The sequence below is a fragment of the Rissa tridactyla genome, chromosome 3 (assembly GCF_028500815.1).
Source record: "Rissa tridactyla isolate bRisTri1 chromosome 3, bRisTri1.patW.cur.20221130, whole genome shotgun sequence".
In the NCBI taxonomy this organism is placed as follows: domain Eukaryota; kingdom Metazoa; phylum Chordata; class Aves; order Charadriiformes; family Laridae; genus Rissa; species Rissa tridactyla.
In genome coordinates, this window is record NC_071468.1 from 56,796,043 (window position 1) to 56,904,346 (window position 108,304).

General features: G+C 40.8%; 3 protein-coding genes and 1 long non-coding RNA gene across 9 annotated transcripts; 2 read left to right on the forward strand and 2 right to left on the reverse strand.

Annotated features, from left to right (window-relative positions):
• Positions 1-1,792: 1,792 nt before the first annotated feature.
• On the reverse strand, positions 1,793-14,773 carry ZBTB2 (zinc finger and BTB domain containing 2). Of its 2 annotated transcripts, none has more exons than XM_054195717.1 (3): positions 13,107-13,368; positions 10,474-10,657; positions 1,793-8,537 (listed from the first exon to the last, which is right to left on the reverse strand). In XM_054195717.1, the coding sequence occupies exons 2-3, from the start codon at positions 10,644-10,646 to the stop codon at positions 7,175-7,177; spliced, it is 1,536 nt and encodes a 511-aa protein (XP_054051692.1). In that variant the 5' UTR covers positions 10,647-10,657; positions 13,107-13,368; the 3' UTR covers positions 1,793-7,174. The 2 variants fall into 2 exon arrangements, with proteins under 2 accessions (XP_054051692.1, XP_054051691.1); XM_054195716.1 differs by lacking the exon at positions 13,107-13,368 and adding an exon at positions 14,529-14,773 and having other exon boundaries at positions 1,794-8,537.
• Positions 14,774-18,934: 4,161 nt separating this feature from the next.
• LOC128906892 (uncharacterized) lies at positions 18,935-27,032 on the forward strand. Its single transcript, XR_008465361.1, has 2 exons — positions 18,935-20,994; positions 21,525-27,032. It is a non-coding gene; the product is annotated as an uncharacterized LOC128906892 (long non-coding RNA).
• RMND1 (required for meiotic nuclear division 1 homolog) lies at positions 23,979-45,004 on the reverse strand. 4 transcript variants are annotated; one of them, XM_054194948.1, is made up of 12 exons: positions 44,507-44,540; positions 42,455-42,966; positions 37,855-37,963; positions 34,835-34,910; positions 34,421-34,460; positions 30,998-31,098; positions 29,643-29,749; positions 27,484-27,548; positions 26,524-26,600; positions 25,268-25,388; positions 24,400-24,516; positions 23,979-24,147 (listed from the first exon to the last, which is right to left on the reverse strand). In XM_054194948.1, exons 1-12 carry the CDS (start codon positions 44,523-44,525, stop codon positions 24,115-24,117), a joined length of 1,377 nt encoding a protein of 458 aa, XP_054050923.1. In that variant the 5' UTR covers positions 44,526-44,540; the 3' UTR covers positions 23,979-24,114. The 4 variants fall into 4 exon arrangements, 3 of the variants coding, with proteins under 3 accessions (XP_054050923.1, XP_054050925.1, XP_054050924.1); XM_054194950.1 differs by lacking the exon at positions 44,507-44,540 and adding an exon at positions 43,550-44,448; XM_054194949.1 differs by lacking the exon at positions 44,507-44,540 and adding an exon at positions 43,411-43,480.
• Positions 45,005-45,868: 864 nt separating this feature from the next.
• CCDC170 (coiled-coil domain containing 170) lies at positions 45,869-107,839 on the forward strand. 2 transcript variants are annotated; one of them, XM_054195838.1, is made up of 15 exons: positions 45,869-46,024; positions 46,976-47,081; positions 47,671-47,912; positions 49,411-49,576; positions 50,536-51,258; positions 70,917-71,048; positions 74,362-74,618; positions 78,929-79,073; positions 80,881-81,066; positions 89,587-89,904; positions 96,294-96,494; positions 98,236-98,409; positions 99,620-99,862; positions 100,759-100,995; positions 106,757-107,836. In XM_054195838.1, the coding sequence occupies exons 1-15, from the start codon at positions 45,975-45,977 to the stop codon at positions 106,955-106,957; spliced, it is 3,381 nt and encodes a 1,126-aa protein (XP_054051813.1). In that variant the 5' UTR covers positions 45,869-45,974; the 3' UTR covers positions 106,958-107,836. The 2 variants fall into 2 exon arrangements, with proteins under 2 accessions (XP_054051813.1, XP_054051812.1); XM_054195837.1 differs by lacking the exons at positions 45,869-46,024; positions 46,976-47,081; positions 47,671-47,912; positions 49,411-49,576; positions 50,536-51,258 and adding an exon at positions 63,858-63,960 and having other exon boundaries at positions 106,757-107,839.
• Positions 107,840-108,304: the final 465 nt, after the last annotated feature.

Genomic DNA, 108,304 nt, shown 5'->3' on the forward strand with positions numbered 1-108,304 from the left:
ACCATCTAGTGCTGTCTTCTGAACACTCACCGCTTGCCTTTCAGCCAAAAGGAGGCCTAACCGGTTTCTCACAAGTCGAAAGGGGTTGCACCTCAAATGTGTGTGGAACCATTCTTCCTGTTTCGTAACACCACAAAAGTTGGAGAAATTGATGTGGCAAAGGCAGCAGCTTCTTCTAGCCGCTCTCTTCCAATGATCTGGATGATCATATTATCAATGATCTGGATGAGGGGATTGAGTGCACCCTCAGTAAGTTTGCAGATGACACCAAGCTAGGTGGGAGTGTTGATCTGCTTGAGGGTAGGAAGGCTCTACAGAGGGACCTGGACAGGCTGGATCAATGGGCCAAGGCCAACTGTATGAGGTTTAATAAGGCCAAGTGCCGGGTCCTGCATTTCGGTCACAACAACCCCAAGCAGCGCTACAGGCTTGGGGAAGAGTGGCTGGAAAGCTGCCCAACAGAAAAGGACCTGGGGGTGCTGGTGGGCGGCCAGCTTAACATGAGCCAGCAGTGTGCCCAGGTGACCAAGAAGGCCAACAGCATTCTGGCTTGTATCAGGAATAGCGTGGCCAGCAGGAGCAGGGAAGTGATGGTGCCTCTGTACTCGGCACTGGTGAGGCCTCACCTCGAGTACTGTGTTCAGTTCTGGGCCCCTCTGTACAAGAGGGACATTGAAGTGCTGGAGCGTGTCCAGAGGAGAGCTACCAGGCTGGTGAGGGGTCTGGAGACCAAGTCATATGAGGAGAGGCTGAGGGAGCTGGGCATGTTTAGTTTGGAGAAGAGGAGGCTGAGGGGAGACCTCATTGCCCTCTACAACTCCCTGAAAGGAGGTTGGAGAGAGGTGGGTGTTGGCCTCCTCTCCCAAGTGAACAATGACAGGACCAGAGGAAATGGTCTGAAGTTGCGGCAGGGGAGGTTTAGATTAGATATTAGGAAGAACTACTTTACTGCAAGAGTGGTCAGGCACTGGAGCAGCCTGCCCAGGGAGGTGGTTGAGTCACCATCCCTAGAGGTATTTAAGAAACATGTAGATTTGGCACTTCAGGGCATGCTCTAGTGGCAGAGATTGTAGGCAGGTTTCCTTGTGTGTGTATGGTTGGACTTGATGATCTCAAAGGTCCTTTGAAACCATGAAGATTCTATGATTCCCTGGTAGGGGAGCTTCCATCCAGCCTGGAGAGCCATTAAAGAGAAAAATGCATGACAGTGCTAACTTATGTCAGTGATGTACGTGCACAAAATGCACATGTGAAATACTAAGCTGCTTCAGTGGTCTCTGAAGGGAAAAATGCAGCTTCAGTTCTAGATTGCCAGCTGTATTCAGTGCCAGTCTGGATCAAGTCAGGAAAGGATAAGGCAACGGCAAAAACAGGGCCCAGACCCACAGCGGCTGCTCACTCGGCTCCTGCTCAGGCGCTGCCCTAAGGCACAGCTCCTGCGAAGGCCCGATGTGTGCAGGGAGCATCCCCTTCCTGCTGCAGGAAGAGCGGCAGGTGCGCTGGGTACTGAGGCCAGAAAGAGATTAGGGCTGCTGCCTCTGCAGCCTTGCAGAAGGAACGGTTTGGTAGTTTCTGATAAGCCTGGAAGTCTTCAGAACTAACTGCAACAAGCCACAGGAAAGGTGTAGACCAAATGTCCGAGCTGGAAGGCAGGAATCTGTCAGCTTATCCCAAAAAGCTTTCAGAAGTGGATCCACCTGCAGCGTGATGGAGTAAGAAGCATGAGCACCCTCACCCTTAGCCAGGCAACTGTTTTGCTCGTAAGTGTGTATTTAGTGACTTTGTGAGTTAATGAGCATTGTTGAAGCAGTAAATTAGAGAATTGAGAATTTAGTTTGTCAAAAGAGGATTGAGCCCTTGTTTAATTTTTACCTAGTGAGCTCATGAAATAAAGCTTGATTCACAGAGTACCTTGCTCAGTGAATTTGAGAGACCTAAATGAACCATGACAATCCACAAAATAATTAATTGCTGAAACTGTAATTATATAATGCAGTAATAAAATGGAAAAAAGCTTTAACCATGTGGTTGAGAAATGAAGGAACAGGATTGAAGGAAACATGGATTTATTAGGAAGCTCCCTTAGAAATTGTTGGGGCTGCTTCGAAAGCAGGCCTGACGCAGTCATCAGGCTGGAGCCAGGCTGTGGATGTGTGCTGAGGCATGCTGGGGTACCTCCTCCGCACTCAACAGAGCAGTACAGTAAGTGTGCATTTCTGTTAACTTGCATTTTGTGGCTCTGCTTCTCTTCTCTGAGTAGATTTCCTAAGGTTGCAAGAAAGCTTCGGTTTTGGCCAAAGCAACATAGCATGGACTGAATACGAGGAAGTCCTGCAGGCATCTCCTTTGGCGCAAGGGCTAAAATAGTGGCACTGCAAGGGTGGCAACAGTTACTGACAGCTGCTCAAAGACCCTGCTGAGCTCTGCACCTCAACACGTGTGATCTGTTCAAAAGCATGGATGCATAGACAGCACGGCAGCAAGGCTGTACTGCAGAGAATGCGTGTTTCGTGGTTTTGGCTGAATGTCATTAAAATATGTCCTTTTTAATTGCAGGCTTGATAGAAGCCCATATATAAGGACAGTCAGCTTCTTTTCTAGAGATGATCATGGATCATCTGGCAAATACACATTAACGAGGTGTGCTGCAAAAGACATCGCTTGTTTCTGTGTTTTGCTCTGGCTTTGGTATGAGTGGGATGTCATTATCCAGTGAAAACAACAGGCATTTTTACGAACAAAAACAAATGAACAAAACAAGAGCTGTAGAAGTGGAAACATACTGCCTCAGATAGGACAACAGCTGGGCTTTTTTAACAGACAGCCTTTATCACCACTGGTAGCGTATCACCTAGATTTCATTAGGAAGGTATGCTGCTGTAATTAACAGTGTAATATTTGCAGTGTTGAAGTTGGAATGTTGAATGGAATTTGTTTTCTTTCAGTCACCTAAATATTCCTCATCATTCATAACTATGAAGTATGTTGCCACACGGAAACATTTGTCAACTTTTAGGAAGGATGACAGACCTCCAAAATGAACTCTCCCTTAGTTCTGTCTACATTTTAAGATTAAACATGTGGAAATACAATCAAGGAAAAATACTTTAACTTGGTTAAGAATTAATCAATTTGGTCTTCAATTCCTTGATAATTGCTTGATAGTTATCTTCAATTGCCGAAGATAACTAAAGAACCGTGTTATTCTCCAAAAAGGCATAGTACTGAAAAAAGGTAATCCTGCAGTTAAACAGATCGGGGAAAAAACATTGCAAGGGATTATAATGCAACCAGGCACCACAGAACCTGCTTCCCTTTAATGTAAAAAGTTTTTGTAATGTCAAAGAAGTTATTTAAAGCAAAATAAAATAAATCTACTTTTTTTTTTTTTCCTTGTAACTGGTCGCCTTTTGTGACTGAAGCTATCATTTTATGGGATTTGGAGCTGAAGAGCCAGAAAGCAGATTTTCTAAACATCAAGAAAGCACCTTAAGGCCCTGTAGCATAAACAGGAGTACAGTTTAAACTACTGAATGCTTGTAACACTAGTACTTCTAATAAACTCTCCTTTAGCAGAATGATTATCAGATCAGTGAAGGAGAAGATATTCCATACAAAGTCGACAAAAAATGTTGATTGATTGCAGAGGACTGCAAACTTTGTTTTCAGAAGTCAATCATCTGTTACTTCTATTGAGCAGATAGATTTGTAGAAGCTTGGTACTTCTGAAGTCAAGGCAGAGGTGTTTTGTCAGGTGACATGCCTGGGAAATTAACTTTGAAGTTACTCCTTTGGAAGGATAATGGGGCTGAAGATCCATCCCACAGCCTTGAATGATGGCAGATTTTCACCAATTATTCAGTAGTCCCTGCAAAAGTGTCTTCTTTCATTTGGTAGAAAAATCACAACTTCAGCAGGTGGGCAAACTCAATGAGTAATGAGCAACTTCGTCACAAATTTGAGTCAGAGATAAAGCCTGAAGTTATCTCCAACTGTAATAATAATTCAGATGGGATTTAACAAAGAAGCTTGAACAAAACTACAGTTGTGCTGTAATTACCCAAATTCCTGATGCAGCTGTTAATAACCAGAATATACTGTTTCTAATTCATTGCAGAGGAACAAACCGGCTCAAGCAGCGAGAGACAATGGCTTAAACATCACTATGGAGCATCAGACAATAAAGGGTATTTAAAATAAACCATTATGATAGCTGAACACATATAAAAATAATCTCTTTATTGTGATTTTTTTTTTATTTACCTGACAGTGTTATTTCTTAAGTATAAATATTATCAGGTGAAAGTATCTCTGCTGAGCCTGCAATTTCACATTTCTTGCAGTATCAGTGCTGGCATAACAAACTTCTTCCGCAACTGCTTGTTCCCTGCCCTACAGTGCCCCTTCTTTCTGGGCAGTACACCGGCTTGTGAGGCCACACTGCCCACCAGAGGAGGGACCTGCCCAACTGGGAGTCACGGCTTCCCACCCTCTTTGCCCTGGATGTTGCCAGCAGCGACACTAGCTTCAGTAAGCCTGCTCTCTGCTCATTTCTGCCCTTGCACAATCCCATGAGTTGTCTGAAGGCCCCTGCGGAGCTAAAATTGGTAACAGATTTGACAGAAAAATAGCATTTTTAAGACTGGTTGTTTTTCAGTGGAATCAGTTCACTTGAGCCCATTCAACACGTAACTGAGCAAACAACACGTTCTCCAAACAGTAGGGAAGAAGAGGCGAGAGCAGGAATAAGGTAAGGACCCGGGGCTGATAAATGTCCCACAAAAAAAGGGTGGGGCCATATGTACCCTTCTGATACAACCAGCCACCTGGGGAGTTGAGCTAAACTGTTGTACTCTACACTGGCACAGAGCTGGAGCTCTGAAGGAAAAAAAATAAAAATAAAAAGAGCACCTGACTAAGCAGTAACTAATAGCTGAGGCGGCAGCACCTTTAGCAGCTGTAGTCATTTTGGAAATGAACTTGTGACTATCCCCTAAACCACAGCTACCTTAAAAGCCAATCTTACACTGAATGAGGAAAGATTTATTTTGTTGTCCTACTCTGAAAGCATTTCAGATTAAGTGAGATGAAATAAAAAGCACATATTATATTGGTAGATGAAGATCATAAAAAAATTTTAAAATGGGCAACACTAAAATAATTCTGTAAGATGTTGGGTTTTTTTACCTCAAAACACTTCTATACTTTGAAGTAAAATAAATTGATCTTAAATCTATTACTCTAATACAAGAGAGATAATAAACTCAACACCACTGACAATAAACTTTACAATAATTGTCACGTTATAATAAATGGGAAAAAAAATGAGTATGTAGTGACTTTTTGTGCTAAATCCACTGTTTTAAGCTTTAGTAAGCTATTTGTTCATCTGTACGAGGGAGGTTTTAGTCCAATACACAGAATACATCGCTTGGCTTTTAAACCAACTAAGAGCTCTTTTAGGAAGATCGAAAGCCAACAACCTTTCATCTTCAACTCAATAAATCATATCCCATTTAATTCAGTTTTTATTCAATGAAATGATGTATAAAAACTTACAAATCTGAGAACTTAACTATACACAAAAAGATGATATTCAGTTTAAACGTATACACAGAGAAGAGCTGTGGTTTGTGACTTGCCCTCTCCCGCCCCTCCCCCCAAAACACACACTGTCTCCATTTATGACGGGGCACTTGTTCTGTCCGCTTTGTTGGCCCAGTAATTGCTCGGTGGGCTTCATTGCTGCTGTCAGTTTGGGTTTTTAGGCTACCAGCAAAAAATCTGGGCATCCATATAAAATAATAAGAATCAGGAACTTGATTTTTAACACAAAGATGCAGTGCTACCATCAGCAGTAACTAAAACTACAGAATTCACCCTTTTGGTTTTTGCAGACTTTGTCTTGGCTTTGAAAATAACGGGACTCTCACAGAGCAGAATTTGCCAGCCAGCACTACAGATTCACTTTAAAACAACCATGATCCCCTGTTGCTAGAATGTCTCTGCATCACTTGCCACTAGACCAAGTGAAATCATGGACATTCCTTGCCTGAGTAAGGCAATAAAGTTTTTCTCTCTCCTTTCATCCAGAATGACTCAAACCTATAGGTAACCCCACATGCACGTGCTGCACTGATGATGGTACAGTGCTCACCAGTATGTCACTTCTCTAGTTTCCTTTGTAGCTTGGGTGACAACACTTACCTATTAGCTTCTCTTCAACAGGCCAATAAAAATGCACACAGCTCAGGACGTTATAAATTTGATTAAAAATAACCTGTGCAATGACTAATTTTTTTAAACAATTGAAAGACTTTCTGGCCTGAATCTTGAGAGTAGCCAGCCAGTCACTTAAAAAGGATGTGTGCATTTATTTACCTGTACCAAATATACACACAAACACTTTATATATATATATATAAAATCTTTATACATATACAGTATTTTATATATATATATAAAGATTGCCATCACATTATTATTACAGCTACTTAAGTCAAAAGTTGACTAAGTAACTACTTTGCTTGACTCAATGCTATCTGAAACAGATACCCAAAGGCATACTTGAAGGAAAACGTAAGGCTAAAAGAAACCCAACATCCTCAGCTCTTTTTAACACAATGAACAGAGAGTTTTGCATTCATTGAGAAAAGTTGAGGGTTTTGAGTTATAACCTTAATCAACTTGCATGTGGACTTCTAAGAAGCATGGTGTTTTAATTTGCCAGATCTTCTCAAAATGCCTTTTACCAGGGAAACTAATATATATATATATATTCTTTGCTTACCAAACCGATACTCTGTTTCTCATTACACTCATCATTGTATCTAAATACACTTTTAAGCAATCTAAATTTTGTTTAAAATCTATTAAATTTGGATTAACTAATACTATCAACATAGTTAGCTGGATTATTTTTTCACACGTTCCTTTGTATTAAAATCAATTATGTTGTGGTTTGATGCAAGACCTTTTTGTTTGTTTTGGTGGGAGAGGCAAAGTCCAATTTCCTAACATGCCAGTACAGTTCTGGTTGCTGAAGACAAAGGGTGGGAAGGAGGCTGGTGGAAAAGATGGCAGGGGTAAGTGAGGTAAGAGGTGAGGGGAGGAAAAAATTGATTTAATAAAAAATGAGTAAAGAAACTTTAAAAAATTGATATAGGTTTCACATTCAGTCTAACAACACTGCTTCCTGCTCCTTTTTGATGGAGGCTAACACTGCATTATCAGTCTCTGTGGCTTCTGTGTCCCCACCACCTAGCAGAATGGAGCGATCTTCTTCTAGTGTAAAGACAGAGTTTTGATTTTGGCACGAATGTTTGACTACTTCATTGGGAGTTGAAAAAGTTTTGTCACACAAGTTACATTTGTAGGGCTTGTTGGTCTGTACTAGCATGTTGTCCATTTGACTGCCTTCCTCAAAAGTACAGAGTTCCAGAGTCTGTTTGTCCACCATCGTGTACGTGTCCATGCTCTGGTTTAGGCACACGTGTCTGGCAGCCTGGTTAGCCCTACAAAAGCTTTTGTCACAAGTGCTGCACTTGAAGGGCTTGCCGGTGTGTATGTACATGTGCTCCCTCCAGTGGCTTTTCTGAATAAATTTGCGACCACAGATGGAACATTCGTATTTCCGTCTTTTTACTTCCCTCTCTTGATCTGCCTGCTCCAAGTTGTCTATGTCTGCGATATCGGAGGGGGGCGGTGTCTCTGACTGCTGCTGCCCATCAATTATTGGGGAGTCTGAGATCTGCTGCAGCTCGCTGTCACTAATCATCCCTGCTTCAGGCACTTCCACGGCATCTTTATCAGCTGTGTTGTTACAGAGAGACAAAGAAATATTACTTTCTCCCTGCTGGCTAGACGTGAAGGGAACTCCCGTGTGGATCTGCAGGTGCTCACGCAAACTGCTTCGCAAATTGAACCGGCGACCGCAGAGGTGGCAGGCATAGTACTTTGGGAAGCTGCCATTCCTTTTCATAATGCTTGGCTTGACATGTGCTATTGTGAGTGAGGCAGGCTGTTCATCTGAAGAAGATGCTTCCATGTTGGCCTCTTCTCCTGCAGGTGAATTATTACCAGCAGCAGACACCAATTCTGGAGACAAAGAAGATGGCAATGGGTCAGAAGTGGACATATTTGTCCGGGTCACTTGTGGCAGAGTCGTAGCTAACTGCGAGAGCTGTGAGCCTTCGGAAACCTGCTCTTGGTTCATCCGTGATGTCTGTGGCCTTGGTTCTCGCCCGAGTTTGTCAGTCGCTGACGTAACCTTAGTGGGATGTCTTATCTGGTGATCTGCAATCTGAATGCCATATAATGAAGATGCTAATGGAAAAACTTGATCTGGGTGAGAAAAAGTTCCCTGACTTGCAAGGCTGGCCTCTTGAATTAGTGGATATGCATGCAGAAACTTTATTCCTTGTTCTAGTCGAACTGGGTCAATGAGTTGCGGTGCCATCTTCCCAGTGTACATCAAATGCAAGAGATAACTGAAGATATCTGGCTGTATGTCAGTCGCTTTCAAACGGACACATTCACTGAAAAGTGAAACAAAATGATCAATAAGAGATAAGGAAAATGTTATTCAAACACAGATAAAAATTAGAGGCATCTACTTAAATTCAAAAGACAGAATCTGCAATAAATATAGAGAAATACTTTAACGTAAAAGAGCTAATTTTGTTGCCTACTTGAAAGATGACATTTTTTTCCTCAGGGAAGTAACTGGCTTGAAAGACAAAGCTGTCCCATTGCAATCTACACCTTTCTAAACTGCTGTTATGTTATAGATCTGTTGTCACACAATAATATATTTTATAAATTGCAAAGATATTTCCCCCCTTTTTTTGGTTGGATTCAAACCCGTCCGTAGCTAAATTAAAATGTGCTAGCACTGAACTCTACATTCACAATCCATTAAACTTTTCCTTGGTACTCAGCCCTGAAAACACATAAAATTCACCCGGCAATGTGCTTGTTTGTCTTCTATGACTTACTGCTGTTTACAGCTATAGTTCTGCAAATGTGTGGTATCACCTTGCCCCATCTGCATCACGACCCAGCAACCATGCAGGACAGGGTGTGAATCCCCTGAGGGACCTGATGCAACAGCTGCAGCCTGGGCACATCTAACCCATGGAGGACGGGCTCCTTACAAAGCAGAGTGCTAGCTTCTTCCCTTGAATAGGGAGGAAGAAGGCGTACCACTGGTGTTAGCCTTAGTCAGCCTAACAGTCCCTTGGTTACAGTGCTCAACAAAGGGAAACCCTGTGGCTCTGATGCCCTCTGCAGCCTAACAGACTGAAGCCAACACCATCCTCCAGCTGAGACCATGCCCTGCGCATCAGCCTTAGGATACTTTGGACCGAAACACACATCACTCCTCTGGCTGAAGCTGGATCTCTGTGCAGAAAGAGAGGCAAGGTTCACATAAGAAAGAAAATCAGGAACATCTTGGTTAGGCTAGTTAGCTAACAGGAGAGGATCTGGGATTCTCATTGTTTTTCAGAGTTACTTCTAGCTCTTACATTAAACAAACATTAAATAAAAGACAGAATCCAGAAACAGATGTGACTGCGGACTGCAGTATGAATGCTCTAAGCACAGTAGGCTACCAAGCCGAGGAGGAAATTATAGCCAATTCTTCCATTTCTTGAGGTGTACCCTTCTTGAACTCTCTCTCTGACTGCTTTTCAATTCAGATATATTACTGAAAAGTAAACTTTGCAGTGCTGTCTTCCAGGAATGACTGCGCACTCTTGACGGAGCATCAAGACTGATACATCTGCCTGCAGTCCTGTCTCAGAAGTGTAAATGCACTTCTGTCCTTGATGTTTACTTTTGGCTAAGAACTCTTAGCCAAAGAGTTAAGAGTTTCACTCACTTAACATAAACTTTTTGAGATAGTTCAAGTAATTATGAAAAAGAAAAGACCAAAAAAAAAATCTTTAAAACAGTCTTACACTGTTGTTATCGTTTTAATGCCCTCCATGTAAGACTGCCTGCAAAAAAAAAACAACCCCAAACCCCACAAGTTCCCTTATTTTCCAGCACTATATAGTATTTTATTACTTAACTGACTTTGGTGAACTGTAAAAAAAAGTGAAACACATTAACCACTTTTTATAAGTGCATTTCTCAAAATCTCCTAGCAAATACTTATTAGGTTGTATATAATGTTATGGAAATGTCAAGAATAACACCAAGACAGAATAGAGGATAGTAAGTGGGGGAAGGAAAGTGCAAGAGCGAAGACAGTGACTTGCGCTAAATTATAACATTAGTGTTAATGAATCACAGTTCAACTTTAACATGTTTTAAACTGAGATTCTAGTTTGCAGATAAGACTGGATTCCATATTCCTTATGTCACAGCAACAGGCAAAAAGAACATTTTCATGTTTCAAAATGTTGCTAGACCTCCTTACCTTAGCTAACTGAACAACATTTAAACAGTGAACCTTTTTATAGTTACCTGGTTTGATGAACAAATAACATCTTGAAGTAGTTGGAGAAAGACGCAAGGACTGACTTGTGTGCCTTGAAGTAGACATCACCAATGGCAACTGTGCAGTCACACAGGAAACCAAACTCTCTCTGAGCATTTAGTTGCTGCAGCAGAATAAGTCCATGGTTGGCCAAATCCATTTTTTTACACTCTGAAAAGCAAACGACTTCCATGTAAAACTTGACAGTAGATGCACAATGCAACAGTAACTGTCTTTTAATAGTTTTCTCTAATATCCTCACGTCATGCTTTAGTAACACCTCTTAATCCCAAGCTACTGTATAAATGATATCTTATGCACAGGCAAGGATCTCTGTTCCATGACGGGCAATGCAATACACAAAGGTGCAAGTGATTTGCTGAGTCTTAAAGAGCAAAGCAGTGCCAGGGCTAAAGAGTTCGGAAAAGGCATGGCAGGGGGACTTGCATACAGAAACATAAACAGCTAAAGGACAGGAAGAAATATTAATAAGTAATAAACACATCTATTTGTAATTCAAAGAATGATGTATTTTGGCTACCACTTGTCTGTTCAAATGGGAAAAATAAATCTCCCTTCTGGTATCAGTCACCCTTACCTAAATGGGTGGGAGAGACAAGAGCAGAACCCAATAAAAGACAAGTTAGATAACTTTTATGTAAAAGAGAGAGATACTGAAAATTCAGGTTAAAAGTATGTGTCCATCCAGCTGGATCCAAACCCAACAATAAATAATTAAGCATTTTTGATGGTTATGCCCTCTCTTGGGAAATACCAGATACATATCTGAGTCTTCCCAGGCTGAATCAGTGAATTCATTCTAGCTACTGGGAAGCCCTTTGGACTATCAGAACAGGAGGAGCCAATCTTTTCACACAACAACTATTTGTTTATTTATTGAGATCAGCTACAACAGCATTCTGTAAGGAGCCTGTGTGCCTTGCGCTCGCCTAGCAAATCAAGAAACCTGACGGGGGAAAGGTGCGGTTCCGTTCATCAGCACAAGGTACGTGAAACAAGGCCACCAAGCTGAGCCCCCCTAAACCAGAGCTTCCGCAGCCCCCCCACCCTCTCTGCGCTTCCTTGTGCCAGCTGCTGGAGGCTGCCCTCAAAGAGCTACCTCAGAACTATACATTTTTTCTCAAGGATTCGAGGGCAGCCTTGGAAGCAAAAATTGATAACTTGGGGGGGAAAAGCAGCCAGGGAAACACATTAGGGCAGTTGCATACGGTTGGGTGGATGAATATACGGCTAGTAAGATCTACAAGTGGATATAAATTTAACCAAAACAAATAGAGCTTTGGGCAGAAAGAGTGAAAGTATGAAGTAATGTAGGTCTGTACATAGCCAGGTATAACAGCAAAAGAAGTCAACAAGATACCTAGGCACCTTGTGCCTGGAACAGTGCAGATGCTCTATGAGCAGAAAAGAAAGAGAAAGTGAAACCAGAAGCGGATCAAAAGTGGCAGATTTATGAAGAGCCTTGGTTCCCCCCCCCTCCCAAATTTAGTAGGAAGTTATTAAAATTTTAGGTAAGGTACAAACAGCTTGTTTCTTCTACACAGTAAGAGTGTGGCTTTTCAGGAAAGAGAATAAAAGCATATTCCGCATATACCAATATGTTTAGTCATTGGAGAAACAAGTATTTCTACTTGCTGGAGAGTGAAGAATGCCCTCGTATTTAAACCAAGAACCAGGCTGACCAAACACGTTCCTTTACATTCACATGATTTAAGGTACAGTAGATTGTTTTCCTACAGTTAGTAAGAGAAAAAGACACAGGTTCCAACTCTCTTCAGGTCCATCCTCTCCTCCCTAAATTGTTTGAATAATTATGTTCGTAGAAACAATATGCTAAAATCCTCTGCCTCTCTCCAAGAGAGGGAGCACTCGCTGTCAGCAGTAACAAAAATCATGTTTATCATTATTTAATCCTGCAAGATGCTCCATGCAGGTAGACTCTGTGATGTTACGGAAAACACACTTTTTTTTTTTTTGGTAGCTTTAATTTAGATTATTCTACATGCTACATTTTTTAATTCATTGGTGCTGAGTCTCGCTTGTACATGGACAGCAAAGCTTGTCAGGCAGAGCAAACCTTTGATGTGAGGGAACTCCACGCCAGAAAGGCATTCTTTCTAGTTATTATCATCCCAAGTTTGTTTATAGTTTAGCTTATAGTTTCACCCTTACCCAAACAACAGCGGAGGTGGCAGCTGAAGCTGTTACCCTGCCTCAGAGACCTGAATTAATCTCTTCCCAAAATGATCCGGTGTTTCGACACATGCGCAACACTGAAGTTTTTGTGTGTGTTTGAAAGATGGTTAAATGCTATGAACTGGAAGCACTGGATGAATTACACTAAGGAAATTATATGGCAGAGGAAGAGAGCAAGGGAAGCACTTTGCCTCCCTCTTTCACATAGAAGGGTATGTTACAGGCATGCCTATGTTCCGGAATTTTACCCTTAGCTGAACAAAACGATGACCAGCACCAGCACGGGCGTATTTTAGTGCTGTGTAAAACACTCCTTGCGCCCCCAAGCCCGACGGGGACGGCCCTTCCCTCGCGGGGATGACCGGCCGGCCCGGCTCCGCCGCATCGCAACTCTCTAAATTACCTAATTTTGCTCGACGGCGGGGGAAAACACCACGCGAGGCCGAGCCCGTTGGGAAGGCGCGCGTTTGCCTCGGCGACCCCGGCGGGGAGGGCGGTGGGCGCCAGCCAGGGGTGAGGTACCGCGAAAGGGCCGGTACCGCACCCCGGCGGCGAAGACGCGGCCCGAGGAGAAAATCGCCGTCAGGGCTGAGGGAGGGGAAGCGCGCAGAGACCGGCACCGCCCGGGCGGGGGACGCCGGCCGCGCTGACGAAAACCAGCTGCCGGCCCCGGCTGCGGCCCGGCCCAGCGCTCCCCGCTCCGCCCTCGTACCCCTCGGCGGACGCCGAACCTCCCGCCCCGCCGCCCGGCAGGCCCCGGAGCCCCGGCGGCGGTCGGAGAATCCGCGCTGGGGCCCGGCCCGGCTTCGGGCCCAGACCCGCCCGCCACAACGGGACCGCGCGCGCGCGCCGGCAGCAGCAGGCGGGAATGGGGGGGCGCGCGCCGCCCAGGCGCTCCCGCCGCCTGCCGGCGCCGTAGTGCGCGGCGGGAGGGGGAGGGCGTGGCTTGCCGCCCCCCCCCCGCGGAGTCACGCTCGGCCTCTGTGGCACACAGGTGACGGCGCCCTCCCATTGGCCGCCGGGGCGGAAGGCCGGGTGGCCGCGCGCCGCTCTCACTGGCTGCGCCCCGCCCCTCCTCCCCTCCTCCCCCCCCGCCTCCGCCCTCCCACCCCCATTCCCCCACCCTCCCCCCTCCCCCCCGCGCACGCCACGCGCGCACGGACGGACGGAGACGGCGCGAGACGCAGCGCGAGCGGAGCCGCCAGGGCGCGCGAGACGGGAACCGCCGCCGCCGCCGCCGGGGCCGCCCAGCCTCTGCGAGGAGAGAGAGACAGGCGGGGCCGCCCCTCCCGCGCCGCGCGGCGCCCTCCCCCCTCCCTCCCTCCCCCGCCCCGCCCCGCGCCCTGCCGGATACCGCCGGACGGGAGGGGGGGGGCCGCCCCGCCGCGGGCGGGAGGGCGCGCGGGCCCCAACCGGCCGAGCCCGGAGGCACCAGCACCCTTCCCCCCCCGCCTCCTCCCCCTTCCCCGCACCCTCGGCGCGGCCCACCTACCCCCGGCGCGGCCCTCTTCCTCCCCCCCCCCCCCCCCGGGCTGTGTCCCGGATGGAGCCGCCCGGTCCGGCCCGGCGCGGCGGGGGTTTGTCAGGAGGCCAGGCAGCCCCGACGGCGCCAGGCGCGGCCCCTCCGCGCCCCCCTCAACCCGCCCGGGCGCCCCTCACACACAATGAGGAGGTAGGGCCCAGCAGGCCCCGCCGCGCCGCGCCCCCCCGCCCGCCCGCCGCCGCCTCAGCCCGGGCCCGCGGCCGGTGCGGCGGGGCCGGGCGCACGTGCGGGCGGCGGCGGGGATCCCCCCGCGGGTGGCGGCGCGGCGCGGCCGGTGCTCACCTGGGGGGCGCGGGCCGCCGAGGCGCCTGGTGCCGCGCGGGCCGCCGCCGTCTCCGCGCCCAGCAGCAGCAGCAGCGGTAACAACGGAGTCAGCGCGGCGGCGGCGGCGGCGGCTTTTCCTGTCCGGTTACGTTAGGGTCACATGACCGAGAGCGGAGCACAGAGGCTGCAGCGAGGAGCCCCCGCCGGGGGGGAGGGGAGGCGGCGAGCGCTGTGGCGGCGGCGGCAGCAGCAGCAGGAGCCACCCAGCCCCCGCCCGCCCCTCCCTCCCCCGCCCGCCCGGCGGGACCGGCCCCGCCGCCGCCTCCCGGGCACCCCCCCGGGCCCGACAGCAGCCGCCCCCGGCCGAGCGGGGCGCGGGCGCTGCGGCGGGCGCGCTGCCCCTTTAAAACTCCCGGGGGGGCGGCCCTCTCCCTTCCCCCCCCCCCCCCAGCACCGCGCCGCTCGCCGCCGGGCGGGGGCGGGCCCTCCGCCGCCAGCGCCCCCTCCGCCGCCCGGGCTGCGGGATAACGGGCCGGGCCGGGCCGGGCCGGGCGGCTGCCGGCTCCCCGGCGGGGCCCGGCTTGGGGCCGCGGCGGGTGCGGGGGCGGGGCGGCGCTGCGCTGCGCTTCGCTCGCCGCTGCCGCCTTCCCGGCGCCCTCGCCGCGGCGGCAGAGGCTGCCCGCCGCCGGGGGCGCCCGGCCTCGGCGCCGGGGGGTACCGGGTGGCTGCTGCCGGGCGGTGCTTGGCGGCCAGGCGAGGTTCGGGCGGCGTGTGGGGGGGCGTCCCTCGTGTGTGTCCGTCCCGTTCCGCCTCCCCCCCAGCTCTCCCGGGGAGAAGTGGCGGGCGCAGGTGCGTCCCTCCGCTTCCCGCCGAGCCAGCGGGGATGGGGGAGATGGAGACGAACCGGCGGCCGTAGGAGGGGAGCGGAGGGGAGGGGTAGCGGGACGCGGTGTTCCCGGGGCGCTCGGGCACGAACTTTGTGAGCGGGTGTCCCCGTCCCCCGGGCTTCTCTCCAGGTGTCATTTATAGCGCGGTCTTCGCTCGGGGCTGCGAGGCCCGGCCGGAGCTGTCAGGCGGGAGGTTACGGGTTCACTTGTCAAAAAGAGTCACTCAGGGCAGAAAAGTGGAAAGCTTGGCTTGGCTCGTTGGCAGTTCAGGTGGGCAAGTTGTTTGAACTGGATGTTTTTAACTCGTCTGTTTAAGCAGGGGGCACATAGCAGTCTTCTCTAAAAATCCAATCTGCAGTTTTGGGCAACGGCAGATTTGGGTTGCAGTGGAGCACCGAGGGAACGTGGCTGCAGTCAGGCCTCGTTTTATCCAAATCTAAAGCGTGCTATCGGATTCATGTGTGCTGATAAAACTGCACAAATATATGCGCTAACGGACACTGTGATACATGAAAAAAAAATTGTTGGTCTTGCAAAAGTTATCGACTTAGAGTTGTTAGTGTGGAGCAGGGAGGCAAGAGTCTGGGAGTCTTTGGCAAGAGGCCGGGAAGTCCCTGAAGAAATGGAAGGGTGAGCCCTGCATGGGGCTTGAGCGTGATTTCTCTGAGTCAGAGGGTCGGTCTGGGCACGGCCCGCATCTGCGCCGAGTTGTAAGGTGACATCTGCTCACTGGAGCAGTGGCACGGGCAAAACCATTTTCGGAGAGAAACTTTGTTGTTGTTGAAAGCCTTGTAGGAAGATACTTGGTCAGCAATAGTTAAATAGGGTTCCTTTGCACCCCCTGCCCCAGGGGCCTGCTCCTGCTGTCCTTAAGTATGCTTTCTGTTGTTCCTTAGGAACAGCATATGCTACAATGTCAATTATTTGAATTAGGTCCAGATTATTATTACCTTTTTTAAGGTACTTATCTAAGCAACTTGTGGGGGACTAGCTGTAGCTGGGATGATGCACAGTCATTAAATAAGGTGCGCTTATTTAGCACAGGCTAAGAAAAAAGGCCCAGATTCTTTTAATTTAGTGTCTTGACAGCAAGTGTGCTGAGAGAGGGAGGAGGAGTCTTGTGTCTGGTTTGTAGATCAACAGATGATTGCAGTCATCCCAGGCTATTGTTATTTTTACAGGATCTAAATTGATCAAGGACTAGACCAGTTTTATGTGAGTCTGACTCGGCCGTCTCCCACCGAAGTTAATGGAAGTCTATCTTGATAGACGTAGCTTGAGTCCTTTTGCATTGTATAGCTCATGAATATTAATTTATTTATCCAAGTTAAGCTGCACTTGAAAACTAACTAGTTAAGTCCTAAAAAAAAAAACAGCCTTAAAGCCCAGCAAATTATTTTTAATTTCAGTGGAGCTGAAAGTCTGTTTGCCGCTGTTGCAGTATTTTGAATAAAGCAGCTGAACAGAAATGCATCTTCAGGACCTGCCTCGAGTACCTGTGATGTGCTGAACTACAAGGGACGCGTTTCTAACAGCTCTCTGAGTTCCGCTATGTGAGCGCATGGCAAAAGTTTATAGCCTGTATTTAACCAGTGGACTTGGCAAATTTTTTTCTTGTACGTTTCACTTGCATTTCAGCTCTGCAAACTAAATACAAAGTAAAGACAGGTAGACGGACATTTGAACTTAAGTCACTTTAGTGGTGGAAGATTGGTCTCATTCTCGTGGAAGATGGTGAAAGTGATATAATTTTTAATTAAATTGAGCGGACTATTTAGGAAAACCAGTGTGTTTCTGGCAGATATCTGGCAGGGTTTGTGGCCTGTTTTTTCTCCTCTGTGTTGCACTTGAGTACTTCTGTGTTGGCATTCGTGTGGGATTCTCCTCTGTGCTGTCTCTGAAACCAGAAAAAATTAACTTAGTTATTTTTTTTTTTATTAATAGCTCATAATTCAGCTTTAAAGCACCTTGGTTTGGACCGCAATACTTTAATCCACCAATAATGCAATTCTTAATTTAAAAGTATCCTGTCTGATTCAAGGTCCATTGAAATCTGTAGAAAGATTTCTGTGTTGAGTTTTATGCTGCCGAACTTCACACCTTCGATGCTGACTTACACCTGAGACATGTCATCTGTGTCACAGGGAGCGATAAGCAGTTCATCTGTTGCATTTTGGACACCTGACTTAAGATGTGAATCTAAAATTTTACTTCCATCTCATCTTTTGAGGTATTTTTTTTTAACGTAGTTACAATCCATGCAGCTGAAATTGTAATTAAAATTTATCCTTGTCTCATTAAATGGTATTATTGTGCTTTTAGTGTTTGTATGCTGGGTTCCCCCCGCCCCTCCACTTTCTTGAGGTGCTTGTTTAGGACTCTTTTCCTATTTTTATGACTTCTTGAAAGGATTGTTCAGACTGATTCAGATATTGACACGCACCTGAGAGCATTCTTAGTTGTATTGCTGCTGTTGCTGATAGGATCAGTCCCTAGGTTTTTGGTTCTGCTTTGGTCTGCACGTACCCAGATTAAAGGCAGAGTTTTGTCTGGTAAGATCATATTTTGCATTGTAAATGAGCATACTGCTGATGATTTAAGTGTTAATAGGATAATGAAGGTGTCTGCTAATCTGAGTAAAAATTCACTCGAGCAGTGGGAGGAACTTGATCCAGACAGACCCAAGTCCTGTTAGCATGTCTTTTTGGTAGAGTTCAATTGAAATCTGGAATGGAGTAGTAGATTTTTACTGTTATAGTCAAAACCTTAACAGCTCTAGTGATGTTAATCAGGCTCAAACTGCTTAGGTTCTCAGTGAGTGTTCAAACTTGACAGCATTTTTGAAAAATCAGGGAGCAGAGTCCCTGCTCTGAGGAGCTCTTTGCTCACTGCTCTCTGCAGCACTGCTGACCCGCTCCTGCAGGACCATTGCTGGCTCTGCCAAAGCTGTGGGGAGCTGGGAGCGTCTGTCCTAGGCAATGGGCAGGAACCCTTCCCTGAAGGCGTGGGGCACCGCTTCCACGCTGGTACAAGTGTAGTAAAACGTGAGTTTGTGTCAATGCTGTACATCTGTTTTATTAGTGCAGTTGCCATTTCTAGCACTTCCACTTCTGATGCCTGTTGGCGAGAAGGCTCGGTGGGAAGCGCCACAGCTGCAGTAGCTTCTCGCTAGATGAGTAAATATTGGATCTCTGATAGTCTCCAGCCTTTTCATACAAGGCTATATCCTCCCTCCCTGTTAGAATTTTTCACACGCTCTGTACAAATCTCACTCATCTTTCACACAGATTCGAAGCACAAAGCAGGCAAAAGTGATCCCCAGGAAACCCCTTGACGTGCGTACAGGCACAGCAGCAGTTGTGGAACAGCTCTGCTTTTTCTTGCCTTGGTTTCCTTGGCGTGGGGAGGCTGTTGGGGTACAGTTGTGACAGGTGAGTGGTCAGCCCCCAGGCAGATCTGAGCTTTCACATTGTTGTTGTCAGTAGGTCTGGCTGTCATAGAGGTGAAGGAGAACTATGGTGTGTAGCCACTTTTTGTGTGCGCTGTATAAGGTAAAAAAGTGAAGAAATAAATCTTTGTCATTCTGGAGGCTAGCAGCTGTTTTTCTAGTATCAATATGTTAACAAGGAATTGTTTCTACACCTGGTGAACAAAGCTTTATCAACAGCTAGTGAGTAGCTGCAATTTAGACCAGGGGAAAAGTAATAATAATAATAGTAAAAAAAAAAAAATCATTTGCTCGTACAATGTGTGTCATCTAAGGAAATGTTTAACTCTATGTATAGAATTTTTCTTGCTAGGAGTCTCATCTGCATCAGGAATTGTTGGTGTGACTGAACTGACGCAGTTTCTGCAGCATAGATTAGCCCTCGACTTTCTGGCTTTGCCTTAGTCCCACATTAGCCTGTTACGTGGGCCCTGCCCGCTTGTAACTGGGAAAGTTCAAACGTGACTATGCATTCTTGGCTGGAGTGACATTTTTAGTTGGAGCATGACTGTAAAGTTATAGTAATATATGTGCTTGCATGTTTTTTTTTCCTTGGAAGAAAGGATTCAAACTGCAACTGTAGTGAGTGCATTTTTAAAGCCTGTGCAGCTGAGGTATTCTGAGGAGAAAGATGCTCTAAGGGAAATAGCATTGATACTTTGTTCACGTTACTATGTAATATCATCTAAATGGTGGCTTTAAGCTCATGAGATACTTAATATAATGGTTTTGAACAAATAGACAATTTGACAGCATTGACTCAAGCTTAGTTAGGAAAGTTAAAAAGTATATAGGGGGCGATAGTAATTAGCAGTTACCGTCATTTAGTAGTCATATTTCACCAGTTTGGAAAATGTACTTATTGAGTGGCTGGAGCTTGAAGATGGACATCAACAGGGCAAAGCACTAACAGAGAGAAACGGTGATACTAGCCGTAGCTGTGATGCCTTCAACAACTCAAAGTAGAGGGAAAGAAAAAAATGCTTCTCTTTGTTTCAAGTTTGTTTAACAAAGTTTGTTTAAAGAATCAGAAATGGGGGTGGTTGTCATGCTATGCGTGCGAGGAGAGGGGATTTTTTTTGTTCTTTTTCCCCAGTGCGACTAGGTCTGTCTAAGTCTTACTCCGACAAAAAAGTTGGAGGACCCCAAATAGTTGGAATTGCTTAGTTTTCTGAGATTCAGGCAGCTGGGGTTTATGTGTAGTACTGAGTTACACAGGGGATGTCAAGAAAAATGTCACTGGCAGGCACTTTGGGGATGGGAAGAAACAGGCTACCTCCTACAGCGTATAGCTACGGCAAAATAATTTTCTAAGGTTAACAAAGATCTTTGCTTTCCTGCTGACTGTAAAGAATTGCAGTCTCTTAAAAATCCTTTTCTCAGCTGGGGCTATATACATTTCAGGACACTCTTCCCCCCTCCTAGATAGTTAAGACAGATAGTTAAGCTTTTTTCCCCCCAAGACAACATGTGTTTTGGGCAGTGGTTATGGTTTTTAAACCCCATGCATATCACTTGCTGTATCTGAGTACCTCAGACTCTGCATTTCTTTTTGGTAGTTGTCACGCCAGTATCATAAACCAGTTTGTAGACAAGGATAATGAGACTCTTGGCAGATGTTAAATTCTGTCCGGTGAAGGAAGGTGGTACGTCACAGATCAGGAGCTACCAGCCTGTAGACTTTCCTTGCACATTATCTTGATGGTCTAGGAAAGTGCCTGAGAAAAGTAAACTGGCAAACTCAGTAAACCAGTGCCTCTTGCAATTTCTAAATTGGCCTACACATGAAGGATCCATAGAGTGGAAAAGGTTCACCACAACCATCATCACTACGGAGGACATACAGCTGTGTCTTGTCGTAATGTCTGGTACAGTCCTGTACAAGGCAACTTTGTTACTTAGCTATGGGCAAATAACTCATTTAGTGGGCACAAAGTATCTGTCTTGTTTTCCCCTTTGGAAACTTTGAGCTGAAGTTTGTTCGGTTCTTAGGGCTCCAGTAGGATGGGGAAGGAGAGAGACTCTTTCTTACATGTTTTAGTGTTCTTGTATTTTTGTTTCAGGCAGGTGCTTAAAGTCGGCGAGAACATCATTCTTCTCATCCAAGCTGGTATGTGCTGGCTGGACTGAATATACCTTTTTTTTTTTTTTTTTTCAGAGAGAATATATGAGTTTTTCACAGGGAGATGTCACGTACATGCAGTTGCTCATCCCACCAGCTGGGCTGATGTGCTGAGCCATGCGATTGAGAACAGGGACCGACTCTGCAGCCACTGGAGCTGTTACCCCACAAAAATAGTAGTGGAAGTCAGGAGTGCCTACTCCCAGCATTCTTTGCTGTTTTACAAATAGCTAGTCTTAGAACAACTTTGTAGCAGATCTGCCAAAGAAAATCATCTGTAAATTGTCCTTTACCTCATCTGATGGAAAAAAGCACAGATAGAAGCAGTCTGCGCAGCTGGGATCCTTATAAAGGATGGTCTAACAAGGTTCCATATGAACAGAATTTTGCCTTAACAAACAGTCTTAATTTTGTTAAAAAGGTTAAAATTTTAGAGTTCTAGGTATACTAGGAGTCTTTGGTTTTCTTTGTATAGTCTGTATTAATTGCTATTGCATCTTTGTTTTTTTTTCCCCTAGGTGACCCTTACTGGTTAGAACGGACCCATTTCGGTGAGAGCTCAAACTGTGCAAACTGTGTAGTGAAGGTGGTTCTTTTCAGTTACGCAATGAAGGCGTGTGGTGGACGAGGCAGACAAAAGACAAGGTTCTCACAGCTCAGGCAGTTTTGGGCTGCTTCTGGAACTGGAGTCTCGTCTTGTCTCTGCCATAGAACTTCTTCCCGGTGAGGCCATGCATATACTTGCACAGGGTCCCCACAAGATTTCCTAAGTTTCCCCGAGTTTCCTAAGTGCTGTCTGGTCACAGGAGCGCTCTGCTCTCTCAGTATATTGTGCTGTGAAAGCTCAAGTTAGGTTCTTGATGCGCTCAACTTCTCAGCTTGGTCTTGGTTCTCTATGTGTAATATCGTGAGAATATTCTCACTTTGCAAGAAGTTTTACGGTTAGTTGTTAGAGCAAAAACCCCTCAAACTGACACAGCTGCCACTGGGTACATTGTGAAAAAGATGGATACAAAATCTTAATGTACAGTTGAGGCTTAACTGCAGCTGCAAAACTGTGAACAGCCACTCAACACAGTAAATGGGGTTGGGGGCTTGGTGGGAAGAGAGACTGCGATTTTATGGCTACGATTTAATGTGCTGATATAAACCGATTTAAGGTTTCAGAAGTAACCGTGCTTCTCTTGTTCTGAGGTGTTTGACTTGGTAACTCTTAAATACAGTCCCAAGACACAACATCTGAGGTAATCAAGCCTAGACACTTTATGCTTTTAAAGAGCATCTAAGGTCCTCAAATGACTTCGTTAAAGCCACTTTTCCTGATAGATGCAGTTGGCCTGCAAATCTATGTTCTAGCAATTTAGCTGAAATACTGAAAAACATTCAATGTGAGATGAATGGGAACTTATGTTCTTGAGCGTAAGTATTATACTCAAATGGGGGGAAAAAAAAGCCTATTTGTCTAAGGGGTGAAAAATGTTTGCTAGAAAAATTACAATTAAAGTATAACCTAATTCTCTGTTACTGGAATGAAATGGTGCTTGGCAAGTTTTTCTACTGCATAAAGGATCTAATGTCCTGTTTCTATAATAACGCTGTATAAACCAGGAGATGAGTGATGAGGAGCTGCTCCGCAGTGTAGTACTCCAAGACTTTTCCACCAAGCTGTTCAGTTGACTGAGTCACTTCCCTGAGTGGGGGTGACGGTTCAGACCTCAGCAGGTCAGAGCTGTAGCAGCCACATTGTTCCAGAACCAAGGCCTCCGGGTATGACCTGTTCCGAGGAGACAGCCTACTCTGAAGAGGAGCTGCTGCTTCTCAAGAGGCTCCCGTGGCACTGGTAACGTAACTTACGGCAAAAGGATGCTTTTCCTAGCTCCTTCCCTGTGAATGTGTTTGATGTATTCAAGAGGAGTCTACTATCACATCCAGAAATACTGCTTTCAGGTGCAGAGACAATAGTAAGCTACTGCAAACATAATCGCACTTCTAGCCTGAATTTAGTCATCATGGCTCGTTTGTGATGCTTCAGGAGGTTTTAACAAAATTCTTCGATTATGTTCCTGAAGCAATATACTAGACTAACCTGATTTTGCAAAAGGTGATAAAATAGCAATTGTGTAGTAGCTCCTGAAAACACGTTTAGAAAGAGAAGCTGCTGGGGAAAAAATTCCCTTACCCTCTCCTAAGAGTGGTGGAGATAGCAATCTACACTCCTCTAGCCTAGGAGTAGACTGAAAACAAACAAACAAAAACCTTTTACCCTAGAGGATAATTAAGATATCTTACCCTATGCTAATTCACTCCTTGTAACTTGTACTGGTAAGAATCAGGTAATAGGATAAGACAGACAGTCTAGTAATAGAGAAATTTTGTGAACCTTACTTTAGTCTCTCATTCTGCTACAGCTTCCTCTGACAGATAAAGTTCAGCTAGTTCCCCTTTCATATAAATATCTTCTAAATAAATGTGTTCCCATACAAGTATGTAAATACCTTTTTGTGATGGGGTAGAACATAATATTAAATATATCTGCCAGATATATTAAAATCCTGCCAGGTAACTTAAGGAGAAGAAATAGCAGTGCAGTTTCCAAGCTTGGGACAAGCGTCATGGCTATCCAAGAAGGAGCTGGGGAAAATGAGGGAAAACATCATCAGTCAGAAATGCACAAAGTAGCAGAGTACTCAGCATCTTTTTAACTGTCAAGGGGACAAGGTAGTAGGGTCCTTCACCGAATTTATACAGTCAGCACAGAAGGGGTCCATCCTTCCGTCCTTGCTTATGAAGGAGACAAAGCTAAATCTCTCCCTGGATCAGTTCTGCATGCATCCAGGACTACTTCCCCTACAAATACGTTATTAATATCTCAGCTTTATACTAGCACAGCCATAGATAAAGAATTCTTTAGCATCACCAATACAACAGTTGGGAATAATGTTCACTGACTGATTTTTTTTTTTTAGTTTTATTTGAGTAGAATATGTACATAATTACCAAGAGACACAATTAGACTATTTTCCAGAAGCATATGATAGACAGGAATTTTCTGGGCCATACGGTCTTTATGGTTTTGTCCGTTTTCTTTTTCCTCAGTTTCTTCTGTCATCAGAAAACTACCCTTGCAAGTTCAAACAGAACCTGTGGAATAGTAAACACATTGATATGAATTTTTATTTGATTTAATAATCCTTAAAACAGCTTACACTGTAAATGAGATAATCCGAAAAATTAACTATAGCTGTAATTCAAAAGTTACTTTGAAAAGAACTGAAGACCAAGCCTCTTGTACAGTACATTTACATTAATAATCTTGATTCTGAAATTATGAAGTATATAAATTTCACTTGTTATTACACTTTCAGTGTGATAGTGGAAAAAAACCCCACCAACCTCTATGGTGATGAGTATTACTATCATCCACTCGAGGCGCAGAGCGTGCTTTTCATTCAGGTGATTTCTCATTAGGTCTGTCAGCTCCATGCAGTGCTGAAGTTTCTCATTCATTACCTGCAAGAGATTCCAAATACACGGGAAATCTGGATTCCGTAAGTGGAATGAGACCACTAACGCAATCCACAGAAGGGCTCACTGAACAGAACTAGAAAGGTGTTACCCCTTTGCTATGAAAGAATAGAACATAAAGTCCTGTAAGGCAACATGCACAAGCAACAGCAGTTTCAATATAAAGGAGTCTGTTATTTCAATAACAGGAGTTTAGATGTGCATCTGCAGGTATTAAACTGCTTCTGGGTGATATCTACTCATGAAAACAGCCATAAGCATAAGACACAGCTTATCTGAACACCTCAAAAGTAACTAAGGTTGCTATACCAGAAGAGGTAGTTTTTGTGCTTCTTACTCTGATTCAGCAGTAAGCATTATGTTGCCCTTCAATGAACTGACCTGAATGACCATGTCAGTAAGAAGACTGCTCCGCATCTCATTTTTTTTAACTTGTTTTCTTGCACACATTTCAGAACAAGAATTAAATCTCCTCTTCTTATAACTATTTAAAGCCTAATTTAGTGGCTTGGGAAATAGGCAATCCATTCATGTGAGGCAGGGTTGGTAACCTAAGCTGGGTAAAAGATGCAAGTGCGTTATGAACACGTGGAAAAGGGGATAGTGTACAGGATCCTATTGTTCTTTATTCAGTTTCTACAGTTAAAACAGACATTCATGGAGCAGTCTGTAACCCTGCTGAGCCAAAGACAGCTGATCTGAGTGTGGAAAATTTTCGTAAGAATAAGACGCCTACCTTAACTCTGCGATTAATGTTGAGAAACTGGCAAGTCTTGTCATAAAGCTCTTCCAGTTTTTCTCTATCCCAGTAGAAGTCCGGTGTTATTAGCAGGTCTGAACTCAGATTTATACGGTGTCTAAAAAGAATGGGTACTACAGTAGTTCAAAGTTCCTTTTGGTGATTATAGGACCAAATATTTACATAGCAGTTAAAAGAAAAAAGAAATTTTTCCTGTAAAAAGTATAATATGAAAAGAATCTAATTTCATAATAAAAATACAATTGTAGCAATTGTTTAAAATTGGTCCCACCTCCTGAAACTTTTCTGAGAACACTGTACTGTATAAGTTTTGAGCATAAATGACTTTTGCCTTATGGCAAAACTGCCTCCTGAACTTGTCACCTTCCTTAACTTTTGATAACTGCAGCGAAGTCCTTGACTATGCTAGTAGCTTGCTGAAGCTGAAGTAGTACCTGAATTAAAAGTTACTGGGGAGCTCCTTAACAGCTTGTTTATCTCCCAGTACCACATGCTGGCTACATGGACATAAGCGCAGGCTACTGTCTCAACATTATAAAGGCCAAGAGCTGAAGTCTCCCACCCTTAACCTACTGCTCACATACATCTTTGGGCAATTAGAACATTGTTCATCACTGCACAGTTCTCCAAGTAGGGATATAAAATCCAATGTTTAAAATAGGAATTTTTTTTTAATTTACCTCTTTCCTTCCTGAGTTTTTTTTGTAAAAGAGCACGTAATGCTCTGTATTCCCAACGGTCAAGTTTCACTTGAGAGGGGAAACCCCCCCCCCCCCAATTAAATTCTTACAGTGTAGCAGTGGTTTCTGAGTAAGTCAAGGGAAGAATGGAACTCGCAGAAAAGTCTTACTAACTCTAGACTGTAGTTAACAGTTCCACCTACCCCTGTGCTTCCTCCTGGTATCCTTTGCATACTCTAGTATCTACTATAATTAGTTGTTATGAGACATATGTTGCTGGACCCAGGGAGGGAAAAGGGTGTGGAATTTGACCATTTGCAATATGCTGCTTAATGCCTGTCTGTAGTTGAGGTGCCACAGTGTGAGTGGTGAGACAGTGGATCCTCTGACTAACATAACAGCACACACAGTCTCCAGCCAAAGGAAGGCTGATGGAATTCCCCCCCACCCTGCTCCGCTATGTTTAGTGCATATTCTGGTCTTTGTATCATGCACAACTTAAAAATGAAGTTCTGTGTAATACAATGTTTCGGGTGTAACCAAAAAAGTTACCTTAATGCAAAGAGTTCTCCAATTTTCTGCATTACATCTGCATGGGACAGTTTCACCTTCCTTCGTGACTTCAGTATCTGCAAAGTAACAAGTTTTTCACTGCTTCATCAAGTAGCATGTACCAGAAGTTAAGTAGTCTGGAGTTTTACAGTGTGAAATACGTATGAGTTAAAATCTGAATGCATAACGTACTTATAAACATTTGAGTTTTGTTTGCTTAGTGCCTTGTTTATCTAGCTTTGTCAGAGTATCACCATGCAACTGTTCAGCCACGTTTTTCAATGAATCACTGAGTCGTCTAAGTATTTAGACAAAATCCTGGAGCATTTCTATGAATGATTTCCTGAACAAGAGATCATTTGGTTTTTCTTCCAACTATTGTTAAGTCATGACAGTGTTCTTTTACCTAGCCACAACTTAGCCTTTTTATAGACTTTTTCTTTACAACAATGCATTACCATTTATTTCCTTCATGAAAAAACAATAAAAATTATGTTTTCTCTTTTGAACCCTACGCATCTCATTTTTATATGCGACCTCATATGGGCTTTGTACTTTAATTAAGTCTCATGAAAAACTGTGGTTTAAGTAATTCACTCAACCTCTTCATTATATTCAAGTTAAAGCATGCTACTTTCAGCCCAAGCTGCCACACACTGCGTTTGGCCTGGTTTTTAAATGCTGCTTGTCCTGTTATGCATACACATTCAACAGTGGCAGGTGACAGCGGCGCAACATGGGAAACATTATTCCAATGGAGAACCCCACTCCCAACCCTTTAAACACTGATGATTTCTTGTCCCACCACTTTGCAGGTGTTCTGAGTGTCTCTACGTTGATGGCTTTACCACCAAATGTGTTAAGCATTCAGTTGCTTTTTCCATATCCTCAGCTGTGTCTAGGCTGATCCTTTGCAAAGCAGAGGAGAAAAGGAAGGGAGAGGTACAAACAAGACCTCACCTCAGGAATTGACTGGATAGATTCCACGAAGTTATCCAATAACGATTCCCAAATAGCCAGCTTTACTGCAACACAGAGTCAACAAAGCAGAACACTGTGAGAGGTAAATATGCTTTCAAATAATCATAACTTTCAATCTGCCAACACGCTGCTTCAAGACACATACAAACATTATTTGCAGCAAGTTACCATTAGTATTCTACAATCAATGTTCATACATCTACGGACAAATCTGGGTTGGGCACTGACACAGCTCTACATGCAGAACCACCCCGAGTTCAGCTCTCTTCTCCCAGGGATCAGTTCAGATCCTGCAGAGTTTTTGCTTCAGCTCAGAGGTAGTGTGTTTAAGTGCTCTACTGTATGTACGAAGCCTTTGCAAACTACACTCCAAGAAGGCTGGAGAAAATGAGCTGTGTGGAGTCAGGCTGACTTCATGTGGTGCCACTCAAGCGTCTCCACTGCATTTCTAGTGTCCTGCAAAATTCTTGTTCTTCATTTGTCCAGTACTTGATGCAGGATGCTCAAACCACAGCGAGTTAGCTGTGTAGAACCACCCCCGTACTTGTTGAAGCTAACGTCAAACTTATGCAATCTTCTCATTTTGTTTTTATGTGACTATACTGTTCACTGAAGATATAGCTTCTCTTCTATGGACGCTGTTCAGCACAGGCAATGGCTGCACGAATTCTACTATGCCTCAGCTTGAGTCTGGGAAGATGTTTCTACAGGAAGAACAGGCTTTTGTTCTTTAGTCCGCAGATTCCCAGACACGAATGATTTAGCAACAGATCAAAAAACAACCCCGTTCACTCAAAAAAGTTAATTAGGGACGACTTAATTGTCAAAATTAACTCTTTCGTGTTATTTTTTAAATATTTTTTATATTTATATTATATATTTTATATTTTTATATTTATATATATTTTTATAAATTAACTGATAGCATCATCTAGTCAGGACACTGATTCTAAGTCCAATGCCAAGCATTTTTCACAGTCATCTTTTGAATAGAGAGGCCTAATCCAAGTCACTGACTTAAATGACATTTAATTTAGCCCTTGAAGAAAAGCCAATAGGCATTTCAGCTATCACCAATTATTTGACAGAGGTTGGCTTCTGCTGTGTCATAAATGTGACTTGGACTGTACTTGCATCCTTTATTTTTATTGAACATTATTGAACTGTTTTCCTTTATGATGTGCATGTCTCACACTAATATAAATTGGTACCAATTATCTCCTGAGAATAAATCGCTTGCTCCATTATATGTGGCAGTACTCTTCCATGCAGTGGCTCTATGAATATGAAAACTATAGAGAACAAAATCTTTTTTTTTCTCAATAGCTCTTCTTTCAACAGTTCAGAACCATTTAGTTATGCTGTACTCCTTGATCAAATGGTGCATCACTTCAGGCGTTCTGTTTCTTGATGTCCCTTCTGTTTAAAGGTGTGCTTCCCCAAATACTACAGGAATCCTGTAATTTACCCTAAAAACAGTAGGGCTAGACAGACCAAATTTCCTTTAAAGGTCTTTTCGAGGACGGTCTTACTGCTGCTCGCTTCTACTCCCACTTCCTACCTCATTCGAGGTCTGAAGCAGCGGAGAGGTGTATTTCCTCACACAGCAGCACCACTGCTGAGCCTGACTTCTTCCCACTGCCTCCTGCTGTTCTCCTGCCATGGCTAATAAGCTTGGAAAACATTATCTGTGACTCCAGACCTTTGATACCAGTACACCTCACCACCTGGGAATCACTGCTCTACATTACTTCTTTAGCTGGCACCTGACTTTTTCTGTTAGAGGAAATGATGTCAGGATGAATTACCTCAGATTACTGACAGGTTTCTAATACTGGACTCTACACTTGTTGCTGTCCTAAAATAGTTCTCAAGGGTGGGGAACAGGATGCTCGGTAGAATGTGTACCTTTTGCAAACCGTCTCTTACAGTGCATTGTTCATCTTTAAGACGATTTACATTGAACAGGGTAATTACAATTTACAGAAAACGAAGTAAAAGCTTCGAAAACAAATCCTCCCACTGAAGCACAATCAATCTTTACACAGTTTGCCTTTATCACTGTACAGCTCCCACTTATAATGACATTTCACAAAGTCTGTAGCACAGACTGACAATTACAAAAAATATTAACTTACCAGAAAGACAAAGGGCATTTGAAAAAGCAAATTTCTGCAGAACGACTTCATCACTGTCCAGCTCAGAATTTAACAAGATTTCTCCTTTATGAAGCTTTGACTGGCCTCTGTAAAACAGGATTGAAGCATTTTCACTGACTAAGCCACCAGCGAAGGAACATTTGAAGAACAATCAACGATGCAAGAAAGGCTGGCTGTTTATTTATAGAAAGCATGCCATATCTATATGGATATAATCCCCATCCTTCTATTTTACTTACACTCAGCCTGACAATAACTAAAACAATTGACTGAAAATTAGTTTCTCAGTTTAAAACTAGTATTATGACCAAGTTTTCTAGGTTTAAATGAAACTGCAGCAAGCTATGGTGGTAACTCCAGCATTACTTATATACACACAGATAATTCAGAGTGCAGGAGAGAGGCCAGCATCCTGCTTACTCTTCCTCCTGTATTATGTTTCTGTTTTCCTTTTCTTCTGCCACTTTTATCAACATCACTCCCTCCCTGCTAAGATGTTACTTTCCCTGAAACCTCTGTTGCATAGGGGGCCAGGAACAAGGAAAAGGGGGCATGAGAGTCATTCAACTTATCATGTCAATCTCGTTCTGCAACTTGCATAAATACAACGGAATATGTGAGGAATCATAAGTTACACAACTGGACAGTACATGCAGTTTTCAAATGGCCAGGAAAAAACAAAAGCCTGTCCTCTCATCAGATTACCTTAAATTAGCTCAACCTCATTAGCTCAGCTCCTAGTGTTATAGTGTCCTGTCTACGAGTTGGTTTTCGGTGCTGTTGGAAAATTACAGATAATTTTTGTAACTGTTCACATTGAGAAATATTTCTGTAGAGATCATTTGCTCCCCATGATGAAAAAACATTATTTAACGAGGCAAGACAACTTGACAAGTTTCTCATTCCACAGTATTCAAGTTGTAACTTTCCTAGGAAGTATGTGCAGAATTACATCTTTGTATATGAATCTAGATGGCACTAAGGAAAGCTTATGCAGAAAATCCTCTTTAAAATCAGATTTGTCTCAATGCATATTTACTTTTTTCTATGAGGTACATAGTTTCTGTTTGGGATTGCTGAAGAACATGTTCAGCTGTGTGGGCACGGAGCTTCGTAATTCACAAAATCTAGTGCATAACCAAGTCACAAAGGCCATTACTTGCAAGTTTAGCAGCTCAGCAAAATTTGTCAATTTAGATTTACTCTTTTCTCCTTTCCTCATTGTACTCATTTGAGAAAGAGTAAGGAAAAGTGTATTTTTACTAGCTGCTTTTGCTTGAATTTATTTTAGATGTCTATCAGCTTTTATATCAAGGGTGCCTGAAGATACTTACTCTCCTATTCTATAGTTCATCTCTTCATTCTCCCAATGGACTAGTGCAACTTCGTATGGCTGAATTTCATGCTGCTCCAGCACTCGCATTATATTCTTCATCTAAGAAAAAGACAATTGCACACACAGGAACAGTCACCATGAAGTATACTATCACTCCACAAAGATTTCACATATAATAGGTTGATGAATACAACTTTCATGCTGAAGTTATTTAAATAACAACGAATAGGTGTGCCAAGTACAGATGTGATTAACAACAGTTTACTTCTGAAGCTATCTGTCGCTGTGTGGAAGAATTTGTAGCTATGAACAACTGCAAGGAATCTGAAGGCTAAAATGTCATTTAACGTCTGCATATATGAAACAGGGTAAAGATTAACCACAGCAGCAGTAAAGACAACGCAGACGTATTCAGTATTATAACAACGAGCTGTACAAGATTTTTGGGGATGTCCGAGTGTGGAAATGAATCTTTAGGATAAGTACATCAGGTGACTGTTTCTGCCAAAATTACTGGTTTGCTGCTAAAATCAATAGTTTTGTTTCAGCTAGCAGAGGTTGGGTTATATTACAGAAATCCTTTACCACTACAGAAATCTGTAAAAATGGTTTCAGCTGCCACATTCAACCCTGTAAACAGTTAAACGTGCAATTTTACTTGCAGAAGGGATCTCATTGTCATTTTATACTCAAGCACACTAAAACATGATGCAGGAAGAAAGAGCCCTTTTCTCTCACAAAACTTTCTCCTCTGATACCTGATTTAGGATCCCTCATCCTTGTTCCTTTCCATGTGCTACAAGGCTCCCCTCATAAAAATCATTCTGCAATTAGAACAAATTCTGAAGTAAAAAAAGCACTCACCTACAGGGTTTTGAAAGGCATTTAGCTACACAGCAGCCAATAAAAAAAATCCAAACACACCACAATACACTTTTGATGCCTAAATTCTTTAGAGATGATGAATCTTCTACTACGTCATACTTAAAACACACTCTTCAAAATAATAGATAATAGTTAATCTTTCAGTGCAAAACTGTATGCTAGTAAATTGTTCATGAAGCATATTCTACAGGTTACACACTCAAAAAAAAAATCTGTTGGATCACCTGCAAGAGGGATTTTCTTTGCAGTGCTGGCTTTCTTCATTACTTTCAAGAATTTTGGGTGATACTATTTTTGTAGGACACAATAACATTTTTCACTAAAAAAAACCCAACCCTACAGCTGCAACTCTTGTTTCATAATCCTGAATTTAATATTAGCATGACTAGTACCTGCCATATATTCCAAATCTTGTGGTATAAGAAGGATATGAAAAATTATTTTCACTTTTTAAGCAAGGCAGTGTCAGCTGTTAGGTCAGTCAGCCCGGCCAACCAGCTATGCTGTGTCCAGGGGCAGTTCAGCAATGCAAACCCCACTAAAACAATGCCAGAGTTAATAGCCAATCCATAATGTAGCATGCCAGACTTCAAAAGTGTGTTCACTTGGATCCAAGTCCTCCAGCTGGCTTTGTGAAGTCATTACTAATACAGTAATAATTATGCTGTTAATAGACTAACAGTCCCTTCCAGAACTACAACCAGCTTAGGCTTCCCAGGGCCAGTACAGTGCAAGATTTAACAAAGCTTTACAGACCGTAACCGATTCTGTGAAATTCATGCGTCTTGTAAGATGCATACTTCCAAAGCTCTTCCATTGCTCTGGATAATGAGAAATTGTACTTGAGTCATAGCTTTTTTATCTATTCAGAGGAATACAAAGGCTTCCACTGACTGATGTGAGTTTCATCAAGGCCCAGCCTAATTTTATAGAAGGCACTACCTGTGACACGGTACATTTCGTAAGATATGTTCTGGATTCACTAAATGCAAATTCTTGCTATTACAGGCAATCACGTCACACAATTTCCCTTTTAAAAAAAAAAAAAAAAAAAGAGATGACACTCCACCTCAAAGCTAGCTTTGCTTTTTGCCCTTGCCATTTTTGGTGGGGAAGCTGTTGCACAACCTTCCTACGCAGGTATTTGAAAAGGGTATTTTACATTTTAAATTCCTACTCATGATCAGTCTGTAGTTATTACTTCTTCTGTTAAGTGTCCGTTAGTATAAAATAGTTTTTCTTCTCCTAATAGTCATTCAGGAGTACTTTTAAAAATCATTCACAGTGATTCTCTACGTTCTGTTTTACTGAATTACTTTCAGTTTCTGTTCTACAGACCAGTTTGAGTTTGTTTGCTTTTTTTTTTGTTCGGTTGGTTTTTTTGTTTCATTTCATTAAAACAGGTGCATAAAAACACATCCTCTATTTAAGCAAGTTGTTTGGAAGTTAAAATTTTGACTCTGATTTCAGTAAGCAGAAAGAGGCAGTTTTCCTCTCCTTTTATAAATAAAGCTAGCAAGGGACCAACTACAGTAACTAGTGCTGACAAGAAAAACATGGTATCAAATTTTCAAAGGTACTTGAGCATGTACAACAAATGAGATTTTTCAGAGTACTCCAGTGGGCAGAGGTGCCCAAATCGTAAAAATCAAGATGAGTTAGTCAGCTAGTCTTTGGCAATACCTGTGAATCAGTAGCGTAGTTACAGCCATAGCATCCTAAGTGTGCTACAGGCAAGGTTTGAAGGGAGAACTAGTATCTTTTTGTAGGCCAGCTGATATACTGAAACCCCCCAAAACAGACAGGAAATCAGGAACATTTCAGGTCTGAAACAGAAAAAGCGAACTTGAATCCAGAAATTGTTCACGTCTGGAAACGATTGCTCTGTATTTTCATTTACTTTAATGAAAATCCTCCTGTGAACTTCTGTGCATCTCAGCATCATCTATTTAATACACCATTTAATTTCACATAATCTACCTGTACACAGATAAGCTCAATACTTTTTCTCTTTGCATCTAGAATCCAGTTTTATTTAACCATTTAAGCAATACGTTAAAAAAATTAAAATAACTATAAATAAATATGCCTGTGGCATACCCTTCTTGGGCAGCAAAAAGCACCAAATTATCATAAGGGATACGTCATTTCAGTATCAACATATACTAACAATGAAAACTTTCAAAAAACCATTCACAGGTTGATTTTTCTGATCTACTTCTTCAGGACACAGAGCTGCCAAGAATTTTCTGTTTGTCAATCTCACTAGATTAATGCTTCAGAAAATGTTATCCACTTGGTATGTTACACACGTATTTGCTAATTTTGGGCAGCAAGTCAAGTTTCAAAGGTGATATATCAGCAAGCCACACACTTGGGGGCAGCAGCAGGCGAGCACCTGCACTCATTAAGGGACGAATCAGTCCTTTTCCTTCATGGAGAGATCCAAGCTCCCAAAGTCCAAGTAGGCTGAGCTTTGTGGGACTGACAAAACATCCACTTATAACATTTTAACAAACAGTTTTACTTTACTTACACTTTTCTCTTCCACATTCCAAAACACAACAGCCCCTTCCCTGTGAATTCAAGGGAAAAACTGAGGTGTAATCATACCATTTTAGATGTTTTTCAATGCATTACTCACTGTATGGTGGCAATTTTTGTCACTGTGACTCAAGAAATTTAATACTATCTTCACAAAAACTACGTAATAGTTGCTTTTTAATCATAGCTTAATGAAAAAAAACACAAGAAGGTAAGTTATTTTTTAACCATTTAAATAATTCTGATTTTTTTTCTAAAATCATTCTGATTGGACAGTTATTCCTTGAGTTTCATGAGGTAATACGATGCAATGATCTAACAAGTTGCAACACTTCTTTCACACCATTGTTATTATTTTATTAATAACATTATTTTATTAATGTTTTGGGCATGATTTATAGCTCACCTGAAGAAAAAAATCATGCCAGGATCATCTTCTTTTGCAGATTTCTCAGTACCAATCACCAAAACATTTGCAGCATCTAGTTTGAAACAATTGAAAAAATTGAACAATTAGTCAAACTTCTAAACATGACGGCTATAAACATATAATTCCAGGTTAACAGTTACATGCAAACATGTCAGTCAGTCCCTTATTTTATTTGCCTGATGGAAATGCTTGCCAGGAAACAACTACAATATCAAACTACACCGCTTCTCTGAAGTGTCACACTCCGTAGACGGACTGAGCCACTATGCTGAACTTCACTGGTATCTTTAGTTAGTGGAATATAACAGCTTTGAAGAACAAAAGACTTAAGGGAAAACCGATGCAGGGCACAGTAAATAACCTGGAACAGAATGCAGAAGTGGACACGCAATGCGAGTGAACTATGGAAGTTGCCCACAGAGAAATTACCATTGAAATCTACTTGCCCAGAAGATCTTTCTCTTTTCTGTATAGTAAGGGACTCTTCTGCACTCAAATTGTGCTGACTTTGTTTTGACAGTCAGAAACTTGAAAAAGCATATCCCCAAGACAGGAGCGGGTACATCTGCACTCTCCTTTGGATCAGAAGCGTGCTTTCGAAACAAATCTTCCAGACACCCTCATTTACCACACTTCTGATGTGCATTGGAAAACAGTGTCAGAGCACACAAACTGGATTTTTTTTTTTTTTGCATTAAATTAAACTGAAAGAGGAGCTCCAAAAATGCACCTACGGTACTCCAACTGCTAACGGGCATTTGTACAAAGGACCAAACTTGAGCTAGTGTAGGAGAATGCCCCAAAACTTACAAAATGTAGACACTGGGTTCTCAAAACAGAGTTGTTTTTTTTTTCCCTTACAGGTCCGCCCCACTGTACTACTAACGTAGACAGAGTTTTAAGTTCTGATGTGGTTTTGACCAAAAAAAGATTACTTTCCAGCATGACTAATTTTGTTGCAGAACTAGTGGAAATTGGATGAGCAAAAACCCCTACCTCTATTATAAAGTGAGACTCTGCAAAAAGGAATTTGCAGGGCCTAACACCTAAGCCTTAAAAAGTTCAACCCCTTTGCAGAAAGATCACAAGTCAAGTGACAAGGCATCAAATTCAGCCTGTGAACAAATTCCACTCTCTGCTTTCCTGCTCATGCCATAGAGGCCAGGTACACCAAGGCAGCAGAAAGAGATGACTAAGTATCAGATAAACTTTTGCTAATACCTGAATTGAGACCACACAGCTGGTCTGTATGAACTCTTTTAAGACTTTTCTTTCACTTGCTATTCCAGTTCAGAAACACATGCTTTGATGAATCACTAGAGCAAGTTTTGGGTGTGAAGTTTGAGTTCACCATGGAAGAAACATTTGTCTGCATTTTCCATTTGCCTTTTCAAATATCACCCTTCTCTTTATTCACCCACTCCAGCCAAAACATACGCAACTGAAAAGAATTTGCTCCATTGTAAGTAGAACTACAGGATCTGCCTCTAAAACGTTTTTAAAGAGATCAAAAACAAGAATAATGCTTAGGAAGAACACTACAAACCAACAAATCCACAGAGTAACTGCTGATTTAGATTTCTACGTGCTAGTATTTTTCGATTTTCCAAGATTCCATGTTTGAGTTCGTAACCAACCACTGCTACATGCACAAGCCAACCACCACAACACATCTGCTGGCACAATCCAACATCCTTTCATCACTGCTTCCTCCAAACTTTTGATAAACAGAGTATCTATTGTGAGGAGTCAAAAACACACCATAAAGAAATGAAAGAACTGACAAAACCCACGCTCCCAGGGTAAAATACCAGCAACATCTGCCTTATGATAATTCAGTCATGCTGGAGACTGTACAAAGTTTCTATCCCAAAGTTGTGAAACCAGTGTTGGTTTTAATACAAAGAAACAACAAAGGAACATGAAGCTTATACTCTACAGGACCGTGTCTATCCACGTTCATCTTTCTGAGCAAGATGATCATTAGTAAATCTTGTGTTTGAAAGAGACCCACTGGAGCATTACTGCATTTGGATTATGAAGTTTTTGCGAGGCAACCAGATATTTGATAACCTCCACTGAAATGCCCATAAACACTATCTGTCATTGTCTTAGCTTCATATAATCTGCTCATTCAAAGGGGGGGGGGGGAAAAAAAAAAAAAAAAAAAAAAGGCATTCTTTGCCAACGTATGAAAATCACAGCTGTTCTAGGGCATAAGGTTCCTTAAGCTATAAAAAGCTCCATTTGTTTTTCTCTCGTAGTATACTTCAGCTATTTCCAAGCCACACTTTCCCAGGTCATCAGAGACACTTTGTATGGAAACCAGGACCAATTATTTTGCTGAAGCCTAGTTAAGTGTAGCATTCAAGAATTGCTAAGATATATTTTGCCCAATTAAAAAAAAAAAGTATAAACTGCACTCTCTTTACTAGAACTAAGCATTTATGTATATATCTTTTTAATTTCACTTAGTCAGCAAGATTCTCTCTTACATGCCTCCTCTCTGACCCTCAGTGATTTACATTAATAGAAATGTGTGTATGGAAAGAAGATGCAACACAAATAACAAACCTGTTTGGACAGCTGAAGCACTACGGTGCTTCACATTACTGAAAGATTAATTAAAATAAAGAAAAGTTTCAGAATTTTTTCAGTTAGTGAACTTCTATTGGGATTATTTGTATCAGAAAATTTCCAAATTTATTTTTTCCTGCATGTATCTAATTTTTCAATATTTCTAGTGTTATTGTAATTGTGGGGAAATTTATCATAGGGTAACAGTAAGTGCTGGTTATACTGCTATTCTCAAAGGTTTAGTTGTGGTTTTTTTAGGCAAATGGAATTTTTTAGCAAAGCAATATTTTTATAGGCAGTATTATATATTCCAGAGTATTACCAGAATAAGAATACACGAAGTTATAAGAATTATGTACCTCACCCATATTTCATTTCCCAAGGTATAACATTGCTTTTAATATGTTTCAAAAATCTACCTCTAGGCAAACTTGTTATTTCAACATATCCATGTGAAGTCAGGTCATGACACAGATTACCAAGATGATATTCATCTGCTGTTGCAAAGGCTGTGCACTGCATCAGATTCTGTGCCAAAGGAATAAAGATTTCAGTTAGGGCAAGGCTGAAGCAAGATGTTCATAAGACAATCGTTTGCCTCAAATTTATCATGAGTGTGACATTTTTCATTTATTCACTCTATCCTACAATATCATTGCTGTGCTGCCAACCTGGTGTACAAATACTATTGAGATTACTTGCTCCCTGTTAAGTGGGAAAGCAGATCACAGACTGAGATGAAATCAGGTGACATGAGTAAGTCACACCAAAAAACTTTGTGATAGAGCAACAAAGTGAACCCTTCTTCCCTGAATGCCGATCAAATGCTTTAACAGTAGAGCTACACTTGCTACTGCTCTCCCATCCTACAGTTTATGACATACTTGGTTGACCATTGAAATCAAAAGCAAGACACCCCTAATAGCAGCTTTAACATTCATATTTTAAAGATAAATGGAGTTCAACAATCCCAGCCTGCTTGTCAAGCAGAAGTTCCAACACTAAACATCATGTTTTTCCAAGCAGAAAGCTCACTGCCCAGGTAAGCTCCAGGGTGTGAGCCAGCACAGCACCGCAGCACAGAAAGTCTCAGATCTTCTGGGACAGTTGTAGGTGCTGCAGATCTAGTGTCCCCCCTTGAGCTGAATCTTGCACTGACAACATAGTCCTGACTGACACCACAGTCAAACAGTCTACAACAGTCAGAATTTGTCTCAATATCCCACAATCATACATAACTAAAATGCCATATTGAAACAAATGACTGGAAAAGTGATACTGAGTTGCAATGAAACTGACTCATGCATGGCAAAGAAATCAAAAACTCATCTGTGTAAAGATTTTCTTCATTAAACAAACAAGTCACAATAAACTGATCTACAAATTCTACTACTCATTTTAAGTGGATTTCTTTGTTCTGATACCATGTATGTCCCACGATAATGTTTTTCAGTACAATGTAGTGGAAGATATCCAAAAAGTGATGTGTCTCATTATGGATCAGTCACTTCCCAGCTTTTTGTAACTAATACAAATGGGGATGTAACTAACAACAAACGAACAAAAGAACTGTGCTCATCTGCAAGCATTTATACCCACAATACATTTCAACTTAAAATCCAAATTATATTCTTGCAACACTCATACACCATCAAACAGCAAGGCTTAAAAAGGTGTTCTACTCCTTGGGGGGCTCGTTACCAGCCACCAGAATCACGGCCACACATTTAAACCTTCTTTTTTTATGTTAAAATTCTGTTATCACTTCCAAAGCTATGCTTACACATCATCTTAAATCAGTGATCGCTAACAGAAAGTAAACTTTAAAAGTAATTACAATATTGTATACAACTACAAGCAATTTTGTAGGCATATTTCCACGACTGTGCTATGAGGCTGAGTTTAACAGTGGAAGAGAATTGTGTTTTCAGTTCCCTTGCTGCAGTACCTTTGAAAAGTTGCATTATCGCAATTTGATCTGTATAAATCCATTCTCAATCTCTAAACTGCAAATGCAAATTATGTACCTCAGGTTCTTCCAGAAAGCTCTGGTTATTAGAAGTACTCATGCTCTGCCATGAAACTCTTCTGTCAAGAGCTAAGGGGAGCAAATTTATCTTCTAGCTAGTATATAATCTGAAATTATCTTGCTCTATGCTTCCCATAGTTTATTACATGTGCCCTTGTTCATTTCAAGGTAGATACACCACAGGACAGATTTTCTGTCTTACTGCTGCAATTTTAGTTTCAACATGAACACTTTACATTTAGTTAGAACCAGAAGTTTGCTGCTTAGACTACATGCCTGAAACAGCATTTTGAATGCACACTAGTTTGGTTTTTCAAATTGCACTGTTTCACTTAAACTTCCAGTAAGATTTTGTTCGATGGGGAACATGTGGATTGCGTGTAATTTGAGATTAAGACACATAAAATATATGTGTCCACAGGCTCTCTCGATGTCTAAACTCCCATGATAGCTGGTGAAGATACAGCCAACACGTCTGTACTCTAATGAGTGAGTCAGCTAATCCTAAAATAGATGTGTTAACTGGCCGGTCAAGATTAACGGCATGCTTTCTGCTACGTCATTTTCACCTGCAAACTTGAAAATAACAGACGACAAGATCTGTACTGATGCTAGAAAGAAACTCCAGATACTCAACACCTGGCTGAGGCTTCACTGAGATTCTATTCAGAGCACCACAACAGCTACCCTTAGGAGTAGCCATCCTAACTATCTTAACAACTCATTTTCCCTATCATCACACCCCCAACAACTGCACAGGCTCATGGAACCACAATTCTGCTTAGCCCACCCCTTCCACTTTAAGCATACAAAAATTTTTAAGAAAGGAAACCTGTGAGATGAACTCAAATCCCCACATCACCACAGGAATCAGTCTTTACCTTAAGCGTAGTAAATACTACATACATCTTTACTTGATTTTCAAGCTTTTTCTAGACTACATGGCTAGAAATGCTATACATTAAAAATTAGCTCAGAGGCTTTTCATGCCATCAGACTTCACAAGATCAACTAAACTGAGTAGTGATGCTATTCACTGATGAACTAATTACAGCTGTTAACTGCTTTCAAGTAACTCCTCCATCTATCCTGAAAAACTGGTCTTACGACCCTTTTTATCACTGCTGGTGCTCAGCACTCTGCCTGTAAACAACATATGAAGACCAGCGCTGGGGAGGAGTGGGAAGGATCTCATTCACTGACTTTTCTGCAAAGAAAAGTGTCAACTGTCAGGCCCTTCCAGACAGAAACTACCAGAGATCGGAGGAGCCTGCCCCTAGGTTAACTGCCCCTGGCAACAGGGCCTGCATTACTGGAGGGCTCTTCGGCTGCCTCCACACATGCACAGGAAAGTAGCACCAGCTTTTTCGTAACACCAGGATTTACAGAAAACCAACAGCACGCTGAAAAACCTCAAGGACTCATCTTGCAGAAATCAGCCACATCTTTAAGTTATTTCTCTATACCACATATCTATAAGGAAGTACACAAATAAGTAAAAAAAAAATGCTTATTCCAAAATACTGTCAGCCTGCAGTAAAGGTGACAGCCTCTCCATACCCCTGTAGATGGGGCTGTGTATCTGACAAAACCACATGGGGTTTATTCCAAAATAGCAAATGTTTTTGTTAGGTCTGAGTTTATGTGATTTCTGGCACAGCATTTTGCCATGTGGAAGCTTGCTCGGAAAGTAAATTATTTCAGTATATCAGGCAATATTTTCTCCATTTCTTCACAATGAAAGAAAGTAAAAATAGCAGTGCATATTACTTGCATACATATATATGAAAATGTCAAACAAATAAACTGTTTGCTGCTATTTAAAAGCCTCGACAATCTAAAAAAAAAAAGTCACTCCAATTCACTCAACAACAAAAAGAAGCAACCTCTGAAAGTAACGTCATAGCATGAATAACAAGCTTGAAACATTACATGGTTTTTCAGGACTAATATTCTTCACTTTGTTTTTTCAAAGCAACAGGAAAATTCAAGTGGGAACTAAATTGTCTATAACGGAGTCTTTATGTTACATTAAAGCATACTCCCGCCCATCACACAAAATATGAAACAAGCTTAAATTACGAGAAGGCAAGCATGTTTCTGTGCTCACATTCAGTAAATCATGTAACAAGACACATTTTGCAATGTGGAAGCTATTTCTGAAAGCACAATACTTGTTTCAGTCTCATCTAGAGTACTATTTTATTAACAATACCCTGGAAGTCAGTTGTTGTAGCTTGAGGAGAACAGTAACACTTCTGACACCAGGATTTTCCTTGGAGATCTTATATTCAAGTATGCTTAAGATCTGCCTTGGATAGTATCAAGGCTTGCACAGAACTATCTTAAGGAGAAACAGCCACAAGTATGCAGTGTTCCACTTAATCATTTCTCATTTTATTCAAAACAGTTTGCTGCTGCAGTTACTCTGTAGACCGAGGAGCCTGGAGATCTACACATGGAATAATCTTCCTCAAGTAACACCGGCTACATCTGCACCTCCATTTCCCATCTGAAACTTAACCTGAATATAATCTTAATACGGTTTGCTTCCATCTTGATTTCTGTTTGAGTGAAGCCTTAAAACTGCGTAGAACTGGACAAGCAAGGATACCTAGGGAAAATTATTGTGAAAGCTAGACTTTGTTTCTCAATATTAACGTGATTTGAGAGCACTGGTTAAAATTATTTTTAATTGATTTCATCTTTCCGCTTTGATAACCACTTATCTTCCCTCCACTTTTGTTTCCACATTGCTAGTAAATTTCCATTTTATCTTCAAAATACCAGCCACACCAGTTTCTATCAAGCTTGTTTCTGTTTACAGAGTTCCAATCTCTCTGTGGCCACACTAGGGTTAATAATGAAATCCTCCTCACCAAACAAACATGTTAATTTCATTAAAATGTTAATCTAAACACAAACCTGAATCTAAATTAAATTGATGAAGTTCCCTTAATGTTATGCAGACTGTAAATTTTATACTTTACCTCCATGTCCGACAGTAGTGGCTGGTTAGTTCTGGACGGCTGCTTGGTCCTTGGTGCTTTTGGTGGCCTCTTAACTGGCTGGTTACTGTGTTTTGGAATAATTTTACCAGCTGATACAACCGAGTAAAATCTTGATGATATGTTCCAAAGCTTTTTAATATGCTCTGTATTGAGATTGTAGTTTTCCGTCATCGCCACACCAAAACGTTTCCAGGGTGGAAAAAAAACCTCCCCACTCTGATAATAAACATTTTTTCCCAAAGCCGATACATTTCCTTGGAATAACTGCCAATTCTTGACTTGCACACATTGACTTGTCAAACAAGGGGAAGCAGTCTTCAGAGCATACAAATTCCAAGATTTTGCTGTTCGTTGAGCTCTTCTGTCAACTTCATTATTCAGCTTTAATAGTGGACATCCATTTTTATTAAAGCTTTGGCATGTTGTTGTTAAAGCATGGAAAGATCTAGTCCGAAGGCGCAGAAGTTTCAGTCTCATTGCTTCCCTCAGAACTGTATTTAAAACAAACAAACAAATTCATCCATCAATGCTTTGGAAAGAAATAATATTATTTTCCCCTTATCTAAAAGGTGACCCATACTCCTTTTGCATGTGTTAGTACTCCTAAGCACATAAACACTGTTAGGATTAAACGGCTTTTTTTTTCAACACTATAGAAATACACTTAATTAAGATCAAAACACATTATTGAGCTGTGTGCTTGCAACACATGGTGGAAAAGTGAAATTGGTTGCTATGTCAATATGTAAGCAGGCATCTTTTCCCTCCGTTGCTCATTCTGTGTAGCAGTCTGCACTCTCAGTAACCCCACCGACAAAATTACTCAGGAGCAAGCATGCACCTTAAAGAAGACATCAGACTCTGAGAATCATTATTTTATACATAATAAAAACAACAATTAGATTATTACGTGCTTGTATGGGAATGTCACCTACAGAATATCCACACTGATCGGCATCAGCTCAAACTGCTGTACCACAAACAGCCAAGCATGGATCCAGCTCCGTTCATCTGTCATGAACAGAGTGAGAACCAAGTCAATCAGATTACCGTCTTGATCCTGTTAGTACATACCAGTGTGCAACAGGGACCACAAGGCCTGCTTGCAGATCTACTTGTGCCGATGGAAACATGACACAGTTCTTATTCTGTTATTTCAGACTAAGAGCAAGCTTATTATATTTATGCTACATTGTATGAGTTAATCCAATAAACTGCAGAAGTATTCACAGACTGAATACCTCAGTGGGTGCCTTTCACTTGCTGAAAAAATCAGTGTCAAGTCCCCGTCCCCATCTGCTTTTATTAACGAAGACCATTTCCCTCATGACACAAAATCCATCTTCAGCAAATTAACCAAAAAAAAAAAAAGTAATTCAGTTGTACAGATTGAAAGAACTGCCAATTTCAGAGTATTTTTCAAAAACTGTGTAAAGAAGGATCCTCGATACCACCCCACACATTTAACATAACAATCCAAATCAGCATTTTCTTGTGAAAACAAATCATTGTGGAATGACTGGAAAAAGCCTTTCATCCTGACGAAGATACCTAGATGCTAGCACAATACATGCATAACTTGAAGAAAAACCCAAACGAAACCTCACCCTGATATAACTTAATGGAAAGGGAGCACACTAATTCTGGTGAAAGAGGCATACAACTCCAGGGGGAAAAAAAAAAAAAAAAAAGACATAAAACACCTTTAAAGTACCACAGAATAAGTAACTGATATTGGGTATAATTTTATATGCTCTTCACTTGTAGCTTTTTACCCAAATTGCAAACCTGTTATTTGCATACTTATCAGAATAAATAAATTATTATTTTCATTTTAAACTTGTACTGGATTTAAAAAGCAGCCCAGAAGAGTCTGCCCAGAACAAGGCACATTTGCCTTCTTAAAGGCTTGTCACCTCTGCATAATCAAGAGGGCTGAAAAACTCAGTAACTGCAACCCAAGGTGGCTGAGAGCCAGGGCAAGGGCAGAAGTCTCTGGAAGCGTGGGCTGACAAGAGGAAGGAGACTCACAAATGCCAGGCAGATCCATACTTTCTTAGCCAACAAAAGCTCGTGTCGAATCACAGTGATCCCAGAAGTGATTTTTCAACTGTACAAGCTTAGGGCAAGTTACAAGGAAGCAGTGACCGTATGGACTTCCACCCAGGAGCCTCGACGCTAGATGCCTGGCAGCAAAGGCACCTAGCCGGCGAGGGCGGAATTGAGCAATATTCTAAATAAACGGGATAAAGCGCTACCACCACAACAGCAGGCGCCATCTCCGGGCAGCAGGAACACATCCGCCCTTTATTCTCCAGCGCCTCCTTAACACAAGACACACTTTATTCACACCCGTTCTTCCAGCTACGGCCAGCCCAAGCTTACCGCGGCAGAGCGAGCGAAATGGGCGAATAAGCCGGGCCCACTCAGCCAGCGGCCAGGTCAGGCCTGCCCGGGCCCTCGGAGGCCTCAGCCTCCGCAGGCGGGGAGCACCTCCTCCGGTATGTGCGGGGCAAGTGGTGCAGCCCCGCTCCCATTGGCTGCCTGCCGTGACGGGCAGGAAACAGGCCTCCAGGGAGCCAATCGGGAGGCCAGAGAGACCCCGCCGGTGGCGGCGGCCCGCGCGCGCCTGACAGGCGCCCCTGGCGGGCGCAGGGAGGCACCACCGCCGGGCCCAGCGGCGGCGCGCGGGGGGTGGGGCGGGTGGCGCGCGCCCCCTCCCCCCGGTTCCGTTACACTGCGCCACCGGCGAGGAGCACACGGCCGGCGGGGCCGCGGGACCTGAATACGAGGGGGGACGGGGAGCGGCCCGGCCGCCTTCCGGCGGCAGCTCCGGCCGGGGCAGCGCGGGATGGGGCGGATGGGGGAGGAAGGGATGGGGCAAGAAATCAGACCCACCAACCCTCCCGCGGGCCGGGCTCCTTCTCACCCTCGAAACCGGCTCCCCTAGCCCGGCCTGCGGGGCCTTCCCACCAGCGGCAGGAGCAGAGCCGGCGGGGAGGGGGGGCCAGGGCCCACCTCCTCCCGCGGGCGCTGCAGCAGAGCAGGCCCGGCCCGCGGGCCTCCGTGCCGCCGTCCCCCCTCCGCTCCGGGGGGTGCCGGCAGGGACTCCACAGCCCCCTTCCCCCAGCACAATCCCCCACGCAGCCCCGGGAGCCGCCAAGGGCCGCCCCGCGTCCTCCCCTCCCCGCGGGCCCGCCCGCCCGCCCGCCGTCGCCGCCGCCGCGGCGGGAGGGGCGAGGCGGTTGCCGCCGCGCGCCAGCACTGACCTGGGGGAGGGGGGGGGGGCGCGCCGCTCTCTCCGCCGCGCGAGCCGCCGGCCCCGCCCACCGCCCGCCGAGCTCCGCCAGGGCGCTTGGGCCGCCAGGCCCCGCCCGCCCGCTCGCTCGCGCGGCCGTCGCCGTGCTGCGCGGCGGGCGCGGCTGAGTCAGCAGTAACGTCCGGCCGCTCGGCCCCGCTTCCGGGGGGCGGCACCGCCGGCTAGCAGGGGCGGAGCAAGATGGCGGCGGTAGCGGCGCTACCCGTCTCCCTCTCGGGCAGGTTTAAGGGGTCCGTCACGGCCTGTCGCGCTCGTTACCGGCAGCGGGGTAGGGGGCAGGAGGGAGCTGAGGCACCGGCTGGTGACAGCCCAGCCGGGAGCGGCCGCTTTCGGGCGCCGGGGCCCTCGGTCGGGGCCTCCGGCTTAGCGGTAGGGGCCGGCTCTCGGCCTTCTCATTGTCGGCGCGAGCGGCGCCAGCGTCGCGCTGTGGACGAGGCGGTGTCGCCGGGAGGCGGCGCTGTGGGCCCTGGGCTGCCGGCTCCGCGCTGCCGCCGCAGCCGCAGGGGCGGGCGCATCTCCGAGCCGGTGTCTACTGGCCTCGCCCCCGCTTACCGCTGCCGTTGTCCCGACCCGTTACTGACCGGCACGGGCCGTGGGAGGGTGTAGGCGGTGTGTCTGTATTCCCCAGGTTTCTTTGGGTTCTCCGTTGGGTTCGGAGTCCCTGAGACTGGGGCTCCGAGTGACGGGATGGAAACCTTCCAATAAAAATAATTCTTCAAGCGTTCTGTAGGGATGGTCATGTTTTGCTCGCTGGCCTTCTCGTATATAAACAGTGTTCCGGGAAAACGTAAATCAAGTATGTAGTGGAGAGCAAGTAGCGTGGATTTTGTTGTTGATACAGGATTCACTTAAACTTTAAACAAATCTCTAAACAAATTTTCTTGACTTTACATCTGGGTAACAGCAATTGGAGAATGCATTTTAGCCTAGAATTAACTGCAATTTTCACTCTTTTGGCAGGGCCAGTCACTTAGCATTTTCTTCCCTGAAAAGACTGGTGTTTTATCTTTTTCTTCAAAAGTAGACCTAAGAACCTGGGCAATTTGAGATTTGTTTGTTGGTGGTGTCCACTGCTTTAAAGGCACATAAACTTACTTTTAAGACCTAGCATTTATTTTAAAAAATAGAAGATATTTCATCATTTCCTCTCAGTAATAAAAATTGGATCCTCTCCTTTTTAGATCCTTTGCGTATTTTACAATTAAAGACAGACTGCCCCAGATCCTCACAAGAGTTATTGATACTCTGCATCGACATAAAAATGAATTTTTTGAAGAACATGGTGAGGTAAGAGTAAGGTATCTTTTTGACTGAGATTTCCCACCCCACACCTCACCCCCCACCCCGAGACCCCTTCTCTGCCTTGATTTTGCTATTTTCTTTCTACAGTCATTATTTGTCTGCCTTAATCTTTTTGTCTCTTGGTTTTTTTTGTTCTTTATAATTTCTTTCTTGTAGCTATTTTTCATTAATTGTGCAACTCATCTTTCTGTCTAACCTTTTTCTGATCTGTTTGTCCCGCCACTGAATGAACAACACTGTTCTCCAACTGCTTCACTTTCTCAGGTTTTTGTGCTGATGCAGTGTAAGAGACTGTAGCATCTTCTGAACATGGCAATGTTTCAATTCTTTGTTCCCCTCTAATAAGGAAAAAGTCCAATCTAAAAAGAAATCCCATAAGCGATTCGTTTTAGGATGTTAGGTGGAAAGTGAGCTTCATTCACCAAAATGTGTTTGGTTGAATCAAGCTCTGATTTTTTGGGAACTTCTATTTGGCAATTAAAACGTACCACTTATTTCTTTCATGAAAAATTGATCTGTGCGTCTACAGGAGTAAACGTTCAGAATAGGATCTTCTGTTTTCCACTTATTTCAGAAAGGTGTTGAAGCAGAGAAGAGAGCTATATCTTTTCTCTCCAAACTGCGGAATGAACTGCAAACAGACAAACCAGTGACCCCTTTAGAAGATGAGCTGCCTGATGCTGCACTCTGGAACCAATACCTAGACTACCAACGAAATTTATCAAATGGAAGTGGAGAACCAAGTTGGTTTCAGTCCCCATGGTTATTTGTGGAGTGTTATATGTACCGAAGAATTCATGCAGCATTAGCACAGAAGTAAGTATTTACTAGCTTGGTTCATTACTCTGCAAAACATTATTCTTTCCCATTTTTATTTTAGGAGAAAGGAAGAGAGCTGGGGAGTAAGATAAAGGAAAATCTTAAGCTTTTGCCATATTCCTTTTTCCCCTCATGTCGCACCTCAGATTAAAATTAATACTTTTTCTGTGCAGCAGAATTTGAAGCTCATTAGGTTGTTTTATTCTTTAGTTTCTGTGACTTGCTCTACGCAAAAACTCTTAAGCTTGACTGTATAGCTTGACCTTCTTGCAGACTGATGTGCAATGAAATATGAAAGTTATTTAGCATTTCAAAAAGGTTTGTTAGTCTAGAATTATCTCTTAAGACATGTTGGCCTGAAACACAGAATGTGAGAGCCGCTAATCTGTTGGGCATTCAAACTTGTTTTGCTCGAAATCTGAAGTTACCATTTGAGAACTGTTTCTTAGAGCAGTAGACCCAGCTTAAGCAGCCCCTGTTGTTCATCCTACACCATCTTCTTAGTTAAGCAGTGTTTGCAGACCATATGTTGCATCGGACTTTGGGAGCTGATCCTGGTTAAAAATAACTTGACAGGAAAAACTTCGGCTGGTACTATGGAGAGGTGCCAGTACGATGTAATGGGATAGGAATCAGCAGTTAAAGTTCATTCTGCTGCCAAAAAAATTGAAAGCTTCATGTGTACTGGATTTGCCCTTAGTTTTACAGTGATACAAACACAGTAATGGGACTCTGCTTCTGCTGGTATATTGTGTAATTTGAACTCTTCTAGCAAAAACTTCAAATATGAGATGGATCTGCTGGATTGTACTTAAAAAACTGAGCAGATATGTTCCATTAGTAAGCTTTAAGTTTCTTGATCTCCATTATTTAGCTGCTCTTAAGCATATGCTTGGGTGGAAGTTCAGTCACTTGTCAAAAGGTGTACATGTCGATATGTCTCATAAGATGAGTGTACGTTTCTTATGTTTTACAAGAGTTGAGTTGTTCTGTCATCTTTGTTATGTTAATTTTCTAAAGTCCTAGTAAAAAAACTTTCATAGGAATAACTTAATTTCACTGTAAGAGACTTTGGTATGGGAAGTACACTTCAGCACATATAAACATGCTTAAAATGGGGCCAGCAATTCACTACATCATTAGTTCATTTGTATGTTACATTTTAAATTCTCTGTGTCTGAAGACTGGCGTTCAAAATTGTCACTGTATGCGCAATTCCCAGGATTGCTGTGACTGAACACTTGCTCACTTTCAGAATATATTGGTAGAAATATAAAGACGTCTTATATACTGTCTGTTTCAGCGAGATACGATATCAGGCTGTTACTGAGATGCGTGAAAATCTAGTATGACAAATTAGAAGTGGAAAACCTAACTGGGGCCCGTAGTACGGCCTAAAAAAGCTGAGCTTCGAGCTTGCCCTTTCATCTGTGTTTCATATGCTGTCATGGAAAATGTGGCAAGTATGTTAATATATTTGTTCTCCTGTTTTTAGCCCACCTATTGACAACTTTGACGTATTCAAGGAAGGAAAAGCTCAAAATTTCTTTGAATCCCAAGAGGCTGTTATTACCTTATGCACTCACTTTCAGGAACTTCTTAAAAACATCAAGGATCTAGATGAAAAGCAACTTCAGGAGGAATTTTTTAAGCTATTGCAGGTAAGCTAGTAGTGCCTAACTTAAGAATTTAAACTCTCTCCTGTGTAACAAATAAAAAGTTGAGGTTATAAAGAATCTGAACTTCATATGGAAATTAAAATATAGCTCTTTTGTTTGTAAAAATGTGATGAAATCCTGACAGCCATACTGTATTGCTGCTGGTTACTTGTATTAAATGTGACATTTTAATTACATATTTTCTTCATTATGTATTTGAAAACCCAGCTTATTCTCCCTCAAAACCAGTATCACTAAAACATTTTAAGTCAAGTTCCAGATGGCCTTTTTGTTATTTAACTATAAAATTTTAAAACAGTTCATTTTATTGACACTCTAAACATTTTTAGACTTCTTTGGAAAAAAAGTTAGAAGTCATTCTAGGCCAGAAGTTATTTAAAAGGCTTATAACTACATTATTCTTGGAAAATAATGTCTTTGAATAGAATACGAAATATCATAGGATTATAAGTAAGTCCACTAGCTGGCAACAGTGCACACCAAGTATTTGAGGAATCTTTATAAAGACCTCATTAGTGCGTACTTAAAATACAAGTTCTTACTTGGCTGCATGTAATAAAAAGCCAAACCTGCTTTATTACTCCCTTTTCTATGTTTCCACTGATATTTTCTGGAATTACATTATGAAGAATATTTGTGTTTTAAGCTTTGTGAGGAGTGTATTTTTGTTGATCTAAATCTTCCATCTCTGTCACTTCTGATGCATGATTCTGACACCTGCAGAAATACAGAGCATTGTTTGGTTTCTTCCACAAAATCTTGTCTATATTAACACTTCTGTACAAGAAGTTGAATTCTGTTAAAGCTTGGAGGAAAATGTGGAGTTAAAGCCTTCATGTCCCTAAAATAAAAACAAACAAACAATATCTTTAGTGTTTGTGAAGTTTAGAATGTAACTACAATGAGACTTAGCAAATGTTTTTGTTTTTTCCTCCTTCTAGGTGTCATTGTGGGGGAATAAGTGCGACCTTTCTTTTTCAGCTGGTGAAGACAGCTCTCAGAAATCTGGTCCTTTACAATCCCTGGAAAACATGATACCTTACATCTTAGTGAATGATATGGAAAAACTTTGGTCAATATTTGTAAATGCCAAAAAAAGAAATACAGAAAAAAGTAATGTTAGAGTTGACATAATCCTGGATAATGCCGGATTTGAACTTCTAAGTGATCTTGTGTTGGCTGACTTCCTGTTATCATCAAAGCTAGCTGATGAAGTCCATTTTCATGGAAAAAGTATTCCATGGTATGTGTCAGATACCACAAAGCATGATTTTAACTGGACTATTAAACAACTGCAGTCAGCTAATCATATGTGGATGTCTAGATGTGGGATAAACTGGGAGGGCAATTTGAAAAAGGGAGTTTGGGTTTACCATGATCACATGTTTTGGACTTTGCCACATGACTTTTCCAGTATGGCTGAAGTTGCTCCTGACTTGTACGCTGATCTGCAGAAGTCAAACTTGCTTCTTTTCAAAGGTGATCTAAACTATAGAAAATTAACAGGAGATAGAAAATGGGAATATAGTGTTCCATTTCATCAAGCCTTGAACAAGTTTCATCCTGCGCCTCTCTGTAGTTTGAGAACACTGAAATCTGACACTCAGGTTGGCCTAAAACCTGGACAAGGTGAACAAATTCAGGCTTCTGAACCTGAGTGGATGGTAAGTGGAAAATATGGGATAGTTCAGTTTGATGCTGCTCTCTAGTTAAACGGTTCCTAATATTCTGAAAGAGAGATTCAGTCTGAGTTTTAACTACTTTCTCTGTTCCGTGGTTGGGCTTCGGCAAAGATTCTATCTTGTTTGCACTTTTTCCTCCCAAGTGATTTGTTGTTTCTGTTCCACAAATTACTTTAATGTTGTGCAGAAGTTTACAAACCGTCTTTGTAAAGACAATCTGCATTTCAATATATTTTGTTTTCCTAATGTCCAATGTCAGGAGATGTTTAGGATGAACGTGTAGTTGTCCATATTTTTTTTCTTCCTGAGTGGGTATGAGTTTATGGCTAACAAGTGAAAAACCTGCCTTAGGAACCATTTTCGCAATCCCACATTAGCATGTATTTACTTATTTCAGGATAATTTGTGCTCTGTACGCCATGCATTGCATGAAAATTAGAGAATGCACAAATTAATTCCAGATAGATTCTTTGCAACCCATTGCAGGATCATATTTTAAAACTGTTATCTATTGTGGTAATTCTCTTTATTTGTAAACGTATTTGTTTTTTTAAGAAGGATGCCACAATTTTCATGGGAAAAATGCAACCCCAGTAGCACTGAGAAATATATGCGAGAGAAACATACGCTATACAGGTTGCTGCTAACGAGTTGTTAGATGCCAATTTCTTCTTTTCTACCCTGGTCTCAAATTACTCAGAGTTTTGGGGAAAATTTAGGGATATTTTAGTGGTTTTTCAGAGTGAAGTGAAAGGAAAATGGAAATGCACTATCAATTTATAAAGGAAAAATTAAAAATAGATTCTGTCAAGTCTTAAAGTACTTCTGTGAGTTGAAGTAGGGCCTTCCATAGGGGACTGATGCAATGCCAGTGATAACCACAGGTTTGTTAGAAGATGGTGGCAGAATTACCCATAGAGTCTGACTGAGTTATGCTTTTGTCTAGAGCTGCTAAAATGAGGTGAACTTGCCCGTGGTAGCCAAGGTGGTTATGTTATAGGCAACAGGAGTAGACAGCAGAGAAACTTTGTTTTGCATTTTACATACATCTTACACAGTGAAAAGGAGGGCACGGAAGTGGCCTTATTTGAGTATGTTCTGGAAGTGGTGCTTATAGCAAGGGAATTTAAATGACTGTGTGGTAGAAAGTTGATTTAGAAAGACTTTTGTGCTTACAGTTAACCTAAGACAAGAGTAAGCTTTGGCAGGCCAAAAGAAGTGGGAGGGCGAAGATAGGACAGTATTTTCTACCTATTTCAGGCTTTGAAAATGAATCTGGATTCCCCTTTTGGTTGGTGAAATCACTAGCAAAGCATGTCTTCTGGAGAGAATCAGCTGCAGCTTGTGGTGTTTGTACAATAAAGATCTATACAGTGAATAAATATGCTCCAGCTGCTGATAACTTTCATTATTTGTGTTTATGTTCTTCTTCTTATATCTGAAAGTATATTACTATTTTAAAGTTGCAAGGTCAGGTATTCAAAAACTAAGATGCTACGAATTTTGGGAGGCAATGTGATATTGTAGGTAGGGCTCTACTTTTGAGACCTGGGTTTAGTGTTCTCATCTCCTTTGTATCTCTGGCTTAGTACTGCTAAAGGATGAATTGTTGCTCATCCTAAAGCACCTGATTAAACTGCATAAATTAGAAATCCAGTCAAGAGAGTTGAAGGTCTCTTTTGACTGGGCAAGAGCTCAGGGGGCCTCCAGCTTTGGTGCTTTGATCAAATACATAAACAACACGATGAATCTGGGCACTGGAGCATCAGTTTCTCCTCCGTGAAAATGCTGTTAACTTGTTTCAAATGCACTTTGAAGCAACAACTTTGGGTAAAGAACAGAGGGATGTAAATTGTGGAATACGTGCAATGAAAGCTTCCTGCCTTGTTCAGAGGGGCAAAATGATTAGGGGAAGAAATCTGCATTGCCTGTGGACAGATTGTAAGGTGCTGACTTAATTTGCTGGAGAGGTTTAAAAGTGTGTAATGGACAAGAAGAGAAAGGATTGTTTCACTGTTGAGGCCAACCTTGAAGAATAGATTTGCCTCTTACACAGTCCTTATATATGCTGAGAAACTTGGTTTCATTTTTCACTGATTGTTAATCTGTCTCTCTGTGCCCAGGTTGCTTTCAAGCTGGGAACTCACAGTGCAGATCATTGAACATTAATATTCTGAAGTTATGATAAATGGAAGCCTACAAAATGCTAAATCACTTAGGAGATGCAGCAGTATTTGCTCAGTATTACTTGAGTCATCTCATTGGAGATTGTTGCAATAATGTTTGTGAGGAAGTAGGGTGGTGATTTCATGAGTACCGTAAGACATGGAATTCTTAGATTAGCATTTGGATGGTAATATAAAACATGATGTCACGCTGTGGAAAAAAAAAAAGAAATAAATTAAATTAGTTCTATTCTCCAGTTTATTAAGTGAGCACTTTTCATCTTTTGCCCCTCACAAAGTTTATATGGTAATATACAACTACATAGTTATGTGAGGAATGCACATCTGTAACTTCCAAATACTTAATTGCTTGACTTCTGTAGCTGTAACTGTAAAGTGCTATTTATAGACAAAACTGAATATGCAGCATACTTTTCTGTTTGTTAATTCACTATATTTTTGTAAAATTTGGATTGATTCTATGAAAAAAAAAAAAAAAGATGCTGTAATGCCAGTGTTATTTTCTTCCATGCCACAAAGTAGTAGTGAAGACAGATATTCCTACAAGGCACTGTGCCCTGCTGTTGGGTTAGATATGGTTTATTTGGAAATAGGAAATGCTTTTGTAGGTACTCAGTGTTAATTACTCATGTAATATAGCCTCATGAAATGGCAGCTTGTGCCTACTGCATTTAAGTGGAATTTACTGTTACACAACCTAAAGCATATGTCATAACAATAGCATATGCTATAATACAGCATAATTTTTTTTCTTGAGTATTCAAGAAAGTTGCTTCTGTACATCTGTGTTACAACTGATGCCCAAAATGCTTGCACGGCATAACTCAGGAGCTACTGAATTGTATGCCTAAATTCTTCAGATTTTCACTTTGTGTGCCATTTGCATATTTATAACTAAAAAAGAGCATTTTCAGTGATTCTGAGGACCACAGCAGAACATCTTCTGATTTCTATTTTTTTTTTTGTTCTACCTTTTGAGCAGCTGTATTTGTGAATCAGTTTGATGATGAAACAGGAGGAAAAGTAATGTCACAGGCACAGCAAAATCCTGTACGCACATCTGTCTGAATACTTCATAATTCATTAGATAAGACTTATACAATAATTCTGTAAGTATATAAGGCTTCTGAAAATAAACTTACGGGGAAAATAAGTTGATTGTATGACTGGAAACTGAATATTGAAATAAATGATACAATTTTGTGCAAAAGTCAAACATCATTATGTGATTATATTATTTCAGACACTGGGACAGCCAACTTAAAATAATTCAGGTCTTAGTTCTTGATTTTTTTTTTCTTTGAAACAGAGTTTATACAAAAACCTGTAAAGCATATTTATCCAGTGAGGTTTTGAAAGATACAGATGCAAGAGATGGGTATCATAAAATGTTCTTCTTCATCAAGACAGGTCATTATTAGGGCAGTTTCTGCCTTGTTACTCTACCAATGTTTTTGTTCGAATTTCAAAACTTTGAAAAGCATTGAGAATGTCTTAAAGTTTATCTGGTAATTACTTATTACGGTTGGTGCAGTTGATGGTGTCATTATCAGGATCACTTCCCAAACTGATAGATACTTCATGTGTTCTCAGTAAAACTGAGTGGTTTAGTGTTACAGCAAGTGTAACACTAAAATATTTCCAAGTCACTTTGTTTTACACTGCTTACTGATGTCCCATAAACCCTAACTATTGTTGTTGAAATATTTCCTTTAAAGTTCGTTGTGTATTTGTATTTCATGGTGTGACTATCGATAGGGAGAGGCGAGGAAGGAAGGGCAGAGACATTGCCCTCTACATCAAGAAATGGGTAGAGTGTGATGAGCTGTCTCTGAAGAATAGTCACGAGGAGGTTGAAAGCTTATGGGTAAGAATAAGAGATGGAGGCAACAAAGGGATCCTTGTGGTTGGTGTCTACTACAGGATGCCCAATCAAGGGGAGCCTGTTGATGAAGCCTTCTTACTCCAGCTACAGGAGGCATCGCGCTCTCAGGCTCTTGTCCTGCTGGGGGACTTCAACCACCCTGACATCTGCTGGAAAAGTAGCACTGCGAGCTGTAGGCAAACCAGGAGACTCCTGGGGTGCATTGAAGGTAACTTCTTAAGCCAGGTAATAGCCTCAACAGAGGAGAGGCGGTACTGGACCTGATGGTCACCAATGCAAGTGAGCTAATTGGTGATGTTACGATTGGAGGCAATCTGGGCTGCAGTGATAATGCACTGGTGGAGTTCACAGTCCTGAGGGATTTGGGTCCCTGAGGGACTTGAAGAGTCAAGTTGTGACCCCGAATTTTAGGAAAGCAAACTTTCAGCTCTTCAAAGTTAGTCAATAGGACCCCCTGGGAAACTTCCCTCAGGGGCGAGGGAGCAGAACGGAGCTGGCAGAGCTTTAAGGACACTTTCCACAGAGTGCAAGAGCTCTCGATCACCAGGTGTTAGAAATCAGGAAAGGAGGGCAAGAGAACGGCATGGCTGAGATGAGATCTGCTGGCCAAACTACGGGGCGAGAGAGATGCACAGGGAGTGGAAGCAGGTATCCCAGGAAGAGTATAGGGACGCTGCCTGGTTGTGTAGGGATGATGGGGTCAGAAAAGCCAAGGCGCAGCTGGAGCTGAACTTGGCAAGGGACGTAAAGAATAATAATAAGGGCTTCTACAGGTATGTCAGCCAGAAAAGGAAAGTCAAAGAAAGCATACCCCACTCCTTGATAAGCAAGACTGGCAAACTGGTAACAACAGAAAAGGAGAAAGCTGAGATACCCAACAACTTTTTGCCTCAGTCTTCACTGGCAACCTCTCCCCCCACACCTCTCGAGGGGATGGACCACAAGGCAGGGACTGGGGGAGTGAAGTCCCACCCACTGTGAGAGAAGACCAGATTCGTGACCGCCTGAGGAACCTGAACATAGAGAAGTCTGTGGGACCTGATGAGATGCATCCCAGAGTCCTGAGGGAGTTGGCTGACGTAGTTGCAAAGCCACTCTTTGTGATATTTTAAAAGTCATGGCAGTCAGATGAAGTCCCCGGTGACTGGAAAAAGGGAAACATCGCACACATTTTTGAAAAGGGTATAAAGGAGGACCCTGGGAACTACTGACCTGTCAGCCCCACCTCTGTGCCTGGGAAGATCATGGAACAGATCCTCCTTGAAGCTATGCTAAGGCACGTGGAGGACAGGCAGGTGATTTGAGACAGGCAGCGTGGCTTCACCAAGGGCAAGTCCTGCCTGACCAACCTAAAGGCCTTCTGTGATAAGTGACTACATCAGTGGAGATATATATTTTGAAAAGGTTTTTTATTTACGTTTCTTTTTGAAGTTTGGCTCATTTGGCTTTGTTTCCACTGGGAAAGAAATATAAAATTCCTATTCCGTGTATGGAAACGGCTGTACAGAAACCCCGTGTATTCAGCGCAGTGCTGCTGAATGCTGACACAGGGTGCAGGAACATCTCCAGGCTGTCACCCCTGAAGTTCAGGCACCTGCGGAGAAAGGCTTTCTGCCCCCTTACCTGTTCACATGCAGAATACTGTGCCGGAGGTAATCATATAGAATTTCCTTAAAATAGCTGAGCAAGGCTCAATCTTTCAAATGCTTGTGTATATGAAAATAATGCAGCAGAGAAGGACCTGCAAACTGGTAAATCCATGCTTCCCTTCAGTGGTGGTGTGTATAGAAAGGTTGTTCAGGAAACTGAGACCCGGCTTTTAACAGCCATTCATGGCCTGGAATAGGTTTCAGCTCTTATCTCCCACCTCCCAAGAAAATGTCTTAGCTGGCGTAGATTAGGAATTGTACTGGGTACAGGTCCTAGATGGCTTGTATACATATAGAATTGTTATTTGGGTCTAGGATCTGTGTTTGTAAAATACAAAACAATTCTGGAAAGGGGTTAGGGTCCAGGAGTGCTCCCTCAATCTGGCTAAAGGATCCCTTCACCTGCTCTTCCTTCTGTCCAGCAACTCTTGTGTTATCTGTGTAACGGCCCTATTCCCACCCAGGGAGTACGTGTACCCTTGGCCTAAGGTCAGGGAATTAGGAGACATAAAGTTCAAATTCCTCCAGGCAGAGAAGGGCCTAAAACTTGCTGCAAGGGACCTAGTATATTTACATGAACAAAAAGTGTCCCCGTTTCTCTGTAATTGGCTGTGTTCTTGATTTCCACCAGTTCTGAATTAGAGCTTTTGGGACGTGTTGGATATGCAGTTCTGACGGCACCAGTGGTGTTGGATTTGGCCCTTAGAGGTTTTGCTGCTACTTTTCTGGATTCTGATGGAGCATTAGGAGGAGCTGGTTGCCCAGTGCAAATCAAGGAGTTTCCATACATATGCGGAAACCTAAGTTCCACATACAGAGAATTTCCAAAATAACTGCATGAATTGAGTTTAGACTCTCAAAGACTTTCTATGATCTGGTTTACGTTCCCCAAACTGAAAATTACCTAATATGTAATTGTGCTGACTTCCTTTTTTTTTTTGTTTTTTTTTGTTACCATACTTGTGTTTTGATAGCTGCAAGTATCATTTAATGGAATGTTTTACCTTTGCTTCCGTTTAACATTGTGCACTTACTGCTGGTGCCCTGAGCTGGGAAGCAGCTGTGCAAAGTATTTTATTCTGTGTCCTCTCTCTCCTGTGTCTCCATAAATAGATAGACAGAGATATGTTAGTCTGTGCATAGAGCATTTTTAAACAAATATTTGCTTATGTGGATATTATCTTAGTACTCCTCTTGTTTCTCCCTCACTAAAACATAGGTTGTTTTTTGGATATAACACTTGAATTTACAAGTAAAGAAGTTCAATTGTAATTTCCAAAACTTCAGAATAGATTTTTTGGGAAGCGTAAGTACAGTGTGTATTACACCATTTTCATTATTGCTGTTTGCGTTGTGTTTCAGAATTAACTTTTTGTTTTCAGTCCATGGTTATTCTGCCCTTACAAGATAAGAAGGCATCTAATAATACTACCATAAAAATGTTTGATTACTGTTTTATCATCCAAAGATATTTAATATCTGCCCATGGGCAGGCTAAACTGTTTTATTGCTACATAGGAGATCTTCAGGAAAACCTCTCCAGAAGTGATTTCTTTTTTCCCTGGGAAATGGCTTGCTCAAACCTGAAATATGGGGGGGAAGTCATACTTAAACAGATTCTGTGTTAAAATCTCACTTCTTTCCCAAGTCTGATTAGTTCCCCCATGTGCATATTGCATTTTCTCCACCCCATTTTGTCCCAGTGGGGGAATCCAGGGCTGTAAAACCAGTTGGCTTATTTCCTTCAGAAGAGTTACTGACCCCACAAGATGTATCAATCAGTTTAGCCGAGCTGTGCAAATTCACACGGGATGAGGACAGTGTTAAACTCAATGTTTCGGGGGCGGGGGGGGGCAGGGAAGGACTCCCATTTTAGTTAGGCAGAGAGAGGAAGAGCTAGACTTAATCAGACTAGTTAATCCTTCTTAAGCTTGTCCGCTATCAGATTTACAATAGTAATTGGTATGACGCAATTTACACACCCACAATTTGCACACATGCACATCTTAATCATATTAGTGATATTGTCTCTCCACTGTCCCGTATGAGCCTATTTTTTCCTGATAATATAATTGCATTAATACATTTCCACCTTGAAGTCTGTAAATGTGTGATGAAATTACTTCCAGAGAGGCAGTACCTCCCTTTGCTAACTGAAGTGGTATTTTCCAGCATCCCTGGAAGTGTTTGAGGCCAGGCTGGATGGGGCTTTGAGCAGCCTGGTCTAGTGGGAGGTGTCCCTGCCCTTGGCAGGGGGTTGGAACTAGGTGATCTTTAAGGTCTCTTCCAATCCAAACCATTCTATGATTCTATATGTTTAGGATTTGTACATGAAATCATCTGTCACTGGTCGTGAGACGGACTTCTGCGTCAGCTGACAAAAAAGAAATTGGAATAAATCCCGTCTTGATTTCTTCATTATTTTTGGAAGTAGGTAAGGTGAGGATGAGGCCCTCCTCAAGAAAACTTTCTGTACTACAGGATGTGGTACCAGTGATTTGAGGGGGGCAGAGGAGGAGCGCAGCTTGGTGTTGGGACACACTGCACTTCTGGAGTTGATACCCTCCAGAAGGCAAGCAAATGAGAACCATGGCAAGTCATGCCCATGACTTTCATGCCAAGTATTTGCAAAAGTGTGGCTGTTTTAGTTATTCTAGCTAAATTTGTAGATAATGAAGTCCTGTGGACTAAATTACCCCTGAATCTCTTTTGGACAAATACATTTCATCTTCGTTTTTAATGTTGCTAGTGTACAATTCCGTTCTATCTCATCTCTAGCTGCCTTTAGGTAATGAGTGTCTGAAATGGGCATAAGCATTCAGGAAATCATTTGGAATTCATGTGCATGGTAAAGCACAAGTACTTTACCTCCTCAATATGGGGTTGATGTTGATGGCTTGGGCTTAATAACAAAGCTTTTTTTACAGTGTTTGTAAAAAAAATAAATGTTGTTTTCAAAAAGAATATTAAATGTTTTGATTTGGTCTTTTAATCAATTGTTATGATGTATTTTTTAAATTACAAGATCCGTGAACAGTAGAATTAATGAAGCAAAACTTCATCTTCCCCCTGAAGACCTGGTAGTTTCCCTCACTTCCTGATGGAGTATTTGAAAAAAACCAACCATCCCCAAGCAGAAAAACCAGCAGATTATAATAATACACGGAACTGTACTGCAGGCTTTCCATACAGTTGGAGCATCTCAGTGTTCATTCTGTGCTTGGCAGTCTGTATTTCACAATATTTGCAGGAAGCTAAGCATCATTCTGACTCAACCTCTCTCAGATTTGCTTGTGAATTGTCAAGGACTTGGGAAAAAAATTTGCTAAAGAAATATATGTCCGCATGCTTAAATACTATGATTACACTTGGTTCTTTTGAAATTGTGTTAAAAATACAATGCTGAAAGATGCCTTTTTTCATAGAGATTCTTGGGTTTTGTTTTTTTATTAAGGAAAATATTTAAAAGCAATTCAAATAATAAAAATAAGAGCTGACCTTTCATTGAGTTGATCATTCCATTCTTAAAAATGGGTTTGGCTCTGAGGACTTTCTGAATCCTTTCTTGAAGAAATAGTATTTTAGGGACCTCTTTCCTAGATCAGGTCTACTACAATGTCCGTGCAACTGTACGTTTCACTCTTGCGGTGCTCCTGCAGGCCCCAGAAAGCTGCTCCTTTTTTTTTTCTTTTCTTTTTTTTTTTAAGCGGTGCTCTTTTTTATGTTACACGTTTCCTTTTTCTTTTTATTAAGTTCTCAGAAGTCTGCAGACTGATATGCTAGCAAAATGCAGATATTGACACAGAAATGTCATTTTAGCCTGTGGCATACCAAGCACTTTGAAAGGCAGTCTAAACTAATTTGTGTTGCTTGGTAGGGAATCTGGTTCAAGTGTCCAGAAACATGGGACTGTTGGGGTACTGGGAACAATTGCTCTCCCTCCATCCATCCATACCCCACAAGATACAAAGTACATCTCTTCCATGGAGTGAGGGGAAAGCTATCCACACCATCACGTGGCTTTTATCTCTGAAGCTATTCAGATACGTCCATTCTCATTTACTTACAGAAAATTCAATTAGGAGCAGCTATTTAGGAACCTGCAGATCTACCTGAATTGTTATGTCTTATTTTTGAGTGTACTGGCTACAGGAGTTGGGGTTTCATATCCCAGATCAGTTTTAGCATCCTTCCTCAACACTGAGCTCTTTCAAGGAAGGGAAAGACTGTAGTAATTTTTTTAGGTATTATTTCTTGTTTTAAAAATTAGAGTGACTTTATTAAGTACATAGAGTCAAAAGATCCTGCATCATTCTTTGGTCAGAAAGGCTGAGAACATCCTGTCCATGTATTTTCTATGACACAACATGAAGAATCTCATTCATGATAAATGACTCCTTGAAATTATTTTTAACTAAAAATCCTGAAGTAATCCTTCCTAAGTAATTATTTCCTGCCCTTGTTAAGGAAAAAGAAACATGGAGTCCTTTTGAGAACTCTACCTGTAGTATTTAGCAAACAAGCCTAAAGCATTTTTAAGTGTTAGCATCCTGTAATAAGGTACTTTGTCAAATGGCTCGAAGAGCAGGTATTGCACCCCCTCAAACCACCCCATTCTTTTTTGGAGTGCTATATGACATTTCCACTTTTCTTCATCCTTTTTTTTCTTGCCCCTTTTGTTGTTACTCTTGTAAGAGTTCCTCAGATTCAGCATTTTTTTAAAGCCAAATAACTTCATAGATGCATGGTAAGAAACAGCTGTGTAAGTATTCTCTCCCCACCACCACGGCTGTAGAAGTGGCTGAAGTAAAGCTCTTGAACCATCCAGCGATGGGGAAATGCGCTCAAACCCATGCTGAAGAAAGTTAGGACAAAGTTTCACCATCATTTAATCCTGCATCTGCACGCTGCTCTGGTAGTGGGACAGATTAGACTGTAGTCAGATGCTGGACAAATCCGGGATGATATTTTTGTCCAAATTTGCAGAAGACATTAAAACTTGTGCCAAATTTATGCTGGTTTTATGTAAGATTGCCAGTACAAATTTAACCTGTCAAAACTACTTAATAGATTTGAATTGCAGAATGAGTTTACAGTGGATCAGCATTTTGCAGCATGTGGTGGTAACAGTTTTGATCCAGCACACCGAGTCCCACATTTGAAATTATAAAAACTTTTGGTTGGGCTCCCAAGGCATCAGCATAGTATTTCTGGTACCTCATGTAATAGAACAGTCACAGACAAAGAATCAGGGAGAAAAAAAAAGGTCAGGAACATTATCCTCGTAAAACTATTAAGGCTTTGTGTTAATGGAGATTTGTATCGCTTTGGAATACACTTTGGCTTGGGAACTGAACGGAATTAAACTGGGAGCTAGGGCTTGCCTGAGCGTTTCTCTCTGAGCCATATGGAAACAGCCTGGATGCACAGTTCCCCTCTGGCCAAGCTCCCTGCTCTTTTCCTCTGGCTGCTTTCTCACTTGGGTCCTTTTGAGGGTTTAGCACTGCAAAGCTAGGGTCTTGTCTCCCAGGCTGCAGCCGCTGGGCTCAGGGACTGTCTCCCTTCAGAGACGCCTGCAGCACATGCTGCTCACAGCTACCTTCTCTGCACCCCCATCCGCTCTGTCAGCACCAGATAATTTTGATTCAGAAATGCCCCACTGGTTTCACCCCTCTACTATAGCAACAGAAAGACCCTTTATGTAGACAGTCCTCAAGAACAACGGTTTTCATAACACATTTTTATACCCCCTATGCCCTCCTGTGTTGCTTTGCCTGTGAGGATGAAGTGGAAACATGCCATCAGGGAGCTTTTGTCACCTCATGCGCTGATGGCAATTGCATCTGTCCCCAGACACTCCCCGAGATGGGGGCCGGTGGCTCCTGCTGCCTGTGCCTGCACAGCATCAGCCCCACATGGGTCTCCATTTACCCCGGTCTCTTCCCAGGACTGCCTCCTTGCGTTAAGCAATTTTTCTCCTTTCCTTTATGAGTTTAGAGGCAGATTCCAGCTGAGGCATGGCATTGTCTAGCTCTGTGCTTTAGCGATGTAGCATTTTAAACAGGGTGATGATCCACACTGGCACCCCTCTGCTCGGGCAGGGCTCTTCCCTGACCTCGGCAGCAGCGGTGAAATGGCATCAGGCACACAGAGAGGAGGACCAAAAAAAAAAATCAATTAAAAAAATCTGTACCATCCCTAGCTTTTCCATTTTCTTCTTGGCAAAAAAAAATAAGCCAGGGTTCCTAGGAAAGGTGAGACACTTTTTGACGTGTGGGTGAGTACAGAAATGGCATCAGGCTCTGGGGCAGGCCTGGGTCAGCACCCACACACCTGGAGGTTTAACCTTCTTTTACCGCGACCTGCAGTTCCTCTCTTCCCATCTTTATTTACTTTATTTGGAAGGGACGCAGGAGAAGCAAGAGGAAAAGGAGGAGAATGTTGTACCCTTCCCCTCAGCAGCGGCAGCCGAGGCGGGCTGCCCGCCCCCGGCCGCAGGAGGGAGCTGCTGGGCGGGAAACCCTGCCTGGGTCAGAGCGCGCTGGCCTTCGGGTCTCATCTTGCCTCCGTTTTGACTTTTTTTGAGGAAAGTTTTGAGGCAGTTTTCTCAGGTTCATGAAGTTTTGTTATGTAATGGCTATTTGAAAGTGGAAAAAAAAGTTTCTGTAAGCATCCCTTTGCAGAGACCGTCCACTATCAGGCACCGAGCACTGTCCCCGGCTTTTCCTAACCAGGGGACGCCATGGCGACCCCTAGGCTGGGAGCCGTGCGGCCCGGCCCGGCCCGGCCCGGCCCAGACCCGCCGCCCGGCCAGGGGAGGGCGCAGGCGGTGCCGCCCGCTTCGCGTTGCCGTGGGGACGGCGGCACCGCGACGGCCGCCATGAGCCGCGGCGCCAGGGCTGGGCCCCGCTCGGCCACCGCCGCCCCTCGGCTGGCTGACAGGGGCAGCGGCGCGGCGGCCGAGGTACCGCGGGGGCTGGGGAGCGGCCCGGCCCGGCCCTGCGGGGGCGGCGGTGGTTTCTGCGGGCGGGAAGCCGCGGCCCGCCCCGGCACCGCGTCCCCGAGGGAGAGCGGGGCGGCCGGCAGCCCGGGCGCGGAGGAGGGGTGCGGCGGCGGCTGCCGGGCCTGGCGGGCTGCCCTCGGCCGGGCCTGGCCGCTGCAAGGCGCCCGGGGGCTCCCGTGAGAGCGCCCGAGGCTAGCTTGGCCCGCCGACCGGCACAGGGCAGAGCTGGGCGGTAACAGAGGGGAAGGCAGAAAGGGTAGAGGAGTTTGGGTTGTTTTGGGGGTTTTGTTAGAGAATAAACCCACGATTTTGGAAAAATCCCACCCCCCGCTTCACTTTTCAGTAGCTTTCTGTCGGCTGTTTCTGTGGAGGGTGACTGAGACTGGCTGTAAGCCGCCCCTGCGAGTTACCTTTTCAATTTTAAATATAAGTAACCTTTTTTTTAAAAAAAAACCCCACAACTTTTGCAGTTGCAGAGCTGTGCCCGGCAGTTGGTGTGTGCTTCAGCTGCAGCTCAGTGAACTTCAGCTGATGGTTACAGCTTATCTTTACACACTCAAGGACGAAAGTTTGTGTTTTTTTTTTTTTATTAAGTGTTGCAGAAGGGAGTATCTCTCATGGGGCAGGAATTTATAGTTATCTTAAGAATTTCTTCTTTGCATTTCTTCTTCCTTTGAAACTGGTTTGCTGGCTTTGATGTGAATTTAAACGAGACACTTGGGGATATTGCTTAGAAGGATCAAACTCTTTTGTACTAAAGATACAGCAGAAAACTTCTAATGATTTCGTATTCCAAAGGATAAACAATTTATTAGTGTGTGAACAGCTCAGTGTCTCTTTAATAGTTAAACATCAATTTAATAATTATGCTGTATTGAGACAAAACCTACAGAATTTTGGTAGTTTGTCATGGCAAAATCAACTGCCATTATATTAAATGCACCTGTTTTGACCTGATCACAAAGTTTTTGTTAGCACTGCTTAGGTACAGAGTTGACAGTAACCAGCTCCACATGCAACTGACCTGAAGTCAAAGAATTGGTGAATGCTACTTTCGTGACTCAGAAGTACATTAGAAGCTATGTGTAAAATGTGGGTTACAAATGGTAAATCAAACTACAGCACTAATCAGTCTTAATTGTGTATATACCACCACAGTTAAATATATCTAAACTGTTTGCCTTTCATTGACTGTAGGAAAGTATAGTAGGCATTGTACAAAAATTGCAAGAGTGTTGACATTGCATGATGGTTTGTTTTTTAAATCTCTCATTTAAGCTATTCTCTTACAAAATTTATTTAACTCTGTTCAGCACTGATAGATTAAAAACAGTAGAACAAGTGGTTTGCAACAATTCCTGCATAAGCACTTAATTTTGTCACATTTTTCTCCTAAATTTTGTCTTAGCAATTACAGTGTTTATTATTTTGAGATTAAACACATCAGCTCCTCCTTGTTATTAATTTTGGAAAAGCCGTGAGACAAAGCATCAGGGGAGATCCAAATTCCTTAATTTAGCCATACAAACAAAGGATGAAGTAAAACAAAGAACGTGTTAAGTAGCATTTACAGTAGGTGGTGTATCTCAGTAATAGCCTTGAGATGACTGCTGTCCTTCATCATAAAAGCATTTATTACATTTAGATGCAAAGTCACCACATCCTAACAGGAAAATGAAAGATGAAAACTCTTTAACTGTTGCTTGTAGTATTAGAGGGTAAAACTAAACTTTTGATGATAATAAAACTTTCATTTGGGCCCATTAATCAAACTTGAAATTGGCCTTTTCAGTAGATGAGCAACACCAGAGAGTGTTTTTTATCTTTCAGTAATACCTTTGAATGAGTACTGCAAAGGGAGGAGAGTAGAGCTAAGCAGTACCCTTCTGAAAGGTATTTAGAAAATCTTTTTGGTAATTTATTTGAGCTGTTGGGAATACTTTACTTAGTTTTACGTGTTTCTGGAACAGTACACTAATGCATAAAAACTCCACAGGCATATAACAACAATAAAAAAAGAACTTTTGAATTGCACACACAAACTGCAAGCAATGAGTTGTGCCTAGTTACAGGCAGAAATCATAGAGGGGAAAAGGGGCTTTCACTGAGTGGGGAGTCATCAAAAGTATTGGGTATTTCTGGCATTTTATAATGTGAAAGGGAAACTGACAGGACTGAATGGTCTTGAAATGTTACTTGCAAATTTCAATTTATGCTGATAAAGCATTATCAATGCAAACATTTTTAGATCTCTGATAGGCAAAGTATTATCTAGAAAGAAGTCAACTTTACCCAAAATACATACAAGTGGGTTAATTCGTGAATAGCTTTTTTCCCCCTAAATGACTCCAATTCATTTTAGTCTGGTTTTGCATGTATTACCCTGAAAAGAAATATATTCTAAAACTTGTATATCTTTATAGTAGATAGATTATTTTGCAAAATAAGATAAAGATTGAATATTGCCTGCATGCTGAAGTAGAATTTTCTTTTCTTTTTAAATCAATTTACATAAGACAGTTTTGGAAATGGCCTTGTTAGAACATATTTTGATTATTTAATCAGAAAATTAAGCCAATTAGGTTGTGGATGGCAAGAAACTTTTAGTATTAAGTTTCTAGCGGTAGTTAGAATAGTTACAATCAAGCATAATATTTAAGCTGCCTTTCCCAGCAGTTTAGCCCATACACAATGAATTTCCCTTGATGCCTGTTGTCCTGAAAGGCACCTTAGCCTCCCACAGATCCAATAGCAAGTTTGTGGATATTTTCTTGTGATTTCTTAGGGAAATGAATTCCGCGTGGAAATTTTTCAGCTGCACATTCTTCTTAGTACTTCATGTTGGATGTCATCTTCATTCTGGTTGCAGCAAATAATAATAAACTATGCTACTGCATTTTATTTTCAGAAATTAGAAGAAATTTTTTGCATGTATACACCCATGAATATTAATTTTTTGTAGGAAGAAATATTACTGTTTCAGGATATCTCATTGTGTTTGTTTTTGGAGTATGAACTGTCATGACACTGGGATTTACAGAAATTATTGAATAGCCAACTGAGTCCACCCAGTGTAGTAAATCCTATATAAACATGTAGGTAAAAAAGGGGCCACTAGTTACCTTAACATCTGCATAGAAAAAAAGATGTAGTTCACTTAAGATAGATCATGTGCTTATTGCACAGGTGTTTTTTGTTGTTTTTTTTTTTTAACTTATCAGTGTAGAAGAGATGCAGGATAAAAGGGGAGATGAAATAAAAACTTGAAACACATGAAAAGCAGTGGCAAAATTAAGTGATTACTGCACAAAGCCAGACTGCAGCTGAACCAGTGAATGTAACCCAGAGAAGTCCAAGTTAAGATGTCTGTTTTAGTCAGATGTGGGTTTGAATATTGTGGAGTCCATCAAAGCTCATATGCTACTAGAGAAGCTTTCCCATAGCGTTCTGCTTTTATGCCAGTAAAGCAGGTCTGTGAAAAATTAATGTCATGTGTCATCATAATGCAAATCTATTTAATTTTCAACCTCTTTCCCTTCCCCCCCTCCATTTGTTCTGTAGAAGCAAAGGAAGAACGGAGTTAAGAAAGGTTTGTGAGTCATTATTTTTGGTATGCCAACCGCAATGTGCTTAGGTGCTTTGGAAACAGAAAGAAGAAATCCCTGCCTTGAGTAGTGTCTGTCTACTGTGAGCAAGGGGCAATGCATTGGCAAGTCACTCAGGGTAGTGGTCAGTGCCGAAATGCTTACTGAGGGCTTTCTGTTTCAATAGAGATTTTTAAAATATATATTTTGGGAAAGGGGGGTCAGTGGCAGTAGTAGCAGCCTTTGCGCGGGATGAAATAACAAGGAAATAAAAGAAAAGCTGAGAAAAGCAGATTGGGGGTGAGTGACTTGAACAGTTGGCCAATTTCAACGTATATGGTGAGGTATAAAACTACTGAATGTTGTTGAAGTTCTGTTGTTTCTGAATCAGGTGAAGTTTGCCAACTACAAGCCGGATTTCAGGGAGGTGAAAGTAGTTATTTGGTAAAAAATGAAAACAAAAAACCCCACAATAACAACAATGACCGTATGTTGTTGATCTTCTAAAGAATGCCTATTGGTCCAAGTAGATATTACTCTTTAAGTATTGTGAATATAGGTTTAGCTTTTGTTTAGCATTTGAAGTGAAATGAAAACTTCATTTTGTTGCAGGTAAGTTGAAAGGGATGAAAAAAGTTAATAAGATGAATGGGAGAAACACCAAAAACCTAGATTATTTCGAGCTGATTGAGGGATAATATATGAAAGCTTCTCGTCTACTGTCTCTTTTAACGCTTTCTTCATTCTATTTTCTTAATAGTAATAAGTATAAACTACATAGTACTCATGAAACATTACAAATCTGAATTTTTCCAGAGATACAGAAGTGCCACATCTGTATCACAAATTTTGCCCCGAGTAGTCATGCCAAGTTAACTGCATTGTTATAGGTATGATTAATGATCAGACTTGTGAATGGCTGCTGGCAAGGCTTAGAAAATTATTTACTTAGATATTAAAGCATGCACATTCCCTGCTAAAAATACGATAATCATACTAACTTTTCTAGCATGATGTCAACACATATGATTAGCTTCATATTTACTTAGGCACTGGAGGATGCAGAGATCTGCTTCTGTTAATCTCAGTAAGACTGTAAATGAGTGAAACAGTAATTCACATTGGCTTTTGCACCTGGCTTCATTTAAACCTCTTTTAAATCATTCTAGATGTGTATCTGCATGTTTAAAGTGGTCATCATTTTAAAATCTAGATTTGTATGACAAATGTAGGTTTCAGAAGTTCCAGCTGTAAAGGGTTTTCTTGTGTTGATTATTGCTGCTGAACAGAGGGCTTCTTTCTTCATCTATGCTCTGAATTTTTTTTTATTTTGTCAGTTTTTAGATGTATTCGTTCTTTCTGTAGAAGCATAAGTGTTTTGTTTATTTAGGGAAGAAAAAGAAAACATACAGCAATACAGTAATATAATAACATACATAAATAACATACACAGTGTTACTTTTTGTGAGCTCCAGCCATGGTTTTGGAGCCCTGATGTATTACAGAATGAAAAAAACCTCTCTACATCAAAGAATTCCATGTGATTGTACAATGTGAAACAAGTGGAGTAAAGCAAAAAGAAAGACAAAGCAGCAAAGAGATGGCACATGCCTTCTCTTACTCCCTCAGAATGGTGATAAAGTGTTGAGAAAATTAGCAGCCCTTTTATCTCAGAGATTGTGTGTTAAGTTGCACATGGCCATGAGCTGTACCACATCTATCAGTCTGGCTTGATGAGACTGGCAACTCCTTTGTGAAAGAGCCCAGCTGAGTGTCTGTGAGGGTGATGAATGTGATTAAACTTGATGGATCTAATCCAGTGTGTACTAGTGCATTACAGAAAGATTAAAAAAGAGAGTTGACAATATTGTAGAAAGTAATCTGAGGTAATTTATCTCTTGCTACAGTCCAGACCAGTAGTTTTGCCCAGGGATTTCTGTGTGCGTTTCTTGGTAGAGGCTTCTTTTGGTAGATGTTCACCTATTTAGAAAGCTGTTATTTTTTTTTTCTATTTAGAATGGGTAGGACCTGAACTTGTAATTTATCTCAACCTGGAGACCAATTCTGTTGTACGAGACCATGAAGTGACGACATCTTATCTCTGTCTCCATTGTAATATCTTGTTTCCACAGCGGTCATTAGCTGGAGGAGATTTGCATTTTGTAATGCATACCTAAATGCACTAGGATCGCAGTTTTGTTTGTCCTGCGGGGGAGCTGATGGAATAAAAATCTCATGTTCTGTCCTCTGCCATGTGTGCTCCCAGCATCACCTTGTCTTGTTCTGAAGATGTTAAATTTCAAAATTTTGTAGTCACTGTCAATTGAAAACAGCATTCTGTCTAATGAAAGTCCTATCAAGACCTCAGGTCTGAATTTTCATGTTGAAAGATTTAAATAATAAAGGCCAAGAAATCCAATGCATTTCTGCTGTACTGTGGAAGAGCAGAACCACCCAAGAACAAGAAAGCTTACTATAAAGAATATAAAAGGGACAGCTAAAAGACTTGTACAAGTGGTGTGAAGGAGACTGTGCTAAAAGCACAGAGCCCCTGCCTGCCATCTATCAGAACGGCTTGAAAAAGGGTGAAAGGAAGTCAGTGTGGTGATTTCTGGGGACCAAAAAGCATCATTCAGAAAGCTGAAGTTGCACACAAGTGAAGGAATTCAAAAGAACCTGTAGCCGTGTCAGATTAGAAGTAAGAGTGCAAATGGGCAGGCCAAAAAGTGACTTTGAGGAGCAAGTAGGAGTGTCTGAGTAGGCATGGACTCTTCAACCTGGTAGAGAGACAGTGAAGGTGAGATATGATAGAAATCTGCAAAATCATGAGTGGCACAGAGAGAATTGGTAGCCATTGCTTTTTTTTTTAACCATTTCTTGCAACGTAACAATGAGGGAGCATGCAGTGTAACTGAACTCTAAAACCTGAAGTGTTTCTTTGCATAAGAGACACCTGAGACCTCCCTTTGGGTTAAAGTTTACATGGGTTGAAGGAGTGACCAGATAACTTAGTAGAAGAGGGATGTTCTGAACGTTGCTAAACACATTGAAAAAACTTGAGCTGAAAATAGTGGGAGGCCATGGGATTGTTGAGGGGGGATACCTTGCATGCCAATATACTTTAGCACTGATGTTGCTGGGTGAACTTGCAGATGAAAGTGGTGACTGGTAGAAAAGTAACTGCTTATCCTGTTTTCCAGTAAGGGTTGGGTACTCTGGTAATAACATATTTGGAGTTAAATGCCCTTGAGCAGCTTAATCAAAAAAGCAGTGAAACAAAAATGTTCTGAAGAGTCGATGTCTAATGGTTTTGTTTTCATGCTATCTTCCCAGGAATCTCATGATCGCGTTCTCTTGGGTATTCCTGTCACTAGAGAGCAGATGAATCACTATCGAGCTGCAGCTGAAACTGCTCAAAGTGAACTTGCAGCACTTTCAGTGAAGTATGATTGTGCCCAGTCAGAGGTACATTTAAAAATACTACTAAATCCTTCTCCAAACCTGAGGATTCTCTACAGTCACTTTCTGCAGAGAATAAAAGTTTGCAGAAAGTCCAGAATTTCTTGCTTTTGATACGGAACTTATGTTTCTTATAACATAGAATTTCTATACAATTTTTACTCTGCTTTCTTCTGTGCTCAACAACTGATTATGAGCTTATATTTGAAACATTTGAAGCAGTCTAGCTTTTTATTACCATCTAAATGCAATCTGTTGTAATTAAACCCGAAACTTAATACTTCTAAATTGTGGTTGTGTAGAAGTTCTGATAGATGTCCTCCTGTTGCTAGTGAGTTAAGATATAACTACCTATCCTCACCTATTCCTCCACTTTTGTCAAGTTACAGCTCCCTAAATTTGTTTTCATCACCAGTGAAGTTGTGATGGAGCTAATGAGGTTGATTGTAACTAGAGAGGCTGAAGAACACACATCCATCTTTTTCTGCTGTCCCTGCTGTGGGAGTGGTGGTTCTTCAGAGAGAGGATTTATTAGAGGATAATTTTTAGAGTTTCTGTATTTTCACACTTTTTTTTTTAACATATGACTGAAAAAGATTGATTTGATCCAGTTCAGCAATGCAGGCAATGGTCAGTTTTAAAATGGAGTCAAATTTGCCTTTAGGAGATATGAAGTGCTTACATTTAGTTACATACATAGATGTAGGTGCATACATTCATAAATATTCATAGGTACGTACAGTTCGATTGGAACTTGTGAACATTTATCCAACTAGTACTTTAAACATCTGTACCTTTTACAAATGTGTATTTCTATTGCACATTGCAGAGTACTTTGCAATATACTTGCATAGCACATGAACATTAAAAAAAGGCTCTATCAATGAAATACAGTTTCTTTAATTGTGGATAGCTGAATATGGGAAAAAGCAAGAACACGTAATATTGTATGAGAATGAATTGTTAATACAATGTCCAGTCATAACTATGGGGGAAAGTGTTCGTCATCTAAGCCTGCATTTGACCAGTTGATCCTGAAATTATTGCAGAGTACCTCTACGTTTAATGGCTATCCAGGATCTGTACTTTACATTTCAATTCTAAAAGGCCATACGGAATCTCATGTTCTGATAGAAGGAATTTATTACTGGAAATGTTGAATGGCTTTATTGCCAGCAAGACTGACTGATTTTATAGATTCCTTCAGCATTGTGCTTGCAAAAGTGAAAGAATAGTCAAGAAAGCAGCTGTTCGTACTCTTGTTAATAAGACGTTCATGACCCAGCTGAGGTCAGAGCTGTGTTCTGCTGAGTGCTCTGTAAAACTCATGATATGGGATTATTCTTGCTTTTTCTGCTATTGGAACTAACCACAAAGACAATGGACAGAGGAAAAAATATCACATTTTGCAGATGGGGAGTTGAACCACAGAGAAATTTTAAGGTTGTGAATGCTTTCAGCTACCATAGCTTGGTCCAGCTGCCAAGCAAAGCAATCCTATTGTTCCTTTAGCTGCTCATTTCCTTCCCCACACTGTCCCATCTCTATCTCTTGTGTTGGCACAACATATGTGTAGTTTTATGGTGCGCTGTGTTGTTGGAGAACTGATGCAATGGAAAAATAAAACCTCTCCTCGTGGGTTGTTTTTCAGTCAGATCAGTTTTCCAATCATATTTCACCTCATAGCAGTCTAGGTGCTTCTACTAGCACAAAGGGTGTGGAGTATGGAAATGAAGCCCGTGAGCCTGGGGCAAGGCAGAGCAGCTTTTGTCAAAATCAGTGTTGCTTTATGGCAGCTCCAAAGTGTCTGATAAACCAGCACTTGCAGGTGAAGCATCAGCTCATCAGAGAGTATGCTGCTGCTGCAAGAGTGATCCTTCTACCTGACTTCTCGGTGTTAGCCTTTTATCTGTGACGAGGCCAGCTCCCCTTCCTCCTCTTCCACTGTAGAAGGTGAATTCTTTTCTGTCAGCTGCATTAGTTAAGTTGTTTGTGGAGGAGTCAGAAAAATACCAGAGTTGGTGTGAAGGAGAGGACAGGCGTGCATGGCTCAGAGCAGAAGCAGGGCCTCTCTTTTGGAAGGCAGTCGCCACTCAGTTGGCTCACCAGCCTCCTGGAATTTCTCTGAATATCTTGTGTTTGGTCACACTGGAACCTTCTGTCAGAGCCACGGATTTCTTGACATCCTGAATTGCAGTTTAACGTCTTTAAATATTTATTGCCTTAAAATGTTTGCCACAAGTTAAAGGCCCTAGCACACTTCATAAAGAGCAGTTAATGTGGCTTAATTATTTGCCTGTTAATTTTATGTAGTAGGAGATAAATGTTTCGGATTGCATCTTGCTGTTTATGATCGGGATTGTCAGGAAAACTGAAACATGCCTTAATGCTTCTTGTGACAAAAAATCCACTTTAAATTACTTGTTCCTTTTACCAAAACAAAGCACACTGAAATTTTATGTGCCTGGTGTGTCTGTCTCAAGCTCAGTGTTTTAGAGAAGTGTGTAGCAGAAATAGTTCAATGGAAAATGGTATTTTTAACTAAAAGAGAGAGGAGAAAGTAAAGAAAAACAACTGAACTCCATGAACTATTGGGAAGTTCTAGCATCATCTCTGGAACATGTTCTTGACATTTGGCAGTGATGTGCCTCCTCCCACCCTTCCTTAAAAGGCTCTCTTGATGTTTCTGTGTAAATCCAGCTATATTTTTTGCTCTGATAATCCAATAAATTACTATTTGCGTAAGATGAGAAGAGGTTGCCTACAGCACAACTCTCCAAAAATTTCTTTGCCTCTGAATATGCTGCAAATCATCAAAAGGGTCCACCCACATAAAACAGGATGCTTTGCTATTACAACTCCCCGCAGCTATAGATTATCTGTGGAATTGTGCACCAGAATTGGGAGCAGGGAGGAGGCAGGCAAAAAAGAGGGAATAGTGGTGTTAATTACTCTATTGTAATGCAGATGCATAAGAGAGGACAGTTAAGGCTGTGCATCAGAATTCAAGGTGGGCTTTATCTAAATTATGAATTTGTAAATAAATTTATCTTCCTGTAAGAGATTATCTTGAAAAGTTGTATTGTATTACACAACAGCAGCTTCTGGTTTTACAAACCCCTTTCTTCTATTGCTTTTTCCTAGTTATATGAAAATAAAGTTGCGTATCTCCACTCAGTCTTGTGATAGAAGACTCTTAGTCTCTTGTTCCAAAATGTGTTTCTTGCCACATTACTAAACTTGTAATGCAGTCGTGTATTTCAGCCTGGGCAAAATTATTCTTCCTTTTTTAATGAGTTTTCTCCTTTTCTGTCTGTAGCTTCTTGAACTCAGGTCCAGAATGATCTCTAAAGAAGCCTCTTTTCAAGAGCTGAAGGCTAGAGCTGAAAGCTACAAGGAAAACAATGCTAGACAGATGTCTCGCCTCCTGTCTTTGCAAACCCGAGTTCAGGAGATGGAGGAAGAGGCATGTGTGCTCACCAGTTCTAAAAATCAGGCTGAACTGACAGCTCAGGCAGCATTCAAAGAAAATGGGGAGCTGAAGGAGGAGCTTCATGAACAAAATGCCAAACTTAAGTAAGATTCACGTGAGATGACAAATAATTTTTGTTTGGGATGACAGAATGGTGCAGTTGTCGACACAGAAAAATACGTTGGTGGACAGACTTTATTGCAGGTCTGAATTCTGTTACAACGCCTTGCAGAACTGTTGTACTTAAGTGTGTGGAAGGTACTGAAATTTGAATTTTGGTCTGACTTTTTGACCCATAAATGGGGTTTTGAGAGTTTTATCTTTTGACAAAAGTCAAAAGTCTTATGAGTCAGCTTGTTGTAATCTCATTGTTTACAAAAGATGAGCACAGAGGGCTGTTTGTCTGAAGACAGTAGAAACCATACGTATGGTTTCCTCATTTAGGTATTTCCATGTATGACACTGAGGCAAACTTTGTGCCTTTCATAGCATGCTTGTGATGGGCAGCACCTGCAACTATGGTTTACTGCCCTGGTCTATCCTTATCATGTAGCATCTTTTAGAGACGCCTGTCACTTGACATGCTGCATGGGCCATGCAGTGGTGACTGTGCTGCTGCACCACTCCAATCTCTTTTCCCCTCTTCTGTGTCATAGCTGGAACCGTAACAGTGCCAAGTGAATTTCTTCCTTAGCATAAAGCTGTCCGTTAGGTGCAGTGTAATAAAGAAAATATGGTATAATTCCTAGTTAGTAGCATCCTGAAGGGAGCATGTTACTGTTTGTTCAGCTTCCAGCAATGTTAGCTTTGTCTGTCTTTTCTTCTGCTTTCTTCTGGACATTGCTGTGGGGGATTTGTTTGTTTGTTTTTAACGTGCATACTGATTGTGTAAAACTTCCAATAAAAGGTGGTATCCTTAGCTATGCTGTTAATAGCATAGTGGGTCAGAGCACTGATTCGTCAGTTCTGCGTAACTGCTAATATTTTAGGACTGTGGGATGGAAACCCACATAGCAACGTTGATTATGAACAAAATTGATTGGTGTGAAAATACTGTGAACTCTCAAATTCCAAAATCAATGTCAGTCATAGTATGTTAATAGACACCTTATGACTTTTATAATGGATTTTTTCCATCATTACGAGGCTAGTATCCCTGTCTCTCTCAATATTGTCTAGTTAAAAGCAAGGTGAGTGTTCACCAGATGTCTGTATTTCCCAAATCAGTGTTTTGCACAGTTCCTCCAGGTTTTGTGTGTTAGAAGTGGATGATCAAGTTTTTTTAAAATCTAGAGAAATCCATTGCAGTGCACTTGTCTATTACCAGCTGATTTGCCAAAAGCCCTGCCTTGGAGAGTGCTGATGTTGATTGCCAAACATTTTAGATATGATCCCAATATAAGTGATATAAGAGATAGTTAAGCCAAGAAGTGTATTATGCATCCTAGCAACATAGAAAACATCACAGTCTCTGAGATAATGCTTGTTAAGATTCTTTAAAATGCTACTTCTGGGGAGAAAAAAAAAGAAGAAAAAAAGGAAAAAAAATCTCCTATCCTGACTCACTGGGAGAAAACTGCCAAAATACTGTTTATCTTATTAGCCTGTTGTTACAGTGGTATGACTGATTTTATATGTCACAAGTCTGTGCTGTCACTCCCAGTGCAGTCCTGGCTGCTCTGATTTGCCCATGACACTTGTGTCAGCACTTCTGTTTATGTTGCTGCATGGTGGTCAGGACCAAGGAACTGCTCCGGGAGAGAAGCGAGCCAAATAAAAAGCTGCTCTACCAGTCCCAGCTCCAGTTTGCTGTGTGCTTGGAGCGTACCACTGGAGTGCTGGCAAAAGGGAAGGGACAAATGGAGGGTGAGTCTGCTCTTCTGGAAGAAACAAACATGTTGGATTGGTCATGAAACTACGGTGTATGCTTTCAAAGCTTTTTCTCATCCTCAGCTAGTGGTTACATGTGTCACTTAATAGCAGTCAATCTATTGACTTATTGAACTTTAGTTTCTTGGTCTGGCCACCTTAGTAGTACATGGTAAATGACTGGTCTTATTTAGCTCTTCAAGAAAGATTTTCACTGAAAACCACTAATAAAAGGGAAGATAAAGCCAATAGGCATGAAATGCACGTTTGCATTCTATACCTAGGGATATAGTAAAAAATGTTTAATGGATTCTGTGGTTGGTTTCCAAGATGTACACCTCTCCTATTGAAAATGATGCTTTTCTACTTAACAGATCTATTGCCAAGGTATTTTTAGAGCCTGAACTGTGAAAAGCTTCTTTTTTTTCTTCTTTTTCCTCCCGTTCTCTTTGCTCATTAGTTCTGAAGAGCTAGCAAAACTGTGAAAGAGATGCATTCTACTTTTTTTGTACCTGATTGGCAATTTTCTAGGTGCTCACACCTTTATGGCCCTACTAGAGGTAATTAGGTTATTCCTAGAGTTGTCAAGTACGTGCTTTGTACTTCAGATTGTTTATTTTCAGAAGCAGGCATGGTTCTTTGTGTGATGTGCCTTGATTTTTTTTTTTTAGAGCCACAGAACAGTTTGCGGAGTTGATGGTCAATCTCATACAATGTTCTAACATATAGGCAAGCATGTCTGGCATGTCTGGAACCTCATACCTTTTCACTTCTGACATACCCCTTCTCAGGACAGCAATTTAATGACCATCTCACAGCTTAGTTTTGCTGAGACTGTAGAGGGGAGGAAGGTGCCCGGAGGTGAGGAAGCTGTGAGGCACTTATTTTCTGAGGACCAGCACCTGCTGCAGAAGGCAGAGCTCTTTTGGTTCACGGTGTGTGCTATGCAGTAGTACGTGGAACTATCCTCATCCTGTCCAGAGCAGTAATTAATATTTTCCATTCCTCTGTTATTTTTCCACTCTCTTCCACTTTGCAGCATTTACAGCCACCATGCTGATTTCCCTCCTAAGGCAAAAAACATCTTAAATTTTTTCATGGACCATCTCTGTTGCTTAGTGATTTATAACCATTTAATGTACTATGTTTGCACTCACTGTGCATTTCCTATAGGAGTATCTTGCTGCTTTTTGATTATGGAGTGATGCTCTGTTGCCTGTTTGATTGCCAACCTAGAGAGGAAGAAATCAGAAATGGGAAGGAGTGAGTCCAGAAATGACTAGCATGCCCACCTTGAAAACAGAATAGTGCTATGCTCTGATAAGCAAATGAGTTTCAATAAAATATTTGCTCTAGACAGCTGTTTGGTGATATTTCACGTCTCATTTTGTTCTAGTCTTCAAATCTTTGTGAAGAACTTGATTTAGAAAGTACCTTGCTTCTCAACTGGAAGCTCAATATTTTGTCTCTTGCAGTCTACCACTGAGTACCTCTTTCATGGGTGCTATATCTGAGAGGTATTGGAGTTGATATTTGGATTACGCTAATGGTCATTTTGAGCTTTGTTGGCTATTTTTGTTAATCTGTTTCTTTGTAGTTTTTCAGAAGCGATGCTCAGCATTGCGGCATCATGAGCAAGATTTGAATCTGTATGTTTGCTACCTATGCAGACTGAGGCAATGCTTGTTTGCCTGGACTTGTCTTTGTCCCTGGCAACGGGAGGGATATAACCACATTTATGCCAATGAGTTAAACTGACCCCTCTGTTATTTGGTTGGTTGTTCTTATAGAGCGTTTACAAACTAATACCTGCTGTTAAAGGCTGACAACTGATGTTTCACGTGGGATATGTGTCTCCATGATAGGCACCTTTTGAGAGTTATGAAATTGGGGACACAAGCTGCTTTTTCTTCATACTTTTTTGGTAGTTCCTTGATATTTTCTTTTTCATTTGATTCCTTTCATGGGTAATGTTATGCTGCAGAAGACGTATGTACAGCAAAGTGGTGTCTCCCATCTCTGCTTCTGCTGCTAAACTTCCCTTTGCAGGTACTCTGGGTGTCCTACACTTCTATTAGTCCAGAGGGACTTCTCTTTCCCCGGAGTTTGTTGATCAGCACTGTCAGCTTCGTTAGAGATGGGACGTGAAGTGCTTTTAGCATATTTTACTATAATTTGAACACTCTCTTCCACTTTACTTTTTCTAAGCTTCTCCTTGTAGCCTCCGTGTCTAGTATCTTGACGGCACTGTTTATTGATGTCACCCAGTTCGTGTGTTTTATTGAAATCTTGTGAGAATGAGGTTGGGATCATAGAAGATTCTTTGAAGTTCTAGCCGAAAGCAAAGATGAAGAAATGTTTACACATAAGGCAACAATGAAAATTATATATATTAAATAACAGATAAAGAGAATCATATGTAACTTTTAAAATTCATTTTGTGGTATGCAGAAGCTAGCAATAATCTTGGGATAATGTCTTTTGCCTAGAATTCTGTTTCAGAGAACATTCATCCTGATGTGTGTATTTTTTTCTGCCTGATTAGTAAATATTTGAAGGAGTATGAAGAAAGCATGACTCAAGCTTCTAAAACCAGCAGAAAGTATGAAGAGCTCCTTACACAGCTTTCTGGATTCTTGGACACAGACATCAGTGAAAAAGAGAAACCACAGGAACATTTAATGTCAAAGGTGATTATGTGTAGGCAAAGTTTTCTGTATAGCGATTTAATAGAAGAATATTTGTTTGTCAAAGAAATAAAGCGAGTGATGAAGACAGAAATATTTGTGTTAAATAATGATTTGCAGACAGTGCTATCGTTTAAGACGGACTTTTTTTTCATATTGGGCTGATTTTTCAAAGCTGCTGAACACTAATAGACCTCAGTGAACTCAGTCTGCTCTTGTCTGCATAAATATTTTATCAGCCTGTAGTTCCCAACAGCCCTGATTAGATAGTTGGTTGAAAGCTTTCCTGAAAACAGTAACACTGGGAGTCACTAGTTCATGTGTAAACGGTACCACTAGATCTTAACACTTATCTCAGCCGATGTATCATTAAATAGAGAGATCTGAAATGGCATCCTCTAAAGCAAACTTAACTCTGCCCTGTAACAAAATGCTGTAAATAACTGTGTGGTGTTTTTGAGACTTAATCTTAAAAACTTTATTATTTTCCTTCAGAATACTTCTGAAGTTCCAAAAACTAAACTGCCATTTAGGAAAGAAAAATTTTTTTATATTCTTTTAATCTTTATTGATGCCACTGAAGGGTATTTTGTCCTAATTTTATGCATTTTTCTCATTTTCTGCCTCGTCTTTGCTATCCCTATTTTTATTTACTTGGGGGCATACTAGGTATTTTGGGAAATTCTCTTTCATTATATTCATATTATTATGAGAGTTCTGGCTATAAGGAATACTTAATTAATTAAGATTATCTATGTACGTATCTCAGTGATTTCTTAAAAGTACTTGCCCTCATAATATTACAAGCATATTGAGATTGTAATAGATACTCTAACAAAATTTGGCAAGCTGTCATTAGAGGCAAAGATGTTTGTATTAAGCTGTAACTCTTACACACTTTAAATTAAGGAAATAACTGAAGTTTAAAAAAAGTATATGTTGATGTCCTGTTTTAATAATGTAGTAATAAATCTAGTTGGGAAATCTAATTTGTGCTGAAAACTGTGGGCATTAGGAAAACTTAGCAACTCATTTTTCTGTTTGGGGTCACGGCACGTCTATTTAGCTTCTTTTACACATTATGTTTTTATTTAAGACACAATTGATCTGGCTTAGCCTTAACAAACGTCTTGACTGTAGGAGTCAGGGTACATTTTTTACCTTATGCACTCTTTGATGTGCCCATATTCATCTATTCCACTTCTTGGAAGTAGCGTAATGTACCAAAACAGCCCAAGAATCCTCCTGGAATTGACTCCTTTTCCAAGGTGTCAGCTGCTCAGAACAGCAGCCCACCAGGTATTTGACCCTGCCCTTGAAAATGCTTATGAAACAGCTGTTACTAACCCAAATCTCCCCATGCCTAAACAGTTTCAAGCATAAAATGCAGCTTTCAGTTTCTTGTTCCAAATAAAAGGCATAAATCTACAAGCCAAACTGAAATAGTCTGCTTTTCACATGAAGTTAGTTGCATGATCTTTTTTTCATTTTCTGACTTGCTTCATGTCAAGCGCAGATATGCAGCGACAGTAGCTATCCACCTGTTTAATCAACCATAGAGATGGCGTGGGTGTAAATCTGAACCACATTACACTGAGGTGCGGGTTTCTGGTGGGAATATGGTTCTCATTTTAGTTGTCTTTCTACTCATTTTAGAAAGGAGTAGTAGAATGCAATTATAAAACTGACCTAGGGGTCACCAGAGATACCGTGTCTTTATTGGCATGATTAGGAGCAGGTATACTGGGATGAATATATGTCATTGTTAAGTGCTTTAAAAAAGTTACTAATATTTGAATTATTTCCCAAGGTCTCTGAAATATGTAAAGAAAATCTGACACTAAAAGACCAGGTTGCTGCTCTTCAAGAAGCTATCAACATCCATGAGATGGAGTCCAAAGCTAGTAGAGAAACTATCATGAGGCTTGTTTCAGAAGTGACCAAGGAGCAGAAAAAGGCATCAGAATACTATCAAGACATGGAAAAACTTAGTAAGGTACATAATTGCATGATGTGTATGTTTGTCTAGTTTTCAAATGTTTTCTCAAAATTTCAAAATGATTTTCAATAAGAGTTTATGAGGGGAAAAAATGCTTCTGAAAGACTTCAGGTGATTAGGGTCTTTCCTAAAAAGGACATTTTTCTAAGGTTATTCTCAACTTTTTGAAAGCTTGAGAATATATGGATATTAAACAATAACATTGTGTACAATAGATCTGATTTAGATTTGGTGTCTTCTGATGATGCTTGCAAATTTGTATTTTTGCTTCCTTCATATTGTAGCCTTTGCTGTGCTTGCACAAACATGTAAACAAACAGATGTTTATAGAGTTAATGAGTATATCTGAGGCATCAGCATGGAAGAATGAAAAAAAATGTTCTCTTAATAATATTTATGTGATATTGCAAGTTTCCTGAGGATTTTTCTACTCAGTTTCTTTAAAAATTCTAATGAGAAATTGAAAGGAATTGGTAGGACACTGTTTTATTCTTTCTCTTAAGGAACTGGAAGCAAAGTGTCTTGGCTTCCAGACACCCACCCCACATTATCTGGTTTCACTGCGTTATAAACTTGTATTTCATAACTATAAATACTCAGTTGTCTCATACCCAAAAAGTTGTAATCAGTAGGAAAGTACTGATTTGCTGTGGGGGACCCACAGAGGAAATCTGTGCAGCAGGAATGATGCCGAAAAGAGAAATGTGAGTTAAGTTTAAGACAAATATTCACTAAATTCACCCAGGTATGATTTGGAAAGGAAAAGGATATGATTTAAGGATTTAATTGCTCTAGGAGAACTGACCATTAAGCGTTTTTGTGCATTGCAAAGCACGGACGAACAAAGTGAGCTTCTGTAGCAGTTTTGCTTATTACTTTGTACTTTCATTGATAACTGTGGAAAGGGAGCAGTTTACTAGAACCATAATGAACATTTCCCACAGGTACTAGAGCAGTGTGGTTAAAGCTGATTGCCAGAACTTAAGAAAATGAGAGAAAAAACTTAGACTACCAAATATGTAGCTGAGTTGTTTGTGACCGAGTTTGTGGAATTTTTTAACGCAAAGGCAACCATGTGCAAGTAAGTTTTCAAATGTAATATGACATTGTCCCTACCCTCCTGGCATTACCTTTTTCCTGAACAGAAGACCACCACCATACACTTTAAAGGATATGGTGTTCTGATTTCGTTGTAGGCAAAATACTTGGGAGATGAGAAATCGCTGACAGCGTGCTCTGGAGAAGAAAGAATTTGTTGTGGGGAAGATAGATATTACGTACCACAAGGGTCATAAATTTTACTTACTGATGAAAATAATTCTTACTAAGCTGTGTAAAATTTTCTAAGACTCAAATGGGACTGAGAAGCTGCACCAAAACCTTAAACAGGTCTTTTTTGCAAACGTTTTGTTCTCGTGCTTGACTTCAAACACAGGTGTGTAAGAGCAGAGTGTAGTTTGCTCACTAAGTAAGCCAGAGTCAGGAGATGTTTTAAACCAAGATGAGGACTTCATTTGTGACTTGTTTTGCAAGTTTGCTCTGACTGCCAAAACATTTCCAAAGTTGAGCTAGTTGTATGAAAAATATTTTCCTATCATTGTTGTGCATATGCCAAATACATAATTTATTTAATCCATTTTGCAGAAATGTCTTGGTAAATTATTAGCATTGCCTTTCAAATGAAGTGTGTGCCATCAGGGCTTATCTAGAGGCTGCAGATTCCTCCAGTGCTGTTTCAGTCTAACTACTTAAATTTGCAGATACTGAGTAAATCTGTTGAGAAGGTTTTGTGTTCACAAAAGCATATTAAGAAATCCAGTATTGAAAAAATAAGTGAAAAAAAAAAAAAGCTTTAAATTAACTTATCTAAAGGAGGATATATGGCATCCCCTGTTCCCCTGATGGGTGTCTTATTAGTTTACAAGCAGGGCATCACTGATACGAAGTCAGTTTGACTTTGTCGTATACTTTGCTGCACAGTTTAAGCACGTGAACAGAGTAGCACATGTTGTGACATTCTCCAGTAAAGGTCAAAAGCAGAAATCCATACTGTTCCTATCCCAGAAGACATGCACACACACGTTGGCTGATCCTAGATTGTTTTCTGAGCTTTAACTAATGGAATTGCCTGTAGCAGAGTTTATCCAGCACAGACTGAGTACAAGTGACTCTTGCCTGCGTTTGCCTGAAGCTCCCAGGGCCAAACATATTGGCCATCTTCTGTATTACAGATTAAGATGGTGGCCCATTTCCCCCGCTTTTCTCTCAAAAGTCTTCTAAAATGTATAGAGGTGATCACACTGTTCTGTCAGTCTTCTCCAGCAAGCCTCAGCCACCGCACTGTTCCCTGACATCTCTCTGAATCATTGTCAAGTTTTTCTTGCCAGGTGTTTCTTCACTTCTGCTCCTTGGTATTTCTGTGAACTCCCTGTCTTGACCAGGTGCATTTCTTTATGTCCCAGGAGTCAGCAGCTATCTAATGAAAAATTAAACAAATTGTAGATTTCAAAATTCTTGATGAAGAAAATGAAAGCAATTTGGTTAAGTTTTAAGGTTAATACTTGAGAGTAATTCAGAATGTTCTTTAGTATATTTGATACTTGAGTATTTGTTGCAGTTAGCTGGTTTTCATTGGAGGAGCATTAACAAGTAAACGATAAATTTATCTGTTCCCCTCTCAGCCTCACTGCATCACAATAGCAAACAGCAAACTAATAGCGTCTCAAAACTAGTATAAGTAACAAAAGAAAGCCACCAAGCTTTTTTTGTTGTAATGTATTACTTTTCTTTTATAATTCTGAACTTCGTTCATTTCTGACCAAATATTGCAAAAGCTTGCTCCTGGAATTCTGTAAATATCATGCATACCTTTATTCTGGCAGCGCTAGATTTCAAATTTGCATTTGATGTAAATAACTTTTAAATGCTGCCAAGATTTCTTGACTGAGAATCAGAATACCTGGTATTTCTTTCTGTATGTCCAGACAGTGATTGTTGATTATTATAATAATAATTACAGAATTATAAAATTATTTGAGAATGTCTGTAGGTCCTTAAGAAATATCTTATTTGCTCTAACCAAGTTACTTTCTAGTGTTTAATAAATTCCTATATAGTATTTATTTAAGCTATAGAAGAAGATGCATAAATTATTCTTCTTCCAGATGAATTTGCCTTTCATACAGCATTGCCATTGGTAAACCACAAGAATTGGTAAACTGACTTATTCTGTTTCACATCTTCACTGATGATTCAACCTGGAAATATTTGTAATTCCCCGTGAAGTGTTATTTTAAACATCTGTTTTGCAAAGATGTGCACCATGCAATGTCTTTAAAGAACATTTTAAAAATATAATCAAGCAATGTTAATTAATATAAATATATCTGCATGTACTACTGATGCAAAATTAACCAAGAAAATACTCTTCAGTATTCAATACTGACTTGTGTTAAATTATTTTATTAATGAATAAAATTTATCTAAGTAGCATCTAATCAGTATACATTTCTTAAAATCAATTGATTGTGTGAAAACATAGTTAATTAAAATCAAAACTTATTATTTAAGGAAATTGATTAAACTTGAGAAACATGCATATGTGTTGAATATACCCAAATACTTTTGTTGTAGGAGACACAACAAATGATTTTAGCTTTTTCTTGTCCCAATAGATAAATAAAATAATGAGATTCTCAGTTCGAACCTGATTTATTTTACTTTATAAGATGTCATTAAGAAAATACACATTAGGGACGGGTTTCAGCAGGCATCACAAATGTTTCCAGGCTGAATCATCAGAGAAGATGGGAGATAAGAGCAAGCTAGTTTACAGGCCTTGTGATACAGCAGTGGTAACTGGTACTGCTGGTGTAAGAATTCACTTGGATACCTGCATTTTCTTCTATACCTTATTACTTCTGTTAATGTAATGTGGTTTTATTTGTATATGTATGTGTGATTGACTTGTGTAACGTGTAATGAGACCCTGATGCTGATTCAGGTGCCAGTATTAATAGAACCACAGAATCATTTAGGTTAGAAAAGACCTTTAAGATCATTGAGTCCAACCGTAAACCTAACACTGCCAAGTCGACCACTAAACCATGTCCCAAAGTGCCACATTTGCCCATCTTTTAAATACCTCCAGGGATGGTGACTCAACCACTTCCCTGGGCAGCCTGTTCCAATGCTTAATAACCCTTTCAGTGTAATTTTTTTTCCTAATATCCAATCTAGGTCTCCCCTGGTGCAACTTGAGGCCATTTTCTCTTGTCCTATCACCTGTTGCTTGGAGAAGAGACTGACCCCCACCTCTCTACACCCTCCTTTCAGGTAGTTGTAGAGAGTGATAAGGTCTCCCCTCAGCCTCCTTTTCTCCAGGCTGAACAACCCCAGCTCTCTCAGCTGCTCCTTATAAGACTTGTGCTCTAGACCCTTCAACAGCTTCGTTGCTCTTTTCTGGACCCGCTCTAGCACCTCAGTGTCTTTTTTTTGTGGTGAGGGGCCCAAAACTTGACACAGCATTTGAGGTGGGGCCTCACCAGTGCCAAGTACAGGGAGACAATGATTTCCTGAGTCCTACTCACCACACTGTTCCTGATACAGGCCAGGATGCTGTTGGCCTTCTTGGCCACCTGGGCACACTGCTGGCTCATATTCAGCCGGCAGTTGGCCAACACCCCCAGGTCCTTTTCTGCCAGGCAGCTCTCCAGCCACTCTTCCCCAAGCCTGTAGCACTGCATGGGGTTGTTGTGACCCGAGTGCAGGACCCGTCACTTGGCCGTGTTGAACCTTATACAATTGGCCTCGGCCCATCGATCCAGCCTGCCCAGGTCCCTCTGTAGAGCCTTCCTACCCTCAAGCAGATCAACACTCCCACCCAACTTGGTGTCGTCTGCAAACTTACCGAGGGCACACTCAATCCCCTCATCCAGATCATTGATAAAGATATTAAAGAGAACTGGCCCCAATAATGAGCCCTGGGGAATACCACTCATGACTGTCTGCCAGATGGATTTAACTCCATTAAAGTTAGGTAAATGAGCAATTAAATTTGTGTTTACTTACAACCACAATAAAATGTTACAGCACTTTTGGGATGTGGACCTGTTGTGTTTTGTCTGAATCTGCTTCAGTTGTGCTGGTGGGTTTTTTTTTTGTTTGGGTTTGTTTGTTTGTTTGTTGTTGTTTGTTTTTTTTTTTTTTTTAAGAAGGGAGAACTAGATGAGGTAATTCAAAGCCCTGGAACACTGAGTTTGACTGCCTGAATCACTTTGGAGTAGGTAGTGTTCACTCAGACATTCTAAAGAAATTCACAGAATCACAGAATGGTTCGGGTTGGAAGGGACCTTAAAGATCATCTAGTTCCAACCCCCCTGCCATGGGCAGGGACACCTCCCACTAGACCAGGCTGCTCAAAGTCTCATCCAGCCTGGCCTTGAACACTTCCAGGGATGGGGCATCCACAGCTTCCCTGGGCAACCTGTTCCGGTGTCTCACCACCCTCGCAGTAAAGAATTTCTTCCTGATATCCAATCTAAATCTACCCTCTTTGAGTTTGAGGCCATTACCCCGTGTCCTATCATTACACTCCCTGATAAAGAGTCCCTCCCCATCCTTCCTGCAGGCCCCCTTCAGGTACTGGAAGGCCGCTATAAGGTCTCCCTGGAGCCTTCTCGTCTCCAGGCTCAACAACCCCAGCTCCCTCAGCCTGTAAATTCAAAGTTGAAATAGGTTAATTATTAGCTAAACTATGTAATCTGACACTTAAAAGTGCCTCAGAAATAGTAATTAATTTGACTGGTATCCACTTCGAAAAAAAAAGATTATTGGATGAAATGACAGACCAACAGACCTTATATGTGTATAGGACATGTTAGTTGAAATCTTGAGAAATATGAAAGAATAGAGTATATTAAGGAAGAGATATCACAGCTTTAAAAAATGCATTGTAGATATTGATATCAACAGAGTGAGAATATGTATTAATATGTATTATTACTTGAAAGATCTTATCCCTTCTTGTTTACTCTGTTTCATTTGTCTGCCTCTTTAATGTGATCATATCTCCCTCACTTTGTTTTGCAGTGCTAAATGCAGCTCTTTAGACATTCCGTATGGAAGAGTCCCTCTCTTTCTCTGCTTAAAAGGGAAGCAATTTTCTCCACCTGTTACAGCTTGAATGCATTCTCTGTGAAGGCAGCTGACCTAATATTGAACACATGATTTCTTGTGAGGGAGGCCTTGCCAATGTCTTGTGCAATGGTCTGGGTACTCTTACATCTTTTCTAGTCTCAAGCAGGTAGGGTGCTAGTGGGTGAGCGTGGGTAGGCTGTGTCCCAGCCTGAATGAGTAACTTTAAGTACCGCGCTGTGCCATATGTGACATTTTGCTCTGGTCTCGGATAGTTGAAGAACATTTGGTGCTGCTTTCTACGTCTGCAGGTGAGCACGGCTGTGATAGACCTCCTGCATCTCTGGTGTCTAACAACGCGTCTAACAATGTGTCATTGACATGGTCTACCCAGGGTAAATCCACCTAATGTCTAATGCTGTTCTCTTTGAACATCAGTTCCCATAATTATTCCTGTTTTCAAAATTTGTTGTGTGTCAGTATTAGGTAGCTTTTTTGACCCTACAAGCTGGGTACCAAAACCTTCATATAATTCAGAGCTATGGGACATTAGCCATAAGTGTTGAGGAGGCAAAGAGGAAACATGAGCTGTTGCGGTTCCATCCTTTTAGTCTTCTGTGGTGTAAATTGTTTTATCCGCTTGCACTGATCACTTAGGCTCTTAGAGGTTTCCTTCTAGTTGGGATACCACCTTTACGTGTTGCAGTCCCTAAATTTCTGGATACCATTCAACATTCAGGCTGCCCTTGCTGAAGCTAGCCAGTGTAAATGCTCTCCATTCAAGAGAGGTTTCAAGGAGGATTGTTAAAAATTTTAATTTTTTTAATTTTACGGGTTTTCATTCTGTAAATTGCTTGTGGGTTTTTTTGTTTGTTTGCTTGTTTTTTGTTTTTGTTTTGTAATGTTTGGGCATCAACAGGCTTGCAGTTCCGTATTTTATACCTTGATCTTTTGATTCAACTGTGTTTGTTTGCAGATGTTCACAATTTGAAACAAGATTGTAATTAGGTAAGCTCCCTGGTACTGGCAAACTACTTTTGTGGTGTCTTTCTGAAAGGGAAAATACAAACTACTGAAAACTGTCATTGAAAAAAAACACTCTTTATTCTTTGCTGTAATTACCATAATGGAATTCTGAGCACAGGTGGGAATTTTCTATTAATAGGACTTGTTTAGACTAAAAAAGAGAAAATGGCAAGGAATCATGCCAACATTTGTTTCCAAGAGAGTTCTACAATTACTTTAGAAAGGGGTAGTAAAAAATAATTTCCTAAATGACAGGGTTTGTTTTGGTTTGTTTTCATTTTGTGTTTGCATGTTTGCCTTTTTGAAGCTATTTAAAATTTTTAGTATTTTTAGTATTGTATATTTATATTTTATTTCCATGGGTGACTCCCAAACTCCATTTTTGTCCATCCTCACTGCTGATCTACATAAATACTCTCAGATTTACTACTTGATTGGCATATATTCCATTAATACAAATGACATACCATGCTACACAGCAAGCACATGTAGACCCTGAGAGACCCCCGAGTGGTCACCATATTCACAGCTGCTCTGAAACAATTCTCCTCCAACAAAACTCCAATGTACACAATCTTAGTTTGTATCATTCCACTTACTGAGCCTCTACTAAATAACTGAAAATTCCAGAGAAATTTAATCACTCTCTATAAATACGCCATCCTTTGGCATAATTTTGTCTTGCGTGAAGTAATACTCTTTCCCGTTTGTTCCTATGAATCAGTTAATACCCTGAGAATTTTTATTTTATTTCACTGCAGATTTTATTCTTGTATATGAATGTGTAAGCACTCTTAACATTGGTATTGTCGGGAGAGGAAAGAGGTACACAAGTTGACTGAACAAGAGATGATTTTTTCTTTATATGTAGATGGGTTATTTTTCTTTCATTTTTCTGTCATCATTTGCTTTTGCGTCATGGGCCAGGATACCCAGACAGTTCTGTCTGCCCATCCCATCCCATTCTTTCCCCTCTGAGGATAGTACTTCGGCTTTATTTGTGTTACATCTTGTTCACCGTTTGTTTTTGAAGTCCATATTATTTGAATGAAAAAATAAGATAGCAATAGTTTTACCAAAAAAAATTGTTTTTTGTTTACTTGCGAATTTTATTCATGTATTACTTCATGCAGGCCAGTGCAAGAGGTTAGTCTATAGTGTGATTGCAGCAGACTTTGGGCTTTCATCAATTTCAGTGGGTGTTCTCCTATGAAGCCCTGATGTTGAGCCCATAGGAGCAATATTGGGTCCTAATTTCTCTACCTGCAGTACCTGCTTCTGAGTTATTCCCTGCTTTGTGAGGGGAGGGATTATAAGAAACTTTAAAAACTTGGTTTAATCTTTCATGTATTTTAGGATCTTGACAGTGCTACCATAGAAAGACAGAGTTTGGAGAAGAAGATCAGAAACCTCCAAGATAAACTGAGTGCTAATCAGAAAGCTTTGGATGCCTCGAAGCTGGAACTGCACGATCTGAAGAAATCTTCCAGTGAGCTGGGTGGAAGCTTGAAGAGCAGCAGAGAAGAGGCCAGGACTGCTCAGAGCTCTTTAGAGGCTTTTAAAGAGCAAATTGCTACCCTACTCGGTGGTGGATCTGCAAAAGTTAAACCTTCCGAGAAGGCCATTTTGGAGAGGATCCAAGAAATAAATTGCAAAGAGCAGAGTAAAGAAATAGTAAGTTAGCAACTACTGCACTCACCCAATGTGTGTATTTATTCTCTTTGTATTCTTTTTCATTTTATTTATCTGTTAGAGTGTTTGTTCCCTCTGCTCAGGTTTTGAAATTACAAAGCCCCTTCATTTTGTTGTCTATTGATTTGAAATAATAGGTGAAAAGCATCTATGTTTTATTAAGTAGGAGAAAGTCAGAAATGAAATTAATAATAGATGCTGTTAACAAGAAAATACATGGAATGGCCTTTCAGTTAAGACATAATTTTGGTTTAGTGCCACTTAGCAGACATCAAAAGTGGCTGCATGGTCGCTATGATTTAGTGGAACACGTGAACAAGTATGGATTTGCTGCTAAAATAGTGACTTCAAGGACAGACTTGTTCCTCAAAGCAGACATAATTGATGCGTTGCCCCAGGCAACTTCTTTCTCTCCAATCGTCAAAACCTGCAACTAACAAGAAAAAAAGTATTTTTACAATTACAGTTAAATATTGTTGAAACTGTTAACTGTTCGCCATCTAGGAGAAAGGCAATAGGAAGGCAGCTAGGTGTGCTAATGCTCTGGCTGGATGCAGTTTGGCTGGTAGTGTTTGCAAAGGTGTGCTTGCCTGTACGGGCAGAGAAGGGACAGCTCAGGAGGAAGGTGAACCAGAATATAGTCTGACCAACGTCAGTATCCCAACACTGCACTGAAGTTTCTCACTCGCTTACGTGAGCGTATATTAATTTTGCCAGTGAGGACTATTATATAATTAAAAGTCACACACTAAATCAAAAGCTGTTTTTACTGAGCCACTGAAAAACAACTTCTGTGTCCTTGCCAGATTTTAAGATTCTAGAATTTCCTGCTGATGTGATAGTTTTTTAAGTTAGCAAATTTTTTTGTATTCTGACCAAAATCAGAAATAGGTCTTGAAAGTACCCCTGTGCATTCTGATTAAATATTTTGTTAAAAAACAGCTCCCCCATACCATAGTTTGAGAGTTAGTATGCCAAATTTCAATGAAAACAAACTTTGTGAAAATTATTAAATTTGAGAGGGCTCCACTGAAGTGGATGTGTGGCAACAACATTTTAATATAGAAGCTCTTTACAGTTTTGCTATATGTAATGGAGTGTTGTTTCCACAAACAAAAAGCTTTCAAATTGAAATCTAATGAGAATTTTATGGGCATGTGTGTTTGCACTATTTGTTGTTTTGGCATACAGTACACTCTGTTGAGATGTTGATTATTTTGAGAACTGCTGAGAAAAGGAAATTTAAGTTGACTGGTAGCTATTGAGTGAAAAGGTTTTGCTCCTGGGAATGCTTTCAGGTGATCTGCTGCTTTTGTAAGATTCATCTGCGGCTAAGTCCATTTACTTAACTGCATTGAGCAACTATTGGTCTCTTTGTGGATATACTATAGGACATGCATAGTGCGTGCTACTCATTTCAGTTCTTATTGTTCCTGATATTATTCCTTCATATTAGCTTTACATGCTGGCTTGCCCACTTGATCATCCTGCAGACCGGTAATATTGGGGAGGATTCAAACTTAATATTTATTTTGTTGCAGATAGGAACTTTTCCAGCTGCTTGAGAGGAATGCGACTGGTTCTCCAAGTAACAGCATTGCTTGGAGAAGTCACGTTCTGTTGCAGAGAACTACTGTAAAATATACAATAATCAACTATTCTTTTTCTAAACAGCTGTGATTATTCTTATTTTAGAGGTAAAGATACTGATGTTCAGAAAAACAGGTAGTTTTCTATAACAGTGTTAAAATTCATTTATTTGGGTGCTATGCTCTAGCCTCTCTCTCTCTCCTAGAAAGACCTGCTGACTTTTGCAATGCAAAGTAACTCCCCTTTTTTTGGGCGGGGGTCTGAGGATGGAGACTGATTCGCTTTTCAGTATTATTGCTATCAAGATGAAATATATGTGCTAAAAGGAAGCCTTTATTACTAAGGCAGCACAGGTATCAGCTCCAATCTGCCACTGCCTAAATCTGTGCTTTGGAACTAAGATGCTAGTCTTACAGTTGGCAGCTTTTGTTTGTTTATTTTCATATAGTAGAGGAGCTATGTCAGGTGTGTCTAGTGTAGCATTCTGCCTCTGCTAGGAAATACAGTAATTGCCTGCTATACTTGTGTCAGTACTCCTCCAAAATGCTAGTCCTTTCTAAACAAAAAAAAGTTGACTCAGTTTCCTGAACCATAAGTATTAGCTTTAAATTTAATACTGCTTGGTGAATTTGGTGGTTGTAGTTGAATGATGAAGTTTTGTGGATCATTGTATTTGCTAAGTATGTTAAGCGGTGAAGTTTTAATGTTTTACTGCTATGACTCAGTTTGAAAAATTTATTTGCATTGCCCCAAAGTGAACTATGTTACTAAAGTACTGCTGGCATCTATTCTCAGAAGAGCTTCTACATTAAGATTAGGGGCTTTGAAATAACTAAGCTAAAATGCCAATATGGTGCACCTGTGAATCTGTTTCTAGTAGAACATAGACTGTCACCAAAAAGTTGTTTTTCAGTGAGCTACTTTTCTTTCTGCAAATCAGAATTTAAAAAAAGCATTTTCTAAGGTTCCATTTGTAAGGAATATACATGTCGGTATATATGTGTCAATCAGATTCCTATTGCATCTCTGGGTGAATTTCTTTCCAGGTTTGGATATAGCATCAGTGTTAGGATATGCGTGCTTTACTATTAGTCAATCAAGAAAAAGGTTAATTGTCTTCAGATAGGATTTCTTATAGACTTTTCAGTAAACTGTCCTGCCTTAAGTAAAAGACCCACAAAAGCGAATCATTAAAGTTCTTGGCAGGGCAAATTAGCCTGTAGCATTGCTGGTGCCCAAGTTAGCTTGTTTCAAAACACCCCCTTTGTGGCTGCAATCCAGCAGCAATGCCAGAACAGCTAGGGGTATGAATGCCAAGTGTTTGCTGATGGAAATTAAAAATGTGCGAATAAATACGCTAATGTATAACAGCAGGAAGTTTACAGTTAGGTCTTTCCCTGAGAAAAGATTGTTTCATTTTTGACAGGGTATTTCTGCAAGCAACTTGCCTTTGCAAACTAGATTAGTGGGATCAGGAAAAAACAATGCAAGAATCTGTGAGAAAGAGGACCCTCCCTGATTGAGTGTTTTGATGCCTTCTCTAAACAGGTTTTGTTTTTTCATTTTTAAATCATCACTGCAGCTTCTCTGGGAGTTCTGTGTATAGGATCATATATACCAGATGAACTAGCAAAATGTTTGTCTTTACATCCAAGCCTTGTCAGCTATGTCTGGCTTACCTCTGCACATGCACCTGTCAAACAGAGCTGTGAAAAGTTTAAATTTTAAAAGCCCTGTGAGAAAATTATTCACTGCAACTGCTATAGTCAGATTTTCTGTGAAATCTGAAATTCTCTTGAAGGTTATGTCTCCTAATTATGGTGATTTTGGTATCTGAAGGGCATCTGAGTTAGTCATAGTCTGTATATTAGCCCTTAGCATTAACATTAGCAAAAATCATAATTTCACTCAAAAAAAATCAGCATATACTCTGACAATGTCCAGTGATAGGTATTCTATTGCAGGATGAAGAATCTGCTTTGAATCAGTGTCCTAGTGATCTCTTCAGCAGTTATAGTAAGATGTGTGTCATCTGAATATGTCTGGACAACTCTTGAGGGTTTTTGTCATTTATTATTTGTAACATACCAGAGGAGTTCACGGGCACCTGGAGTCCAAGGCAAGCAAATATTCTCAGTTCATACAGAGCTCAGCCCTAGTTATGAGGTCTCTGGGTTCAGGTCCTTTCTGTTTAATAAATTTTGTTGCGGATCTGTTGCAGCAATTTAAATTCATGTGGCCAAAACCGTTTATCTTGACTATCTACAATTCATCTGATTGTAGATTATCTTAATTTTATCAGGTTTTGTCATTGCATATTGAATTAACTGTCAAAATTGATTAGGCTTTACTGCTGCTCCCATTAAAATCTTCTGTTCTTGTTTCTTGATGATTTTTATGGTGATGTCATAAGTGCATACTTAGCTTTAGGGATTTATCCTCTTTATCCTTCCAAACAAAAGAATTGAGTGGAAAACAATTTGTGAAATTAAATTAAACATCGATAAAAGCAGAGTAATATACGTACTGACTTAGGGCTGACCAAGAAAACCCCGACCAACTATTATTAGGAAAAAAGTTGAGAAGAAAATGAAAACCATAATTATGCCACTGTATAAATCCATGGCTGCTGCATTCTGAGTAGCACATACAGTTATGATAGTTCATTCGAAAAAAGGGTCTTCAAAAAGTAGTGGAAAAGGCCATGAGAGTGTCTAGAGGCTTCTATGCAAGGAAAGACTCAACAGACAAGAACTTTTCAGCTTGGGATGGTGAGTGCAATGCAGTAAAGCAAAATACAAATTGTAAGTACCATGATAAGAGATGTGGCAGCTCTAATGCTTTTCAGCTAGTAGGGATCATAAAAAAAAAATTGTACTAGGTGCGTATCTGTGTGCATATATGGGTACATAGAAAACAGTGAAAGTTTAAGATAACATCTTACCAAACCAGAACAGTATAGCTTATTGATTGTTAATATAATACTAAGAAGATGAGAATATTTAGTTGTGTTCGAAAAGAAGAAAAACAAAAAGCCACTATGATGTGAAGGACCTTGTAACTTCATTCTACATGCTGCTTTTTGGCATTTATCCTAAGTCCATCACATGTCTGTGCCTGTGACTTTTGGTCTGTTGAGGGAAATGTCCTACCAACTGCATAGCTGTGGCCCACTTTCTGTTCTGGTGTGCTGTGGGGCTGGGCCTGGGGCTTGCACATGCCCTCTTCTTAGTACAAGAGAAAATAAAAGCTTAGCACAAGCGAAAAATAAAGTTCAGGAAGATCTTACTGAGGGTTATTTAGTTGCAGCAGGGGTGAACCCTGCCATCCCCAAGGTAGGAGTTGCCTCTGGAAATGGGTATTTGCAACTTGTAGCACAAGAAATAAAAGGTGTTAGTTTGAAATCATCTGGTAGCCACATTAAAACAAAAAGCAGGAAGTGTTTTTTTGCAGGCTGGTTGATCAAGCTGCACATGCCGTTGTCACAGGAAATTGTGGAGGTCAGAACTGCAAGACCAAAAATGCAGCCTTTTTAAGTTGCTGGATACAGACATGGGTTGGGTAATAAGGGTGCAGCTCTGTTTTAGGAAATCTCTAAGTTGTTAATTATCCCTAAGCCAAGGATGAAGGTTGTTCCAGGATGCTCTGGAAGATAAACTGACAGCTTGGTGGTTTTGTGGTCTCACTTTCTGTGGTATGATCCCTCACCTTCTCATGCTTACGGACCTTTGAAGCCTGTGAAAGCCCCATGCAACTGGGCTGCTTCCACAGTCGCTCTGCAGCCTGACAAAGGGGCCGTGGCTTCTCTGGCAGGAGCATGTTGCTGTGTCACCAAGTTACTGAAAGCTTTTTTTTTTTTTCAGTCTTGCTGAGTGATATGTGATGCAGAAAAACAAAAAGTGTGTGCATGTGTGTTTGCAGTTTTATTATTGTTTAGTGTTTTCTACCACTGTATGAGCAGCAGTAATTTCTCAGTGCTTTTTAGGTGAGTTGGGTGCAAACTATTGTTTGTATTTAATTGCAGGATTTCGTGTGCTTATAATTCATTTTATTAACAGGAGACAAACAGATGCTTAAAATGAAGAGTCTGCTTGGAGATGAGTGTCTGAATATGGAGTTACAAATGCAACATAATTATGTAACTGGAAGTGTTTTCAGAATTGTTAGTCTAGTTTCTTGTTATGATGAGATTTTATCCTTTTAGCCTTGGCCTTTGCCTTGGATTCCAGAAATTATTATTTTTGGTGTTTTTTTAAAGCAAAATCTTTTAGTTAAACACCCTTTAACAGCTAACAATGGGGAAGCACTCCTCTGAGACTTAGTTATCCACATCTACATTCTCACCTACAAGCTTGCATACATTTTCTAAATCACTTATCTGTTTTTTTCACTCAGCTCCTCGATAGACTAGTGAATTTTTGGCTGATTTTAAAGAATGTTAGCTGATTGCCAGGTATTGCTAGTTTGCTAACATCTTTGGAAAGTTTATGTCTAAATTAGTTTGTATTAATTTTTGTAGATATTAGCTCCGTTTAGTCAGTTGACTCATCTTAAAGACCGTTTCTGCTGTTCATGTTTGGATGTCTTACATGTTACCACTTCTGCCATTTTCTCCTGGTAATTACAACAGATTTTTCTCTTTTTGTCTTTTTAAATGCATGTATTTTAAAGCTAGATATTTTATGCTCTTTTTAATAATTTGAGGATGCATCTTTCATATCTTTCTGACATTTCCACACTCACCTAACCCCATATGTTTTGTCGGTTTGCTTGCTCCCTAGATGGTATCTCAGCTTGAAACCCAAATAGCTAAATTGACTGAAGCTTTGGAAAATCAGACAAGACTGTATGAAGAAGCTCTGGAGAGGAGCAGGAAAGCTGAAAAATCTTCTGAAACTTTCCAGGATCAACTGAAACACTTGGAAGAGGAATTACTGTCCGTAGATCTGATGCAAGATGGTTTGAAGCTTGAGAAGCAAAAAGTAATTGCATGCATTGTTTTCTTTTGTATAAAAGTCATTAAAGATTGTATTGCATTGATCAGCTGGAGTATTGCAGTACTACAAGTAATGCAAATTAGCAAAGTCAGGTGTCATATAGGGAGTAGTAATATCTTTTCTTTGACTGACAATTTTAGTTGGAAAAAGTAGCAAAGCTTTTGAGTTCTAAATCCATTTAATGTGAACAAAAACCCAGATTAAAAGTAGTCTCTGTAAATACATTAAAAGTCCTTCAAGAATTCTCTGATCTCAAAGCTTTCTCTGATCTCTGTCTTTCTCTAATGTATCATCTGGTCTGCAGCCTCTCAAGATTTTGCAGTCTTTGATTCTTTTACATCCTTAGACCATCAAGGCTACCAGGATTTTTTTTTTTTATTAATTGTGTGAATGAATACACTGTTAGCCTATAGCACACTGAGTTTGAAAAATGACATAGTACCTGGGAAGCTAAACCAGCCATCCAATACAGCTAAGAAAGACAAAGTTGTAGCGTGTTACCAGGCCAAGATCAATGCTTAGAAAGTTGAATTTGCAAAGAATCAACGATTTGGTGCTGTCTGTTTTGCATTGGTTTATGATACAATAACTTTTGTGAATGAAGCATTCACCACCACATTGGGAGCAAACCAGAAAATGGAGCTGTCCTTCCCCTCTGCTTCCTCTGTGAAGAACATGTGGCCCTAGTTTCTTAATTCCTCTCTAGATTTTGCTGAAATAAAGAGATTTTTGTTGTGATTTTTTTTCCTGTTAATGAATAACTTCAGTGTTTTCTGCTGCTGCTGTTTTTAACTTTTTGAACCAGAAGCATCATGAAACAAAAAGAGATTCTTGCTATGTTGTATAGTCTTGGGCTCAAGCAACAGTTATGGAACTGGTTTGTTGTTGTTTGTTTGGTTTTTTTTCCTCTTTGTTGTTTCTTTGCAAAGATTATGACCTGCAACAGAAGTAAGAGAAAACAAAGGTAAATGTAGGCTCTGGATTTTGCAAGAGAGGCTAATTGAGACCAGGACACTAATGCAATTTTAAAAGAGCTAGCAGGGTAGGACAAAATCAGGAAAAAAAAGATTAAATAATATTTGGTATTCACATCAGTAAACCAGATAGAGATACAATTAAGATAATCTTTAAAGCAATTTGCAAACCAGTAACTGTTATCTCTAATAAAACTTGCTGTTCCAAAGATAGGCAAACGGCTGATCATGTTAACATTCCTGCGTCTCTTCAGACTACATCAGATCTCACCCCTGGCATCACTGATACCAGTTTTACATGTTTTAGGCTCACAATAGCGGGCAACCGCAGCGCTTGCAATTAATTGGGATGTAGCTGTCCTTTCTAACTTCTCCCTGCCAGTGCATGGTTGTGTAAAGCAGCAGAGACACAGACGGGAATGGGAGTCAGAAGCAAGACACAAATACCTAGTGCTCTTCTTACTGCAGAGGAGCAAAACCAAATCCAGTCTTGCTGAGAAGATAAATACAGTAGGTCCAGGGATTTATGAACAAAATAAACGTTGACTAAAAAAGTACAAATGGAGAATTTGCAATTATGTCGGGAGCATGTACTACAAACATACCCTTTCAGTATGTTATTTCTTGTAGCTAGTGGACGTGGCTATGTGTAGTTGGTTGACAGTGTAGGAGGAATGGCTTTTAAATTGTACATCAGAATTTTTCATGAAGTTTTATTATTCTTTTACCCACTTTTTCACATCTTTTCTTAGTATCTGAAATTTCTGGAGCAACTTAATGAGAAGATGAAGCTGGATAGCCTAGCAGCAGAGGTTGGATTTGATATGAATGTGGATGCGATTCTAGCCCGGGTAGAGCAGTTAGTGAAACTGGAAGGTGATGCAGTGATTGAAAACAAGACAATGGCATATAGCCTAAGAAGGAAGGTAGGCAAAAAGGACATATCGTTACCATTTGCTTCAAAGATAAACATTGTTATGGCTATATTTCTATAGTGGCTTGCTGGAAGCAGCAGATTGGAGCTTCGTATATGTACAAGGAATTTCAAAGATGTCCATTACTTAAAAAGAATTGGTAAGGTTTGCAAACTGTGCAAACAGACTGCGTATTAAGCAACTAAACCCACAAGTTGGTTAAATACATGATAATGCTTTTCACAACTTCTTAAATATATAAAGTTATGCATGTTTATATGTCTGTATATATCTACTTTTTAATACACATTTATAATATACTTCTGTAAGCAACTACTGTTGATATTTAAATCTAAATGGGTCTGCTGGGAAGGGGGGCCTCTTACTTCTCTAGAAACTTAATAGGATGTCCGTTGTAATTCACTAAGAATTTCAAGATTTCCAACAAGAACTGTGCACCTTTAGGAGGAAATCTGTTCAAATTTGGTCAGACACCCTCCATCATCCTGTTACAATAGAGTGAAATCTTCTGGTTTTAGGCTTATCAGAATGGTTTAGAGCTTAGAATTAGGTTTGTTTAAGGTTTAAAACAACAGTGTATTTTTTTCTGGAAGCAACTGCCTCTCTGGCAGGACGTATAGTATGTATGTTAATACTCCTCAGATGTTCCATAGTAAAGCCTGGCAGCTCAGCTCAGGTAAACTGAAAACAGGTAGCTCCCTGAGCACCAAAATTACAAAACTAAGCTGCTGGGCCTTGTATTGGAGCAGTGTATGAAAGCTTTCTTATTTCTGTAAGTTGGTTCTCCTTCTTGCACACTAGTCTTAATTAACTGTTTAAAGATGGAAATATTGTAAGCTACCACCACTGAAACCACTGTCTCCTTAATGAATCTCTCTTACCTCTTGCATTTGACTGGTGTCTCATATTTCAGACAATCTCAGATGTTTTGAATGATGCACAAGTATTTATGTTCACTATATGTAAATTCATTCTAAAAGGTAGTGCACAAATTCAGGGGTGGAAAAGCACAATGAATTGGTAATATAAGAGATACCAAGTTAGTGTATATATGCTTCTACTGCTTTACCGAATTTTCAAGAGAGGAATAGGAGTTCAGGTTAAATGTGCAACAAAGGGATTAAATTTCCAAAACAATCTGTCTAGTACTATTGTCTTTCACGTCTATTTTTTTCAAATATCCTTGTGTTTGTAAAACTAGTTGAAGACTCAGAAAGAAAAACTTGAAAGCAAAGAGCTGCACGTGAACCTTCTGCGTCAGAAAATAACCCAGCTGGAAGAAGAGAAGCAAGTAAGGTCTGCCTTAGCTGTGGAGAGGGATGAGGCCAATCTCGCTGTCAGAAAGTTACAGAAGATGATGGAGAGGCTACAGAAGCAGCTTAATCTGGCAAGGGAAACAAATACTGATCTCAAAGCTAAGCTGTCTGAAACCAATGAACTTAAGGTGAGTTGAAAGGTTACATTTGTGCTTCTGTCCATTTTTCTATTCCAGTTGGATATAGCTGGAGTTCATTTACAATAAATGTGTTCATGGGGAACTGCCCAAACCCATGTAGATGGGGAAAGCAAATATAATATTACAATGTTTTGGGTATTTTGCAATTTGTCTTGAAATACTAAGTAGCATCTGTAAAGTACAATGTAAATTTGCAGGCTAGTTTAAGAAAAATGCAGTATATGCATCCCTTTCTTTCTTGTTAATATTGCTGTAATCTTATATTTTTCCATACATTGCTCACAGAAGATCTATTCTGACAGGTATGGAGGGGAAAAAAGGCTTTTTTTTCCCCCACATAAACCAGGCAAGATGCTAAATTTTCATTGTTCCTGTGTTTTATTACATTGCAGCAGTAATAAATTACCTTTATTACCTGCTTTAACTCAGGTGAAAACAAGTAGTTTGCAGTTATTGATAGCTTGCCACTGCTGGAACAAAAGCAAGATTGATTTCATGTGAGTTTCTGTCTTGTGGTTGATGGAGTGAAATAGATAAGTAGGTGCATATTACAACTGAAGGATTTTTACCAGCAAAACATGTGGCAACTCTTTTTCATACTATTTTTCCAGGGGCTATCAGAGAGTGAACTCTTACTGTGGGTTTTTGTCTGTTCAGTTACCTCTTTTCTCAACACCTGTAGAGAATTAACTGTCTTGGAAACTAAAATCTTTTTCTAAATTGAGTTGAGAAGTTAATAACTTTTCAGTTCACATGTACATGTGATTTCATCAAGAACCCATAAGACACCACATTAAAGTGCTTACTTATGATTACTCCTGAGTGTTATTTTTTTCATGTTAGATTAAAAAGTGTGACAAATTTAACATTACTATGTTATGCAGATCAAAACTTTGGAGCAGAACAGAACAATAGAAGAACTCAATAAGTCTCAAGGCAAATTGGAAAGAATGAAAGAAAAGGCTGAGAAACAACTTACTTCTGTCAAATCAGAACTTCTTTTAAAGGAGCGTAAAGCTGCTGAAGACAAAGAAAAAACCAAAAATACGTTAGAATCAGTTACCAGTGAGATGAAGATGCTTAAAACAACCCTTGCAGAATTGGAAAAAAGAGAGAGAGAGGTGGGTGTGTAGGTATTTGACAAGTGCCAGCTGTCACTTAGAATATAAGAATGTGGTATATGTGGACCAGTTATCCAGCTGTGATGAAAACTTTTGTGAACGTTATTAAACAAGGAAATTTCAGTTCACACTTGTGAGCCAGAGTGGCAGTTGCGATTCTGAGAGGCAAAGCTACTTTTCAAGTTATATATGCAACAGAATAAATAATAAATACAGACATTGTTTTATTTGCTCGCTGAAAAATATTGTATCACCTTTTGGAGAAGTATAAAAATGCTTTAAAATCCTGGTATCTTTTTAAGGTGTGTTTTTTCCATATATCTTAGGTATAAAACTTGCACATTACCATGCATGGGTCATAAATTCAAAGAATGTCAGAAAAGACCAGAAAATTCAAAACAAAACAAACCAGACCTAATACTTAATGTAATTATTTTGGACCAATTTGTGACATATAACTTTGTTAAACTTTAGGTAAGAAAAATTTTTGTGGTAACTCACTTTGGGGCGGGTATAAAGAGTTTGTGGGAAACATATTAATAAATGTGTTCTATTCTAATTTTAAAAAATTGAGAAGTATGGATGTCATTGCCCTGCTTATTGTGTCGTATAGCAACATTATAGGTGGCATAATTGTTAAAGCCAATGGGCTTTTTTTGAAGTAAAAAATGTGTAATTTTAAATTCCTTATTCCAACTGCTTAGAACTTTGTTAGTTTTTCCAGCTAAAATTTTTACGCTATATGTCTGCCTTAGCAATGACTCCGGATAAAATTTAAGAATGCTATTTCAAAAAATTAGTCTAGGAAAATACTGGTTTGCTCACATGGAGGAAAGCCCAGCAACCTGGGGATCTTTCTTCCTGAAAAGCTTTAGCACTGTTTTGTTTTATAATGAAGGTTAGAAATTTGGCAGGAAAATTTAATTTTTCATATGTCTCATGAGAAAACAAAGCATCTTGCACACAGAAGTAGTTATGAATTATATTCAGGAAATTATTCCATGGAGTCATACATTGAGTACTTGCTAAAAACTCAGAAATGTTGCATTTTTTCTGACTAAACCCAAGGCGTTTCAAGCCACTTGAATACGTTTGCAGTTTAAGTGGGCTACAAAATGCAGAATGCTCAAGCACAGCATAGCACTAGTTCCCAAGCTTTCTGGGTACTGAATGAAAAGCGTCAGCTTATAATTCATCAGCATCCACAATCATCTGCATCACAGGAACATTTCAAATATGTGCAGGTGGAACTGGGAGCAAAGCTGTTTGCGAAACTGATGCCTGGTAGTTGTGCAGTGCTGATTAGCAGTAATGACATTTTGAGACTATAAGAATTGCCAGTAATATTCATAGCATACTCTCCTGTATCTTAACAGTTTACTTAGCTAAAATCTGTCCTTAAAATAGAGCTACTGTTGCTAGATCAGAGAATTTGTTCTAAACTCTCTGTCTCTCTCTCACTAACTAACACTTGAGGTTTTTTTTCCTGACTTCTCCTGAACCATTACCTAAGGAGGATTCCTTCCTTATCCCCAACCCTGTGTAGTTCTTCACCTGCTTTGGACTCACTCATTCTTCCTTCTCGGGGAAGCTAAACAAGACCAGGCTTCTCTCACTCTCTGTAAAAGGTAGTGAATGCAGACATCAAATACTTCTCTGAGCAGATGTGCATATATTTAATCTGAGTGTAAGCACAGCCATCTCATCTCTGTGTGTGTGTGCATGTTAAGAAAACTAGTAGAAACTGAAATTGCTGTTACCTGATGGAGTTGTTGATGTGGCCAAGTTGAACGCTTGTACGTGCATTTGCATGTTTTTTTCAGTTATACCCTGCTTTTCTTGGATATCACTATGTGTAACATTAAATAACATCATAATATTGCATGGCTATTTTCCATGCTGTTGAAATTAAAAGTATGCAGAATTTAACTACTGCCAGCTGGTTAAGACATTGATTTGTCTTGTGATCATAAAGAAAGGCAGAAGATAGCTAAGTGAAGTCAGAAATTAATATTGGATTCAAATAATTTAAAATTAACTCATAATTGGGATTTAACACAGTGTTTCTAGTTGTTTTTCACTCTTTAGACTAGTAATTCCTACTAAGTTTAAGAGGAAAAATTAGCTTTGGTGTTTCTGTGTTTTGTTCCTTTTTTTTAAATTTTTTTTTTGCACAGAATGCACAGAATCAAAGCATCTAAAAGCATCTGTTAGAAATGAAGTCCTGTAAACAGGGTGTAATAAAATTGCCAATGTGCTTTAAGGTTAACAATTAATTGGTGACTGTAGCAAATAACAACAAAGCATGCATAGTCGTGGGTAGACATATAAAACTGTTAGAAAAAAATGGTGTTCAAAGCATTATTAAATCATATTACAGAGTAAAAAACAGAGAGGTAAAGCTATATGTGAAGAGTCATAAAAGTAGAGATTACTAGAATGGATGTATTAGAGGGGAATTACTTGTATACATTGAAATGTTACAAGAGTAAGTGTAAGTTTACAGATACCCGTACTGGATTTCCTCTGCCTGTGGGGTGAACAGAAAACTCTTCTGATTTCATATATCATTATTGCATATTTCTGAATATAAATAAATATCAGCATAGCTGCCATTTGTTTTAATAAGACTAGATAAAGGGTATGCATACTGACTGATGAGGAAAAAATGTTCACAGGGGCTGATAACAACAGTATGTGACCACTGCAGTCAACTTCAGATTAAAATCTGAATATATTTTATTTTTAGAGAAATTTAACTCAAGTCCTGATTTGCAGTAGTACTTGGAGCAAGAATATAAATGTCAACATTTCACTTGAGATTTTGATGGTTTTGTTATAAGGATTTTTCCAGTCTTAGTTTCCTCCCCCCCCCCATTTTTTTTTTCTTTTTATTGTAATAAGATCCCTTCTACTTTCCTGTAGCTACAGCGTAAAACCAAAATGCAGTGTCTAATTTTTACTTCTGCTTCCCCTCCTAGTATCTTGGATTAATGCTCTAAATTTCATTCATTTCCCCTCTTTTACTTCAGATGATTTTACTCACTGGATGGAAGGTGCAAAGAAAAATTATCATGAGTGCTTACTGTTGTAGCAAACCTTTGGGTTTGAGTCTTTGGTGGTGTTTATCTTTTATTATTTCTCTCCCTTACTTCATATTGTAACTATCTTAGAAATATTAACTGCTATTGAAGAAAGCCTTAAATAGAGAGTTAGCTGGTACTTCGATTAGCTTGTAGTATTTCAGCAGAACTGTTCTGTTCTAAATACCTCTGTTGTATTGTTTTTAAAGCTGAAATACTTTTCTCATCTATTTTTTTTTCTAGGTCTTAAATGTTTTAGTGCAAGGTTTAAAAAAGTTATTCCTGATGCGCTTACAGCACTGTATTCACTTAAGATTATAAACACACATCTTGCTCTGCATGAGATGTGATAGTGTTCTAAAGATCGTCCAGCGTGTATCGTCTATTGCTTCCGGAGTTTTTAAAATTCAGATTGATGTCCTCTGGTGGGGCACTTTTACATCCAAGAGTGATTTTTCTCTTTGTCAGTTTATGTGGAGAGATTCTCTTTGTAGTCAACCCTTTCCTGCATTTTCACTGGACTACAGCTTTGTCTGCACCGTACTTTATATGCCACAATATAATAGTCAGAAAGGTTGTTTTTTGTCTAAGAGTTATTCCATTACAGTGGATAAAAATCCTCAATTTAAAATTTGCATAAATGAATGGCTTAGAGGATTTCTTTAAGGGCTCTGTGTGCTTTCCAGTTTAGGTTATCTGCTGATGAAAGTTATTGAATTCTTAACATATTTATTGTCCATTCAGTATAGCTGCGACCTGCTTTCCCCATCAGAAATAGAGAGTGAGATGGTTGTGTGTATGTTTTGTATCTATTCCCTCTGTCAAAATTCTGCCCGATCAATAATCTGCATCAAATTTAATTTGATTGCATTTGATACATGGTTGTAGTGCTATTTGGTTTACTCACAATTGGTGTAATTCTGTTGAACATCTTGCAATAGCAAAAATATGAGAGCAAGAAATTTGGTGCAAAGCGCAGACCCTGGGATCCGTTGGGTTTGTTGTATAGGTGACTTGTGGGGGTTTAATTCATCCAAAGACTAGATCTTTGCAGAGGGCTGCTTGATCTTTTAACACAAAGTACGTATGGAAACAGATTCCAGCTGTGCTGCCTGCTTGTCCTGTCTGAGATCCAGATGTTTTAAAAAAATCTTTAGCTTCTGCTAATTTGTACTTGCCTAGCATACTGCCAGAGCCCCACATCACTGACCTTCCTTGCTTGGTGTCAAAGAGAATGTATGGCAACTTGGGGGTTCTTGGTGTTACATTGTTCCAACATTTCATCCAAGACATTGCACTGCCTTGGTAAGACAGGATAGCTGGGACTGAATTCTCAAATCTTTCTGCCCTGTACTGTCTTGATTTCCATATTTGTTTTTCTGAACTGATGTCAGCTCCTTAGGGTTTGTACTGGGATGGAATAAACTGTCTTTGGCAAAGTCTTGGAACAGAAAACTTGTTTTCAGGGTTTTTGCAGCTTGCCTCACAGATGTTGCGACTGCTTTAGAGTTGTTCTGCACAGTATTCTTGGGCATGGACAAGTGTCTCAGGAATGCTTTTATCTCTGTTTCAGGAGTGTGTTTATCTCCTGCTTACCATTACCCGTCAGCGTGATCGGTGGACTGAGGGTGCTGCCACACCAGAGCTTGAGTCCGGCTTCTTGATGGTTTTGATGTTTCTGTGACATTTTGAGTCTCTGTCATGTTTGGGAATAGGGATCTTGACATTCAAATAGATAGCAAGACAAACGTATTTCCTTAAATAGGAACATTTTCCTCTTTTAATTGTGCGTAGATTATAAGGCATTGGTCATTTGGGCTGTGTAATGCATTATTCATTGAAGAGGCATTGAAGTTTGACTTATAACGATCCATATTGTGCGTTGAGAAGAGTAAATCAGCGTTCATGTTCATCTGATCTTAAGTTTTCAATCTGGTTGCTGGTGGAGTCACTAGTGATGACAATTACTTGTGGATGTCTGTCCATGTGGAACTGCAGAGAGAAAGCTGGTTTCTTTAATTACTTTGCCAAATACCCTTCCTATGATATATTTTCAGCAGCTGCACACAGAAGAAAAATGAGCATTTCCCAGGCTGCATCTTGAATTTTGGCTGCATCCTGATTCCAAGTCAAAGTCAGATGGAAGGGTGTGCCAAACCTTCGCCTTTTGTCTAACTTCCTCCTTTCTGCTGTGGTTTCCACAAGAAAGTGCAGGGTGAAGGGGAGTGGTGGCAGGCAGTGGTCAGGAGCTTGAGGTCAGGACCAGCAACTTCACCTGTGCCCACAGGGATGTGCCCACCAGAGTTTCCAGTAGTCTCTATAGTTTGCAGTCATCTGGGTCAACTACAACTCCTCTTCAAGTCTTTTCCTCAGTTTTCACTGTTGAGGGAAGATACGCCTGTGAAGGATACTAAAGAATACTTGAAACTGCATTTTGTGTTCAAGGTACTTAACATCTCAGCTATTTACTTGTTTTTTTTTTATTTGAGGTACGCCCCAAAAGGCTGTTTTCATCCTCTTCAGCTCTCTGTATTGAGCAACTGCAGAAATTCCTATATTTTGCACTACTAATACAAATGCTTGTGTTTGTATGCATGCATATATGTATAAGTTTTTCCAGGCACTTGCTTTGCTTGATATTTAATTTATTAGTAATTCCTTTCTGCTTGCTCTTGCAGCTGGCAGACTTCCGAGAGGTCGTCTCGCGGATGATGGGCCTCAACACTGCCAGCCTGGCTCTTCCTGACTATGAAATCATTACACGTCTTGAAGGGTTGATTCGCTCTCATCACCACCACTACTTCCCCTGTGTCTGCCTCAAAGACGTGACAAGGGCACCAGAGGAACCCTCACCAAGAAACATACAGCTTCTTCACTGAAACACGCGTATTGTAAGGAGACAGAACGAAGTAAAATTTTTTTTTTAGTGCTCCCCTACCTGCTAGACACGCATAGAAAACAGATATTTATTTCTGTTCCCTGCTCTACAGATACCATCTTGGGCTGATTTTTAGTGTTTCAGTAGGGAGACTGAGCTGAACGGATAGAGTAAAGCCAGCAGCCTAGAGACAGCAAACAGAAAATCCCTGGGCAGCATAGTATTTCTGGTATGAAAATGATTGGCAATACGTGAACAATGTATAGCCCTTCATTTTCATTGCAGAGGCACCGAAGGTATGAGCCACCGGAGGTCAGTTCACAGTCTTGGGAAGTACTTGGTAATGAGCGTCAGCTTCAGTGACATTCCTTGTGTTTTGCCTCTGGGTGACAGGGATGAAATAAAATGGGGGTTGTCCTGCTGCTGTTCCACTTGCAAAATGGACCTCTGCATTTTTACACATGAGGACTTGAGCTTCAAGAGAGTTAGCTGAAAGTTAGATAGAGGACTATCACAATTTTGGAACAAGGGATTTTTTTTCTTCTTCTCTTGTTTTCCTCAGTCTGCTCTTGTGCCGAAACAAAAAGTTATGCTTTTTCAGCAAAGGCTCTTTCACAGGCTTCAGCCGTGTGCCTGATGTAGATATATTTGGTAAAATTGCATGTTGTCCTTGGTCATGATGCCTTGAAAATTTTTCTTCTGGCTCCTGTATTCTTTGGGCAGTTAATCCATAGGCCAAATGAGGGGCACATCTGAGTTAGTAACAAGTTACTTTAAAATGCTTATCTGCTACAGAAAATAGTTGAATTACTGAAGTTTTTATTTTCAGAAAAGCAACGATGAGGTATCCAAAATCACCTCTTCATCACAAAATCTGCTTGTCTATTACCCTTTCTGAATGTTGTTAAACTTCAAGATTTTTTTTAAAGAAATTTGAACAATAAAACTGTTTTAATGGCACACTCAAACACGATTCTGTTTTTTTTTTTTTTCACTTCTCTCTTCCATTTATATATTTTATATGGGTGTGTAAAACAGTAAGGCTTACCTATTTATTTCTGACCATCGTGAACTTCCTAAAGTATCTCAGCAAGTGATAAACCACTCACTAAAACTGAGCACATTATTTTAAGAAAAATGAGACTTTTTCAAGTAACTGTGGTAATTTTGGTATCTGGCTAGGGACTCAAAGCATTATAGATTGCTTTTATTTCACTTGCCTACGAAGAATCATTTCTCAGTGACCTGTTAGTAAAAAAAATAAAAAACACCCAAGCTTTTGCAAAATCAGTCATTTGAGGAGATATGGTAAATCATATATTCATATGCTCCTGTGGCTACCTAGATT

Coding starts and splice junctions, on each gene's coding strand:
- ZBTB2 (XM_054195717.1), bottom strand. CDS start 10,646: ATGGATTTGGCCAACCATGGACTTATTCTGCTGCAGCAACTAAATGCT. Junction 8,538..10,473: donor TTATTTGTTCATCAAACCAG/GTAACTATAAAA, acceptor TTCACTTTTCAG/TGAATGTGTCCGTTTGAAAG.
- RMND1 (XM_054194948.1), bottom strand. Junction 37,964..42,454: donor CACTACTGTCGGACATGGAG/GTAAAGTATAAA, acceptor CCTTTGGCACAG/AATCTGATGCAGTGCACAGC. Junction 34,911..37,854: donor AATAACAAGTTTGCCTAGAG/GTAGATTTTTGA, acceptor GTTTCAAACTAG/ATGCTGCAAATGTTTTGGTG.
- CCDC170 (XM_054195838.1), top strand. CDS start 45,975: ATGGCGGCGGTAGCGGCGCTACCCGTCTCCCTCTCGGGCAGGTTTAAG. Junction 47,913..49,410: donor CATGCAGCATTAGCACAGAA/GTAAGTATTTAC, acceptor TCCTGTTTTTAG/CCCACCTATTGACAACTTTG. Junction 96,495..98,235: donor TGAAGCTTGAGAAGCAAAAA/GTAATTGCATGC, acceptor ATCTTTTCTTAG/TATCTGAAATTTCTGGAGCA.